Here is a 135,493-nt window from a genome sequence, read left to right as displayed (position 1 = left end):
GTTCACAGTTCGGATGAATGCTTAGCATGTAGGGGCACCAAAAGCTTAGATCTGGTATTGTAAGGCTGTGGTGTGCCTGGCTCAAGCAGTTATTTCTGAGATGATCTTTTAGCTGTAAGTAGAACTGCTTAGACTCAGCTAAATATTGGGATGTTTGAGAATGATCAAATACATACACCGAACCTAAGAATCCTTCTTAAACTGTGTAAGCCATATAAGTCAGTTTCTTTATGAGCTTACATCTGTATCAGCTCTCAGATAAGGCATAGCCTGCAAGATATTAATATGCCTGATGCATTTCTTTTTCCTTCATTCATTTTGTTTGGTTTTGTGTGTGTATGTCTTCTCCCCCATTTCAGTGCTCAAGATACCCTATATTGTTCCAAACACAACAAGTGCAGGAAACATACTGGGATGGATTTTTTTTATGTCATTGTTCCTGGACATTTCACATAAAGAATGGTCAGTGGAGAGCAGAAAAGCAGAGGATTATTTTGGCCATAGTTACAAAGTCCTGTGAAAATGCATAAAGAAACTTTTAAAACAGAGAAGTACAGAAAACACTAAAAGTCACACTCAAAAATCTTGAAGACTCCGATATAATACCTTAATAAAGACCCTTTTATGTGATGTAACTTTTTCTCTTACATTGGTTCCTTTTGATTCAAAGGGTTTTTCTTTTAAATGCAGCACTTAATGTGTAAAGCATAAGAGATAATTTACTCTAGAGCTGTTTAGAATGCGGGTGAGCTTTTCCGTTTGGTTATTTAAAACCAATTTCCTTCACAGACATTGAGTGATGATGGGTGGCTAAGGGAATGATTAGATGCAACGATTTCATGAACAAGAGCAAAGAGGTCTTACGTTATAATTACAATAATTATTGCTTAGAACAAGGCAGATCCAGAGTATTGACCACTGCATTAAAAAGGTTCAAATGTGGCTAAGAAATGGTAATGGTGAGATAGCAGTGAAATACAGCTGCATTTCTGTAGTATTATTGAATTGCTTATCTTGATTGTATTTGCAAGCTTTTTCAGTCTCTCAGTAGAACAATACTTGAATGCTATTGAAAAGTATTCATTGCCTTAAAAGACTTAGTGTTGTCTGGCGTTGAGCCTGTTTAGTAATCCTTGTTGTTTTGTGGGGTTTTGTATTTTGTTTTGGGGTTTTTTTTTCCTTCTTTTTCTTTTAATCCTGTGCGAAAGAATGGACTGCATTCACCAAAATTATCAATGAATATTTCACTATTAAGTCTGACTTGCTGGACTGTGTGTCAGCAGTGGAGTTGTTCATGATGCTGTATGCTAAAAACAGGCTGACATTTCCAGCAGAGCTCTTTTTCCAAAGAGTTTATGTCCTGGCTATAAACGGTGTGTCTCAGTTACTTCTATTATACAGAAAATACCTGCTGCTTGTGTGTTAGAACTTTATATATCGGCCAGGCTGACATACTGTCCCATGACAAGAGAGCTGCTGACAGTGAGTTGGGTTTTTAAAGGATGTTAGTCTCTAGAGGCAGATTTGGCTCTTAGAGTGTCTGGGAGACCTAGATTCAGATTCTGCCTCCTGCACAGAGCCAGAGGATTGATTTAGCTCAATGTTTCTCCCGCCGGCAAGCTGTGGGTAGCAATGTGTGCTCTGAACTAACTAGGTGTGCTCTCACTCTTTCCAGGGGAAAGTCCAGCCACATTGACTTCAGTGTAAAGCTTATCATGGAAGGATGGCAGAGAAATGAAATAGAGCTAAGGGTGTAGTTGATACACGGGTAACCAATGTACAGGGGGGTAATACAGAGAAATTGTACAAGGGAGTTAAAGGAATTCCTTTGCTTAAACAAAAGTATTGTCTGTCCTAAGTACCTGCCATTGCTATCTTGCCAAGGCATTGATTACTGCTGGAGGGGGAGAAACAGATGCTAATTCTACTGACAAAAGCAGATGAAAGGTCCTGCTGATAGGCGGCAGGAGAGGCAGACTGGGTGACCAAGCCTTAAGACCATGACAAAAGCACAGGTGTTGGGTCCTACTGATAAGCGGCAGGAGAAGCAGACTGGGCGCCGACTAACCCTAAATCCATGTCTGAAGATTAAAAGGTGTAAAGGTTAAGAAGAGGAAGACTCATTTACTTCATCTTGAAGACCCCTGCCCACAGGAGGAAGACTCATTTACTTCATCCTGAGACCCCTGCCTATGACCAGAAGGGGCACTGCGCAAGTGCAAAGGACCTTCCGGCTCATTATAATACGAAGCGGGGATAGATAATAAATATGTATAGGCGGATTGAGCAACCTCATGTCTATGTATACCTTAAGAGAATAAGTGTAAAGGGAGAACAACCCTGAGGGGTGCATGCTTTGCAGGAGCTATCCCCATGCACCTCAGCGCTGAATAAAAGCATACCTACTTTACAACTTTAACTAGTTGTGGAGTCTATCCGCGCATCATAGTTTTATGAGTACTGGGTGCTGATATTGGCTGTGAAAGCAGCAAGCTGGTCTTCCCCTAGCATCTAGTTCTTTGGCTTTGCTCTGTTTTCTTAAACTGTCTTCGGGGTTTTTTTATGGATCAGCTGCACATTATCAAAGCTGTATATTTATTCTCTATATAAACATGAAGTGAATGCACATGTTTTTATGGAAAGAAATCTATTGGATAATTGAACTTGGATAATTTCACTCTGCATTAGTTTTTAGTGTATATTGGTAAATATGGACTAGCCTTTTAGCAACCTGTGTGCATTCATCCAAAGCATCAGAAAATTTTCCCAAGTGATTTTAAATTAAAAAGAGATGTTAAGGACAGCAATTGGACATTGTACATGGCTGCAGCTTCTCAGGCCCCTGGAGGTCTTCAGTTCAGGCCTGATGACTGTTGCTTTTACAATTTACATTGCAAATGAAATCTTATGGTATTTCTGGTCTTTATCCATGTTTTCCTCTGAAATGGTTGACTCTGTATCTTTGCTGCAGACATTGACTATTCATTACTAATGTTCAGTGGAGACATACATGTACTGACAACAGAAATGGAGGGCTGATATCAAGCCGTGCAACATCTGCTAAATTCACATGGGGAAAGGGAACATGAAAACAAATACACAAAGGGCACAACCATTGAGATGGTAAATATTGTTTTTTCCATGCCACACCCAAACCAAAAATAGAGACAGAGGGGCCCTTAACAAAGCTTTATTCAGGTTCCTGACAGCTGACAGTAACTGCTTGTTTTCCACTGAGCTGTAAGTGAACAAGACTGCCAGCTTCTTTCAAAAGCCTGAATATGCCCAAGGCTTATATTTCTTTTGCGATGAGTAGGTTAGAAGCAGATGAGAAGAATAGCTCTGTGGACATTTGTAGTGCTAAAATCATGCAAATGCAGTAGCTATCAAGCTTTCATTCCATAAGGGGAGTAAGAGTTGATAACATTTTTCAGGGGGTGTTGGGGGGCAGCAAGAAACTGCCCATAGAGTTGAGCAGTGTGGATTTGCTAGTTGGGCAAGAGGAGCAACAAGCAAAGGAGCTGGAGGGCTGGCTCAGGCTGCTGACCTGAGAGCTACTCTGGATCTGGGAGCTACCCTGACATGGGGGCAACTGGAGTTTGGTGAGGGCCCCCACTATACCAGCAAGGCTGCATGAGAGAGCACACAGCCCAGAAGGGACAGGAGGAAATTGTTGGGTGGCTGTGTCAGGGCATAGGTGGTGCTTTCTTCATCCTAGGCTTACCAAGGTAGATAAAGCTGGGCACTCCGAAACCTACTGCTGATGAAACAGTGGGAAAAAGGGGGAAGTGAGTGTAATAAATACAGCCTGATCAACAAATACGGTCATTGCAATAAGTACAGTGAGCAGGGTATGCAGTCAGAGGATGAACAGACCTACCCCTGGCAAGTCCTCAGGACTGCGGGAATATGTCTGTGGATGGCTCATTTGGGACACTCCCTGCCTCTCCTGCCTGGAAGCTGCTTTCAGATGAGTCTGCATCAGTGTATCAAAAGAGGACATTAATGCCAACTTGCCTGGGCAAAGTGCCTTAGCATCCAGATGTCCCTGTCCTGAGCATGAGAGATGGTGTGGAAGTGAAATAATCTGCTTTGAAACAGTCTGGAGACCTTCTGTCCAGCACAGGCAAAACTGTTTGAGTGGCTGTGGTTTCTGCTGGCAGCAGGGTAGCATTGGCAAAGCTTGCATTGGGCTATTTCTTTTTCTCCTGGTCTCTGTTGACAGTGTGAGGATTTGGTATTGTTCCCATCGAAGCCAGTATGAAAAGTTGCCAGAGTGGACTTCAGATTGAGATTTTCAAGTCACTGGATGTGTGGTGTCCTTGACATAGGATACTCTTCTCCTTGTTACTCAGCTCTTTCAGAAAAAGCAGCTTTCCTGCTACAGCAAGCCTTTGGACCTTGTTTACATAAAATCAGACAAGTAGCTGCTCTTAAATAGAAATACACAACTATATTAAATAACTGGGAAATGATGCAAAGTTGAACCAGGCCCAGTTGATAACGCTAAAAAAATAAGCCCCAAGGAGATGGCTTACTCCTTGCTTTCCCAAATGGAAAAGTGACTTATGTGAATTAATAATAGAATAGTCAACCAGAAATATTTTTCTAACCAGAAAGCATCTGTGGCTTTGCAGCAAACATCTGTGGTTGAAGTGAAAGAAAATGAAGTTAAACAAACTTGTATAAAAACTGCAGACAAAAAAAGGTCACACAAGAAAGAAAACTTGGGCCTTTTTCTTCCCTGCTTCCTGCTGTAAGTGATTAAATGTTTAGTTTCCAAACAATGTACTCGTCTCAATAAAATTTTAAAGTTCCTCCAAATGTCTAAGTGAAAGTGACTCAGAGGAGAGCTCACAGGAAAATTGCTGCCTTCTTTTTCCCCTTAAGAATAATCCCTTTTGACCTTTCTACAAAAGCTCATTTCTTTTGTCCATTTTGGTATCAAACTTTCAGTGAGTAAAACTACATCATGTTTTCTACCTGTTCTCCTTAGCAATATGTCCTGCTTGCAAGCACTCTTCTTGCAGCTCAGCAAAAATCAGTGATTTCCATGCAACACTGCTTGGGCGTGAAGTTTTGCCATTACTTCTCTGGCATGATCAGGTGCTAAATGAGGTGCTGGCTTAGTCCTGGCTAAAGAGCAATGGGGATGTGGCCTCCTCCTTGGTGTTAGCTGTGCCCTCCCACCACAAATGTGTTGTGTGGAAATCATGGGCATACTCTGCTGATAGATGACCATATATAATCCTCAGATAAACAGTCTGAAGGAGGAATTTTAAGTTCCAAACATTTCTTGCCTGACTACATTTCCTCAGGTTTCAGTGTGTTGCCTGTGTTGAGCCTCCACCACCTCAAGTCTTTTGTGAAACAGTATCAGTGGAAAATGTAGACAGTGCTGAGGCCATATTTAACTAGATACTGTGCAAACATAGCAAAAGACCATCCCTTCCTGAAAGACGTGAAGAAAGCCTTTCCTTGGCTTTCATTCACTAAAGCCTAAGAGCAAATAGTTTAAGTAAGTTTATTTCCTTGAGATTAGATAGAAATAATGGTGTGGTTAAGAAGGGCCTGAGCACTCACACCTTAACCTTGCACAGTGACCACTTTCAACCAGGTGTTCCAACAAAGCCATAGTTCCCTTCACTTGCAGGTTTTGCCATCTGCCCACCTACCTAGAGCTGTGCAAAAATCATTGGGATGGTGATTTTCAGTATTAGCCTTCAATCTGGTACAAGTTTCCTGAGCTTTGCAAGGCTTTTGAAAGACCTGGATTGGGTTTTGATCAATGCTTGTTTTACCTCTGGTTTTGGGGTAAAGAGAAAATCGTCCCAAAGTTCTGGTAGTGTTTTGATCTTTATGTTTGCTAGACTTTCCCCAAAATCCAAGTTAAAAAATATTTCTTAGATTTACAATAAACTCAGTTTCCAAGAACCTCTCTCTTTCCTTGTTTAGGAGCAGGAAGTGTTTGATTTATGCCTTCCCATGAAACAGCACTACATTTGATTCCAGATTCATGTGAAAAAGCAGGAGAATAGGTTGGCTTGTTTAATTAGAAAAGGTAATAATTAGAAGAGTACACATTCCTTTTGTAAGGAATCAGTAAAATCATGGGTATAATAAACCATTTGAACTACTAGAGTGCTAGACAGCAGATGCTTCATTTGTATTCGTTTAGGAAAGGAGTTAGGGCTCCTTCTCATTCAGTGTCCAGTCTATCCGGTCACAAAGTAACTTTAGCATCCATTCTATCTTGTACCCTACAACAATTCTTTGTCTAATTAACATTCAACAGATCTAACTACTAAGTGCTGGTTTACCACGACACACCCAATTTGTACAAACATTTCTGAAAACGGACTGGCCATGGCAGGCTGTTCCTAGCATATCAGGTGCAACGTTCCTCCTCAGGCAAAGCCCTTCTAAAAGGTTGGCTGTTTATTTGGGAGCAGGTGCATTCCTCTCACTCTCCTGAAATTTAAATTTAGCTTAGCAAATAAGCCCCTTATCTACAAGAGTTTCTAAAAAGGTTTTTGCAAAGAATTTAAGTTCAGAGGTCAGTTATAGTAAATTTGGAACAGTTCTTTTAAAGTGTAGTGGCTTCTTGCTGTGTTCCCACCAGTGCGGTTGTGAGTGGCTCTGGTGGGGGGGGGGGGTGTGTGTGTCAAGGATATGGTTCAATTTGATAAAAAGATGTTTGACGACTCAGGCGGAACATGCTAGGCCAAATTTGAGTCTTGGCCCTCCTCAGCATTACACCTACTATGTTTTGAGATAGGCACCCTGAAAGTGAATGACAATATTAATTTTTTTAGTTGCTACTAGTAAATCTGTTTAGGCACAATTTTTTTCAAATTTATTTTTATGTGCTGGTAATAACCAAACCCCGGCGGTTTTTTTTTGTTTTGTTTTGTTTTTTGTTTCCCAAACAAGATTGAGTTGCTGTAGCTATTACTGTTTGCTGCTCCTTAGTATCCCCTATATGAGGAGGAAATAAAAATGGGGTTTATACAATAAACTGAGGAAAAATACATTGCTTACAATCACCACCCAATCATTGCAAGAGTAAAATAATCAACACTGCTTGCTGGTTTTGTGCAGTGAGAATCCTCAGGGGGTGGACATCTTATGTATCTTTCAGTCAACATAGATTCTGTAGCTCTATAGAATGTAATTTCTAACTGCATTCCTCTAAAGGGATTAAAATGCAGAGTATTTAGAACACTGAAAACAATTACAGTTTCAAGAAAAACTGTGATGCGAAAAAGGTCTTTGTGATAAAAATGCTAATGCTGTACCCTGGAAAAATCTTTCCACACAAAGAGAAAACCATGAACTCCTGCAATATTGGCAGCAATTCTCAGTGCAACTTTATCACTGCATCACTGCATGTGAAAATGGATATGCTTGAATGCAATTTAAATTCTTGATTAACTGGGTTTTAACTGACTTTCCTCTTACTCCCTATTTTGTATTTTTTTCTCCTTTTATGGAGCACAGCAATACTCCCCATCTGCCTTTCATTTGCTTTTGTAAGATTTTTTTGTTTTAGATTCATCAAATTCTAGGTGGGGAAATCAGAAATCATTTTTCTTCGGTGAGGAAGCCACATCCATTAAAATACACTTGGGTTGAAGTAACTGAAACAATGTGCAATTCATGATATAAGTAAGGTCAGAAGAGTTCTAAATCCCTTCACTGCAGACATCAAATACGTTAACTCCTCCTTTACCCCTCAAACTTTAACACAACCACTTCAAGAACTAAGAAATCTCTAAAAATACTACTTTTAATTGAAATTTGGCTTAAAAAAATCTTTTGTTTTGATTTCTGCTCAGCTGAGTGTGTTTCTGAAAATAAAACCAACACTGACTCTACAACAGGTGGAACAAGCGAGATCAGATATTTTCAGGATAAAACTATTAGATTGTTTTGAAAGCTAAAAAAGAGAGTACAAAATATGCTCTCTAAAGAATTTCTCTTGAAAACCCAATGATACATGTTTAAAGGAAGAAGAACTTTTCCTACCTGCAGCTTTTGTGTGGATCAGGAAGTGTAGCTTTTTTCTGATTACAATCTTCCATGGCTTAGCTTGGCTTCTGCATTTGAATGTTAAATATGTAAGAATGCCTTGTTTAGCTTGAGAGTTTGCATGACCTCTTAATGAGACACTGTAGTTGGTGTCATTGGGTATTAAGGTGTCATGTGACTGTAGATGAAAATAAAATCCTTTAAAGTTTGCATTTAGTACTTCCTAGAATCTGTAACCCTTTACCTGCAAGCTGGATAAAAAGCTGACAGAGCTCACCGGCGTCTGGTCAGGGTCAGAAAAAGAAGAGGAAGAACACATGCCAAGTATTTCCTTTTCTGCTGGGACAGTCACAACGACCACAACAAAGTCTGAGCCTGTCAGTGTATGAATGCTCTCATTTGCATGTTCTTAAAATTAAATCTACCCGTATCACAAACGGTGCTGGAGGGATATGGCAGAAAGTTCCCCCGTTACGTTTTATTTAGCACTGACGTTTAATCCCCACTGCTCTGGGTAATGCTCTGTAAGGGAACTTGGCTCTAATGTATACTTGTGAGCATTGCAACAGGTTTACCTGTGAAAGTTGCTGACTTTCCTGGAATCATTTTGGTTTGGGTGTGCTGTTTCAAAGTGTGCTAGAAAAATTCTGCTGCCACAATCCAGTTAGGAGAGTGTTCCCTGTGCAGGATGAGAGATTTTATTTAGCCAGTATCTGCAAGCAGCTGTGAGGTGTTCCCAGCTTTAATCTTTAACATATATCAATGTACCTGGAAATTGTTAAAAACCCAACCTCCTGGAAAGAACTGGCACTGACATTGCATCACCTAACTGCATGGGTCACAGCTGGGGGTCCCCAGCAGCGCTGACACAGCCTTGGAAATGTTCTGCTAAATCCCTTTCTTTGTGGTGTTAAGCCTCATAGCAGCAGATATACGACGTTCAGCTGCTGTATGAGTAGGTGTGCTGTTCTCGTCCTGAATAATGCTGGGTTTAGGGTTGCCTCCTTGCCTGGGGGGCGGATTGCATCCCTGCTTTCCCAGTGGAAGGAACGTGTTGGAGCCCTGCTTGCCTTTCTCATGCAAAGCATCCGCCTAAAATCCCTCTAAAGCAGCGGGCTGGGTTTGCCGTGTTACACTTCCCCTAGTATGCACTGCAGTGAGCACTGTAACAGGCTGCCCAGGGAGGTTATGTAGTCTCCCTCTCCTGGAGACATTCGAAACCTGCCTAGATGCATTCCTATGTAACCTGCTCTGGGTGGCCTTGCCCTGGCAGGGGGTTGAACTGGATGATCTTTAGAGGCCCTTTCCAACCCAAACCATTCTGTGATTCTGTGATTAGACTGTCAAACTCAGTTCAGTGGTGGCGGGGGCAGGGAGTCAGGGACACGACCCCCAACCCCAGCCTGTGCTGACAGGCCGTACATTGGAGGATCATGCATTGCATGCCAGCAAGCAAATTAATAAAAGCTGCTTTGGATGTGCTTATTTTAAGCAGAGAGTTATGTCATAATGTAAGGGTCAAGTATCATTTACAGTCTGTGGGCTCACGAACTGCAAAGTTCTGCCACAGCGCTTTGGCAGATTTTCTGATGGGTTTTTTTGTTGTTTGTTTGGTTGTTTTTTGTTTGTTTGTTTTTCTCTTGCCAAGCTTTTAGTGTTAGCTGAAAATGGATTCTGAGAGCCAGGAAATGTCTTATTACAGAAACTTTGCTAAACTCTCCCAAAGGCTCTCTTGCCAGTAAGTAAAAATTGTCTTTGTTAGGAAGATGAGGAAGGCGGTAGATGCAAACAGCTGGGGGCTGCCTCTGCATGGTGCTGTGTAGACCTGAGCACAGCCCTTGTGCTGTGTGCCTGGCTTACAGTCCTGCCCAACCGGAGCTGGTCCCCGAGTGCCAGCTCTGCACCCGTTGGTATTTTGCCGTTACCCTCCTGGTTGTAGTTGGGCTAATCAGCTGGGCTAAGAGGCTGAGAAATGACCCAGTCCAAAAGCTGTGCCGTATTGCAGGAGATGACCTTGGGAAGACTGCCTCACCTTTGCTCCTGAGGCCTGGCCTCCTTGTCAGACCCTTGTCATGGCTGCTGTATTTTTGACGTTTCACAGACTTCATTCTTGTGATTTCTTGAACCTGCACTCAGTATTTCTGCACCAGTAGAGAAATTCCACCAGACCCCAGCAGCGCTATACTGCTGTAGTACTGTTTCTGCAACCTAATGTTTCTTATGGATATGTGCAAACTGATGGATCTATTCTGGCTGCTTGTTTGGTCAGGTTTTCACAGATGTGTTCTGCAGGAAAAGATCACTTGTCTCACCAATCCATAGTCTTTGTTCAGAAACACAGGTATGACAGCATTTTTTTTTCAAAATACTTGAGACATTCAGCCTGCAGAAATCCTTTCTGCTTTAAGGATTTTAAGGCATACATTCTTGTGCCTTAATCGACTGCTTTGGCTGAGGTTTTCTGGAGAACCTTCCTGTTCAGATAGAAGTCTGCCTTGAAAAATTACGGCCCCAGAGGTTAATTTTGTAACTTCAGATACTCTTGTCAACATGATATTTCAGTGGGAACTGCTGGGCAATTTACTAACAGCCAACAGAAAAATGGAGACAAATGGCAGCAAACTATCCTGTTGCTTTTGGGATGTTCTATTTTCACTTGTGCTACAGCATATCTGGAGCTTTGCTTCATCTCTCACTTTGCAAGTGGGTGTATTTCCCTTTAAATATGCTGAATAGATCTATTTTAGTCTAGCTTTCTCACGTGCACTGAAATAGATGTGAAATCAGAGCTGTGACATGAAAGCAGAGAGATTAGTTTATGTGATGCAAAAACAAGACCTGTGCTGGTGTGTAGATTCTGTGGTGAAAGCTGAGACAGCAGGAACAGGGGCGTGCCTTAAATCTGTATCTTCTGTATATTCCCTGCGGGAGAGGAGGCTGGTTTGCTGCCCAGAGGGCAGGTGCTGTGGGTGGAGAGTGTACCGTGGCTGGGAACATGTCAGGGGCTTTGCTGAATTGGGACAGGAGCGCCCCCCACCCTGGTAAGCAGCAGCAGCATGGGAGTGGGATGATGGGGCATTAGGGGCAAGGAGAAGAGCTTGCTAGGGGCAGATCTCAACAGCCACTTTGGGAAAACTCTTGTGATCTTAACAGCATGTGCTACTGGACTAGACATCTTGTGATAACACTCCCTCTCACTCTTCTGGTTATTGGCCTGTGTTTTCAAGTGAATATAGCCCTGCATAGCTGGTTCTCGATAGTGAATGTCCCTTTTTCACAGAAGCACAGTGGTGCAAACTGCCTCTTCTGGAGAAGCGCATGATAACATGCCTTATCCCACCCTGGGATCAGGATAACTATTCCTTCAACCTTTGACCTCTCTGCTGAAATTGAGAATTGAAACAATGATTTAGACCCACAATGAGAGCACCACTTCATGTCATGAAAGTGAGAAGACTTCCTCCAAAATGCAAAGAATGGTCTTCAGTGACCAGGCTGGAAACATAAACCAGGGGAAAAAGTGTAGCTCCTTACTCTCCCTGCAGCAAGGTGGTGTTTCAGGAACAGATATTGTAGTGTCCTCAAGGGGGTGAAAGAACTTTGAAGTAGGGCATGTCTGTAGCATAAGCGCTTGGTAATGATTCTTAGTAACAAAAAAAAAAAAAAGAGAAAACTGTCCAAAGGCTCTAGTCCACATATAGGTGATTACATAATCAATTTAATGGTTACATAAAATATAATGTGTAAAAAAGTAGGAAGTCTTTGGTTTTATACTACCTTATAATTAGAATAAATAGATTTCATAATTGCTCTTTTGCAATCTTAATATTTTTAAACCAGGTATTTCTTAATCCTTAATCAACAAAATAGAACAATTGTAGCAACAACCTGTAGCACCAGATTGCAGCTAAAAGTCTTAGCCAAAGGACACATACAGACATACATACGGAATTTTTTACAAAGGGCAAAATCTCAGGATTTTAAGCTGATCTGGGGTTGAAATGGTCCCCCCACATGTGAACACCATTTTAGTGATGAATTTTTGCTTTAAATTTGCTTTGCTAGATGGCTAAAACTTCTGTTTTCATAGGTTTACGTACAGGGCTTGAGTGTGGGGCATGGAGAAAGGAGGGCTGGGGAACCACTGAAACCTTCTGAATGCTTTTTGCAGGCTACATGTTAACTCCCATTTTGATGTTATCTGACAATAAGTCGAATAGCCACAGGCTGCATGAAATGAAGTCATGGGCCGTGCATTCCCCAGCTGTGGTGCAAAGGAAATGACTGATGAAAATATTTTTTTCTAGCTGACCTCCGGCTTACCTTTGTCTGCCAAAGAATTTCCGGCTAATTCCCCTTTAAAGCTTTCTTGCAGCTACAGCCTATTCCTAGAATCTTCCGTGTCAGAAAATATGAACCCCATCTGAGCCTGTTTATTGATGCACTTTAGATAAAAAATAAATGAAAGCTTTGTTCTAGATACACTGATAATGCTCCTTAAATGATAAGAAATTGCTTTATTCCTAGGTAGGGATAGAACAGCACTTGTTATTTGCATGGCTCATTAGTAGAGAAACTACATTGTCCTTGTACCACTGCATAGACGTACTTGGTGACAGATTTGTGAGGGGCTACAGAGTGCTCACTCTGGCAGCAGCAAGTATTTTGACACTGAGCAGCCTAATGCAATTCAGAAACCTGCATCTTCTATTTATGTTCAGTGTGAGGAATCTGACCTGTGAGAAATAGATTCAGAAAGCTGAATGAGATAGTTTATCTATTAAGACATAGGTAAATTATAAGGAGGGACAGGATTTAAACAGTATCCTTTAGTGAGATTAGGAACTCAATACCTGTCTGAAGGGCTTAAATGGATTAGGAGTCATGTTCATGTTTGTCTTGTTATTCTACAATTGAGAAAAATAGTACTTGCTGCCCCACTCTTGCCATCCTTGCTTAGAACATAAAAGACTGAAGTTCAAAGCAGGACAGGAACATGCCTTTTAATATACAGACTCACTGCTTTCATGTGTCAGCCTATTCCTTTGACCAGCTAGACAAGACCTAAAATCAATTCTCTTTGGCCCAAGATGAAGGGAAGACTGCTCTCATGTTTAGGTCCTGTGTTTTGCAGAGGACTATCTCCCACCCCAAGAAGCCATGCCATTGTGCAGAAGACCACAAAGTTCACTGAGCCAGAAAATAAGAGGAACAGGTCTGGGAGTACTCTATGGATAAGCTGCTCAGCTGCGCTGGGACCAGTTGGGCTCTAGTATTGCTTTCCCAAAAGCAAGAACATTTCTCTGGTTTTGCTTTGCTTCTATGTTACACTCCTTTATTACCCAAAGTTAGCTACTCTCCTGGCAGACAGGAGGTGTATTTTTACTCTTCCAAGATAATGAAAGAAAGGATTATGCACAAGGAGTTCAAGGCTCAAATGTGCAAGTCATACCCAGTGCTTAAGGGAGGTGCAAGTTGCCTACCTACAGGACAGGATCCTGGGAGGCATGGATCCCGCAGCCCCCTTCTGTAGCTCCACAGGTCTGAAGAGGAGTGGGATTTCAGGTGCTTCTCTCTTTTCTGTGCTTTCTATTGAGTAGGTTACACAAACCTTCGTATCTGTTGACTTGCACACTGGCAGCATGCAATCTAGTCATAAGCAGCATCCAAGCATGCTTTTTATGTTGTTTTTTGAATGCTTGATTTAGTTAAGTGGAAAAAATACTGGAGTTTTTTCCTTATGAATAAAGCCCTTAGAAATTATTTAAATATGGACTAATAGGAGATACAAATTTCTCTGTCCCTCTGCCAGCATGAAATTTCCCTCAAATTAAGGGAATCACACAAGCCCGTTTTCATAGTTTATTAGTACAAACAAGGCATACACAAGACTGTATATTATTTGAAGACTGCAATAGATTTCTAATGTAACAACTCTGTAACAAAATTTAACTAAATTTGACATATATGAAAATATAAATCTCTGCTTGGGTAGGTTTTCCCAACAATACAAAGTTTACATAAAAACATTCAATATGATCTATTAGTTGCAAACAAGTTAGGAAAAAATCATTCAAGTCACTTAATATACTATATTGGCTTGTACATTGAACATTCACACACTACATTAAGTTCTAGCTTAGCCTTCATTTCTTGGAAATTTGTGTCATGGAGTTCTGATTTGAAAAATAAAACTGTTTTGTTTAAATAATTCGAAAATATTTCCCTAGGTGTGCCATCTTTAGGATATGGAAGGAGGGAAAAATCTTATCCTTTCAGATGCCGTTCAGCGGTTTTGTTTACTTGGGCAAAATATAATATTTTTAAAGCATTTGTCATTTATTCACAATTTCTGCCTTGAAACTGGTAAAATTGTACAAAAGGCTTGGAACAGTTCTAAAGCAGAAACTGAATCTCGTAAGTATGTGTAAGTAGGAAAAACCCATTATAAATTGGAACAGTAAAGGGGCTTTGGACAGCCTTTACATTTAGTGGAGTATTTCAGCACATATAAAGTAGTCCCAGAGTGTTTGGTCATCTGATCTGTTATCATGGGAAAGAACAGAAATAATAGTAAGGCAAATGTTATCAAGATTAATACATGGCATGTCACAAAACTTCCTACTAAGATTACTTTAGGGACATAGGAGATAACTTCAGACTTTCTTATAACAAAGTGGATAGCAACTTTTTAACACAAAAAAATGAATGTGTTTAACTCTTTGTCTGTAACACCCTTTCCCTTTAAAAAAGTTTTCATTATGACCTGTACTAATACACACAGTGAAGATGAAAAAAATTCTCAAACAAAAAATACCCCCCAGATCCTGTATTCCTTTTACGACCCAGGTTTTTGTCACTGTTGCCACAAATCCTTGCATGCAATTAAGAAAAAAAAAGTCTTTCAGTCAGTTCATTGAGGTGAACAAATACTTATCACCTCACAGGCTGACATGTTTGCAGCTGACTGGCACCTACCCCCTTCAACCCAAACAGTAATCCCAATTAAAAAACAATAAAAATCAGTAGGTATTTTTAAAATGATGATGGAATGTATCAAGTGTTCCAGGTTGGCAGGTGACATCTTGTCATTGCACCATCAAGCAGAAAAACACATTTTTGCAAGTGGGTATAAAGTTTGCTGTTAGCTATAGACCCATCTAGGCGACTTGGTCTGACTTTCTCACCTCTCATGTGGCGCTTTAGTTCTAGTTAAAGCAGTTTGTCAGTCCCAGATAAGGTCACCTAACTTCTGTAATAGCTTAACAATTTTGATAGTATTGCTAGAAACTTTTAATCAAGGCCCTGGTGAAATCCTGGACTGAACCTTGTATTCTGAAATCTAAAAAACCCTGCAGCCCATTTACTTTATGTTTGCTTTTATGTTTACATAAATGTAAGAATATTTGTTGAGGAAAAAACAGCTGCTCTGCCCTCTGCTGTTTCCGTCTGGCTTCCAAGAAATGCACTGGTTTTTACATGAATTCAGAAGACAAATCTATGCATGTATACTATCAATTCAGATAAACTCATCCAGACGGTTACTCAGTTGTCAGAAGCAAAACTGTGCCCTCTGCAATCTATGGCTGAGCACACTCTCTCGTAGCAATAGTTGTGTTTTTTGGTTGGTGTTGCTTCACTCACGTCAGGCTCTGTCACAGTAATGGGGCTATCCCTTGCAAATACTTCCGTTGATTCCCTCCAAATGCAGTCTGCAGTGACTTTGAAGCTATAATTGTGGCATTTTGGCCTAATCACTTGTGTTGTGTTGTTGAAAATCTGACGGCTGTTTGAAGTAGCAATTTTGATTTTCAGTGCAGCATCAACTCGATCCACTACAGTGTAAGTACCTATACTTCCGTCATCAAATCCAATAATAATATTTAAGTGTCTCTGTGAGAGGGCAAGAAAAGTGGGAGTTTTATAAAGAGAACAGGCACCAATGTTTTTGCCATCCGCTAGCCTCATTACAATTAAACTAGAGACAGCACCATTATCATCATCTTCTTCACTGCGAAAACAGATGTACACAAGATAGCGGCCATCACGAGACAACCTCTGCCGCCAGATAACACCTGGAGCATGAACCACACGAAGTTTTCCACTGTATAAATCAAGCACATTGATGTTCTCATCACCACGGGTTATAATTCCTAACTTCCCATTTGGAGATATTTCAAAGTCTTCCAAATTTTTTAAGAAATTGGTAGGCAACTGTACACGTCTGCAGATGACTTCTTCTGTTAGGCTCCAGATGTTCACAGTTTCAGTAGATGTTATAAATACTATAATATCTGGGCAATCTGGTATTAGTTTAATATCCACAATGCTTGCACCATCATCACAGCAAAACTTTTTGGTTATACTGCCTGTCCAGAGACTCACTGCCAACACTTTATTCTTTGCCATTCCAACTACAAATGTGTTTGCAGTTGTTATAAATGCATTCTGTAAGGCAACTAAAATATTGCAAACCCTGTGTCCTGTAGCCAGTCGCCAAACTCTGGATGCATTTTGCTCACAGAGAGAGACTACAAATTGATCGTTATGAGTAATCATTAGCTCTGAGATTTTTTGTCCATTAATACGAAAGATATTTTCGCCACTAACTGTGTGCCATACGTACTGGCTGCATTTATCATCCGATGTCACCATTATCTCTCCAGAAGAGGTTAGCACACAGTTTTCAACGATACCTTCATGCTTGAACACAGCTTCAATAAATCCAGTGCTGAAGTTCCACTTATGGACAGAATCTGATCCATCCAATGTGTATATTAATTCACCTCTAGCTGGCAACACCAGTCTTTGGATAGGCTTGCCAGATTTGTCAATATTGGACATAGCAGTTATGATGTCTATGTCCCAAATAGAAAGGACACCACTGGTGGATAAGGATAGCAGCATGTTATGATGATTTGATTTAATTAGCCTGACTATAGTTCCTGAGATTTCCTGTAAGCTTGCCATACACTGTCCTGTATCTCTTCTCCAAACAAAAATGGCTGAGGTATTTTCCATTGAAGCTATTATACAGTTGCCATTTTTGGACAACACGGCAGATATAAAGCGCTCATTGTGTTTAGCTCTAAACTTTTCAGCCACCTTCCACACGCGAGTGTCAAGAAGTTCAATGCTGAGAGCCTTACAAATCAAAACTGCACTTTGGTCTTCGGAAAGCTCTATGCTGACAACTTCACTGTCTTCTCTCCTGCAGTCAAAGTCATCTGTAAGCTGGGGATTTGCGATTTCCTCCGTATTCCAAACAGAGAGGCTACCCTCACTGTCCACCATCACCATTTCTTGGGCTGTATCTAGAATGAGAAGGAATTTCACAAATCCACTAGAAAACTCAGACGTCACGGTGGCCAGTTTCTCTCCACTGCCCAAGTGAAAAATGGTCGCAGTGTTCAAATACTGTCCACAGAATGCATAGACTCCATCTGGAGAACACTGCACACAGGTCACTTCGTACCAGCAGTGGAAGTGATAGAGAGGCCAACCGTAAATCAGATCTATTACAGTAACATCTTTGCTGGCCTCCAGCCAAGCAAGTGCATGGTTGGTTGATAAGGTAAATCCATTTATAAAACTGGAGCTCCCCATAATTCCACAATGCTTTGACCCCTTAATTTCCACCTCAGACAGAAGACAGGAGTTTACGTTATCGTATACCAAAAGAGTGTTTTTTGTTGTAGCCACTACAAGATACTTTTCATCGCTAGTAAGCTTCATCCCCAAGATAACAGATGGAGCTGTTGTAATCTGCCTTAGTAACTGGCGGGTCTCTACATCCCAAGTGCTGATGGAGCCATTTTCTAAAGCAGCAATAATTGTGCTGGGATTAAAAGTAGGCAAAATCTCAGTGACATGCATGCAGCTGGAAGACAGTGGCAGGCGCTCGGGGCTGTAAGTCACATCCATGGAGGAATGTAAAGGGACGATAGAGCAGTACTTGGGTCCATCCTTGTCACATTCTAAGAGTAGATGTCTGAGTTTGGGCAATGAACTTACTACTGGGAGAAGCCGCTGCTGCAATTCAGCAGAGAGTGAACCTGGGTATTTTACTACTTTGAACTTAATACTGCGGAGGGTACTGGCCAGAAATTTCAGCTCCTTTTCCTGAGAACAGGTGTAAGCCAGTTCTATGTCAGAAAGTGCTTTATCAAACTGCCCTATTCTAATCATGGTGTACAGCCAGCTGAAGTTCATAATGACGCCATACAGAAGATCATCTGTTCTTCCACATCTTGTCAAGTGATGAATAAGCTCTGTCATTTTTCTGTGATTGATAAAAAAGATATCAGGCTCTAATGGATTACACTGAAAGACCCATGGCTGATCAGGTGCCTGCCTGTCAAAAGCAGTCTGATCCATGCAATGCTTTTCATCCTTGTTCATGCCTCTACTGTCACGGTCAGGACAACTGTTCAGATATTGGTCATTGCTGCAAAAAGGTTTTCTTCGTCCACCTGACCAAACACCAAGGAAATACTCTGCCATGATTGTGTGCATTTCGCGCAACTCTTCTTCATTGTGCAGGTACAATTTCTGGGCAATTAGTTGCAAGTGCCTATTTGCCCAAAGAAGCAGTGTTACATTTTTCACCTGTCGCTCTATTAAGTATCCGTGTAAGCCCTCCTTAAGCCTGGCTATGTATATATATGGAATTCTCAGTGGGTTACTCTGTCTGACGCTCTCACTCAGCTCGTACATGACACTGTTGTCCAGGGCTAAAATATCTTCCAGTTCCATTTCACTCAGGCCAGATTTGGACATAGTGATGTAGCCAAGTGCTCTTGACAATAATCTTGATCCACACTTGCTTTCCAGTGACCAAAACAATTGCTCTATGCTTTCATGTACAGTGACACAGAGGGAGGACTCATCCACATCTTTGTGAGATCTCCAGTTCCTGACCTCTCTGAAGGTTAAGTTCACAAACATAGGCAGTGTGCACTTGGAGAATGCTTCATTGACATAAATTTGTTGCCCTGATGTTACTTTTCTTTTAACTCGCAGCAGCTGATGTTTCAGTACTTGGCTACACATCTTTCTGTCCCTTGCAGTCAATTCAATGTAGTTGTTGTCTTCATGAATAAGGCACCTCAGTTTTTGCAGGATCCCATGCTTGTTTGGCAGTGTTGACAAAATGATCCGTACTGAACGGGGAAGGTGAATGGGAAGCCACCAGAGCTTCCTACCATCATCGCTATCTGTTAGCTGTTCTAGGGCATCGAATATTATCACCAGTGGCCTGTGGAATGAAGACTCATTCAGGAGATTTATGAACAAGTCCCGAAGGTCATGAATCTTTTTTGGGTAACTTTGTATGAGGCAACGATAGTTGACTGCTAATTGTTCACAAATGCTTTGAAGTATATTCTTCAGATCTGTACTTGTTTCGGTGGATCCCAAAAACCTTATAATTACCACAGGGTCAGAATCTGGTCCCATCTCTTCTTGCAACCAGGAATAGGCCTAGAATATAGATCATAATTTAGATAATATCCAAATGAAGTACAGTAACAGAGTTTATATATAGTGATTGCCTATAGTAAATAAACATTTTAAAATGTTATTGGCTGAATGGAAATGCTTTCATTGGCAGAGTTCAAGAGGTGTTTGATTTATGTGAACTGAATGAAATTCATATAATATGTCATCTTTGTTTAGCACAGGAAGTATCTCACAAAACACTAAGATCCAGATCCACAAAAAGGCTTGAGTAGAATGTAATCCATAAATCCCAGGGTACTCTTCGCAAAATCTGTCTCACTTCTGAAAGTCGGTAGCTAGAGTCTCTTACAAATAAATTTACTTAGACACTAAATAACGTCATTCTCAGCCAGGCAGACCAGCTTGCCGCCTAAACTTGTTTAACATTGATTCCCAGCTGAGTGTAAATGATGATTTTGGAAGAGAGGGATCAGATTTGGAGGAGAGTACAGATTGCCCTTTACTAGCTGGTTACCTGAAATTCTGGATCACAGAAGTATGCTCTGTCTTGGTGTGCCTATGACTTTTGCTCTTAGACACTGCTGCAATGGGTAAAAATTTCTTGCTGTTTTTTTGGTTGGCATACTCTAAGCAAGTGAGGAATGTGCCTTTAAGCCCTCAGTCTGTGCAGGCTAACACACTCAGTTCTCTTACTTGCTAAGTCTTTTTATGTCAAGTTATTACAGAATATTTTAAAAGAAAAGCATAATGGGAGTCTCTAAGTTAGCTTATGCACTCAGATCTGAGGTGCAAAACCCAATTTCACTTATGCAACTAATGTGAATCTACAGGAAGTCACATTTATGAAAGATATGGGATTTAAAACATTACTGTTCTCTATTTCCTTCTTGCTAATACAGCTGTTTCCCAGCTACTGTGCTAAATTCTCTAAGCACCCTGCAGGGCACTCAATGTGGTGACTCCCAGCTGGAGAATGAGGTGTATTGATGCCAGCTTGGTCTTTTTTCTGCATCCGGTCCTGGCTTGTACAAACTGTTTCACTCATCACCCCGTAGTACTCTGCTCAATGACTTAAACAGCATATGTCAGATATGTAAGTACAGGTATTTTTGCAAGTTATTACAAAAAGATTTGTAGCAAGTGTATGAGCTTAGTTCCAGAATAATTTCTAATGAGAACATAAGATGGCATGACTTGGAAAGACATACTGTATTTGTGATTAAGACTAAAACCAGCATATGATGTTTAGATGGTTCCAGATTTGCAGAACCTCAGTGGAAAAAGAGGGAAAGAGATCCTTCTAAATTACATGTTGTTAATTCAAAAATATATTGATTCCTATTAGGTTTTTAAGAGCTGTGACAAAGTATTTTTGGTCTGGCTAAGCATGATACAGACCCCATGTTATTGAAAGTTTAAGTTTTTCTGAATATGTGTACAATAATATGCAGAATATAGTTTTCACTGGTTTTATTTTATATATTTAAGGCTGATATCAAATCTGTTGGCAAAAGGAAGAATAAAAACTAAGTTGGCCTTCATGCACTCCTAAATTCACCATACTATGTATTTTTTTACCTTCTTTGCTGCTTCAGCTAATAGAAGAGTCTTCCCTGTGCATGGTCCACCGTATATGATAAGAGGGTTAATGTGTCCTATTTTGCTGGGTAGAATATACCTGTGAACTATGTTTAATGCTTCACATCTGTATTCATAAAAAGAGGAGTATGTTTTACATAGTGATGAGTGTTGAAGAACTTCATCGTACAGCAAGTCAGTCTCGGTGTCAAAATTCTGCTGCACTGTTGCCTGGATTATATCAATCATATCTTCATAGAACTGTTTACCAAGTCCTTCGATGTAATGGTTCTCTACTTCTTGGGAGTAACCCAGTTTCATGTCACAGTGAGTGACAGATGTGTACACTCTCAGATTGGATGATGCGACAATGGTAGGAATGAATTCATCCCTGAGCTTGATCAGTTTCTCATGGGCTTCTGGATCTCGTAGATACTTCCCGGCAGTATGTATCACATCCATGTATTTTCCCATCTCTGGAATTTTAACAAAACGCTCAATGTTGGCAATTTTCCGAATGTAGCAAACACACTTCTTTAGGAAAGCTGGTGTTTGTTTACCCAAAGCAAAATCAAGTTCATCTTCAATAGCTGAGGATGAAAAGAGAACACAGTCTGTTAACCTTTTTTTATAAACAATTCAAGAACATCTCCCTGACTCAACATGAAGATTCTTAAACAATTGCATCTGTTTTCTGTGAAAAACAGAAAAAGCACAGAAAAATTGCAGTGTGCTTTCATAGAGGTTTTGATCTCAAGCAAGCACAGTGAACATTTTTTCCCCTCTTCAATTATATGGGAAATGCCAACAGAAATATATTTTCATGTTTGTGGAAAGGTTGATAGAAAAGATAATAAATGAACATATATAAATATTTAGTCTGAACTTTACCAGAGGAAAGATATCTCTTTGCTTGGCTGTGTTTCATTTTTCCTTTCTCATACAGCAATTTCACAGCAGTCTTGAAAATATTCTTAATCTCTTCTGATATATCTTGCCATTTGTTCTCATTCACAGAGCTTGATGAAGATTCCATCTTTTAAAAATATCCATAGTTAAACAGTAGCTGGAATACACATGTCTACAGCTTCAGAAAGTAAAAGTCTATTCAAGGTCATAAATAACATTGTAACACAGAAACACATATAATAAAATAAATTAATAAGTTAAACTTTTTGTACTGCAGATAATAATAATGCATTCCATTTTAGAGGTATGAAAGTTAGCTACTTTGAGTATTTTCTGAATTCCTACTGTAGGCAGCTAATGAAATATTTTTCAAGAATAAGACCAATAACACCTTTACAGGAAGAGGGTTTTGAGAATCAAGCCTGAAATAAAGATAATGAAGCAGCAGTAATCCTGCTAAAATTATTGATCCTTCAATGAGAAGCAAGAATACCTGGATCTCAAAAACTGAAAATTTGCATCTCAAAACTGAAATGAGGTTCCTCAAACCTGTAATTAAGCAATTCATTTCAACTACCATATTTGAAAAATGCGGGATTATGTGTGACATTACTTTCATTCATTGCTATAGCAACAGCAATCTTACTGTCTTCAGAGAGGGACTCTAATATAAATTCACTAATCCTTTCAGATGCTATCTCACAGATGCTGTGATGGAGGTTTCTCTAAGGCAGCTGGTGGTCACTGCTGCTTTACTTACTGCAAGTGAAGTGTTTAAGGGGTCTCCAGTTTTCCTGGAGGGTGTAACAGGAAAAAGACCAGCTTCCAAAATAAGCTCCCCAGCAACTCCTTCTTGACATGTTCAGAGCTGTGTATCTTTTATTACTTCTGTACATTTCTGAGATATAACTCTATGTTAGCTTTAGGTTATGAACATCTTTTTACTTACTCCTGTGTATCAATAGCTTGAGGAAAGGTACTAAGTTTAAACAACAAAAAAGCCAGGCTTTATTCATAGGGATATTGTGGCCATTAACAAAAAGTGCAGAGTTACAGAGCTCAATTTCTCCCTTGTGATTAATACTTCAGATTTAGCCACATTATACTGTCTTCAACTCACTAAAACTCTTTCCGTGTCTGTGTTTTTCATGTTTTCAATGTTTTTTCATGTAACAGAGAAAATAATCTGCTACACAATAGGTGAATGCAATATAACGGTTTAATTTCATTTTCTTGCAGAATACAGTATGTGCACAAAGAGAAGTGAATACTCTGTTAAGGACTTCATTTTTGTAGACTGAAATCTGTCCCTGGGTATACTGGATGTGGAGGAGTATAGAAGTGAGCCCTGGGTGATACACAATTTTTATTGCCATCAATTAAAGACAAATGTCCGTTTTAAAATTTATAATTAACAGTATTCAAAACTTTTCTGTTATAATACAGTTAGTAAATTTAAAGTATGAGATCTGACTTGTAAGAACTTGTTTGACTGTTAGAGAGCTTTCTTATATGAGAACAGAACGGAAAGTATGTATTTCCTCTGCAAATCCTGTTCCCTGAAATCTATCGAAGGCACAATACCAGAGCAGGAGAGCCTGAGCATTCCCTATTTCAATATCATGATAAATAAGAGAAATCTGTGAAACTGCCCCACTAGCCCCAACAGGTTGACTACAATGCACTTGTTCTGGCTGTTACCAGAGTCATGACTCATTGTGTTTCTTGGTGTTTCACAGCTTCTCCCTTCACCATGTATGGGAAAGGAGCATTACAACACCAGTTACTTTGGTGTAGACAGGGCTGTAGAAGCTGCTTCAGAGACAGAAGCAAGTGCTGACCCCAGGGACTGCCTGCCACTGTACTGAGAGAAGATTTTTGTAAGGAGGTGGCTATGACTTACTGTATTCTGGTAGCTCTTCAGCATTTCAGATTTGGGTCTGAGGTAATATGCTGGTGGCACTGCATTCTCATCCCTGCAGTACCACTCTTCTAAAATCCTTGTCTCTAGCTTGGCTTCTATAGCAGCATCCAGGATCATTTCAAATTCTGCTGACTCAACTTCCCCTGGTATTCGGATGTTCCCGTACTTCTCTCCCAGTAGGCCCTGTGTATTTGCAGGAAAGTAGGGATTACATTTTTCTTCTTAGTTATGCCAAACCCCTCCTCAGGATCTGAATTTCATAAAAATCAGTGTGGTAGGAGCTTAATGAATTTGAAATTATTAGAAAGGGAAACAGATACAGTGTAAAATGATTACTGTTAAAGGTACAGTAGTGAGCTGTATCCTATTATGATGATTTGGCAAAATTTCAAGTAGATGCATTGTCTTTCATAATATTAACTGGCAATAAAAATACAAAGGCATTCAAAAGAAGTAATTAAAAAAACCCAACATACTTAGCACAGTATTGCCTCATTTATTATTGATTCCCATTAGTCACAGGCTGAGATTAATTTCACATGCAAAAGTGAATGTGGAAATCCTTTTCTCTGGACTCAGGAAAAGGATGTAACTATGGATTCTTTACCTCTTGGCTTCATTCTTAGTTCACAGTAATGGAACAGAAGATTTCATATTTTGTTTGATGTAAGTTCACATGATATTATGTATAGTTCATATTAGTATTATTAAATATGTAATAGCAATAGCAAGGATCAATGCTGCAGAGCCACAAGCTGCTTTGCTGGCTTTATATTCCCTTATTGCAAAAAGCGTTCAATGTCTTTGGCCCAGTATGAACTGGGGCACCCAATGAACAGTGGGACCATGGAAGACAGTTTTGACCAAATATCAAGTAGATATGGATCAAACCCCATTTTAGTACTTAAATGGATATTTTGTTCTATAAAGGTAAGTTTGTAATATTGCTTGCTATGCTCTGAGTACACTTTTTTTGAATTCACTTCTGCAGCTTGCAGTCTGTGTTTTATAAAAATACAGTTGTAATGCCCTACAACTTTACAGAAGATAGAGTAGTAGGAAATTATTGCATTCTTTTGATGATTTTTTTTTCAAATTTGTGACCATCAGATTATTTCTGCATTTAAATCTTGGTCCACAGAAGTCAGTGAGAATTCTTACTTTTTTTAAAATGGGAATCTTTTCTATTTCTTTCCTCATTTAAATCTATTCAGTAAAGATTTTGAGTTAATGAGGAGTACTTGATGTGGAGAGGAACCAACAACATCAGCATCTTGATTTGAATCAGAAAGATCTCTTAGTAAAGTAATGCTGATGCAAATACAGTAGTACCCTAAAAATGTAAATGACCTTGTTTGTAAATAATAAATCCTAAATATTCATTATTTTTAAACCACTCGTCATAATGAGAAGCTGTTTTAAACTCTTCCAGCTGTAACTAAGCCCTGAAAATCAATAAATGATGATGATGAAGCCTGCTTCAGTGATTATAAAAGCATGGAGCCACAGACAGCTTTCTGAATCCAGTTGTGTTGGCAGAAGGACTCGTCTTGCTAGTTCCTGTACCCTCAGAGCAGAGACATCAGAGCAGTGCATGTGAACACTTCTTAAACTCTTTTAGGCAAAACCACCTCAGTTAGCTCAGACCATAGTTCACATTGTGTAATGATCACTGATTTTTTTTCTGGAGCAGACAAGGAAGAGCTCACATGAACTAGAGTGCTGGCCCTGATGGCTTCTCTAGCAGAGGAGTAGTGGCAAAGTGCTGGTGGACAGGAAAAAGTCAAAGTCTGTCCACTGCTTAGGTGAAATGAAGAAATGCAGAAGTTGTGCTAGTTCATGCAGTCCAGGTTCCAGGCTCTGACAAGTCTCAGCACCCAAGTCCTTCCAGAAGCTGCTCCAATGGAGAGGCAGTAGGGGAAAGATGGGTTTGCCTCGCTGCCCACTCAGATCCCACAGTAGCTTCATTCAGGGTGCGCATCAAGGAGTCAGGAGAAAGGAATAAATGTGTTCAGTAACTAGAATTAAGTAATAATAATTTTAATGAAATGATCCAGTATTTTTATAATTCCAGTATCTGCAGGGGGCCTACAGGGATGCTGGGGAGGGACTATTCATTAGGGACTGTAGTGATAGGACAAGGGGTAACGGGTTGAAACTTAAACAGCAGAGGTTTAGACTTGATATAAGGAAGAAATTCTTTACTGTTAGGGTGGTGAGGTACTGGAATGGGTTGCCCAGGGAGGTTGTGAATGCTCCATCCCTGGCAGTGTTCAAGACCAGGTTGGATGAAGCCTTGGGTGATATGGTTCAGTGTGAGGTGTCCCTGCCCATGGCAGGGGGGTTGGAACTAGATGATCTTGAGGTCCTTTCCAATCCTAACTATTCTATGATTCTAATGTGGATTTATACTTTTTTTGTGATCATTCTAACTAGTAGCTTCCTTCATAAACAGAGCTACATTGCTTCACATAATGAGATAATGGGAAAATTTCTAAGCTTTTACTGTTCTGATCTATTCACAGAGCCCTATAATTTTGGAATTCTGAATCTGCAGAGGTTAAACAAAATATAATATTATTTTCCTTCTTTATTCAAGAGAGGTTAATAACTTGTATCATGCTGAATTGCAAGCTTTTGCACTTTCAGATTGATGTAGAAATCTAATAAATTTCTCTCAGAGCAGCTTCACTATGCAAATTTTGCAGTTCCCTTCTATAGCAATTATTACAAAAATTCATTAGGCTACACTTTTTCTAAATTTAAGTCCAGTGGATCCAGTAGACAGTTGCTGGAGCAAAGATCAATAGCTGGGTTCTTCATTAACAATAATAAAATGTCAGCGTTAAAATGTCTGGTTTTAATATACTGCATTTAATCAACTAAATTTGTTTCGGAATTATTCTGTGTACTTTTCTGCTTCTCTGGTACAGTTTGTGCTGTTCTCTCTCCACTCTTATAGGTAAATAATGAAGAGCAGTACTTTAAAACGAAGAGATGGATTTCTTTTTTCTTGTATCTTATCTGTCATCACAACAGACATTTTGTAAATAATCCTGTATTAAGAAACATCCTCCTGGCTACTTGAGCAATACACAATAAAACGGAGGCTTGACATGATCAGAATACTAGAACCACTGTGGATGGCTGTGTCATGAGCTTTTACATAAAATGGAGGCTCATGCAAATATTATTTGAAAGCCTTCACTGTTTCTCAAATCAAATGTTAAAGAGCAGAAGGCATACATTTATCATGGTGTATCTCTGTGCTATAGATGGCATTGCTAATATTTTGCTCGAAGTCTAGCATTATTTGAGGAAAGAACAGACATACATAGAAGATGAATCACACAGACAGAAGTGTCCTCCATTTGGGATGATGGCAGTGAATGTCCATAAAGCTTAATAAACAACAAAATAAGCCTTGTACTATTTTGCTTTGAGGTATTTGTCCTCTTGTTTCACTGTGGTTTATGAAAAAGTTTTAAGATTAATCTTAAAAGATGGCACATGCATAGAGCTTAGGAAGCAAAGGAACAAGGAAATGTGGAGGAAAGAGAAGTCAGAATGAATATATATTGATTGCACTGCAAGGTGAAAACTGAATCTAGCTTGTTATTGTTGGCATCTAGTGTTTGGAAGAGCTAACAATTGTACCAAGAAAGGAACACATCAGCTGAACATCATATAAGGATCCATGTCTGGTAAAACATTTATTTTTAGAACTTAAAAAGTGGACTATGGCAAACACAAGTTGCAGAGGCTATGCCAGCATCCCACTGCCATGTATTATTTCCCCTGAGAAGTGTTCAGGGAACAGCAGGCAGCAGGGTACTGACCAATCTTCTGTAGCTGTGTCCACTGCACACCAGAAAACTACTGTAGGGATTGTGGTGGAAAGTCTATGCAAGCTGCATGAGTTGGCCAGGCTCAGAAGACACTTCTGAAATTTGTATTAAACCCAGGAATCATGGGGCTGGTGTGAGCAAGGACTCCATGTTTTAGCCAAAAAATTAAGGAAAGGTTAACAAGCAGCTGAACAGAGATTCTTATGACACTTCTGGCACCTACTTGATGACTATGTGGATTTAGAAAGGCAATTACATGATTTGGTGTTTTTGATGTTCTAATACAGTGGAACAGACAAGTAAACAAAGAGGAATAGAAATAATAACATGATAGGGAATAAAAGATAAAATAATAAAAATAATTACTTTTTAATAAAATAAAATAAAAAATTATAGCACTGGGATGAAGAAGGGGATTACACAAGCTGAGGTTCTGGTATTAGTACCTGACTCTGTCTATGACTTTGACTCAACAACATTTGAAAAATATTGTGGTAAAAAATTTATGAGATAGAAAACTCTTCATGGAGCAATTCCTGTGTTTTCTGATAACTCCAAACTAGCTTCAATTTACTGCCTGGTTTCACTGCCTATTTAACTGAGGTATTGAAACATAGCTCCTTGTCATTTTTCTGGAGAGGACAAAAGTAACTGACAATGTTTGTCTAAAGGACTGCAATATCACCTCCCAGTGTTGGAAGCAGGAGGCATGCAGCCTAACTGCAGCTGTTTTCTACAGAGAAACTGATACTTGAATGCTGGGTTATGTCACATAAACACACCAGGTTCCTGGGGAACAGTTCCTCAACTAAATACACCTTCCTCTAGATGTACTGCATGCTTTCCATTAACAGTGATGACTAGTAAAACAAAAAAAGCTGAAGACTATAAACAGACTCTAAGTATTTGCTAGAATTTTAATAACCTGTTTGTAAGGCTACATGACAGCCTTAGGACAACATTTGCATGCACAGGCTGTGAAAATGACACCTTCCCATGTTTAGACACAGAGGTGAGGCTTATAAGTATCTCCTAGCTGGCAGCAGGGAATAGCCACCTCCTCTCCATTCCTTTGGTGTCGTTATTGTTAAATTTATATCTGGCTGTATAAGTGTACCACAAAACCACTCAAGGTAGTTGGAGAGGCCTAAATGAGATGCTCTGAGCCATACTTTTTTCCAGAAGCTTCAGTGTCTGAACTGCATCCATCCATGCTTGCAGCCTCTGGCATGGATATCTGCCCTTTCTCTGTATTCCTAATGCATTCAAATAAATGCAGCTTTCTTCATAGAAAAATGAAGTAACAGCATTGAAAGAAAATATGATTTCCTACAATCTTTGTGTTATTTCATCCTAAATCTGCAAATAAGAATTATCATTATTTCAGGCCTCAATGGAAAATATCATAGTACTCTACAGTAATAACCTGAAACTTCCATTTGTGGTAACAACATTGCAGCATTTTGATAATTATTATAGGAAATTATTTTTAAAGGGAACAGTAATGTTTACACTCTGTTCAGTACCAAGAGACAATTTTAAATGCAGACTTATGAATCAAAATCTCCCACCTGATGAGTCATTTTCCTTTAATAGTAAACCAACAAATTAAAGATTCATTAGATTGAAGGTGATTGAACTGTTTAAAGCTACCAGGCTGACAACATGTATAGAACCCTCATCAACCATTTGTATCTAGCAGAACTTTATAGAATTCACACAAAGCAACCTCAGCTTGTAGTCTTGTTAGCTTTGTTGAGCCTGAGGCTGAAGTTACTATTAACTCAAGATTAAAAAGTTACTGTTTATATCAAGATGGGAAATATTTTCCTTCTAATGTTTGTGGTATGGAAAGATATTAAATTTATAGGCACAGTCACCATAATGACCAAAAGGAGGAAACAAACCACATTTGGATTTGATCTTGAGATATGCTGGATTCATTATGCAGGTCATGTAATTAGTTCAGATATCATCACTAAAATGTTCATGAACCCTAATAGCATACCTTATATTAATACAGGAAAAGTTAAAATTTTAGATACATTGAATTTCAGCTAAGATATTTAGTGAATATTTTAATAAAACACAAGCTCTCAAATAACAGCAAGTTATATTCATTACTGATTGGTTTTATTAACCTGTTTTTTTAAAGAAATTAGATATTAAGATCTGCAAACCAAGTAATTTGAGAAGTCAGATTTGTAATGTTTTGTGAAGTGATTTCAGATACTTGCCAACTTAAAGGCAACATTTGTTTGCTCTTTTGCCAAGACAGAAAGCTAGAAATTAATTGAAAATACAGTTTTGTTGCTGGTGAATGATCTGATCCAATAGGCTTTTGCTGGGCTCCATGGAATCAGTCCTACCACTTTTACTTCTTGGTCTTTGTGAGGTTCCACATGTGTCACTGAAGCGCATACATGTGTCCTCTCTTCCTCTTCTCACAGCAGTCCTGAATTGCCAACTTTCTGAAGAACAAGCATTCAAGAAATAATCTTTTAAAAGAATTAATTCTAACCACAATTCATTTTTTAACCTAAGATACCTCTGTGTGTCCAGATTTAAGCAACCCTTAACTTGTTTTTGCAAGATGCATGGGAAGTATTATTTTCTCCATCAGACTTAGTAATATGATGCAGGGAATTAAACCTGGGCAGGAATTCAGAGCTGTGACAGGTATGCAGCAATCAGTTATGTATGTAGTGGCAGCTGTCCCTCATTCTCAGCCCTGTTCCTCTTACAGAAACTGCTCATTACTGAAGGAGGAAAGCTTTGCCCACTTGTGAATGAGGTCCTGACTGACCCACATTTCAGCCTTCAAATTAATGCAAACTTAAACTGAGATCAGTCATCCAAATTTGGACAGCTCCATTAGGAGAAAGAGTTATCTCAAATTATTGAAGATGCAGTGAATGCTTCATGCTCCAGGGTGAGAATGGCACCCAACATCAGTATTCAGGGGCCACTGAGATGCACCAAGTGGTTCTTCACCAGCTGCTTGACTTGTAGGGGCTGAAGTGCTTTTAAGATGCCTTGGGACAGTATGTTCACATATTGCAGGGTGTTGGGAAAGGCTGTTCTCACTGATGCCCCAGAGGTGTCCTTCAATTTCTTCCAATTGGTATGTAGGTATGTATGAATTGAAAACAGAATCACTTCAGCATAACTACGAGAAATGCTCCATCATTTTCAGACCTTCCTTTTGATATGTATAGTGGCTACATTCTATGTCCTATCTTTCATATTAAATCTGGAGTTTGTAACACAGTGCACTTGCCTTGTGAACCTGCCTAGATGTCACATACAAATCAGGGCAGGTACGTAGAATGTGTGATGTGTGGGTGTGTTTACCCTCCTCATCTATGGAAATGTGGCTGAACTGACATAACCAAGCAGAGAGGAAAATCATATCTTAAAAATCTGGAACAAACAGTCCAAAAGAGCCTTTTATTAACAACACATTCAAAGAAATTTAGTAGAACTATAGGTCTTTCTGGTTTGTTGGCAGTACATTGTAACTCTATTCTAGCAGTCTGTAGAAGTTATTTATATGATATGAGATGTTCAGGCACAGCCAGAGATACTTTTTTTTGGGGGAAAAATAAAAAACAAAACAAAACCCAAAATAACTGGCTTAGCTGGAACCTTGTTTGTGAGAAATAAATAGGTTTTGAATTGAAACTGAGAATTTACTACCAGAAACAAACAGAAAAGAATGTACGTTTTCTTTTCCTTCTTTCTTTAAGGGAACAAGAGCCAATTTGTTTCAAACTCAAAACAAAAACGCTAATGGCTAAACAACAGTGAATCATCAGAACTGAAACCAGAAAAGAATATTTACTTAAATTTATTTCCAGTGCACTAATGATTTCAGTAAGAAGAAAAACAAATAGACGAATTAACTGAAAATCTCAATGGAATATATATATGTTAATTGCTCAATAGGGCAAGCTCCAAGCCATTAAATTTAACTGAACTGAACAAGTGAAACCAAGATGGAGAAGGCTGTAATAATGTATTTAATTGAAGCCAAATTTTAGGAAGCTAGAGTTCCAGAGTGACTGGTGCCCAAGAGATGTCTCAAAAATAGCTACCTCTACTCCTTTTCCTTCTAGCTGCAACATGGTACAGTGTCAGGACCTCCTGATACAAGCACAGAGAGAATATTCTTCAGTTAAATACATGTGACTGCTTTTCTTGTCTTTCCATGGTGGTGATCAAAGGAGAAAAGTTGTTACATTGGGATAAGTCTCCCCAAAATACTTCCATTAGAAATCAAAAATATGTAAAAAAAAGCTACAAATGTTGTAATCTGTGATTTCTAGGATGTACAGGTCAAAGTGCCTTCAGAACAGCAGTTTGCTTCTACTGCCAGCAGCTGCAGGGCAACTGAACTTAGCAGACAGAACATCAGAGCTGCTGCAGACCTCTTAAATCTTCTTTCCACTTTTGATTCATTTCAGTATGGAAACTAGTAACTTCCTGGTGCTTTTGCCACTGCCTCAGATTGCCTATCTATAAAATGAGGCTAATGATAGCTTGTAAAATCAGCATTTCTATTCTGAGTGCCAATATGCAAAGGAGCTTGTGTATTTATGCACAAGCAGGGATGGGACTGTTGCTTTATGTTATTTGTTCTATTTAGTTTTTAAGGGAAAAATGTAACCATACAGTGATATCAAACATTTGAATTTGATTTTTCTCCATATGTAGGTGATAATAATAGTGTCCATACCTCTGTCCTTTGGTTGAAGCTTATGGATTTAACAGATTTAGTGTTAGAACTTCAGCTGACTGTACAAAGCATAAAATAAGAAATACAATTTTTAATTGAAATTACTGAAGTGAATAGAAAACTGATGGCATAATAAAGACATGTCTGTGCTGAGAAAGAGATTATTTTTTTCCCCATCTGCCTGGATATGCATTTATATTCCTTGGCTTGAGAAATATTGCTGTGTGTTGTTTCAGTCATGCCCTAGTTTCTCTCTTATTGCTCTAGAGGCATTGCAGAAGTACAGTGGGGGTGAGGCTACAGGTATTTCAGAAACTTGAAACAGGTATTGGTTTCAGTTCCATGAAAAAAGGGTTGTTGGACTACCTTGTAAGAAAGCTGACTGGAATTGGGACTGGAAGCATGAGGTGCAATTGATGAAGTCTCTTTCTGTGAGAGATCTTTTTGACATAAGGTGTAAGAAGAAAATGATAGTGGAGTTACTTGATGCTTAACCCATCTTTGAGAAAATTAAAGAGAGCAGCCAAATCCAGCTGTAAATAAACCAATTCCCTGAACTCTGAACTTCACCCACAGTGCAATATTTCTAAATCTCAAAGCTTTTCCTTAGTGGTAGGGAGATAAGAAATAATGATAAATAATTTCTCAGGACATAGTGGGTAGGAGCTAACAGTCCATCATACAGACTGAATGCACTTCCCTACAAGAAATTCATTGCCTACTTCCCTGATACACTTTGCTTCATCAGAACTCACTCCTTTCTCCTGCTGGGAAAGTATCAAAGGTCTTCCTTCCACATCCCTTCTCCGGTGTCCTACATGATTGTCAAGCACCAGTTTAGTTCATTTTGTTGCCTTTTCCTTCACTGTTTGTCATTGCTATGTCACTGATCTCCCTGAGCATGGGTTCAGGTGAGAAAATCAGTCAAAAAGAACAAAATTAGCAAAAAGGTCTGGGAATAAAGGTAGGCTAGAGGAAGGACTCAAAAGTCTTGGAAGGCGGACGCAGGGACTGTGAAAACGAAGACCTTGGGCCCACTGGACGACAGGATCTGATTTGAGACCATCATAAGAACCTGAGTGTGCACAAGTCCATGAGACCTGATGAAATCCAACCGCAGGTCCTGAAGGAGCTGGCGAATGAAGTTGTAAAGCCACTGGCCATCATATTTGAAAAATCATGGCAGTCAGGTGAAGTTCCTGATGACTGGAAAAAGGGAAATATAACCCTCATTTTCAAGAAGGGGAAAATGGATGACCTGGGGAATTACAGAGCAGTCAGTCTCACCTCTGTGCCTGGCAAAATCTTGGGGCACATTCTCCTGGAAGGCATGCTAGGGCACATAAAAAACAACAAGGTGCTTGGTGACAGCCAACATGGCTGCACTAAGGGGAAATCCTGCCTGACCAATTTGATGGCCTTCTATGAAAGGGCTATGGAACTGATGGGCCGGGGTAGAGCAGTTGATGTCATCTATCTGGACTTGTGCAAAGCATTCGACACTGTCCCACATGACATCCTTGTCTCTAAATTGGAGAGACATCAGTTTGATAGGTGGACCACTCGGTGGATAAAGAACTGGCTGGATGGCCTCATGCAGAGTTGTGGTCAACGGTTCAATGTCCAGCTGGAGACCAGTAACAAGTGGTGTCCCTCAGGGATTGGTGTTGGGACCGGTCTTGTTCAACATCTTTGTCGCTGACATGGACAGTGGGATTGAATGCGCCCTCAGCAAGTTTGCTGATGGCACCAAGCTCTGTGGTTTGGTTGACACACTGGTGGGAAGGAATGCCATCCAGAGGGACTTTGAAACACTTGTAAGGTGGGCTGATGCCAACCTCATGAAGTTTAACCATGCCAAGTGCAAGGTCCTACACCTGGGTCAGAGCAATCCCAGGCACAGCTACAGGTTGGGCAGAGAAGAGAATCAGAGCAGCCCTGCGGAGAAGGACTTGGGGGTGTTGGTCAATGAGAAAATGAACATGAGCCGGCTTCAGTGTGCGCTTGCAGCCCAGAAAGCCAACCATATTCTGGGCTGCATCAAAAGCAGGTCAAAGGAGGTGATCCTGCTCCTCTGCTCTGCTCTCATGAGACCTCACCTGGAGTATTGTGTGCAGTTCTGGTGCCCTCAACATAAAAAGGACATGGAACTTTGGGAACAAGTCCAGAGGAGGGCCACGAGGATGATCAGGGGACTGGAGCACCTCCCATATGAAGACAGGCTGAGAAAGTTGGGGCTGTTCAGCCTGGAGAAGAAAAGGCTGCATGGAGACCTCATAACAGCCTTCCAGTATTTGAAGGGGGCCTACAGGGATGCTGGTGAGAGACTATTCATTAGGGACTGTAGTGATAGGTCAAGGAGTAATGGGTTGAATCTTAAACAGCAGAGGTTTAGACTGGATATAAGGAAGATATTTTTTACTGTTAGGGTGGTGAGGCACGGGAATGGGTTGCCCAGGGAGGTTGTGAATGCTCCATCCCTGGCAGTGTTCAAGACCAGGTTGGATGAAGCCTTGGGTGAGGTGTCCCTGCCCATGGCAGGGGGGTTGGAACTAGATGATCTTAAGGTCCTTTCCAACCCTAACTATTCTATGGGTCTGTGAAAAGTCCTTCCTCCAACCAGTGTGTTTCTGTACCACTCTAGAGGCACACTGCCTACCTGTGGCTACAGATGCGATCTGCTCACTCACTGATCCTCCTCTGAGCAAATGTAGCATTCTCAGTTTAATTTTTTAATTTCTTTTTTCTTTAAATAGGGTGTGATATTTCTCAACAGGAATTTTCCCTCTCACATAAAGCTTAGGACCTTACAGGTAACTCCTACTGCAATCCAGATTCCTGTCAACTTTCTGACAGGTCCTACAACATTTCATAACAGTGAAGCTGGGTAGAAAAGCAAGCTACAGGGGTAGTTTTAATAAAAGGCTTTAGCACACAGCCCAGTCTGGAGTCAATAACCTTGTCTGTGGAAATCACCACCCTTCTTACAGAGACTAGATAAAACAGCTGTCCTGGAAACAGCAAGTAGATCAATCTTGTCTTTTAGAGTGCTGCATGGTGGTGTAACCTCCCCTTGCTTTGTAAAATAACCATAACAGTCACCTGAGCAGGAAGGAACTCTGAAATGGTTTGAAATCCTGCATCTCATAGGTAGAATATGGCTAATGAAGAAAAGTTCCTCCTACTGTTGCTGTTTAATGTGCCTTACTCAGAATCCAGAGATAGAGGCATCATGGAGTCAGAAAGATGACACTGACCTACCAGGACAGGGCACTGGCTTCTGGACACCAAAACCTGGAGTTAAAAGCTAGGAGTCTTCTGCATTCTTACTATTCTATGATTCTATGATTCTATGATTCTTACTGCCTTCTTTGATACACTTTGTATATAAGCAAGGGTGCTGCACCCAGGTACCCTCTAAAAAGAAGGGGCCATATATTTATTTTCTGGGAAAATACCATCTTGCTAATCTTCTATCAGAAGGACTGCTTAGTTTCTAAATTACCATTATTTGATAAATGATGAGCCAAAGGGCTTAGGTTCAGGTAAATTTGAGCATGGGAACGAGAGATGAATCAGGTGTTTATGGGATTGACAGACAGACATCTCTTCTGCAATAACCTCCAAAACTGCAGCAACTGAGGACGGGTTATTAGGGCTGCAAAACCCATCCAAATCCTATTGTAAGCACACTGTATTTCTTTATTAGAAATGGACCTATATATTTATGTTCTTCTGTAATACAGTTAAGCTGTGTTTCTCAGTAACATACATAGCCACTATGAAGGTACTGGAAAGTGTTAATTAACAACCATTATCAGAGGCAGAGATCAATGATGGTAAACAGAATTTTTAACAGTTCTCCCAACTTTAGGAGTACTAAATATTCTAATATGATATGAAATTTCACTGTGAACTTATTTTATTTTTTTTCCTTCTTATCAGAGCTAAACAGATTGGTATTCATTGAGCCTACAAATGAAAACCTGCCTTCCAGGAGAATGTGCCCCAAGATTTTGCCAGGCACAGAGGTGAGACTGTAATTCCATGGGTACTTGAAATATTCAGAGTGTCAACAATCTTTGTATCCCATTCACATCACCAAATATTGCAATGAGAATGTTAACCCTTATATTTCATCTTATATTAAATATAAATCAATCTTTTCATAAAGCCACCTTAAAAAACCTGTTATTTTTCAAATCTCCCTAATGTTAGTTTTACATTTATAATATAGATGAAAAAATATCACCCTTACAGATCCTCTTAGCTTCCACTTGCCATAGTTCTTCAACAATGGAATAGATCTAAATAAAGCCTTACCTATAGTAGCTTTCTATTGGGATATCTTCATGGGTTTTCTAGCACTTTTTAACTAAAAGGTAATCAGATTTAATGGTAAGCATACAAGCACTCTGCACTAAATACTGCCTGCAGGTAATAGGTTAAGTCATTAGCCAAATATTTAAAAAATCTATAGTAAATCCCCATGAAAACAAATGAAATATAGCAAAGAAAAGAACATCAGATCATGACACTTCTTTCTATAAAAGCACTGTCTTGCCTATGCCATGTAATGGCATGACTGAGAGGCAGTATATGCTCTGTGCAAAATTATGTGGCCAGGCAATGAGCTATTTTTCCAGTGATGAGTAGCACTACTATTCTGAGTTCTTCTAAAATCTACCACTATGAAGAACACTGTAAAAACTAGTTACTTTATGGGTAGGTGTTTGTTTACTCTGTTTGAGAAAAGGGAAGTTACATGCACTAGGTGCAAGTAACAGCATTAAGAACTTATCAACTCTCTGAAGTTATCAACTGCCTGCTAAAAATATTGTGAAGTATGCTGTTTCTTTACATAGAATTATCACTTCAAGGTTTAGGATTCCCCTTCCCACCCCCCACCCCCCCCCCCCCACTTCTGCAGAACAGCTGATGTCTGTTTCATTTGTAGAGCAGACCATTATATCTAGCTGATTACAATACTACCTCAGAGGATGGTTTGGTAAAGCTCTTGAGGGTAAACAGAAAATAAATCTCATGCAGCCTATTTTTTTCCTCTACACATTACATTCAATGATGGAAATTTGAGTTCATACTTATCTTGTTCTCATTAATATTACATTATTAAATGTAATGCTTAACCTTCCTGGAAGGAAGCACCAAAAGTTCTACTTATGTCAAGAAAAACAAACACGGTGAATTAGCAGAAAATATGTAGAGTTTTCTGACTGCAAGCTGAAAATGCAAGCTATTTTAAGACTACATCGAAACCCATGCAGTTTCTATGTTCCATGGAAAAGCTGCCTGATGATGCTATTTTCAATGGGATATGTTTAAAAAATGGGCAAGCATTTTTAGACTCTAGATTTTAGATTTAGAGAAATTCACAGGAAAATAAATTCCCAGCCCTGAAGCCGATCAAGGAACTCACAATAGCTTAATCATATAATAATACCCCATCTTTGATTCTACTCTGTGTATATCTGTTGTTCAGGGATAAACAACATGGAAAGGGATATACACTCTTTGCCTGTTAGTCTGGAGGCTGTGAAAGGCCAAGGCTTGCTGACAGGAAAGTTGCATACTATGTATTTAAAGCTTAATCACTTTATCTGTTTTTAAGGCCTTCAAAAAATATACAAAGCTCTGCTTTGAGAAAAATCTTTCCTGTTGCCAAAGTCCATCTAAAACAGGATTAACGTCTGCAGATGTATACTTTACTTCAGATTTATGCCAACAAGGCTTATGGAGCCATTTCTGATATGCTTTATGACTCCAAACCCTCCTTTGTTAGAGGGAGTTCTTGTTTGAATGGGTTTTGCATCAGGTGTGGAGTATGAAGAATATTCATGATTCAATATTTGTTTCTTGGAATAAACTTCACTTGGAGAGGTAGGCTGTTGTGGCATGTCTGGTTCCAGCTGTTTTTCCTCATTCACATAAAAACTAGATCTAGAGCTGCTTCCTGGAGGAAAATTAGATTTTGAAATGTATCAAGCACTTGTAACTTCTGCTGAATTCCCAAGGAGCACTAGGTGCATAGCATTCTTAATAAGCTGGCTATTTAAATATAGGCACATCTGACTAAGTTTAGCGTCCCTAACTTAAAATGTGTGGCAATTTTCCCAGAAGAGCAAAAGAAAATGTGACTCAGGTGTTCCAGAACCTCTATATATTTCATTTTCTTATTAGGGATAAACCCTAAAGTAACACCAGAACTGAAATGGGAGTTGAAGAGATTCAGTAGAGCTGGTGGGGAATATAATTTGGAATTTTCTCTGAGACGGAATGTGCTCAGAACTAATTATCAACCATTTGTACTCAGCAAAGAGAACTAAGTAGTAGTGTACTTCATGGAATGATTAAAGCATGCATTGCACTGTAGGAACAAAAAGATCCAAACATGTAAAAAACCATTTCACTCCAATTTTCTATATTTCATCTTCAATTTCAGGGTGATTTAAGGACATGCCCAATATTGTAAATTGCCAATATTCTCTTATCCTACTGGAATCCCGATTTCGTAATTCTAGGTGTTTGTTAATGGTTCATTAATACTGAAATTAACAACAAGTTGTCAATAATTAGAGGGACAATGTAAATTGCAATGTAAATGTATTTTAAAATGATAAATATAAATTACACTAGCTGTTCAAAGTAGGTAGAAAATATCTTTACTGTTCTTTGAACCAGATGATCTGAATGAAGGGTGAAAAGAATCTTAAGCTTGTACAAACCCAGACATATTTAATTGTGCAAACCATTACAGGTGACAAACTAACATTTAATTTCCATTTCTCCATCTCATTTTACAAGTTTTTAGAATGTAGTCACACAAGACCTGCAGTTCAGGAAGAGACTGCGAGGTGCCACACAGATAGAGGAGAGCACCCATGTGTTGTAACTTCTTGTGTTTGAAGAGAAACGCAGAGAATCCTGACAATTCTCTTATGTCTACTAAGGCATAATCAGCATCAGGTTAGTACTGGAGTAGTAGTTAAGGAACCCTGATAAAAGGGCAGTAAAATAACCACTGTAGACTAAAGACACCCTAAATAGGTCAAGGTCTTAATTGGTACCAAACACTGTAATTGGGTTCCTAAATTAGCATCTCAACTCTCTAGCATTTCCTTGCTGTTAATGGAAAGAGTCACCCAGAAGATGACTCAGATATTGTTGGAGGTACTTATATCTTTCTGTTAGTTGTTAAAAGATATTGAGACTAGGTCCACAGTAGATAAATCCTGTTCATAATCAGTTGTGGGATGATATAACCTTTATTGCCAGTCTGCCATCCTGTTTATATTGCCTTCTCTTATGAATTTACTAGCAAACACGAGTCAACAAAATGTAAAGGTTACAGTGATATACTGAATGTATTTTGTCTTTGGTATTGTTATGCAATGAAGAGTTTAAGCAGTTCACAGCTTAATAAATACACTGCATTTCAGTCTCCCCATGTAGATTCCAGAGACAACCAGTATGATTTCTGCATAAAATTTTATGGAAAGTATTTTTCCTGCAGAAATAGTACTGTTCCCCTCATAAATAAATCTTCATAAATTATTCTGTAGATCAAAAATAGCATGGTATGTTTTTACCTACAGTAAAGGCTAAAAGTTTTTAAACTATCACATATAGTAGGCACTGATTTTACACATCAAAAACACAACCTAACAAAAAAAAAAACAAACCAGCTCCTCTCTCCCTTAATTGGATCAAGTGTTGACAGAACTCAGGCAGTAGCCAAGAGAGGGACTATACATACCCAAAACATTGTCACAGGAAATTAATTACCCATTTTTTCAAAAGTGCTTCTTCCTTTGTGTTTATGAATATGTGTTCATTTGGATTTTGTTCTTTCGTACCTGAATAAAAGCTTAGGACTTCCAATTTATTCACTGCACTAATTTAAGAACTCATTTTCATTTCTCTCCATCTGATATCACAATGCAGGCACAAAGTGCCATTAAGAAACACTTTATAAAAATCAACCCTTATCTCCTAGTTAATTCTGAATAGTCCAATTTAATCCGAGATCTGTGTTTGAATTAAGAAAGTGGTAATTGAAAAGTTAAAAAAATGCCAGCTGAATGGAAGTGGCACATTTTATAGAACTTTCTCAAGAAATGGGAAGTTTCCCAAAGCCTGCTGTGCCACAGTCAGTTTTTAATTATGTTACTATAAATTCAAACTGATTATGGTTGTTGGAGTAGAATCATCAATTTATGTTGTAAATGAAATAAACTCCATCGTCCTAAGGTACAACAGAGCAAAAAACAAATGTATGTGAAGAGGTTTCTGTAGTTTTGCTGGTACAGTCATTGGGAGAGGTATCACTCTGGCCCATATTTGGAAAACCTGGAATATTGGAGACATTGGTTTACTGCAACCTCTTTGTTAGCTGTTTTGCTCAGTTTCAAATTTATGATTTCCTTAGTAACAGTATCAGGCAGGCAATTCTTAACAGCTTCAAAATTCTGAGCTGCTAAAATATGCATAAACATATGCATAAACACAACAAGGTTTCCTTCACTATTTCACAGAGATTTTAGAACATCCATGTCTAAGGACACTGGGTGTTGCTCCAGGAAAAACGCCATGCCCTTCTATTCCAACTCTGGATTTTCATCAAAGGGAAGATAGAAAGAAGAAAAATAAACCCAGAAAACTAAATTTAGTCACATCAGATGGAAGCTACCCAAACCCTCTAAAGATCTGGGCCAGTATGTGCTTGTGAAAAACAGTGTCATGATGGTATCAAACCCAGCCCAGACTTGGCACTCCAAGCTCTGGGCTCTTTATGGTCAAGTGCTGAGGATGGCCTTCATTCCCCAGGACTCTGAAGCTAAATAACAGAGTGAGACAAACTGGTGAATGAAACAGCTAGTGAGATGGTTGTAAGGGTGTGATAGAAACATGGAACAACACATGCTGCAGCTTGCTGTTTACCTAATCTTTGGCATGGAAGGAAGTGATCTCCAGCCTTCACAGCAGGCAGTCTTTTGTATACCTTCTATCCCCATAGGATTCTGTGGTTTCAGTTCCCTGCATCTTTAAAATTCTTCTTTTTTAAAAAAATAAATCAAGGACTTGATTTTTTTTCAGAACTCTTCTCTGCCTTATATGACAACTCTAAGAATTAGAGTTCACTTAGCTACTTTCAAGTATAGAGGAGAAATCTACCTTTTCTAAATTATTTTCTTAACAAATATAGAAACCAAAATCTAGAAGAGCAAAGGCATGGTCTTAAAATTGTTTTCCATTGAATTAAGCTGTCAAAGGAGAGTGGCAGATGTCCTTTGATGTCTAAACTATAAGCATTTCCAGTACCCTTCCAGGTGCAATAAACAAGTGATCATGGAGAGGACAATTAGTAGTATACCAGCAGTAAACAGAAGCAATGTAATTTTTTTACTTTCAGACTTTATTACAAGAAAACTTGTAATAAAGACATGTAATATCAAAATGCTTGTAATTCAGTAAAACTTATAGTAACAGTATAATAATTGAAAAAAACAGTGAAGTAGGATTGGGTATGTTTACTTAAAAATATTCAGCTTGATGGACAGATACTGAATGAGTCTGTCTTGCTCTGTATGCTCTGGTATATCTACAGCACTATAATGAAACTGGAACTGTATTTATCTAATGTTGGCAGGATGTCTATTTTTTTCTCTGCAAGCACTTTGCCTTAAAATAATGTTGGTAATTCTCCTAAACACAGGTGAAGAGTTTTACAGAAGTTAATTTAACTTGAGATTTATCATAATATCTCTACTCTCCAGCAACTATGCATAGAAAAATATTTGTTGCATATCCCCCATTTATTTCTCACAAAGACGGGCCCTCAAGGCAGCTCATAAGAAATTAAATATGTTTTGGAATAATGTAAATATATTTTCAGAGAAGTATCCTTGATCACAGCAAACCCTACTCATTGTGGCTGTTTTTGTACTTTTACTGAAGTTTCCCTTGCACACAGAACTTCTCATACACAAAGTAAACCCACATTCTTCCCAAATAATTTTTTCTATAGTTTTGATGCATTAATAGATACTGTAAATATGCAGTATATACCACTGAATAGTGAATCTCATTAGAGAGACTCTCTATCTAGATAAGCCCAGTAAGTTAAAGAATAGCCTTACCCTTCACAGATAAAAAAGGTATGTTACTCTTTAAGCAGCTGGGAAAATGCATTTATTAAAAGTCATATATTTTGGTCTGTGCAATGAAAACTAAAACAGTCAGCATACCGTGCACTGATCTGGTCTTTAAATATTTTTCAAGTTAACTGTGCTCATATTAAAACATGGTATAACTCTTTCTAAGCACAGAAGAAAGAGAAAAAAAATGCACTACTCTGAATTGTGTATTTAATACAAAATCAGTGACAGCAAAATCTATTGTATGTGATTAACTAGAAGGGGGGAAAGCATACCTGGCAGTTATGTCAGGACAGTGCCTACTCCCAGTGCCTTTCAACTACTAGAACCCCACACAATGTTTGGCATGACTTCATAAATTCATGCTGCTTCAGCTGTAAAAGCTGTAAAGGACAGCTGAAGACTGTTGAGCTTGATGAAAACCAACAGCATCGTCTACAGAAAAAGATCTCTCTTACACTGAAATAAATATATAAAGCTCCTAAACCACTGATGTGAAGTGGTTTAGTCTCTCCTTTGGGTCTAATAGGACAATCCAGTAAAAATTTATCTTTTTTTGCTGGCTTCACTGACTACTGAAGAATCCTAAAATCAACTGTTGTTCTGGCAACAGTAAAGAGAAGACAGAGGAGGAAAAAAAAAAGTCTCAGAGCCTCCTCAGGTTGTCACTGACCTCCAGTCTTTTCACACGCTAATACCAGGCATTTTACCCTGGGTTTATGACACAAAACAGCAAAATGCAGGTCATAGCAGATAGTTCTTTGCTGCTGCTGTACTTTTGTAAGCATGTCCTTCTAGGCCAGCATGTGTGAGAAGTGCCAAGAATTAATTAAGAGTGGCCTCCTTAAATAAGTAGTTCATACTTCTGTTGTTCTAGTATTACAGTCATATCTCATGGTTTCTAAACCCACCTTACTATGGGACTGATCATGAATTATTCTTCTTTCTTCTCTGTTAACACTGAGTAATCACTGTTAATCTGCTGTATAGGGAAACAACTGGATGCAGTATAACTAATGTATAGTGAGGAATATAAAATATTTTAGAAAGAAGAAAGGAACACATTTGTTACTGAATCATGCATGTTAGGATAGCTGACATTGTATTTTTGTTGTAAAGTAAAACAGTATTTTTATACCCACAACAAAACATGGACCTGCAGAACTTTTCAAGCAATCTTCTAACAGCTTCATACGACTCTTTTGTAGCTCAGGACTGTCCCATTCATCTGCTTCAACTCCCCAGTATAGGTCTATGACCTGGAAAACAGTATGCAACATTGTTACTTTATCATATGCCCTTTTTACCTATTAAAAATTAACTTTTCAATCATTTTGTGTACTGCTAAGCACTGTTCTGCAGTGCAGTAAAAGGCAATGAGGTCTATATCCAGTCTTTACACAGATTGGCAGGGTTTCCTTAGATGAATGACAATTCAAGCCTCTTATTTTCCCTCCCAGGTAGTCCCTCCTGGGACAGTCTCTCATTTTATATTAATATTTCTTTGCAGACATTAGCATGACAAGATCTTGATTTGATGCAGGCTATACTTGCTACTAAATTGCATATAATGGATAGGTAAGAATAATGACAAAAGCATTGATAAAATCCTGGATCCATGGAAATGAATGGAAGTTTTGCTGTGGATCACAGTCAAGACCATGACTTGACACCTTGTGTCACTTGTATCCACAGGATATAAACTCATCCTGTGTGCATGGCTCAAAAGAAATAATATGTGCAACTGTACTATCGTACTTCTTTTGTTAGCTGGTCTTTGTTACTTTAGAAGCAGAGATTGTATAGATATGCAATGGCAGACTGCTGCTCAGCTTTTCATCTGTAGCTACAGACTTAGTTTTGTGATGGTAATTAGCTGCAAACAAACTGGAAGAAACTGGACTGTGGATGTTAAACTTATTTGAAGAAATTAAGCAATGAAGTGTGATTTCACTACACATTTTAACTAAAAGGCTGAATTCTTACTGTGGAAAATTAAGTTTAAAAGAGTAGAAATCATATATATACATTTCTTTTGGAATAAAACTTAGGGTACATGCTACTAGTCTCTCCTTTAAGCTACTATTGATTGTTAACATCATCTATGTAACTTGAACAAAAAAGAAAGTCCAAATGGGTAGTTAAAAAATATAATGTGACATGAATATATTACAATATTGTTATTTGTAACAGAATTTGTACAATTTGTATAATAATTTGTATAATTTGATGTAACATTACTTGTACAGTGGAAGCACTCTGCTGTTTCTATGAGAAACACAATCAGCCTGAAGACCTAATATAACAACTAATAATGGGTTGATGTAAAAGTAAAATTCACTGGTTTGTATACAACTGGATAATCTCCTTTGAAAATATCTCATAACAATAAATGCCAAGGTTTTAGACCTAATTCTATAACTATTAATGCCCATGTTTAATACCACTACCAACTGTCTCATTGGAATTTCTGCCAGAAAAGTTTGGGATGGTTGTCAGTGTTTGCTGCACACTGTTGCCAAACACGAGAGATAATGTACCATCTTGACTGATGACGAGTGAAATAGCCCAATGTATAGAATGCATTTTAGCTTACACTGTCAAAAAATGCACTTAATATCTTTATTTTTCACAGAAACTCTTGTTACAAAATTTTGCTGGAACAAGCAGCTTCTGCTTTACAAAACTGCATCTCAAACAGCCTTCTTATTTCCCTCATTTGCACTGTCCTTTTCTTTCAGTCTGATTAGGAAAAAAGAGTTCTGTCTTCCTCCCTCCCTTCTGTTATTTATCACTATGACTTCATTACTGAACTTCACATTGCATTCAACTGTCTGATTACTTGAATGATGTATGATAAAGCTTAAGCATTCTAGTCATAAAATTAAAGCATCTTAGCATACAGTTAAAAATATTTGAGTTACTGATTGAATGAATTTATTGTGCAGCTCAAGCTCATCTGAAACATAAAAGCAATTTCTATTTTAATTAAATGTTAAAAAATCATGTTAATTCTGTAAATGTGAAGAGGAAATTCCCCAGAATAGCAGATATTGTAGTGGCTAGGCAGCTGCTTTCTGTGTGTTATAATGTTAGAGGTATCACAGAAACATGGTGGGATGGCTCCTATGACTGGAGTGTTGGAATGGCAGGTTACAGGCTCTTTAGACAAGCCCTGCAGATGAAGAGGGGGAGTTGCTATTTATGTTAGGGATAGGCTGGAGACAGGTCTGGGGACAGGTGAGTAGTCAACAGAGAGTTTGTGGGTCAGGGTTAAAGGGAGAACAGCTATGGGGGACATTACTGTGGGGATCTGTTACAGACTGCCTGATCAAGCAGAATCTGTGGATGAAGTGCACTATAGACAGATAGGAACAGCCTCATGCTCACAGGCACTTTGTCTCATGGGGGACTTCAACCACATTGATATCTGTTGAAGCAACGCTATGGCCTCGCACAAGCAATCCAGGAGGTTCCTCGATTGTGTGGAAGACAACTTCCTTCTACAAGTAATAGAAGAGCCAACAAGGAGAGATGCCCTGCTTGAAGGGAAGGGCTGGTTAGAAATGTGATGCTCCAAGGGCAGCCTTGGTTGTAGCAATTATGAGATGGTTGAGTTCGAGATCTTCAGGACAGTGAGAAGAGTGTGCAGCAAGCTCACTGCCCTGGACTTCAAGAGAGCAGACTTTGGCCTCTTCAGGAACCTGCTTAGCAATGATCCATGGGACATAGCCTTAGAGGGCGGGGGGGGGGCAAGACTGCTGGCTAATATTCAAGGATCACCTACTACAAGCTCAGGAGTGTTGCATCCCGACTAGAAGGAAGTGCAGCAGGAGGGCCAGGAGATCCCCTTGGATGGATAAGGAGCTGCTGAGAAAAAATCACAGGAAAAAAGAGGCTTATAAAAGGTGGAAGAAAAGATAGGTGGCCTGGGAAGAATACAGGGATGTTGTCTGGAAAGACAGGGACCAGCTTAGGAAAGCTAAAGCCCAACAAGTATTAAACTTGGCTAGGGATGTGAAGGATAACAGGAAGGGATTCTCTAGGTATGTAGCAGATAAAAGACTATGGACAAAATGGGTCTCCTCCGGAAGCTATCAGTAGAACTGGCTACCCTGGATTTGGGGAAAGCTGAGGTTCTGAATGACTTCTTTGCCTCAGCCTTCACTGGCAAATGCTCTGACTGCACCACTGAAGTCTTGGAAGGCAGATGCAGGGACTGTGAGAACGAAGACCTTGGGCCCACTGTACGAGAGGATCTGGTTCAAGACCATCTTAAGAACCTGAGTGTGCACAAGTCCATGGGACCTGATGAAATCCATCCACGGGTCCTGAAGGAGCTGGCAAATGAAGTTGCTATGCCACTGGCCATCATATTTGAAAAATCATGGCAGTCAGGTGAAGTTCCTGATGACTGGAAAAAGGGCAATATAACCCCCATTTTCAAGAAGGAGAAAATGGATGACCTGGGGAATTACAGAGCAGTCAGTCTCACCTCTGTGCCTGGCAAAATCTTGGGGCACATTCTCCTGGAAGGCATGCTAGGGCACATAAAAAACAACAAGGTGCTTGGTGACAGCCAGCATGGCTTCACTAAGGGGAAATCCTGCCTGACCAATTTGATGGCCTTCTATGAAAGGGCTATGGAACTGATGGGCAGGGGTAGAGCAGTTGATGTCATCTATCTGGACTTGTGCAAAGCATTCGACACTGTCCCACATGACATCCTTGTCTCTAAATTGGAGAGACATCAGTTTGATAGGTGGACCACTCGGTGGATAAAGAACTGGCTGGACGGCCTCATGCAGAGTTGTGGTCAATGGTTCAATGTCCAGCTGGAGACCAGTAACAAGTGGTGTCCCTCAGGGATTGGTGTTGGGACAGGTCTTGTTCAACATCTTTGTCACTGACATGGACAATGGAATTGAGTGTGCCCTCAGCAAGTTTGCTGATGGCACCAAGCTCTGTGGTTTGGTTGACACACTGGTGGGAAGGAATGCCATCCAGATGGACTTTGAAACACTTGTAAGGTGGGCTGATGCCAACCTCATGAAGTTTAACCATGCCAAGTGCAAGGTCCTACACCTGGGTCAGAGCAATCCCAGGCACAGCTACAGGCTGGGCAAAAAGGAAATTCAGAGCAACCCTGCAGAGAAAGACTTGGGGGTGTTGGTCGATGAGAAAATGAACATGAGCCGGCTTCAGTGTGCGCTTGCAGCCCAGAAAGCCAACTGTATCCTGGGCTGCATCAAAAGGAGCGTGACCAGCAGGTCAAAGGAGGTGATCCTGCCCCTCTGCTCTGCTCTCATGAGACCTCACCTGGAGTATTGTGTGCAGTTCTGGTGCCCTCAACATAAAAAGGACATGGAACTGTTAGAACAAGTCCAGAGGAGGGCCACGAGGATGATCATGGGACTGGAGCACCTCCCCTATGAAGACAGGCTGAGAAAGTTGGGGCTGTTCAGCCTGGAGAAGAGAAGGCTGCGTGGAGACCTCATAGCAGCCTTGCAGTATCTGAAGGTGGGCTATAAGGATGCTGGGGATGGACTCTTCATTAGGGACTGTAGTGATAGGACAAGGGGTAACGGGTTGAAACTTAAACAGCAGAGGTTTAGATTGGATATAAGGAAGAAGTTCTTTACTGTAAGGGTGGTGAGGCAGTGGAATGGGTTGCTCAAAACAACCCTTTGTCCTGTCACTATGGTCCCTAATGAAGAGTCCCTCTGCATCATCCTTGTAAGCCCTCTTCAGACACTGGAAGGCTGTTCTATATGCTAGCCTAAGAAACTCGGTGTATCAGGAATGGAAAAATAAAAAAAAAAAAGTTTTGATACAGTCTACCTCAGACCCTCCTCCAAAATGCTTTACAACTTTCCCTTGGTAATCTTTTGTACAAGCTTTTTTACTGTGTTTCCACAGAAATGTGATAGCTTCCTAGCTGTTTTCAGAAATGTGTCAGTGGAGCTGTCTCTCAGACCTCGTATCACATAAGGATGCTCTTGGTGTTGAAACTATATAAAAATTTTTTTTGCTCCCATGAGTATCAACCAGAGTAAACTTAATTATTCCTCCCTCAGAGAGTACATTACAATCCATTTGAAGAAGGACGTTTTCTCTCACAAAGAATTCAGCAGTGGGTTACTTTGAAGAGACATTTCCCTCCTATCACTGAAATGTCTCCTCAAAGATGACTGAGAAATAAAGAGTTTATATTTTCCCTTAATATCATATGGTAGCAACAGGAGAAAAACACTGTATTATTTAAATATCTTTTGCTATTCCTTTCATCTGCCACTGCAGCTGGGACTTCCCAATCAGCTGATGAGCTAGGACCTTCAGATGAAATTCTTCTATAGCCATAATCAAAAATCACTCTGGAATTTGCCACCATGCAGATTCAGCAACTCCACTGTGACTCAGGGAATTAAAACCAAATATAATCATTTAAGAACTTGTTATTTTGATTAAAAACCAGCTGCATGTGTGCCAAGAATAATAAACTGGGACGAACAGGATGTTGCATAAAAGGCGTTCGCTGTTTCCAAATAAGCTTCTCTCTGGAGAGCTGAGTTTTTTGGGGTCACTAAGACAGGAGGTTAATACTAGTATGTGAGGAAGGCTTGAGGATGTAGAACCAGAATTTCTGAAAAAAAAAACCAAAAACCAAACCCACTTTTACACCATAGCATACTGCATGTATTTCTCTTTGCAGAGAGCCAGTTCCAGGCCTGCTGACATATACGGGACTTTACTTGATGACTTTACAGGACTGGGAATTTGGATATAGCTGACTTAAAAGCACCAGTGATTTTAACTGTGATGCCAAACTCATGTGTTTTAAGTTAAATGCCTTATAATGCAATTTATTACCAACTAGTTCTTACTAAAGTTGTGGATGGGTATATGTCTTCCATAACACAAAGGAAAATATGAACTGAATGAAGCAATGGGAATTTTACAATTGGCATTAAAGTGAGCAAATTCCATAGTATATAATCACAATAGAAATGTTCCATATTCAATTCATTTTGGTAATCAGTTTCAATATTCAACTGGTTAAATTATTTTCCACATTACAGTGGAAAACAAACCCACAGGTGTAGTAAATGTAACAATTATGTTAATATATAGATGGTGCTACTTCAATGTTGACTACACAAAATTAAAAATAGGTTGCTTTAACTTAAGTATTGTTTCATAGAATCACGGAATCATAGAATAGTCAGGGTTGGAAAGGACCTTAAGAGCACCTATTTCCAACCCCCCTTCTAAGGGCAGGGATGCTTCACCCTAGATCAGGTTGCTCAAGGCCTCATCCATCCTGGCCTTGAACACTGCCAGGGATGAGGCAACCACACCTTCTTGGGGCAACCTGTTCCAGTGTCTCACCACCCTCATAGTAAAAAACTTCTTCCTTATATCTAACCTAAAACTCCCCTGTTTAAGTTTGAACCTATTGTCCGATCACTACAGTCCCTGAAGTATTTAGAAGTATAACTCGGTAATTCAGATGTAACATTATTTCTTCTTAAATATTTTGAATATATAAAATAGAGTTGGTTTCATTAAGTTTCTATTGTGAAAGATGTCAGTTTGTTGCCTTATTGCTTGTATCATCAGTGTGATCTCGCATTGTAAAACTGCGGTTTTCATCTATTTAGGATATACCTCAAATCTGCCTGTAAAATAATTTAAGCACATCAACTCGGTACAAATAAGGTGAAATGCATTTGTTACAATTTTCTATTTTACCAGTTACACCTAAAAATGTTATCTGTTCTAGATAGGGTTAATTTCAAGAAAAAATAATGCAAAATTCAACACAACAAAAACTCACCTGAAATTCCAATCCATAGTTTTCCCTGCAGAATTCTCTCAGCTTAGGATACACATGTTCTCTTAGGGCACTTCTTTCTGCCATTGTATCTGTGTTGGCAAAAGAGATGTTATTAACAATATTTATATAAACTTGGGTTCTTTTATTCAGAAATACAGATTTATCACATAAAAAAAGAGCTCTTAACATGCACCAATCTCTCCTCCACCCCATGATCAAGCACTGGGATTTGATCCCCAAACAGTATGTTGTGCAACATTAGGCTTCAGACACATCTTAATATTCCAGCAAATTTCAGTACACTCTGGCTGAACTAATTTTGTAATTCAGCAGTCAGAATTTCTTTATCGGTTTGACTTCTATTTAACTTTCAAGAAGCTGAATTTTATGAATTAGAGACATCACGGGACAAAGAGATATACCAAAGATGAATGAGATCTCTGTACTTCAGGAATAGATCAATAACATGAATTAAGAATATTGTGTCAAACACTATCACTTTCTTCATCATCTTTAATCTGATGCTATCTTAGACAAAATATAGCTGTTAAAAGCATTATTTATAGTAAATTTTGGTCCAGATGATTTCTGCTATCACACTAAACGCACGTTTCTGACATCATATATTCTTATCATACAAAAATGACATATGTTTTGATAACAAAGTACAAAATGGCAATGACACCAAAACGTTTAAGTTCTGTCCAAAGTGATCCAGACACATTTATATAAAAGATACCACATACTGTCAAATGTGAAGTAAATTTGGTTAGTAATGAAATCTTGTATAGATGAGAAATTCTATTGTCTTTCCCAAGAAGACTAAGTTGTGTGATGGATTTTACTTGGTCTAGATTATGACCAGTGTCGACTGAGTTCAGACACAGAGGGATGAGGGATGATACTTTTGCTAAGTTATTTTTAAAAATAAAACACAACTGTTGTAGAACAACAGATCTGAGCATCATGTGATGAAAAATAGAAGTGTTAACTTATGAATCATGGAGAACATCTACTGCAGTTAAAGCAATATTTGTATCACTGAGCTAAAACAAAGCATAGGTTAAAACTGATTTAACAATCCCCATGTTGTTGTATACTAGATATATGTACACAAATCTAACAATGTTTTGTGTATCAGAGCCATAGTGTATCAGTGTTTTGTGTATCAGTGCTGATAGATTTAAGTCAGAGATCTGTTCATAGAATCAAGATCACAGATTTATAGTATTTTTTATTTTGGCAATTCTAGGAGAGTTTGAACTCCATAATTTAATTAATTACATCAAATTCGTAATACTCTTCTTAATATTTAAATATACCTTTGAAATATTACACAAATGTGTGGTAAAATTACTGCTTATGTTTATAAATAGAAAGCAATCCAGAACACCTCCAGAGAATTATTTCTTGTGAAATCTTCATCAAGGTAAAAAGGCTATACCACAAAGGTTTAAAAGCTTTTTTTGAGTTTAATTGAGTATATATGAATTACCATGGTTCTTTCTTCATAAACTTTTGATGGGGAAAAAAGTCAAGGCATGGTAGTTTCCTAAGTAGCTCCTAAGTGCAACAATATTATGTATTTATGATTTAATATTTTAAAACATATTAACTATGCTAATGTGTTCTGAAAACAACAGTACAAAAGCATGAGGTCCTTGCTCCATCACAAACTTTCTATTGACTGTGAGAACACCACTCAGGGCGAGATTCAAAATACGAAGTGCACAGCTTTTATATACCCAATTTGAAAACTGCAAATAAAATAGACCCTGCCCTGGCATACATTCAGAAGAGTGTGGCCTCACTCTCTCTCTCCTCACTTACCTCTCAGGAAGTTACTACCTTCCTCTCCCTGGCACTGAGGAGGCTGCATTAGGAGTGCTGTACCCAGCTCTGGGCACCCCAAATCAGGAGGATGGGGAGGAAATTGGAGAAGCTACTGAGACAGTCAGGGGACAAGAGAACATGGCCTACAAGAAGAGATTGAGGAATCTGGGCTTGTTAGTTGAGTGAAGAACAGAAGCGGGACCTAGTCATAGCCTGCAAACACTTGTAAGGCACTTACAGAGATGATGGAGTCAAGCTCTTTGAGGTAGTAACAAACAGTATAACAAAGGTAATGACAATGTACTATGGCTTGGGAAGTTGTGGCTGGGCCTAGGAGAGACTCCTCTGACCTTGGAGCTATTCAAGACTAAATTAGACAAGTTCACAGTTGACCAAGCTACTGTTGGCAGCACTAATACTCCCTCCCACTTAGAGGACATTAGTCTAGATGACCTCCTAAGCCTTCTTGGCTTACTCATCCAGGGTCCTCATACAATGCCTGGACAGACTTTTGCTCCTGTGTAGGGCTGTAGGAGCAAAACTGTAGAGTAAAATAGCTGGTGCCAAGGACCCAATGTCCATGCCATATGTATTTAAGGGATTTTACTTCGGATTAGGCTCAACCTCCTCAAACATTTGGAGTGCACTAGGTGAGATCATAGAATCACAGAATCATAAAACAGTTTGAATTGGGAAGAGACCTTCAAAAGTCATCTAGTCCAACCCCATGCAAGCAAGCAGTGACATTTTAAACCAGATCAGATTGCCTAAAATCACATCCAGGTGGCCTTGAATGTCTCCAGGAATGGTGCATCCACCACCTCTCTTGGCAACCTATTCCAGTACTTTACCACTTGGAGTTATCTTCACGTTTTTCATCCAAAAGGAGCCCTGTACATATACACCATGACCACTCTATGATTTGAGTCAAAGTATGTTAGATAGTGACAATCAAGAGATTCACCTCAGAAGTGTACTCCAGATCTGAACGAATACAGATATATCCTACAAATATTTAGGTATGGAGCAGAAAAACAGAGCTCCCAGCCTAGAGCTGCCTGAGTTAGTACATAAGGGATGGATGAGTTGCTCTCTTCTTAGGATCCACAGTCATTGATTTTCTCTTATACTTTAGTGCCTAAGTCAAGCTTTTCTTGTAGAATGTAGTACACAGCTAACAAGACTAATTAGCCAAAGGGTTTCACTGTGCTGACGCAGCAGTATTATTCTGGCTCCAAAGAAACTTTTCTCTTTGCTAGCTTGGATTCACTTTCTGCACAGTGATGCTGTACCTTTAGATAAAAGCTACCTGCATACTTTGCTTCATTTGAAATACTTCACCCTTTTTTTACACCTTCACAGTAACTGAGGCCCTTAGATCAATCTATATATTCTGCATTTTTGCCTTAATAGAGGTTAATTTTTGCATGAATGCATGAAAACGCAAAGCATCCTACCTTCAAGACTGAGTAGAATAAACTCTGTTGAAAAACAACTGAGCTACTGAACTAAACCTAAAATAAAAATTTAGAAAAAATGGAAATTAATCATGACTATAGCTTTGTTATTAAGGAAGCAACCATTCACATATACTGCTAGCGGTTACTTAAATGATCAATGTGACAGCGGACAGAACAATCTTATGAGGGAATTATATAGGCTAAGTTGCAGAAAAGAAAAAAAAAATTGGAAAAGGGCGTAAGATAAGAGTAAACACGATTAAATGATAAATGGGAAATATATTTTCTGAGGCATACAATAGATATTCTGCTTCTTTCCATTTATGCCCATAGGATTTACACTGCAGACCCCCACTGGCTCTAGTTTTAGAACACTATTCTGTTCCCTGCAGCATAACTTGTAGAGTCTTGTTCAGAAAATTAAACAACACACTGCAAGAGTAGTGCTACATTCCTAATAGCTTATAAATGAAATAGATAAAGCATTCCTTGAACTACAACTGTGTTCTGGATAAGAAAATCGACATACCTATCCTGTAGTTTTATTCCTACCTCCAAAGTTAATGGAATGCTTTTACCTAATTGGAATTTAAGTCTTGTGCTTGTATTAATGAATTTTAAGAATTCCTGTATTTGTAATAAGTTATGAAAATTTAAAGAAACAGAACTGCATGTAGTTAAGAATAACTACAGTAATTAGCATGGATGGCAGATAAGCTGGTTTAATTAAATAAATTTAACCTGATGTACAGTGACAGCAAATCTGTGAAGCTGGCCGATCCTAACAACTGTGTCACACAGGCAAACCCGACCTTCCAGTGTGCTGCTGCAGATGAATGGATTAACTAAATGACATTATTCTAGCAGACAAAATGAGAGAGTAGCTATGAGATGAGCTTCATACAACTCCTTAATTCTGATACTCTGAAATCCAAATGACAGTCTACAATAAACTGTGAGAATTAAAGTACATCTGCAAAAACAGTAAGACAAAAAAAACCCCACAAACCCAACCATAAACATGTGTCCAATATTTAAGAGAAACCAAAACCAGACAGCCTTGAGCAAGGCAGTGACTTGCTGAGCACACATCTTCCAGTGCTAGCTCTTGTGGATGTTTATTTCCTAAGCTGTTCCATAACCACACTGTCCTGCCCAGCCCTAGACTTTGAACTGACTAGAACACCATCGCAGATCTCATCCCCAGTGTAATGCTAAGGACTGAACTGAAATAGCCACATAAGCATTTATAGCCTTTCTGCCAAGTAATAGGCAATCACTGTTTAAACACGACTGTTTGGGTGAGGTGTGATTTCTGAAGGCTTGTAGCTCAGTCAAATCACTGCCAGTTTTCATTAGAGTACTCCAAGGTGCTGCTTCCCAGCATGAACTATTTCCACGCCAAAATCTGACCTTCAAATACAAGCTGTTCTGCTATTAAAGTCACTTATTTTATTTTTAATAGGGAAAGTGCATTTTACATTCCTGTGTTAGTAAACTGATGATGTGTACTTACAAACAGTTGCCAAACATTAATCTCCGGGATAAAACAAGTTATGGAAAATAGCCTAGTTAAAGAACATTTCAGAGTACATATTCAAGTGAACAGAAAGAGTTAACATGGAAGCTCAATGGAAATTGTCCATTCTTAAGCATCAGTTATTCTGCCCTAAGACCAAGTAGTTCCTCTTCGTGCTGGTGGTCATGCTGATCTGTCCATATTGGTGGTAGTGATGTGAATGGCTCTTCCATGCATTTAGGCTGCAGTCACATGGAGTCTTATTTAACTATGGCTTGATGCAGCTGAATAAGGCAGTTGCTCAGCCGCATCCTGCTACTGTGTGTTGTGCAGGGGGTGCCAGTGTGTGGACAGTGAGCCCCACTCAACAACCTCAAATAAGCAGCACATTCAATTTGACAGTCTGTTCACAGAAATGTAACCCGCAAGTAACCTTACCCATGCATTATGCAAGCTAAGGCCCTCTAGCAGGGAAAATCCTAAGCAGGGAGGGTGTTTGCACTGCCACTCTTTGACTGACAGAGGAACACTGTAGTACCCAGCTCACAGGAGCTGGCAGGAAAACTGCTGACTGACATAACAGGTTGAGGCAGGCAGCTGAACCTGGAAGAACCAAGGCAGAAATAGAACACCAAAAGAAAAGCTACCCTTGTAGCTGTTCGAGGCACCACAGAAATAAATGTAATATGGGGCCAGAAAGCTCCAGCCCATCACCCAGGAAAGAGCAGGTCCTTGTATGCACAGAACAATTTCTGTATCTTCCCCCTGTTCTTGATGTTCCTGTGCTTTACAGTGTGTCAGGACAGAAGCTTCCTGGGGGTCTTGACCTCACCACTTTTACAACCTACTTCTCTGCTAGCTTAGCCTTAGTCTCCTGTACAAATGCACACAGGTAACGTTTATTAACACATAATTTTGGAGTCTCTTATGCATACAGAAGCCCTGGATGAGCAGAGCATTTCTAAATTAGTCCTGAATCCACTAAGACACCCAGTTACTTGCTTTAAGTATTTCAAATACTCACATTTAAGGGATGGATAGGACAGCTTCCTGCCACAAGATTTTTTTAAATACAATATTAAAAAATGTATTTTATAATCATTGTCCATTGCCTATTAACTGCAGTGAGGATCTCTGCACTTGAATTATCTGAGGATATGAGGCAAATAAGTAATTACTTAGTAGCAAAACCAAATAAGGAACAACTGCCTGTCAGCCTCTTAGTGCTAGTATGTTCTTGTCACATAACAACTATTCAACTAAATTATTCCTTTTAAACTGCCTTTTTTACTAATAATACACAACAGTATTGTCTACCCCTGCTACTAAAAGCTTTGAATACTAGAAGGTAACAAATGTCCCTAAATATTATGGAAACCTTGTCTGAAAATAATACCATAATAATAAGCAATTTGCACTTCTATAGTGCTTTTCATCTGAGAGTATCAGAGCACTTTGCAAGCAATGAGTTTGAATCACAGAAGTCCTCCACTATCTGAAGGGGGCCCTACAAGGATGCCGGAGAAGGACTCTTCATCAGGGACTACAGTGATAGGACAAGGAGTAATGGGTTTAAACTTAAGCAGGGGGAAGGGTTAGATATAAGAAAGAAGTCCTTGACTGAGGGTGGTGAGGCACTGGAACAGGCTGCCCAAGGAAGTGGTAAATGCTCCTTCTCTGGCAGTGTTCAAGGCAAGGTTGGACAGAGCCTTGGGTGACATGGTCTAGCGTGAGGTGTTCCTGCCCATGGCAGGGGGGTTGGAACTAGATGATCTTCACTTCCTTTCCAACCCAAACCATTCTATGATTCTATGTAGGTAATAAAAGCAAAAATTACTTGAGCTACCTAGTACCCTTGCCTTAGAAAATTAAATCCATAGACTTGTCATTTCCTTCCTTTGGGGTTTCTGTGAGTAGAGAGCATTATAATAAGCATCTAGAGCTTCCCAAAACTCTATTTAAGTAGACTAGGAATGGCAACAGGCTGGTTTGGCTCACTTCTTCCAGTGTCCCCTCCCCAAACAACACCGCCAACATTGCGATCTCTACCAGCTCTCTATGGAAGGCAAGTGAGAAACTGGTCAGACTGAAGGCCATTCATTAATTAAATTAAACCCTATAATGTCTAGTAACCCTCCAAATAAATTCTGACTAGCAAAATACTGCCAGATTACTGTGATGTATACAGCCGTGTGTCCTCTCCCAGCCTGATGGTGATCATGAGATGTGCACAAAGTGTGCTTCAGTCTGCTGGACTAGGGAGGATGTAGACTGCAGTTCTTCAGCTCAGATGTTAGTGCTATAGCCACTGGGCTATTGCATAACGACATTGGTGACATCTCCCTCTCCTCAACCTTCACAGTGCTTAAAAAAACCAACAACCCAACAATGGTGGGCTGAGCATTTGAGCCCAAAGCAATGGCTGCTTGGCATGAAAGCCAGAAGTAATAATGAAAAATAACATTAAATAGTAAGTAATGCTGAAATGTGTCTCTCAGTTGTGAAGGAATGACAGGATGTGACTTTGTGGTCTACACTAGAACATTTAAACAAACACATTATCAAAGTAAAAGACCTAACTACCTGAGCCAGGATTCAAAATGCAGGACATAATTATAAGCCTGAAACTTCTAGTTGCAGCAATAACCTCTTCTATTTTAGGGCCAAATCAAGGAATACCCAATTTAAAGAGATGTAGTTTTAAAACTGATTTCTCTGAAATTTTCCCTACTCTCAGTTCAATAAGTTGACAGACTTAAAACAACACACAGAGGATATGTATTTCTTATTTTTTTAATTATAATGTTTAATAGCTGGCCGCATTTCACAGTCATATCATGCTTAAACAATATCCTGCATCTTGACTGTTAATACGATTAACCAGTGCCACCTATTGGCTTACCAATAACACCCAGTTATCAATTTACATGTATAAAAATGAGGCGACTAGTAAAATCAAAGGGGACAAGACCCAGGTTAAAATACAAAATTTAAGGGAAGTATCAGTAGGGAACTGACTTGACAGAGGAAAAGCAAACAACAAGATTCAAATTTTCATTATTCACTCATGATTGTGTTTACAGTTTAAAACAAACCTTGGTTTCTGAGAGGTCTGAGTTTCATTATGTGTATAGTATGCTTACATGAAACAAATTTCAAGTCTGACCCAAAGACTGGTGATGTTAAAATGGAAAGATCTGTTAATCTCAGCTGATTTTAAATGAAGGTCTACATCTGTGGCATGTACTGAAACCCTAAAACTTTTGATGGCTTACTGTCTTCCACAGTTTGGATGAAATCCTTCAATCCATAAACAAATTAATAAATAAACACTACATACTCGTTGAATCTAGTGGGTATGGTTCGGGTGAAGACTTTGATGAAGAATTTTAACTCATAATGTATCCTAATAAATAACCTCTCATTATCCCTTTGGAACACAGCACCATTACATGTAGAAGGTCCTGAAGAAAAAGGAAGAGTTGAGTTGACTCAGAATCCTTTGCCAATCCTGCAAATGGTCCCTAGATTGCAGCCTGGGATCCTAGGCATCCTTGCGTCCTTTGAATATGATTTGTGGCAATCACTGCAAATGCAAATGCCAGTGAACAGTGGGAGCTTTGGCAGCACCATGGGTTGAAGGCAAAATCTCTACAGGCAGAGAATTTTGCATTCTGCAAACTGCGTAAGTGGAAGAATTCAACAAAATCTAATTTTTTCATTTAATAAAGCAACCTAGGAAAAGCTTTTGAAAACATGACAATTCACAAACAATTGTCGTTACACAATTAGATAATGTGACAAGAGAAACTGAAGATGCTGCACATTTAGAGACACCAAAATTAAGTCTGAAAATTATCTCTGCACAACACCAGAGCTAATTACAACTAAGAAATGGAAAAGAGAAAAGCCTGCAAAGACAAGAATTTGCAACTATAATCAAAACTAATGTGAAAGAAAAACTTCTTGTGAAACCTAAAAGAGGACTCCTGAGTGAGCTGTGCAAAAATGTGTAACAAAAGACATAAAAAGGGCCACTGTAGTAGCAATGATATGTGCCAAAATTCTACTAGTTCATCTAGAGATGTCAACTCACATTTCAAAAAATTGTGGAATTATCTAGAAAGCAGAAAAAAAAACAACCATGTACAACACTAGAAAATGTTTTTAACAATTAAGTTTTATATACTGCAGTAGCTTTAATTTTTTTTCCTGGCATCACTAGACCAAAGAGAAAACAATCAGAGCATGTTACTAAAGTACTTGAGGTAATGAGGCAATGGCAATCAATAAAGAAATGGGATGTCACAGACATTCTGCCTCCGACTGAACTTCAGATTCAAGTGCTGGAAGCCAGCAAAGTAGTATATTGTAGGCTTTGAGAAGGCATAAAGCAGAGGCGGGTCATAAAAAAACATGAGAAAGCAGGGCTCATAAAAGCACATGTATTTCACAGTACGGGCCGGCACAGGGCCATTAAATACACCATGTTCTAAAGAAACTCCAATAAACACTCCTATGTGACTTTACATCTGTCAGTGCTGTGAAGATATGGAAGAGCTCTGCAAGCACTGTTCGCTCTCTGCTAAAGTTGCCCTTCTCTCCTCTAAATGTTCTATTTAAGTTCACAAGTCACAAAGTTCTAGTCCAGGTCGTATTCTTCCTTAAGTCTGGTGGAACATGGCCACAGTTTGCAACACTATAAAACTGCTGAAGTCAGTTAGGCCAGCTGGAAAGTGTGACTGATAAACGCAGCTTACTGTATGGGCTTCAGGTGAAAGATGTAGAGGACTTTAATGTCAGCAGATGAGAAAGTCTTGACCATGACATTTGTGGGTGTGCAGAGACACCCATGGAAGTGAAAGGTGCTGCTTGCTATCAGTGCAGTAAGTCTGCATCAATAGTTTTTCTTTGCAACAGACTTCTTTTTTTCTTGATGCTAAATGGAGAGGACTATTAAATAACACCACTGCACAGTCAGAATAGTTCTTGGCTGCTGTAGAAACAGCTATCAAAGATGAAGAAAGTACGTGACAATCTCAGCAAAGGAGAGCAGTTGCAAGAGGACTATTTCACATACCACCAGACAACTTCTACTGAGCTACAACCACCCACATACAGGCACTGCAGTACAACAATTTTAAAATGGATAATTTCAGGTGGGGTCTGCACTAGAAGTCACTGAACATAACCACATAATTCATAAAACTGGCTCATTTTGATGGATTATGTAATGTCTGAGAGGAAAACAGTGACTGACACGGAAAGGAAGTGATTTATCTTACCTCCATTCTCCCTTACCCTTTCCAATTCCAATGATTCATCTAAGCATTATTTTTAGTGAAGATTATATAATCCAGTTGAAAAGGCCATTTTTAATAAATTCTAGAATGTATCTGCTTTTATGAGTCAAATATTCTTCTGATGCCTTGATATTATTAGATATTGTTTTCTTGTTCCAGGTTTCATTCTTCTATTTGCTAACTACATTTGCTTGATTATATATATATCAAGGTAACAGTAAATTTGACGTTTAACCATCTTGAGGACTTAGTAATTGAAAAAGGATATGTTCTAGTAACTTGCGCCATTTGAGAAGCTGATGTAATTGAAACAACTACTTTCAGTTTCTCACAAATATCTTTCACCAGTGTGATACAGCAAATAGTATTTGAAGAACTGCCAGAACTGGCATATGAATTTAATCAGTCAGTGACTGAACTACAGACTGTCTTCCAAATTAGTACCTTCAAATGACTTTAGCTGTCTTCCACAACTCTTTCCTCCTATTTTCACAATAGTGTTACCCAATGATTTACAATTACCTTTAAAAGATCTTCTATGACACTATATTCTCAGCAGCAGTGTAGAAAATGTCTGGCTTCATTTCCATTTCTTGCACTGCCAGACACTATCAGTCTTTCTCAGTGCCTGTGAAGATATTTGTCCCTTGGCCACAGAATAGATGAAAAGATGTGCAAGCCATCTTTTACCTTCCAGACCTACAACTGAATCCACAACTGGGGATCTAAATTTTCTTGTTTGGAACAATTTTCAATTTACATAATGACTATGAAGAGATGACTGTGGTATTAACACTAGAACAATACACCAGCAATGGAATTGCTTAATATATAGTATTATCCTTAGTTTAGTTTTTTAGTTGTTTATTATACATGGTTTGATGGCTTAGTGGTTTAGTTTCTCTGTTGTTTATTTACATGGTTTGATTGTTTAGTCTGGAGAAGAGAAGGCTCAAGGGGGACCTTACTGCTCTCTACAACTACCTGAAAGGAGGTCATAGTGAGGTGGAGGTCGGTCTCCCAAGTCACAAGATATAGGATAAGAGGTAACAGCCTCAAACTGCACCAAGGGAGGTTTAGATTGGACATTAAGAAAAATTTCTTCACAGAGAGGGTGGTCAGGCATTGGAACAGGCTGCCCAGGGAAGTGGTGGAATCACCGTCCCTGGAAGTGTTCAAAAACTGTGTAGATGAGGCCCTCAGTGATATGATTTAGTGGTGGCCTTGGTAGCCATGGGGTAATGGTTGGACTTGATGATTTTAAAGGTCTTTCCCAATCTAATTGATTCTATAATTCTATGGTTGATTACAGAAAGTATAAAATAGAACATTCAGAATTAAAACAAGTGGAATGTAAGAATATAATTTGCATTTAACTCTGTTTTCTAAAGAAAAGATGAATGACCATATGTGTCTTTAAAATGTTTTCTGTTCTCCTTTGAAAAATGTTTTTAATTCATTGACTGACATTAAACTAATCTGACCAAATGATATTAATCTCAAATATAATGAATACCCTACATGAGAGTAAATTAGCAGATAAGTAAGAGAAATACTGCAATATTTACATGATTTCCCTCCTGGGATTACTCTTCCCAGTCATAAATAAAGCCCCAAAGGAAAAGCTGTAACATGAGCTATTAGACACTTCATAAATGCCTCATTTGCAGGAAAGCTTCCCCTGAAACACATAGGACATTGCAGGACAAATATCCATGGTAAAATATTCTTTATGGGAGTTTACAACTTTATATTATCTGTCTTTTGTGTGGATGGATATATCGGTTTCCTACCATAGTAAAAGGATGAAGAGGCATTAACGGGATTTGAGACATTTATGAATAATGACATACATTAGTGAAAGTCAATGAAACTCATTCTAAGCAACGAAATTTTCAGGGATTTTTTGCCTTTGGTAATTTTTATTGATGAATGAACTTATTTTGTGTCTGTGTATGCTGCTGTAAGCCTTGGCAGTATGCTGTACAGTCTGCTTTCCTGTGTATTTTCTTAACTGGTTTGGACACAGCTCATCAAGAGCTAGACAATCTTATGTCAGGAGTGGCACACATATGTTTGATCCTGCTTCAGAAAGGAGGAGAGATCCAGAGGCCTCGAAGAGGTCCCTTCCAGCCTTCCAGTCTGTGATTTGCACTAATTTAAACAACCGATTAATGAAATAACTGCCTGAGGTCCCATAGTGCTCTGTTGCAGCCACATAAATTTGTGGCTGTGGTTTAAATTGTATGACATTTAATTCAATTACACTCCTTTTGCTAACCATAGATTGGTTAATTCTTTATAACCTCATGTTGTAAACTACTCACTTTTCAAAGTAAATCATCATACGAACTTTGCTAGTGTCTTGATACATCAAATTAGGGATCACATAAACAGGAATGCTTCAATAACTTGCTCCAAGAGCATTGCATAATTCTTGATCACAGTTAAATGTAATCCAATAAGTATGTAAGTAAACCAAGGCTATTATGAAACAATAATATGATTTTATAATTTTCCTAATGTTTTTCAGTAACCACAGGAATAGAGAATCAAGACATACTGCTCACTCCTCTCAGTGTCTGAGCTATCAGGAATACTATAGGGTGGAAGATGATGGAGAAAAATAGGGATTTTCTTTAGAACAAACTACTCTTTCTTGCCAGAACATTACAGACTATGAATCCGGCCACCAGGGCTATTATCAAGTAAGAAAATATTTTTCTTTTGATGTCTTTTCTAGAATTTGTAGGGCCTTTATTAAACATCAGTAGATATGAAAATAAAAAAAAAAACCTATTAAGTCCTTCCTTTTGAAAAAATCACTTATCAAGCAGTCATACATGATTTATGTTATGTTTGATTGTGACAGTAAAGGAAGATTCTCTAGATGAGTCATGCTGGCATAATTAGGTGTGGAAACTTCTTGGTAATAACATAAACCTCAGATTAGAGTCCTGTATGACACACTGGACTCCTTTAGATTAGACTCCTTACCTTAGGCTTCTTAGATTACTGAATACTGTAATGTTTTTATTTCTTAGTAGGGCTCAGTTTTAACAACCCCATAGAAATAAGGACATTTAGATAACTAGATCTTCACAGTTAACCTCTCTTTCTATATATAGTGATAGACAAAAAATGATCATTACGATGATGGTTTTGGATAAAGTTACTCTTTTAGGTAGATCTGCCTTTAGGTACTGTTACTCCACAGATATTTCCACTTCTGTTTTTTAAGATGTCTTCTTTGGTTAAATGCACATGGTCTTGTTCATACGAAATTCCTACTGAAATTAGCAGGATTAGGCAATTCACTAGGCAATAATCTATCTCAGGACTTGGAGAGGTTGTTATAGTACAAAGACTATTGACTAACTAGTAAAGCAACTAGACAAAATTCATGGAAGCAAAGGACTTAATAGATTATTAAATACATATATCATTATCATTCTTCCACTGTTGTCATCTCTTATTCTTTCATCATAAGTATGAAACTTCCAAGGTCAGAGGAGGAGTACTAGGCTCTTTTGCTCTAACTCACTAACTCCAATCTTACTGCATTTGATTCTCATTTATCTCACGTGTAAGAGCTGACGTGCACAACTCTGCAAATACAGATAACTCCTCTCATCTAAAAGTATTAAACCCACATGGTTACTCAAAGGTTCTCAATTATTTAAAAGTAACCTTAACCTAATAAAATCCAGTCAGTGAGATCGTCTGTGAGTAAATATCGAGTGTAAACTCAGGCTGCATCAGGACTTCTGTTACATACACTCTGAAATGCCAGTCATTTTTTCCTACATTGCATGGTCAATTGCATTGCATCAATCCTGTACAACACAAACAAACAATACTAACAGATAATCTACATTGAAACTACTATGCTAAAAAAGATTTTTGGAGGGTTTGCAAAAGCCATTTATTTTGCCAATGATTTTTAACTTTAAACTTCTATATGCTTCTGAATGGCTGTTTTGTACTTTTATCAAGTGCTGCAGCTTCTAAGAAATGCAAATGCTGTTTAATTATATGAACATATCAAAGGACCTAGGCTTCAAAAATGCCTGCCAATAACAAACACTACAGTAGGGGAGCTCTCTGAAACTGAAGTTGTCCAGATACGGCTCTTAATCATTAATGCTCATTTAATCTTAGTGTTTGGTAAAGTGTAACTAAATAAAAACTCTAAATAATAATTTTACAAATGACACTGCTATGTATCATACATATGCTATAATAACTGTATGTCTCAACACCTGATTCAGGTAACAAAAAGTTGGAGGACGAAGCTGGAGATCTGTAAGGCATGGGTGAGACAGTGAAAGTACTCTATTAATAAACATTTTTGAGTGTTTACTCATACCACAGAGGCATGTTACTATAATGAAGATTGTAGCCATGCCACCCCAAGCAAACACTAGGAGTAGGTTGTACCAGAGTATCTGTCAGGCTCTGACAGTTTGACATGTTTAGCTATCTGATCAGTCCCAATGACTGATACTTGGAAACAGAATGTCTCTGGATTAAGTCCAGTGTGGAAGTCCTGCCATTTGCTAGTCTTTCCAGTTTCTGGCACCAAGTGTATTTTGGACATCCTGATAAATCTAGTCTGTAGAGGTGACTTTTTTTTCTCTGCATCCCGATCCTCTACAAGAGTGACTGTAGCTGCTCAGGCATAAAGTCTGTCCAGCATACTGTTTTGTCTTCAAGAATGGGGCAATAGCTTATATGAAGCTTAAGGCCAAGTCAAAGGCAGAGGCAGGCATGTAATTATGATAGTGATCGGGTGGCTTACAAGAGGTACATGTGGTACATCTTGCTCAACACAGGAGCCTGCACATGGCACCCTGCACTGATTCGGGGCTCCTTCCTCTTTACATTGTTACATTCCTTGTCTTTGGCTACCCGTGATTTTACACTATTCTGCTTTTGACTAAAGATTTTGTAAGTAAAAGCCTCTCTATGATACAACATCTAAATTAGTAAGAGTAGCATCAGGCCAGTGGAGTTACTTTAGAGCTGCACTTGCAAAACTATGATTAAATTTGTTTTTCTAATTCCATCTATTATTATCTTTCTGTAATTAAAATTCCAGTAAGGCGATAAAGCAATTGTCTTGAACAGCACTGCATGTATTAAAAACTGCCAGATTTCTTTGTATTCCATACACACGACTATCTAGGACTACATTATATTTGTATCTACCACCTTCAATATATTAAAACCTCAAATTACTCCTAGCTAAGTATTACTAATGTATTATTACTGTCACCTGAAAGGACATCTTATTATGAAACACTCTTTCAGCAAAGAAAATTCAAAGAAATTCCAGCTGACAAAAAACTGTAGCTCAGGCACTGCCCTCCTATCTTGAATTAGAAGTTCAGGAATTCCTTGATCAAAAGTTCTCTTTCTGTAATCAGTATTTTAAAATTCTCCAAAACCTGAAAGTCTAATGTAGGATTTTCTCTTAGGTATTTACACATCTGTGGACACATGCATATGCCTACACAGTGTAAGTTTCTTAAAAGGAGTTACTTCTTTGCAATAAGCTTAGAGACAGGATGCCAAGTTATGTACCCTTTGTACTACACTGTTCTTATGTGATTACACAAATCCCACCACCAAATACACGTGGTCTCCTTGAAACACAGCCTCAGAAATCCTCTTTAGTTTACTGTGCAGTAGAATGTGGTTCAGCTGAGAGGTCATCCCCCTGTCCTTGATCAGACAAGAAAGCATCTCTTTTGTGTTGATGCACTGATTGTAAAGCTGCCTTGCACTGCGCTGTCCCTCATACGTGGTCTCACACCTTGCTGAAGGAATAATTCACAATAAGGCCTCAACTCAATACTACTGCTGTCCATCATCTATCATATTATTTGAGAAATTAGTATCACATGGGATTTGCACAAGTGTTTCATTGTCCCTCACTGTACTTAGAAAGCGTGTCAAGTGTACAGGGGCCTCAAGCTCCTCTTTGTCATTGAAAGGATGGCCACTCTGCACAAGAACAATCTATGCTCCAGTGTCCCATGTACATCCTGACTGCTCTGTATTTCCAGTTTAATAAAAAGATACATACATTTATATGTATGTATATACATATAAACTACAATATAAAGAACCAGTCTAATGTGCAAATACGTCTGAAGAAACAATGCAATATTTGCAAAGTTACAAAGGAAGAAAAAACTTGTAGGTTCTGCTCTGTTTTAACAGTATTTCTGCAATACTAAGCAAAACAGTCACAGAACCTAAGCTGCAGGTGCATGCAACTCTGAATGTTTACAAGTATACTTGAGGATAAAATCTAAACTCCTTTGTAAAGCTTTCACTTTTACAAAAGCATTTAACAAAACCTAGGCTGTTCTTCAGTAATGCTAGAATTACAACCTTCCGTGATGCACTTTAAACATGAACACTAAGTTCTCACAAGGTGTCTGAACAGCAAGTTTGAAAATAGCCTATGAGTTTAATAAATCCATTTATAACATTTTATACAGTTTGTACTATTTTACATAACTTGAGTGTGTATGAGCATGTGTACGTATGCACATACAGACACATATACAAAATTTACACAAAAATATATTTCTAACTTTTATTTTAATTAAAAAAGAATAGTCATGTGGTTAAAAATTTCAAGTGCTGCTTTTTAAGTAGATAGGATAAATAACTAATACAAACTTTTGGAGCTGATAATTTCAGATGCTGCTTAGCAGGAAGGTGACTGGGTTTCAGGTAATTTTTCTTATTTTTTAATATCAAGACAAAAGAACAAAAACAATGAACTTAAATAGACTACTGTTTTACTAAAAAAGAAACCCACATCTCTTGATCTTAGTCTTATTCCCCAAATACACATTCCATCTTTTCAGTATGTGAGCAAATCCTTAGCCCAGCCCCTGGACTACCTAAGCAAAGAACCCACAAACAGAACAGGGGACATAAAGAGCAGTTCTTCTCATACAGTTTATCAACAGTTTCTCAAGTTTATCTGCCTGGCAGAATAAACTTCAATTCAGTCTCCATCCTAGCCCAAATCAATCGTTTTCTCTAACAAGAACAAAGGCTTCAGGATCTGCTTGACAAAAAATCATCTTGTACTGGTTCTGCTCGAGATGTACCGCCAGCCCTCCCTTTCAAAGAAAGTTAAAGCCTGCATAAGACTTGATCATACAGTTTCATGGAGAGTCAGATCTTGCCTTCTGCTCTACAATACTAACAACAGCATTGTTCTGTGGCGCAAGATGAAGGGAGAAAACTTTGCATAGAGGCAGAAATACTGGAAATGGCAGGCTTCTGTGCAACCTGATGAACTGTAGGTATCTCTGACCTCTGGCCCTCCTGAAGGAAGACATATTTCAAACCAAGCCCCACATCAAACTCATGCACTTGAACCATGTTGCTCTCCCGGACTCTTAAGATACTCAGTTTTAAATCTAAAATTATTTAACTTATTTTTTTACTCAAGTGTAGCTTGGTTTGTAGATCTTAAACACTACAGTGATGTGTGTCACGTAAAACCATAAATAGGTACAAAGTTAGGTAACCAGAACTAACACTTAGCATAAAAAAAGTCCTGGAGTTATTTGTCTCCACATCTCCGCAACACCTCCCTTGCAATTTCATACACTTGAACATCTGTGTTTTCCTTTAGCTAAGGAATAAATTCCACCCAGATTATATAAAATTGTCTTTATAAAAAGATCTTCATGCAATGTATGCAAATAGGGACACCATATGGTATTTTGGGGCTGACCAAAATGGACCATCATTAACTAAGCATTATTCAGGCTTCTGAGTATTTTTGTACATTAACATTTCCTCAATTATATTGTTCTTAATGGAAACAACATTTCAGACAAAAATAAGATAATACACCTGGAACATGCTATGAATGCAAGATTCTACCTTTCTCTTATTGCATATGGCAATAACTTTATAATTAAAGCAATCATAATTCTTCATCTGTTGAGTTATCCGCCCTCATGTTAAGTAGCACCACAATACAAATGCACATAACTTTTTCTTTCACATGTACATCAACATGCATAAAAATGCATGTAATTCCTGCAAAGCAGCCTGCAACAATAGGTTCAAACAAAAACATCATTAAGACCAATTTCTGCAATCATTATTTATAGGAATAATCTTTTTCTATTCAGCAAAACTAATTGCAGATGAGAATTTTGCTATATGTATCATGAGAAAATACATAAATTTGGCATCAGACATTTGTACTTTATTAGAATTGAGTGTTTTTCAAATTAATACAATGTTCAGGATGATGTATGTCAATGGAAATAAAGTAAGTTGAACAACTGGGTAATCACTGAAGAAAACTGAAATTCATTCCATAGTGTAAGATAAGGAAATCTCACTCAGGCAATCTATGGAGAAGATGGTGAAGTTCCAGCCATCCAAGTTAAGTTTATACAGTGCTTGTACAATGGAGGCATTAAAGTAGTGGCACTATCTTCTGTTAGAATAAGATCTTCATTTTACATTCCTACATGTATATATAACTTTTCATACTTAAGATTGTTAATCATGCCAAAACTAGTACTAGTTATGGTTTTTATGTGTAGTTGGGCTTACAGTTTCATAAAATGAGTACTGAAGACCTAAAACCTGTGGGGAGCATAGCCTTTCTGTATTAAAAATGGCTGTTAAAGCAAAGCTTGTTCATGCTCTCATTACAATTGTTTCTGTTTGTGTAACAGAAATGTTTTGAATGGCTACAAAAAATGGCTAAAAACTATTAACTGTCAACATCCCGTAAAAGCAGTCCTGTGTTGGAACTTAGGATGCAGCAGTATGCAGCTGAAATAATGGATGGAAAGGGGAACATCCTTACCATGTGAAGTGCTAAATGCAACCGTATTTACACTTTAAGACTGGCTAACATCACCTATGTCAGAACATGCTCATATGCTATATAAAGGTATTATCCTGTCTTCAATGGAACTGCCTGTGCGTAGGATTAGGCTTTATACATATCCCACGTCAGTACATTTGTTTGTCTCTATGACAGGCATAAAAGACACCTTCATAACCAAAACCAAAATTATCAATGTCTTAATTAATCAAAGCAATAACAAGACCTGAAGTCGAACTAGCAAAGAGCTAACTTCCCCGCTATCAGAAAAGCCAAAAGAATTTATCAGAATTCTGACTGTATGATCTAATTCACAGGATCTCATTTTCAAGACAAATTCCTAATTCTCATGAAGGCATCAGTTTCAAGCAGAGCTTGTAATATTGCCCTTATATCACCACATAATTTCTTGGAATAGCAAACTTTGCTATTTCAAATAAATCTCTGTTTGAAGTAGTGATGGGAATGTTCTGAACCTATATAGGGCTGATGTCACAGCTCCATGTAATGGGACTGTATGGAAGTTGGTACCTGTTGTATTTAATATGAGCTGTATATTAATAACAGGCACCTATTCAGGCACTGCTGAGTAGCAGAGAAACTGTCATTAACTGACTGCTGTTACAGTCCACAGATTTGTACATGAAATAGGAAAAGCACTTATTACAGTCAGGTAAATATAACTTACTTTCCTTATCACTCTGAAGCAATACAAATACCTTGAGAAAACCAATTAATTACTTAAAGCAAAATCCTCAACCTCTCTTAGCCAAAATACATATTCAAAATATGCATGCTTATACCTACTGAAATAAGAAAACAGACATATTTATAGTCAAATAATAAAGCAAGTTCAATGTTTCTAAAGATCAAATGATCTTCAATGATATGAAGATTGATTAATGGATATCAACAGTTTGAGCAAGACAATACTGTTAATTGCCAGGGGAAAATACAGTTTCACTTATCTACAGAATTTCCTTTAGAAAACAAGAACCTGTAAAATGAAGCAATTTTGTGCCTATTACCCATGCTCACTGATGTCACTTACTGTTCTTTTCAGGGATTTCTGTTTAAGAAGTTTTGTAAAAAACCCATTTTCCTACTGGCATAACAAAAACACAATACATTTCCACCATACTAAAGTGGTAGTACTGGAACATACTGGAAGTGTTCAAGGCCAGGCTGGATGGGGCTTTGAGCAAGCTGGTCTAGTGGAAGGTGTCCCTGGCCATAGGGTTGCAACTAGACAATCTTTAGGGTCCCTTCCAATCCAAACCATTCTCTGATTACATGAGTCTATGTCTGTAAAGCACAGACCAAACACTGATTCGCCAGAGTTCCCCAATACACACTTATTAAACTGACATAACTCAAGGAAACTACTTTCAAGTTTGTACACTTCAAGTTGCAGGTAAAATTCTCTTGTGACTGGTAGCAGTATTAATCCCTTGGCTTCAGTGTCACCCCAGCTCCTACAGGTACAGGGTGCAGCCAGGAATATTCTAGTCTACCTCTGGGAATCTGGGGACTCCCCATCACTTTGAGGCATGTTCTGCATCAAGACAAATGGCTATAAACTGTACTGAAATGCTGAAAAATACCAAAAAAGTCTTTGGTCATGCAAATATACATAGTGGTTGAGGGTTTAAATATGCTGAATGGTTTACTAAGTAGGAAGAGTTTAACTTCTCTTTCCAGAACTCTTGCATTGTGAACTCTTCTAGGCATTCTGCCAACAGCATTTCTAAGTACTCCACCAGATGATACCTAAGTGCCATTGTAGGCTACTTGTTTATCTATACACACTTTCTTTAAGGTCACATGCAGTTAGCAATACTTCTGTGTTAGTAGTATCACTGACAGTCATAATGGTTTCTCATCATTTAGAGTCCCTAAATGTTCATAATCAAAATCTGTAACCACTCTCAAATGTCTTCCCCATACTGTCATTTTATAAAGAGGGAGCCATGCTGCAGATAAAATTTTGGACATGAGAAGTATTAATTGTTGTGACCATGTGAGTCTGCAAGGAAGCTAATGTAAATAACCCTAAAATTATTTTCTTTCTCTCAGTGTTTGGGTTTTTTTTTAAAGCTGATTTTTTCAAGTAACAACGCAAGGGTAAAACCCTGCAAATAGATTATATAGGGCTTCAAACCTCAACTTTTAGAATAAATTTAGTTTTTTGGTTACTAATATTTTAGCAAGTAGCTAGCTAACATACCAAGCTATCCTAAATGTAGTTCACATCAAATATGGAGCACTCCAGTTAAGGCAATGCTGGCAGAAATCCGTTACTGATGAATAACGTCTCTTCTAAAAATCCACACCAATTTTCTCTCAGAGCCAAATAAACATTTTTTCCTGATTATCACTATTTATATACGTTTCCTTAGATTGAAACAATAAACTGCAAGCATTCTCACGCTCTCCCTAAATAATTGCATTTTTTTTAAACACGCAGGGTTGTCGGATGTGAGAGCTGAGGGTTTCCTTGCGTTGAGAGCAACTTGGAAGACCTGGAGGTGTGGGAATTCTTCAAGGCAGTGCTTTGCCCATTTTTGTGCATGTGAGTGCTATTTCCCATACTCCTGTAAGTAATAGTGCCAAGACAATTTTCACTTCAAAATTTAAACTCTTCTGTGATTTCAGGCATGGTTTTCAGACCTCTGATGTTTGCACAGAAGGTGACAGTATTGTTGAATTAGAAGTGTTTGGGGGGGAAGGCAGTGGGTGGTGGTGTGAAAGAGAATTGTGAATACCGTGGGCTCATTTTTACAGACAAGAAATGTCATAGGTGTGAACGCTTAATTTATTGTTTCCGTGCTTCGAGTGGGAATATGCTTCAGCAGCTTCAATCTTACGAGTGGGAATGACACCTCCTGAATGTATGCAAATTCCTCGTATCAAAGGGTATTTTTAAAAATAGCTTTAAGTAGCAGGATGCCTAATTAGTTCAGATACTGAGTATGAGATCCCGATTTTATTAAGCTAAAACTTAATAAGTGCCGGCTTCCTTGGAAGCCGAGTATGACCGGGATCAAAGGATCGTATTTGCTGTGGCCTCAGCGGGCTAAGACCTGCTTTCACTGTGCTGTGAAATCAATCGGGAACTCTATTAACCGGCCTCCCCAGGAGACCTCCACAAAACGTCCCCCCAGAAAAGCTTCCCCTCCGCTAGAAGGCAGATCGTTTCCATGTTCCGACCCCCCGTGCCTCGTGTGCCCTGCTGTTCCGACACCGCAAAAAACACACTACCCTCCCACCTTCCCGCCCCGAACCGCTGCCTTTTAGACCTGTCCTTTACGGTCATAAAACTTCAGGAGCGGAGTTCCGGCGCCTCCAAATCCCACTCCATCCGACACCCAACAAATTGAGCCTCCCAAAGAGCTGCCACCCTATTCCACACCTCCCTCACCCCGTGCCCCACACAGCCCGCCCCGCCCCGCCGCCCCACACGGTGCCCGGCGGCGAGGAGGAGCTGCCCCGCTCCCCGTGAACACGCTCCGCTCCCCGCGCTAGCACCCTCGGGGTCGGCTGCGGAGGGGCACAAGGAGCCGGTCCCGGCCCCGGCGAGGACGACCTGAGCGGGGGTTCCCGGCGCTGCCCAGGAGCAGCGGCAAACGCCACGGCGGCTCGGCCCGGGGAGCGGCGCGGCCGCTGCGAGCGGCAGGGGGAGCTACGGGGCGGGTGGAGGGGAGCGGCGGAGCCCGCCGGGCCCGGGTTACCTTCGGGGTTGGCGCTGATGAAGACGCGGACGCTCCTGCTGCTCGGCACCAGGTGGGACGGCAGCGCCGAGAGGTTTCCGGAGAAAGCCGCCCGCCGCAGAGCCGTGTCCCGCGGGCAGGGCACCCTGCCGCCAGCCCCGGCCGGCCACATCCCGCCGCGCTGAAGGGCGATCCTCGCGGGCGGCCGCCGGGCCCCGGCTCAGGGCAGCCCCTGCACCGGCGCGGCAGCGGCAGCGCTCCTCACCGGCTTGGCAGCGGCCATGCGGACCCTCCGCCTGCCCGGGGCCACCGCCCTCCTTCTCGGTGGCGGCGCGGCTGGGGCTGGAGCCGCCGCCCGGCGCCGGGGAGCGGGGGCAGCGAGGAGGCAAGCGGAGGCGAGGCGGCAGCCGACCCCCGAGAGGCTCCCCGGCGGCGGTCAGCGCAGGGCAGGGCGAGGGAAGAAAGTTTGCGGCGGCGGCGGGACGGAGGCCGCCTGGACGCCGGCACCGCCCGCACCGCTTGCGGTAGCCGGGGAGAGCAGCGGGAGGCTGGGCGGTGGGAGAGCCGCTCGCTGCGCGGTCGGGCCGACGAGTGTCTCGGGTTTGCGGTGTCCAAAGCAGGGACGTCACCGGCAAGGCTGAGGGCGCCTTCCCTTCTCCGAGTGTGTCACAGCCCCGGCATCGGATTTTTATAGGAAAACTGCTGCCGGCTCATCCTCTCGGCTCTGAGGAGTTCAGAGCCCTTCTTGTGTTTTGTTCTGTAATCGCCTGCACGGGAGTCCCACCTGCTCAGTTACAAAAGAGAGATGCTCTTGATGCTTTTTTTCTTTATTTCCCTTTTTGTAATCAGTTATTTATTTACCGGAATAAATGAAAAGCCCCGGTTTGAAGAATGAAAGAGGAAGGAAGCAGCGAGGCCAGCCGCCGGCGGGATGCGGTCCCTTTGCAGCAGTCAGTGGCGGGGCATCCCGTCGGGCAGCTCCGATGAAATATTCAGAAGGGCGGCGGGGTCGGGCAGCTGCTCTGCCGTGCACCGGGGCCGGCCCCGCGGGAGGGCGGTGGCGCGGAGCCTTGCGGAGCGGTGGGGTGCGGAGCGGCCCCAGCCTCAGCGGGCAGGCGGCCTTGGGCGAGCCGCAGAGTTTAGAAACCTCCCGGGGAGGGGCGGGCAGGCAGGGACCTGGCAGCGAAGCCGAGAGGAGGGGCTGGGGGGGCAGGGCAGGGGTGGGCACGGGGGGGACAGTCAGCCTGACGGATCTGGGGCCGTGGGAGAGAGGTGCAGACTCCGGCAAAGGGGTTTGCAGCTATTTTGGCGTGCTTAAAAGCTGTAGAGAAGTGTCTCATATGGGTAGTGTCTATATAGTCTATTTCACGTGCTGTATGTGATACAAGGCTGGTTTGTGTATTTATACATTTTACATACATATAATACACTATGTATAATGTATATCAACCAACCTTATTATGTGTTTATACACAGTATTTGAGAGCTGGTGTGTAGTCTCATCTGCTGTCCCCCCCCGCCCGCTGTGGCAGGCAGTGTTGGCGATAGGGGAGGCTAAGCTGGTTCAAGGAGGTAATGCTACTAAAGCAGGCAAAAGCAAACTGCTCAGCTCTTCTTCAGTAACGAAGGTGACAGCCAGATGGGTTCCTTAAGTATTGCTGAGCAATTTTTTTTTAAATCTGATTTCTTAAAGATGCAAGGCATATGCAGAACTGCATCCCATGTGTAGTTGCATGTGGGTATAAGGGAGTAATTCTGTTGGTGTTTGCTTGCTGTTGCTTTATTGGTTCTGCATCCTGTAAATTTTAAGCCGATTTCAACCAACTCAGAAGGGCAGATCTGAAGATAGTAATTCTCAGAGTGAACATTCCTGTAAGTTCTGTGACCATAGCTGGGCAGGGGAGAATGGGCTTATCTGCAAAGAGAAAATATATGCAGTGTACATTTCAGTCATTAATACTGAAATGTCAACACTGGACAGAGGGATTGTGCCATTGTGGAACGGAATGCCTAGGAACTGGAAAACCCTGCTTTCAAAATGTGTATTCCTGTAGGATTCAGTGGTATCCAATAAGGAGCAAATCTCAGTTGAAGCCTTTCACAGTAGATACGCATATTTCTCTTCTCTTTGTGGATTCTCCGATGCTCTGTTTAAGACAAGCCTGAAGCTTGGTATAATTTGGTTAAAAAATCTGACAGTCATGAGATGCAGTTCCCTAGGAAATGAGGCTTCATATATGTCACTGCTTACAAATCTATTGGTCTTATCTACACTTCGCTTACCCTTTGTATAGCCAATGTGCTTAGACATGCTTTTTTCTGGCTTGTGTCATGAACAGGTAATTTCTGCAATACAGAGCTGAAAAGCAGCTCCTCAAGGCTGCAGACAGTTAATGAATGCACAGAGGAAATGATTTAATGTAGGTTGAATTATGTCTTATGTGCTTTGCTGGGACCAGCCCTCAGCTGGGCTATCTCCTTTCCTTCTCCAGCATGAAGTACCAGGCAGTTCTTAAATACAAATGTGCTCGTGGAAGCAGCTCCTGGTAAGGATGCAGATAATTTCACTTCGTACTGCTGCTGCCTTAGTGTTACCATCAATAAATTCCTCAGACAGCTTCTTTGGCAGATGAGGCTCATTGACCTACCCCTTTACCATACCAGCCGTAATGCAGTGTTTTTAAGGCTGTTTTTGGCAGTCATCTTTAACAAGTTGAAAACTTGAGCTTGCATAATTTGAATTCTTTTGGAATTTTGCCTTTGACAGTGTTGACAACAGCATTGGCTTTTAGCTGAATATATTGTCTCATGAACCTAGGCTGAAGGAAGTGGGGCCAGGCCTCTCATTTTCAACTGTTCACCCTGTCTGTTGCTTGGGCTTCATGGCTCTGTGGCAGGCAGAGTTGTGTTGCATGTGAAGCAGGTAGTCCATGCAGCCTGCAGGCTCCCGCTATGCAGGTCAGAATGTGTGCTGATCTATATTACTGTTTTGATCCGTAAACTGGGTTGCCTTTATGCATGACTCAGCTTCCTGCCACGGTATCTGCCCCCTCTGTGGAAGCTGAACTGGACAGATGCCTCAGCGTGGTAATCTCTTCAGCTGCCCAGCTTCAATCTGCCTGCATTTGGGGCTCAACATCCTCAGATTCAGCACCTGTGAATATAAAATGCTGGGAATGAAGTACAGTAAAGCTGAAATGGAGAGGATAAAGAAGTGATTACAGAGAAACTAATCTGTTGTGTTACCTGAGACTTAGTCCATATGAAAGCACTCTGGGTTAACTCAGTTTGGAGATTAGTTGGTAGCTTTTCTTAAATTAAAAATATTTTTTTAATTCAATGAAAACAAAAATAATATAAATGAATGCTATGTAAACCCAAATACAAATCATACTGCTGTGTTCATTAGAAAACACCCATCAAAATTATCCTGTTTCATATTGAATAACAGATTTTGTAGATTTTTCACTTAGGAAAATGTACTGCTTTAGAAATGATACTTTAGAATTTGTGTCTGTATCTGATTTCCAAACTAGTTACATGGAAGCTGCCTGAGCAGAGATTTTCATCCTGTAGAAAAGATAGCAGAGCACTGCCTGAAGGCATGATCCCCAAACTTTTGCACTGACTTTACTGTACTTGGGGCAGATCTTTGGTGTATGTCATAAAAGTTAATGCAAGAAGTATTGTGCTGAACAGGAATAAAAACAAAGCTGTAATTCTGCAAGTGGCTTCATATAAACATGGCTGGTAGTTTGATCCTGAAAAAAACACAGATCAATAAAGTAGCAGGGAATCTTTACTCATATGCACTCAGTATACATTTTTTTTTCCTTTTATCTGGATGCTTCTTGGTGATCATTCTGGCCTTATTTGCTCCAAGTTCAGATATATTTAAATGAAGCTACAGAATGCATCTCTTCGTAAAACACACAAATTATCCAAGTTATTCCTGATGGCCTGATCCTGCTCTAATTCAGACAGAGCAGTCCCACAGGAAATGGTAAGACTCTGGAGGTAGAAAGAAGTATGGTATGCTCAGTAGTCCTGATCCAAATCCATGGAGATCAGTCACTGAGTTGTTTGGCTTAAACCCATAATGAATAAGGATTTGCAGTTTACAAACAACTTTCTGAAGCATGTCATTCTGAGTTGAGTTTTGTGTAAAAATTAGCATTATATTACATAGTCTGAGGATCTTGGGAAGTAACATGAGTGATACAGGCAGTGTTGTGATTCAAACTGTGAGAAATAAATCTATTCTGCCTGCAAGATCAATTTGTGCTTTTGTTCATATGTGCTCTTTTGGAAATCTGGTATCAAGTATGTGACAGGCTCATAATAGTGGAGGGTTTGTTTTAATACCTTTCAGATAAAGTATTTTGCCCTGTACTAAAATACAGCCACTGGAGTATGACCTAGGTACTTAAAATACCCATCAGTTCTCAGATGTTTGGAGCCTGGTTCTACCAGGGGCTACATGTTGAGCCTTCCTGTTGTCTTCTTTCGAAAATGGTACCTATTTGCAGGGACTGGGAATGCAAAGTTTTAAGATCAGGTCTAAAATCAAAGTTTAAGGGTCAGCAAATTGATCAACATTTTCATATTTCACGTAGAAGCCAAAAGACTCTAGAGTTATGTCTTCTGATTGAATACTAGCTTAAAGCTGAGTGGTTTTTTTGCCACTCCCTAGTAAGCTGGCCCAGTTTTAAGAGTAGGCAAAGCAGGCAGTTGCCTAGAGCAACAGACAAAAGGAGGCAATAAAATCCCGTTTTAAGCAAGCAAGAGACCCTGTGACTGTGCCTGTTTCTGCCTGTTTAATGAGGACTTGGTGTGTTCCCCAGGCGTCAGTCTCCTCAAGTTGCTGAGGTGCTGGGACTGAGCAAGCTCTTCACCACCATGGCTGCAGTCCTGTTGTTTGAATATCCCGTCTGTTTGTTCTTGTCTCTGCTTCAGCTTCCTACTGCTGAAATGTGGGGAGAAACTTTCTGTGCTCCTTCTCTGCTGCTTTTTCTTGACAGTGCTGTATTACTTTTGCTGGGGTGGTTGGATTGGCAGGAGTGCAGGGGCAGATGTGCTCAGACTATATAGATCATAGAATTCATGCTTCACTAAAAAAAAACCCTGTTATTATTATCCTTGCAAATTAGGAATGACAGGCTGCTGAGACTTACTGAGTTTATATTTATATCAAGAAACTGATTGCAAGAAATAAGAGATGTCTTAGGAAATCATACATGGGTGCTGGGTTCCTGTAAGGACCCTTTACAGCCATTTCAGGGTTGTTTGTTAGCTCTGCTTGATGTAGACTTCTATTTTCCATCTAGTTTCAAGTGCTAAAAATGTTTGGTTCCTTCCCTTCTTACCTCACTCTTGTACTCTGACACCTCTAGGCTTTTGAGATGAATCTCTTCCATACTGTGAATAGGTTGCTGGATCAGGCTTTGCCAGTAGACTCAGTGGTAGCTTTCAGCCTCACTGACAGCATGGTTACAAGCTCTGATGGAGAACCTGTGTGGAGTGATAGTCATTTCAACATACCTCTCTTCAGAGGAACTACTTGAGCAGCAGACTTTTGTGAGCTGACTGCAAGGTTTGAGAGGTGATGCTGTATTGGTTCACATGAGATTCAGTTTGGTTTTGCATGTCATCTAAAGGCATGCACTGAAAGCATTAGTAAGTTGGCATCCACCACACACCAAGATCCTTCATAGTAGGGTAGGAAATGTGTATGAATTAAAAAAAAAAAGACCATCTAGTCTTATAAGAAGAATTTGGAAAGCATATTACATTTCATTAGACCTTGCAACTTTAGTCAATCACTGGGTCACATCAGGAGGAAATTTATGGGAGGCAGATTATCCTATATTTGCCCACTGGAATATTCTTAAACTTTCTCTGAAACACCTACATTAGTACATCCAAAAAAGGATGCTAAACTTTGGTCTGATAAAAGAAGGACAAGTTTGAGTTTCTGTGTTTTTTAGTCCAGGAATACATTTTTCCTGTGGGTGAGCTGTAATGAAATTCCAGTAACTTCTCTGTGTTCTCTGCACAATTTAATAATAAAAAATTTTATTTTTCCATTTTCTTATTTTGCTTTTGAATATACACTGTGTTAAGTCTTCAAACCAAATCATTTTCACAAGTGCTAAGGAGGGGCCTCCAACCTGGAATAAGAGTTCCAAATATAGAGGCTTAAGAAAGATCCTGATATTCAGGAGCTGCCAAGCAATGTGATTATGCACTTGTACAATATACAGATTAATTTATATTAAAAGGAAAACAGGGAAGATAATACATCTAAGATGGTTAGGTTTGTACCTTTGTAACAATGGTACTTCATTCTTGCCTCTAAATCCTAGTCTTATTTGCCAGTGGGTGTTGGCACAAGGAATTTCATTTTACTCTAAAAGCAGTGCACCACCAGGAATCACCCTTAACCTCTGGAATGACAATGGTCTGGAAACGGAAGAGGGCTGCATGAGGCTTTTTCATTTCTTTCTTTTTTTTTAAGCTTTAGAAATTTTCAGTTTTCTTTGAAACGTAACAAAGCAAACATACCCTTTTCTCTTAAAATGTTGTAAGTTTATTTTTATCTCGTGTCACACTTGATTGAAAGGTTCTTCACATCTAAAATAATGTGATGAAGGCATGGAAAATATTTTTGTTGTAATTGTTACTGGAAGCTTTAAAGAGATCTGTTTCTTCATAGAGAATTAGTGTTCTCTTGCACACATAAATAGATGTATGCTCCCTAAGGATAGACACACGAGTACATGCACAGTCAAAAGATACTCAAGGACATATGGATTGCTATATTCACACAAGGAGTATGCAGTAGTAAGATATCCAAGTTACTTCAAATTTGCCCATACAGCTTTAAATTTTACCCTGTTGCACATATACATTATAGCAATCTTTAATTAACTGGCCCAGTACTCTGTTTTACCATCCTTTGACATAACTCAGTGCTGAAAGGAGGGGTGTTCGCTTAACAGAATTCAACTGTTGATCAGTGTGCATTTGGTGGCATACTTGCAGCTCACCATTCAGACTCTGTTAGAAGACAGAAGTAGTCTTTCCTGAGCTCTTCCATATAATTTCCCAAACTAGTAACTGTATAAGTGCTTCCAAAATCTGAATGACACCCAAGACAGAAAGTTGCATTACTGAAGCATACTTGTTCCCCTGAAGCACAGGAAAATTAACACCTAAAGTATACATTAATTTTGGATGCCTTCTCTGAGATATCAAGGACTGCATTTTTTCAAAGTAACTGCTATTAGATGTTAACTACAAGACACAATTTTTATCAGCTTTGATTGCAGCTGACAGTGTTCAGTGTGTTTGTCTTTTAACCTTCAGACTTCTATGTCAGGTGCCCAGAAAATGAAGGACCAAGAATTAATGACCACCCCTGAAAAACCTAAATAATTTAATTAGCATCCTAGGAAATCTGTAGTGGAAGCCAGGATGGAATGTAGTTCCTTCCCTGCCTGGATCGACATTCACTTTCTTAGCCATGAAATCATCTTTTATTTTCCTGTAATTCCTTGCCTCATTCCTGCACCTCTTAACCTCAGTTAAAAATAAATCAGCAATCTGCTTGGTTTTATGATCCTGCATCATCCTTAAAGGTTACCCATACTTACAACATAGGCAAAATATGCTTCCATGTGTTTTTAACTTACTAAATGTGCTGCAATTTCTCCCCTTAGCTCACTATGACTGTCTTCTCACATGCTCAATCTGCTTCTCTAAGGACTTTCCCCTACTTCACTCTCCATTTTTATACCATTCGTCTTGTCTCACCCAGTTCTTTTATCCTATTCCTAGTTTCTTGTCCAACCAACTTGTCTGTCTCCATCACCAACCACCTGTTTTTTACTTCGTTTAGCTACCAGTCCCATTTTCTGAATATGCTCTTTGTGTGCAATCTCAGTGATTGTCTTCACCTTGTCCTCATCTCTTTAGCCAACCATTCTTAAATATTCTGTCCCTGTGCTTCCTAGGGATCATGACATGATGCAGAGCTATTTTGATCTCGCCTTCTCCCCTGTTCCCCATCTTCAGTCCTCCCTTTCCCCTCTGCCTTCTCTGTTCCTCCTCCCAGGGGTGGTGGGATGGTCCCTGCAGCACTGCGACTAGGACAATAAAAAGGAGCTTCAGTTATTAAAGGTATATCGTGGTAGTGGTGACAAGCATGGTGAAGTTCCATATGGTGAGAACACCTGAGATGGACCTTCTGGGTCCTTGCATCCTTCTGATGGAGCTTCTGCGTCTGGCAGTTGCTTAAGGTGGGAAAGAAGATGGATACACATTGCACTCCCTCTGTGGAAATGCAATCCAAATACAAACAGAAAGTAAAGGAGGATGAGGGACAGAAGGCTGAGATGTTTCTCAATCTGCCCAGGTTTCTGTGCTGCTGTTTTTGCATAGATTGTTATGGCAAGTAATCTTGGAATTGTATTTGAAACAGCAATTAGGTAGAGGCTGAGCCTAGTGGGTATGTACATGTCAGCAGAAGAGTTAAGAGAGAGCCATTTGCTGTGCAGGATTTTATGAATGTTTCCTTATTCTAAGTGACCATGCTTACTACTGGTTGCTTACCTGCTGCAGATGTGGTAAGTGAATTTTAAATAGGTAAGTTGAAATCCTCATGCTGCAAGGCTGCTGATGAATTAAAGTTTGACAATCTGACTATACATGTCTCTGTGTGTGTATTTAGTATTTTGTGCACATTTCATGGAAAATAAAATTGCCACTCTGATGTGTTTGTGCTAATAGAAAACAGCCATTTACATGCTGTTGTTTACTTGATTTTATGGGATATATTGACATGGCAAGTTTAGTTAGACATATGAAATCCCAGGGGAGTGGGACTATAATAGCAACTTTAATTTGTCTTCTTAGTGCCCACAAAAAAACCCAATAACCAAACTGCTAAGCTTTGTTTTACCTGCAGGCTGTCACTTTTTTAGTCTTATTTGGTACATGCCGTCATTTTTCATCTGGCTCCTGAACTGATACTGCAGCTATGCTGGGGGAAAAGGAAGCTCTCCACCTGCTCCAAGTCCAGAACAAAGTACTTCATCTTGGAGGCAAGCACTAAGAGCAAAAGGGAGTTTCTCTGGTTGTTCTGCCACAGAGATTATGGTGGTGGATTGCTGTCTTTAGTCTACTGCTGCTAAAACTGATTTCTGTAAGTCAGTGGACCATGGAGTACCTTATTACCAAGTGCCATCACAGACATCTTTTGCAACCGTTGCTGTGCCACAGTTATACAGTGTTGTGATCTGAGGTGTTATGAAGGTCTTTAGGCAGAATGAACGTAAAGAAAAAAAATTGCTGAAGAATCATGAAGACATTTGTCATCGTCCAAGGGTGAATTTTGATTTGAAATAATCTTTATCCTCAAATAAAATCTGTCATTTGGGTCATTGCTTCTATAAAATGCTTACTGTTTTTTATTTTTTTTTAACAGAAGCAAGAACAGTTTCGGTCTGTTATTGACAGTTTATCATATTTGGTAAGCCATATAAATAATCTAATAATGTAGGTAGGTATAAACCAGCAGATCCAAAAAGCATTTCAGAGCTCCCAGCTATACAGTCATGTTGAAGGTCACTGTCGCTGAGCTCATGTACCAGCTCCTCTTGTGCATTATTTTTCTTGTGAAGTAAATCTGGGTGTTTGGGCCAGACAGGATCAGCAGCAGGCAGCAGACAGGGAGACAAGTGCCCCAGTCCTCACCAGCTGCTTACTCCAGGCACCAGCCTCTAACGCTGTCTTTTCCAAATATTCTGTAAGCAGGTAAGTGTGCTGAACATGTGGTTTAATATTTCCTGTTGGGTGAGCTGCCTGATCGGTGCAGTCGCTCCTTTTTTTAGTTTTCTTGCGTAAGAGAGTTGGCAGCTGTTCTTCCAGGAGACATGGCTTTCTTTTCTTTGTCTGGATGCCAACTGAAATCTGTTGGACAACTTTAAGTCTTCTATAAAACAGCTCTCTAAGTAAAAGCTTTGCTTTAAGGTGTCTAACTACCCACAAACCCCCTAAAAATAATAAGTTCCCTCTTGTTCAGAAATAGAGCTGTTCTCCCACTAGGAGTGCATGAACAAGCCTTACTGGCTTCTTTGTGGCCCTCTTCTATTGAAAGAAGTGGGGCCTGGAGATGCCAAGTGACAGTCCAGGCATGTTTGGGGGCTGAAACCCAAATTCCTGTGTCTCAATTGAAGTTACTGGAATGCAAGGTCAGTTCTTACTCTTTTTCTGTCAAAAAGGGAAAAAGAAGCAATTGAAGGTATTTTATCATCCTCTCTCCCCCCCGCCTCCAATTAATTTGTTCATGAAAGCACATAAAAAACCATGCAAGCTTAGGGCTGAAGAAGAGTGCCTTCCTACACAGATCTGAGGACTGTTGATTTCCATAGGAGACGGAGCACAGCTAGAGCTGTGATGAAGCCCTCTGCTTCCTGCTAGGTAATACCTTGCTTGTGTGTACACACTTAAACAATTGGCTAAATCTGAGTCAAGAAGACAATTCCCTACAGGCGAGGTGTGCTAGGATTGTCAGCTGGTTTTGCTACCCACTCATGTGGGTGGCCTGATCTTTTCAAGAAGTCGTTGAGCATATTCACCCCACAAATTCTCATGTCTACAGTAATTTCATGGCTTTGCAGTATTGTACAAAGTTTGCAGGCTTCAGTTTGTTACTGGGTGTTGAAAAATGTGTTACAGAATTAAAGAACCATAGAATAGTTAGAGTTGGAAAGGACCTTAAGATCATTTAGTTCCAACTCCCTTGCCATGGGCAGGGCCACCTCACACTAAACCATATCACCCAAGGCTTCATCCAACCTAGTCTTGAACACTGCCAGGGATGGAGCATTCACAGCCTCCCTGGGCAACCCATTCCAGTACTTCACCACCCTAACAGTAAAGAATTTCTTCCTTACATCCAATCTAAACCTCTGCTGTTTAAGTTTGAACCCATTACCCCTTGTCCTATCACTACAGTCCCTAATGAAGAGTCACACATCAACATCCCTGTAGGCCCCCTTCAGATACTGGAAGGCTGCTATGAGGTCTCCACGCAGCCTTCTCTTCTCCAGGCTGAACAGCCTCAACTTTCTCAGCCTGTCTTCATATGGGAGGTGCTCCAGTCCCATGATCATCCTTGTGGCCCTCCTCTGGACTTGTTCTAACATGTACCATGTCCTTTTTATGTCGAGGGCACCAGAAATGCCTACAATACTCCAGGTGAGGTCTCACAAGAGCAGAGCAGAGGGGCAGGATCACCTCCTTTGACCCGCTGGTCACGCTTCTTTTGATGCAGCCCAGAATATGGTTGGCTTTCTGGGCTGCAAGCGCACACTGAAGCCTGCTCATGTTCATTTTCTCATTGACCAACACCCCCAAATCCTTCTCTGCAGGGCTGCTCTGATTCTCTTCTCTGCCCACCCTGTAGCTGTGCCTGGGATTGCTCCAACCCAGCTGAAGGACCTTGCACTTGTCATGGTTAAACTTCATGAGGTTGGCATCAGCCCACCTCGCAAGTGTGTCAAGGTCCCACTGAATGGCATTCCTTCCCTCCAGCATATCAATGGAACCACACAGCTTGGTGTCATTGGCAAACTTGCTGAGGGCGCACTCAATCCCACTGTCCATGTCAGTGACAAAGATGTTAAATAAGACCGGTCCTAACACCGATCCCTGAGGGACACCACTCGTCACTGGTCTCCAGCTGGACATTGAACCATTGACAACTCTTTGCATGCAGCCATCCAGCCAGTTCTTTATCCACCAAGTGGTCCACCTATCAAACTGATGTCTCTCCAATTTAGAGACAAGGATGTCATGTGGGACAGTGTCGAATGCTTTGTACAAGTCCAGGTAGATGACGTCAACTGCTCAACCCCTGTCCATCATTTCTGTAGCCCCATCATAGAAGGCCACCAAATTGGTCAGGCAGGATTTCCCCCTAGTGTAGCCATGTTGGCTGTCACCAGGCACCTTGTTTTTCATGTGCCCTAGTATGGTTTCCAGTAACTAAGTAAAATGGATTTTCTTTTAGGTTTTCTTTGGCATAAGTATATGTGGTATATTCAATTCACTGAGAGAATTGTCTACTGAATGAGGCATTGTCAGGGTATCAGGAGACTAGTATTTAACTCCTGGATCTGTCAAAGTTTCTTGTACAATGACTAAGCGAGTCAATTAGGACTAAATCTACTGAGAAATTTAGGGATATAACTTCAGGTGATTATGATCCTTTGGCTGCCACTTAATCCTTAGTTCCGTAATTGCTAATTTAGGTCATGCAGCCTTATGGCTTCCGAGAGCCTCTTTCCTTAGAAAATAATTCTACCAATGGACATTCAGGAGCCAGGGAGTCAAATCCAGGATTGATGACTGAATAGCTTTAGCAGTAAGTTTATATATATCATTTCATCATCTGTAAGATGTGCAGGGGCTAAGATACAAAATGTAGTATCTCCTCACCTCAGAAGGATGCTGGAAGCATTAGAGATCATGAGGCAAACATAAGCATGAGATCCTTCAGGTACTACACTGTATGTCCTTAAAAAGGAAGAATTTAATTTAAATATTTATTTTACCAAGTTAGAGTTTGGCCAGGGCACCAGACTTAAATCTACTACTCTTGAGAGGATTACTTCTGGTACTCTCATAACACAAGTGCGTAAGTTTAGCTTTTCACCTGGAAAACAGCATTTCAATTCACATCCTGTGCTAAATTCATCCCTTGGTGTCAAATCAGTGGGAGCAGATAGGTGTTACAAGTTGCCATGGTATCTCTGCAGTGATTTCCACTTCATGGTTTCCTTGAGGAGCAGTGTCTTTTATGCAAGTTCTGAACTTTTCACAGCACTGCTTCCTGGGACAGTGTGTTTGTATTATGTCTCTCTTTTCCTATTTTATGTTATCAGCTATAACTCTGAAAACTGAGCTTTTGAGCTCAAACCCTTTTCTTGGATAACACAAACTTTATGTGTGAAATGTTATAAGCTTATACCAGGTGCTGAAGCTCTTTAATTGCTGGGTCTGTCCACCTTTGCAGAGCTGCTTGGCAAGTAATGTGGTGACAGCTTGGAGGTATTTCGGGAAGCCTGCAGCACAGCACAGAGGCTTCTTGACACGGGGGTGGCCTGTATTTAGGGATGAATTAAAGTTTCATTCTTCACGTTAAGGGTGTCACAAAGGTTTCTTGCTGCTCTCCAGAGGAGACGGGCAGCTGAGCTGTTCAGAAGATAAAAGTTTGCTGCCAAATCTGTTGAGCAAATAACTTTGTTTTCTGTGCTTTCAAAGTGCAATGATAACATTCAGAGAAAACAGCACTGAAGATGTCTGACAGTGGTAAAGTCTCACATACTTTAATCTCCCAAGCATATTACTCAGAAACTTAATTATGTATTACAGTGAAATGCATAAAGCTGTTTAATTCTATACTCCGAAGGGCTTTTGTGGCATTTTGCAAAAATATAGAAATAGGTGGCACCTTACAGCTATTGTGTTTCAGAGGCTTGCCATGTTTTCATGAAGTGCTAAGATGGCCAACGAAGATATTTTTTCTCTTGTAAAGCTTTGATTTTATATGTATTCCAAGGAAACAGGATTAGGTTTAATTAACTGTACTTTTAAAAAGTGTGAATTAATTTGCTGTCATACTCATTGTATAATTTAATTAATGTCTTAATGGATACTTACGTTAATATTTTTTGTCCCATCTGTCTTGCTTTTCCTTGCAAATAAACATTCAAGTTATAGTTAGCAAATGAGTGGATGCTGAAGAACAGAATTGCCTTTTCTTCTGAGGTGCAGATTGATTTTGAAACTCTGAAATGACATCTGTGGAAGGGCAGGCACCACTGAGTTACAGGACAGTACATCCATATTCACTTTTGGGTTGAAGTGCACTTTTGAGATGTCTCTCCCGGCTGTCCCCACTTACTTGGTTTTGGCTGGCATTAAACAGTAGTCTTGGAGTGCACGAACTGGATTCTTTTCAGGTGATACTAAACTGAAAGACAAGCTGTGGCATTCAGCCTATAGGTCAAGACTAGGGAAAATATGAAGTAAAATATCAAAGCCTAAAATGTGTGTGCTCTTGATGTCAAAACCTCTGCATCAACAGTTCTACCTACAGAGTGGTCCATTTGCTAATGTAGACCTATCTAAAAGGTAGCACAAACTAGAGCCTTTTTCTGTTGATTATTTCCAGAAAACAGGGAACAGAAACTATCCTTTATCTATAGAAAGACAAATCTCAGGATTTGTAGTTTTTTCAGTAGTCAGAAGAGAAATAGCATTCCTGTGCATTATTATAGATTACTCAAGTTGCACTATTTGAATGCCTGTGCAATTGAAAGATTAGAAATATGGATACCAGGAAATAGTTTAATCTGCTGTTCATTTCACTGCACTGCTAGATAATCACTTTATGATGGAAGACGTGGCCAATATGTTGTCTCCTTTATAGTCAGTACCTTTTAATTATGTTTCCCCTGTTCCACTGTTCTTAAAAAATAAAATCACTTTTAATGAAACTTAAAGATGTTTCAGATTAGCTCAGCTATGTGCATTGTCTTCTTACAGCTGTGATAAACATACTATAATAACTGCATGATACACCAGCACATACATACACTTGTACACACACAGAGGACCAAGACAAACTGATTAGCATTCCAGCTGTTGCTAATAAGTGTTTTGTCATATAGATTGAGCTCCTATGAGTCCTTTGCATCTGTCGCACTTTCATCAGCTTGGGCTGATTTCTGTCCCTGGCAGGATATACTACAACTCAAGGAGGATTTTCATTATGCTCACTCAAATGGCCGTTTCTTCATATGACATGTTGTTTTCTCTGAAATCCTCTTTTCTTGGACCCTGCAGGAAAACATCAGAGTGAGATATACCATGAATTTATTGGAGTGATTGGGTCAGGCATGTGGCAACAGTTTTCTAAGTGCAAAACAGTGAGCAGAATAGAAGCAATTTGGTGTGATTTTCGACTTATAGTGGCTTTTCAGTCTCTAAGAATCAAACTTGAGTGTATATATTGAAGTGGAATCTTGAGTGCTTTCCCATTCTCTGAGTTGGCATGATCTTTATGTGTCTTTAAAGCACAAGGCTTGGAAATACTCCTGCAGTGTCTGTCTCAGTACAGCCAAGCATTCAGTGTGCCTGCGGTTTCTGGAGGAGGAGCACACAACTGAGGAAGAGGAAGAAAATTAGCTGTGGGAAAGTCCAAGTCTCCAGGGAAAGAGGGTCTGGGTTAGGGAAAGAGGGTCTAGACCTTGAACCTCCTGGGGACTCCTCAGTGAGAAGGCCACATGGGAGGATTTGCAGAGGAGGATCCTTCTTGTGGTCAATAAGAGGTCTGTCTGGGCAAGGACAGCAGAGAAGGCCTAAAAGTATGTACTGCCAGAGCTTTCCCGTGAAACAATGAAGCAGGTGAGGCTGACCACTGGAAGAGATAGCTTCCTATTGATTTAGTAGGCCAAGTCTCCAGCAGTACATGGAGAGCAGAATCCTGTTCCCCTGATACTTGCCTGGAAGTAGTGGCAGAGAAGGACTCATAAGCTTTAACAACAGCTGCCAGAATTTGATATGATAGGAAAAAGGGAGCCCTGGAATATGGACTTTCTGGGGACAGCCAATTTGCTCTGCCTGTCTAGAATATTCATGATTCCTTGGAAAAATGGGAAAACGTATTTGAAGACACTGTAAATCCAGGTAGCACATAGCTGTCACCTATTTGTCAGGGGGAAAAAAATAAAGGCAGGCCTATTTTTGTTCTTGAGCAATCTTTTCATTTTCGTTTAAAGTACAATGACAGTTAATGATTAATAGACACAGTCCTTGGTGCTGCCAGCAGGAAGCCAGCCTAAGTCTGGGGAAGTCTAAATAATTGAAGGGAAAATATGACAGAGGCAGCCATTAGTTCTTCTGGGTAAGAAAGTCTTCATTGCTTGGCTAATTGCCCAAATAAAAGGGAAAAACTACCATTTGAGTAGCACAATCTGTAGACCTCATGATGTAGACATGTGATGTAGACAACATCACTTGGGGACAAAACAAAATCAGGACTCAGTGTTTCTAAATTGATAGAAACTGATAAAAACACACCCCACCCTTCCATCCACCCATTTTTAATTGTGTTACAACGCATTATCGGGCCTGCAACATAACCAGCTTGTCAGAAATAACTGGGTAGCATTCAGAAAAAACACCTGAGTACCCTATAGCAGAAAGAATGATGTTGCATGAGGAACTTGCCTTCACAGAGTGACTTCTCTCCACAGACATTCTGGCTGTCACAGGAGACCCTGTATACTTGCAAAAAAGTCAGTAATTTTTAAGGCTGAGCAAATCAGCGTGGAAAATGTTAAGCAGAAAACTACCTTTAGCCTTCCCAAACTGAGAGATGAAAAACATAAGTATCCAAAATAAACAAACATTTTCCAAATAGCAAGCTTTGGTTTGTTTGCTGAACTGTCTATTCTGGAGATGTGTCATGGATGCAAGTGGAGAATATTATTTCAGATTTTTGTCAGGAGAATAAGAGGAACTATTGCATCTTTTTTAAACAAACTGTAGATTACTGCTTCATCTGACATTTTGCATATTTTAGTTCCCTTTAATATCTAGCCATAACAAGTTCCATATCACAGACTGTCTTATCTTCTACAGAAAATTTTCTAGAATATAATTAGTCTTTTTTTGCACAAGCAGTAACATTAAGGCAATGGTTAAATGTGTTCTTTTAAGTGGTGATATAAAATGAGAGGATGGAAGCAGTAGTTAAATCTAGCCCTTGACAGCATTGCTCCCTTGACAGAGCTATCCTGACCTGTGAGGTGATTACAGCAGCTGCCATGGCCTGTGCAATGGAAGAAAGGCATGCTGATGCCTCTCCCTGAGCTTCCAGTCAGCTACATTCTGGGAGAAAGCCATGGTAGTATGTATAAGGAGGATCATTCAGCAAAGCAGATTTGAGATCCTTGACTGTGGCAGGATTTCTTAAAGAATTTGCCTTACCTCTGATAAGGTCTTGGTGCTAGTTCTAGGATGCTGCTTTCATTAGCTGGTTGTCTCACTTCTGTATAACTTTCCTAAGAAGAGGACAGTATTGCTTCTTGTGGCTTATAGCTCCTGAAGGAATGTATAGAGTCTACCCAGATTAGATACACTCAGCAGAGCTCTGCTACCCAGGCAGGGGACTACATAACACCCTGGTCATGGGGATGACTTTTAAACAGTGCAGAGATTTCAGAAGTTTGATGTGTGTATAAACTTTACCATAATTCAAGGGAGCCTCCATAAGAAAATCTTTTTCCTCTAACATTTTACATTGTGCCTATCACTTGCAGGTGGCAATGAGCTAACACCTTTTCACGTTGAGATTCTCACTCTTGGACCATTTAATTAAGATCCTGATGCATGTGGAGAGTAAGAACCAGAATTAATTTTAAACACTTTTCATCCAGAAACTTCTGAAAGTTTTTTAAAAAGTCTATAAAAATACAAGGAGATTGGCCAAACATAAGCTTGTACTTAATATCCCAGTGAAGATTGTTATTGCGCAACTTATTTCTACACTGACATTTAACTATTTAAGCATGTTCACTATGCTTTCATCAAAGAAGTATGTGACTCTGTGTAATATTTAGCTGTACAAAACTGAAGTTGTGTGTCCACTTGAAGTATTCCAGAAAGGTACAGAAACAATGCAAGGGAGGGTAGTAGAAGTTAATGCCCTTTTCAGGGAGTTTTTAAATGAAGGGCAACCACAAATGGGTTTTGAATTCTTTTCCCAGAGGAGTCACACTCAGTAATACTAGGAACAAAGGCTGAAGAGAGAAACTGGAGTTAAGGGACTTTATTTGAGAACAGAAAATACTAGTGATTCCTTGGATGTCAATGAGAAGAAAGATGCCAAAAGAGAGAAAAGTAAAGTAGCAAGCAAAGTCAAGGAAAAGAAGCTCATGGAGGAGGAAGCAGGCTGTAGCTGTGGCAGGAGAAAGATGGTTGAATGCACAGGAGTAGGAAAAGCTCCCTGATCCAGACTCAGAAGCATCTAGTGACATTACAGACAGCTCCTATGCATGAATGAAAGTGAGTGATATATTCTGTTGTTTATTTAAATGTGAAACATCTATAATAGCATTTCCTGGAGGCATTTTGACTGCAGAGACTTGGGATGTAGCAGCTACCTTCCCACAGTGACAGTCAGTGTAGAAAACTGCGAGAGGCCGTGTCTTGATCCCATCACTACTTCCCATCTGGTAACACCGAGATGATTTTTTCCTTCCCTACTTGACAACTCTGCAGCAAAAGGCAGCTGCAGTCAGATACCAGAGTGGTGCCTAAGGGAAGGGTCTGAGAAGCATTACAGGAAGATGCAAGACAGGAGCAGGGCCCCACTTGGAGGCTGAAGGAGCGAGTAGAACCTGAAGGCTTAATCTGACAAAGAGGGGGCACACAGTCCTGGTGGAGGGTGAGCTGGACACTTTTGTTGCACTGAGTTTTCTAAGGCAAAAGTCATGCATTTAGTGTGATCTTTTAGAGGAAGTGTAATATAATTATTTCTTTTGACCAACAATTTTTATGTGGACAGCTTGTGTGTTTAAGCTTTTGACAGCAATTCTAATGCTACTCCTCATAGAGCTGAATTTCAGAATAGAGGCTTAATTTTTATTCATCAAATAACACATTCTAAGTCTGCAGTGATTCTGAGTGAGACTGGGGAAAAATAAATAATGTGTGTGACCTGTTTTGATTGCTACATCTGTCATGTTTCTCCTCTAATCCAGATTTTTCTTTCCATTATTTTAATATCTTTGAGTTTGATAAATTATTTCTAAGCATAGAAATGATGCAAACTGCAAGAAGTGGCTGTAGGAATGCTTAGATATCACACTTAGTGAAGGTAGTTTTCATTGAAACCCCACCATATTTACCAAATACTCAGAAGCTGATTTATTAAGTCTTCTTGGCTATTGTGTCTCCTGCAATTCTCAATGGATATTCTCCTGAGCTCCTGTGAGTTCTGGAATTCTACTCTCATTTTAGCACATGAGAAATTGATGCATGAACCAGCTTACTTAAGCTGATGAGAAAGTCTTTGTCAGAGGTAGGTGCTGCCAGATTTCAAATCCCAGACCAATATTTTAAACCCACATTTTAAACAGGTAGTTGCTCAGCTGGATCATCATAGTAATTTCAATTTGAATTCGTCACATCAAGCTGACTAAAGTAATATTTTCAGTGAATATCTATTCTCTTATATTTTTTTGAGGTAGGAAAGCTGCTGCAGGTGCCTTCTACTTTTCTGAGTTGCTTGCAAAGGAGTTTAATCAACTTCTAGTCACTGAAGAGTATCTCCAGCTAAAGAGTTCACCTACTTACAAAAAGGTCAATAAAATCATAAGGGAACTGTCAATGTTTCCTTTCTGTATCCATGGTGTAAAGACACTTACTCTATCTACTAGCAAGAACATTGTAAGTATTTCTCAGAAGAAAAGGAGATTCTTTTCCTCTGTTCATAGGGAGCATCTTTCAAACTTTCATCTCAAGATTCAGACAAGTAGGGTTAACTGTAGGCTTTTCTGAAGATCAGTTTCTCATGACTAAGTGTGCAAGTGTGGATTAGTTGTTAATAAGCAAGGTCGTTCATGAAGGCTGTGTCCTTATCCTCTGTGAGTATATGACAATGGGAATTTTTTTCAGTTACGAAGTGGACTAGAACCATTTTTGTTTTGAAATTTTCCAAGCAATTTTTTTAAAACATTCATATATTTTCAAAATAAAATGTACTTGCTGTACCTTGGAGCTATTCTGTGAACCTAGAACATTTGCCTAATTTACGTTGGTCAATAAAAAGAATGTTGTATTTACTGAGCTTTGATCTAAAATACCAGTGTTTGTGCTTTTGGATAGAGGTAGGGATTTTGATTCCAGCTCCACTGCTTGCTTCTGACTTTGGGAAGGACCTGGGGACTTGCACATCTGGACCATCAAGGGCTGTTGATTCCACCGGGTTCCATATCCTAGAACACTCAGTGAACATTTGGCAGAAGCTTTTCAAGTCTGAGATATTTTTAATAAAACAGTTTGTGTTCCACACATTGACATTTTCTGACAAGCATTAATCAGAAAATTTCCGTCAAGTTTAATTCCTGTGTAACAGGAGCCATAAGCAATCCTATAACAATGGGGTGTATTTGGGTCAAACTACAGCATGCATCTTCAGTACCAAATTAATATCCTCTCTTCTATTGTTAGTCCAGGCAGCTCATAGCTAGTCAAAACACAACAGAAGATATTAAAAATGACTGAGCAGTGGCTAAAACAGCCAGAGAAGTGGTAGTGTGTCATCTAATTATCTTGATACTTGAAGAGGCACTGCTGCTACTTAATTCAAGTTACATATTTTACATATGTATGTAAAGCTATTGTAGTATGACTTTGGACTGATTTAGTTGCCTTTGTCTAATCAGAATTAAAAGCAAATTTTATGAAAATATAACCTTGAAATGTCCAACAAAAGTTATTCAGAATGTGCAAGTATCCAGAATACAGCTTATGAAGAAGGATGATTCTCTATCAAATTAATAATAAACGATGTGGGAAATAACTCAATCATGTCTCCTTGAGAAACCTGAAATCATGTCTCCTTTAGAAACCTGAAATCAGGTTTCCTTAAATATTTTTATGGTAGATAGCTGTAGGTTTTCTAAGGAATTAATCTCAAGTTCCAAATTGTGTTATCGCTGCCATATGGATTATCTTTGCCTCACCCACCTAGGCACCGCGAATTGTTGGTGACAACCTCTATAGTTCCTGCTCTGATTCTGTGCTAGATTATTTTGAAACAGAGATAGTGATGTTTCAGAATTATCGTCTAGAGATGTGATTCTGCCTTGGGAGCATAGCCTGACATAATAGCATAGCTACTTAACTATATTGCCAGAAGGATAAGATTTTAAACACCTGTTCAGATATGAGTGATACATTTACTTCCCATATCTCTACACTGAAAACTCATTTTGCTCCAAAGATAAAATAGTTCCTCTGGCCAAATCCCTAAACACCCTAATTTCCACCTAGGAACCTATTGACCCCTCAGAAGCAATCCGTTCCTCCCAAACTCAAATCAGCTGGTTCCAGATGGAAGAGGGCCATACATTGGAGCAAGTTTTTGAGGAATGTGATTGGACTAAAACTACATACATGCCCTGTTTGCCACTCTTTCAAATTGCTCCCAACACATCAATCTGCTTAGAACAGATACTTACAGAGTAGTTGTAGTCCACCTGTGGGAAACAAAATGTATCCAAGATTTTATGAGAAGTATGTTAGCCCTATGAAGTGGTTATAGAACAGGATGGAAAAGGTTTATTTAGTATCCAAAAAGCAAATCACAAATATGATGGAGGCCAAATGCTAGGTGAAAAACCATCTGGCTTGAGTTCAACTTAGTTTTTACACTATCTGTCATATTTGTCATTGTGTGCTTGAGAGACTCCAGGTCTAGTATGTGGTAAAGCTGCATGCTCTGGCAGGTCCATATGAATATGGAGTTGTGATATAGATAGTGCTCAGAAGCCAGTTGCAGGGAAGAGCATGTAATACCCAGATTAATGCAGCCTAGGCTAATGAGAGTGTGTTTCTTGAACTTACACTGGAATAACATCTGCATGTAGTAGGCCAGACCAAGTAATCTATAAATAGCATGGAAAATGCCTGCTGGGGAGATATTCAGAATGTAGAAGTAATTCATACTCATAAGTCCAGGAAGCAGAATTTAAGAGGCTACAAGAATGTTTCATACTCCTAGCAATGTCTTTACTATTGTAAAATCAAACTCTTCATGTTGACACTCAAGTTTCTTTTGTGATTCTGTACTATAAACGCAATTTTGAGTGAGGATTTTGTTTAGAAGTCAGAAAGCTCTGCAGAAGTTAGGAAAAAAAAGTCATTGGCAAGTTAAATATTGTTAAGCTAAATCACCCTGTGCAGACCTTAGCTCCAGAACTTACTGTGCTGCTTAAATGAGGCCTTCAGTAAGAAGCAAAATTATTTGCACTGTGAGCAGATTAATTAATTTCCTATTCTGTGGGACATGCCTATAGTGGGAGTAATTCTTCAGTGTCAGTTTGGCAACAATATTTATATCTGTCTGTACACCTCTTCTGAGATAGAGCTAGTAATCCATCCATTAAAGGCTTAAATACTTCTTTGACACTAAAACATTTTTCTTTATTCCATAAATATCTGGTGCCACTTATTTTAAACTGAAGAGAAGTGAGATATACTGCCTTGCATGACATAGCAAGCTATGAGCGTGCAGCTAATGAGCAATGTTGAAGTGTGCCTTTTTCAAAGCAATTACTTTGATAAAACTTTCTATAGCACATTCTGTAGGCCTATAAAAAGACCTGTCAATATTGCAGATGTCTGGTGTGTTTCATTGCTGCAGTTGACTTTAACAGGTATAATGGCTAATTTTTAAATTTTTGTTTCAGAAACTGTTAGCGGTGCTGATCCCAGCAGAACAATGAATATAGTTCTGTGTAGTACAAGCACTTGTCTCAGCATTTATCCATTCACTATTTCTGTCTTGACCCAAATCTCGGCTGCACTGAGCTCTGCAAGGACTGGGCCTTTAGGGGTAGTTACCTGAAGGGAATTAAAGACAAACAAGGAACTAGTGTCCACTTAACCATGCCTATTCTGAATAGAAATGGTGGAACCTTCTTTCGAGAAAATCTCACTAATTCCAGTGCATGCTGGTTCAAAGTCTTGCAGTACCTCATCTCTTTTTCCTCCCCAGCCTGGATAAAGTCTTTTTCCTCCCTCCCTGTTCCAACACTGCAGAATCAAGGTAAGTAGTGAAGATGAGCAAACTGGCCTCCTTGATGTTTCCTGGGATGGGTTTTGTCTGACCAGGAGAAGCTACATATGTCTCAGGCTTCTTAAGATAAAATATGGAGTGTCAACAAAAGTAGCATCATTGTGGTAATTGTATTTACATGCTAATAAATGCATTGTGCACTTGCTTCACATTGAAATAGAAGTTGCATTTTCATCTGGTCTTCTGATTTAATTAATCTTTTAAGCATTGGTCAGAGGAATAAAGGTGTCAGTTCTTCATCAAGCAGAAATGCAACAGGAACAAAGTTAAATGGCATTTGAATGTTCTGTATTTGTCTCATGTGATTTTACCTGAAGGAAAAGATCTATGGACAGTATAACTGTCAGATGCTGTTCTGTGTAAGGCATGAGGACAAGCTGGATCAAGGTAATATATGTAAAATACAAGACAAATGTTATTTCAAATGCATGCTGATATTTATTGAGACCTTGCAGAGTCATCATGAAATTTAATTTGATATAAAGGTCTTTGATAGAAACTGCAATGCTTGCAGTGCTGCTATTGCTGCTTTGGGGACTTTATCAATATTACAAAAAATTTTATGAAATCTCCAGAACTATTGCCAAGGAAGAGACAAAGCTGGAGCACTCAAGTTGTGGCATTGAACCAGAAGAAAATAAATAGAAATTGTCAACTTTTTACAAAGCGGTCTTATATTTCAGCTGGGGAAAACAGAAGAGCTAACATGTATCAGTGCCAAGCATACTATGTAGAAGTCATTTTAACTTGTCATCCATTAAAGGTTAGTAGTAGAGCAAAATGAAAGGGAATTTACCATGACTTCACATTAGAGGTTAGTGAAGTTTAAAATGCTCCCTTTATCTGATCTATTTGACACACTTTGTATATAAATTTTATGGGGTTTGTGTGTTTTAAAGTTACTCACTGTATGCCATCTGTGTAGAATATAAGACATCACCTCAACCAGTGTAACTGTTTGACAGTTTAGGTATATTTCTAAATGAAAGCTCACGAAGCTCATTTCTTTTGGAAACTGCAATCTTAGACTTCGTGAAAGACTATAACTTCAGGTGTTATTTTTATGACACCAGTGTACTTTAAAACTTACACGGGTATGACATGAAGGATCTGTTACTGACTGTATAGTTTCAAATGAATGAATGTGAACTCAGTGCATATAGCGTGTCATTTTCCAGCAGATAAGCCAAATTTTGTGCTATTTAAGTATTTAAATGCCACCAAGAGGTGGCAGCCTTCACTCAGCTCCCTTTGGACTTGTCCTCTGATGCAGGTTGACCAGATGTGTGCCTGGCGTTGACACACATATACAATGGTTGGTGGATATCTAGAGATATATCCTCAGACTGTCTCAACACTGTTGGTAACCTGTATTATTGATTTGATAATAAAATAACCAGAAAAAGACAAACTGTATAGGAAACTAAGTTTTGATGAAGACTGGGCACTACTTCACCTCTGCTGCCATTCCCAGTCTCTGATGAAATCAGGATTGGAAAGTTTATTCTATTCTCCCCTAGTTTCAGGAAGAAATGTTCATCTGGTTATCACTGGAAGTTCTGGACAGTATAGATACTTGATGCATTCATAAGAAAATGCATGCAAAATATTATTAAAACCTGATTCATGTGCTTTTGTTTTGTTACATACTCATTGTTTTTAATACGATAAAAGTTATCAGAAAACACATAAGTTTATGATTTCCTCCCCTCTGGAGGAAAAAGTGTGATGGCCAGTCTGTGCAGTTGTAATAGATGTGTCGGGTATCTGCATGCCAGACAGCTATCAGAACAGTCCAAATATGCCATTCATTAATAAGGTACTGAAAATATATTGGTGATAATGATTGTTAATTATTTCTTCTCTCTTGGTAGACAGTATGGAAAATCTAACATGAAGAGTTTAGGAAAGATTTTTGTAGGTTAGTGTTCTGAGTCAGATGTCTAACTCAAACTGGTCATTTGGGCTGTCATCATTCAAGACGAGAGAAAATATCTTGATACACTCTACCTTGCATCCTGAGAGGCTTTAGAATATATGAACTGAACAGCTGGCTAAACCTGCTCATCTCTCCCTGCAGACTGTGGAGGAAGCCTAAGTAGCTAGTTTAGATTGGATCTGAATTTGAAGAATTAAAGTGAGATGTCCTCAATCTTTGTGTCTTTAAATTCTGTCTGAAGGTAGACACTCAGTTTCATAATTCTTCTAAATCCTTGTGGACATGGGTGTGAATAAAGGACACATAAACAACATATTCCTGCTCATCTCTGTTGCTTCCTATTTACATTAGGAAGAGATGGTGGGAAAAAGCACATCCCTTTTTCTGGAACATTTTGCACCTTTGAGAAGATGGTGTTTAATTATTTCATGAAGATTCTGTAAAATGTATAGCTAACTGAAGTTTCTAGAACGTGATTAAGACCAAAAAGTATATGAGGTAGGACTGTATCTTGTGAGATTTTGATTCCTTATATTTCGTCTGGTGAAGCATGTAACAGCTTTGATTTTAGTTTTTCTGAACTATGAGGAATGCTGAGAGAAACCAGATTGAGATACAATGCTCTGTTTGAGATTTAATCTTCCATATGCCTTTTGAAAGCAGATCAGTAATTTCCATCATCGTTTGTATTAATAAAATTCCTGAAAAACATGTTAGAGAGTGATTTCTCTCTTGGTCATAAAAGTTCTTGATGTTTGAAGAATTCCTTCAGTTACTGTAACAGAAGCATCACAGATGAAGCAATGGAAGGGCAAAGGAGTCAGTACAGATAACCCAGAAGCAGTGGCTGTAAGAATAATGCAGCTGTGTGAGCATGCTGCCAGTGTCTCATTAGATCACAGCACTCTTCCCCTGTTTCTGTGACCTAGGCTGGCACTGTGCTTTTGCACATTGCTAGCTTTCATGTCACTGTGGAGGTCCTTAGAAAGGTAATTTAAAACACAGTCTCCAGTTTTTAAACGGTTCCACCATTCCCTGGTTTTAACACTAGCAGTTTTGAGGAAAGCAGATGTCTTTTGTGTGATGGGGATACTTGTAGTTTTGTTATTTCCAGGAATAAGATCTGAGTATATGTTTGTACTAAGAAACTCTGAAGGATGTTTATAATGCTCTTAGTCTTATTTGCGCACTTCAGAGGCTTCTTGTTCTGACTGGAGACAACATATGCATGTCTTAGGCTATTTAAATAAATGAATGCCTGGGCTGGAATAATCTGTGCAGGGATGAAGAAGAGAGGAAGGTTAAAAGCGAAATGAGATCATTCAGAAGATTTACAATCAGCTGTGAAAGATGTTTCCCTGCACTAAGGCTAATCAAGACAATGAATTTTCATGTTTGTCTTGTACTACAGAGGAAATTGAATCAGATGTCTCCTGGGGATTCCTTCATTATTTGGTATTCACACACTGGCACCCACACTTTTTCAGCTGCTGGCAATGAGATAACTTCGATGCACATACGGTAACTAGGCTTCTCTCAAGAAAGTCAAGAAGCAACATTTCCCAACAATCCCAAACATTAGATATGTTATCTAATGAAAAGAGATCCTACACTTAGATAATGAGTGTGTTCATTTCCTAGCTGTAAGGTGGTCCAGCTTTGTCAGGTGCTCGGGACATATCTGGGTTTTAGGATCCCTCATGGGCTGAGTTTTGTTCTCACTGCTGGGAGTGGGGGAACAGCTGTTGCCTGATGCAAAGAGCTGGGTTGCACTGCTGGGTTGTGGATGGGGCAATGCTTGTGGCTAGTGGCAGGAGGCAAAAACTTCCCACCTGCAGCAGCAGCCCCATGGCTGGTGCAAAACCAGGAAGAGGCACTGTTTGGGCTGAGTTCACCAAGTGGGCTGCTCCTCTTTTCCTTTGGGTAAGGGGAAACAAGTCAGGTCTGCTGAACTAGCCAGGCTGCATCAGAATTATGTATTTATAAATCAAGGAAAACTAAAAAACCTACATAACAGCAGTATGCCTTTTTTTTTTTTTAGATATAAGGCTGTTATTCTTTTACTGATTGAGCTTTGGTTTTGGGTTTCTTTTTTTTTTTTGAGAGGGATACAAAATTAAAAGGGACCCTTTAAGTGCCTTGCTTTGGGTAAAAAAGAGACACTACAAAGTAATAAGTCAGCTGAAACTAAATCTGGCTCAGGTGATCTATTTTAGAAGATTAATCTTGATTAGATTAACCTGCCCTGGTGCTAGCACATCATGGTTTTGTGCTTAAGATTTAGTCAATTCCTTTCTGGTATCTCAAGATTCATAAGGTATCAGCCAGTCTTTGACTTCAGGATCTGCCAAAGGCCTAAATCAGGAAGAGAAGACTATCCAGCAATTCCTGGCACGTGTAAATGTCACAGAATAACTATTCTGTTTTTATTAGGTCTAGAAGAGATAATTAGCTTTTTTTTATCTGCAAAAAAGAATGTGAGATACAATTTGATTAAAGAAAACATGCTCCAGATTGCACAGAACTACAGTATTCACAGATAAATTAAGAGCAGCTAAAAATCTCTCCAAACTTCCACTTCATAAAAGGCAACTATTCAAACCATGCATGTTTTAAAAAGCAATGCCATTAGCTTTCTCTAAATGAAACACCTCTGGAAATCTGGCAAGGTTTCACTAGAATTAACAAAGTTACTGACATTCCAGCTCTTTGTAAGCTCTCAAAGCCAACTAAGATGTCTCTGAACCCAGTGCATATAAAGAACAATAAAGTCAGCTTTCCCTGCTGCCCCATGGAGCATGTGTTCCCCACCTGGCCCTGATGAGGTGGGTAGGCGAGGAGGCACCTGCACCCAGAAAGCAGAGACGAAAGCTGTGCTGCTCTTTGTGTGGCTTCCTGGGGGTTACCTTGTGCTCTTTGACTCTCCTGGTGTAACAAAGGTAACTGGAGGATTGGTTTGTTGGCTCTGTTTGATTGAAGGGAAATGCAGTGAGACATAAGTGTCTGTCTGCTTGTTACCTGAATGTTGAAGGAAAAAAAGGATAAGGGCTCTTTTGTTCCAGCTGCTAGGGAAGAAAAAGAGGCAGACAGCAGTCCCTTGAAGGTGTCTGTGGGTTTCTTATCAAGAAAAGCTCTAGGAGGTAGAGATAGGAAAAATAATTAAAAGGATGTGGGATCCTGAAGGTGTGGGAGTATTTGTTTTGTTTTAGTATGCTTCAGCATATTCTGATTTTTTAGTGCTGGGCATAGAAAGGATATCTCATGAATGTTCCTACCCCTATATAAATTGAGAGGGAATGCTTGATTCCATTAAGGGAAGTTGGGGCATCATGTACTTGTGTGCAGCTACACAAGAAAAGCTGCAGATAATCTGTATTAAAGTAAGTGAGGTCTACTGGCTTGTGACAAGGCATTTCTCATAGAAATAACAGGATGGAGGACAGAGTAAATAGGTTCCTGGGTAAAGTTATCATAATTTCCCACTTGACATGAGCTCAGTCCATAATGCTCATCTTGTACAGGAATATTGCTGGGCTGCCCTAAAAAGGGAATAGGCAAAGACCAAGGAAGTGCTTTTCTGTATTTTAGCTTCATAAAGTGGCTATTATTATTAAAAAGGGTCACACAACAACATTTCTGATTCCTTTTTCAGGTGGCAGTGCTAGAGGTGATGCTCTGATGCAGAAAAAAGGAATCTATGCTAAAGTGTGCAGTTCAGTCTAAGACATATTTGTGGCTTTTCCCTTATGACAGCTGGAACCCTAATACTGTAGTCATATTTGAACAGGCTCTTCTGTGGAGATGCTTTTTTGCTAATGTGCATAATACTCTAATGATTGGGAATATCTGTAAATTGTGGGGTGTTGAACAATCTCCTCTCCTCTATATGCACACCCCTTGGATATGGTTTTGCTAGCATGGTGAGATGATCTTGGATGTTACTATTCCTTTCTGTAAGAAAGATTTGTGTGTAAGTGAATTTGGCTGTACATTATGCTCACAGCCTCTTTACATGTGGCAGGAGAGTAAATGGATCCTTGGACAGCAGCAGGAGAGGGAAAGTAGAGAAGAATACCTGCTTTGTTTTTAAGCCAATCAGTGACCACTGAGTTGTGTTGACTGGCTAATTATCCTCACATTACTGTAGAAATGAAAAGGTTGTGTACTTCTCTTTGGCTATTGTCTTTGGCGTGTGTTTACTTTGTACTGAAGCCTAGTTTTCCTCTGAAGTAGGCATGGTGAACCCCTTTTTAGTGCGTGTGCTGTTGTCCTGTTTGCTCAGCTGTACATCTGACTGAAGCTTATATCTGGTTCAGGGTGAGTGAGCAGAGGTAGTGATTGAAGTTTTGCAAAGGGGAAATGTGGCAAAAAAAAAAAGCTACAAACCCCTCTTCTGCAGGAGATGCTTCCCTTTGAGGTATGTGTGAGCTTGGAGGAAACAGTTGCTTAAACTCTGTGCAGAGAAGTCTCTTTAAACTGCTCCCTGACTGAAGGATAACCATGGGTTTAGCAAACCCTGGAAGCCATCTATGAAAATGTAATGGAAACACTAACATTTGTGGCAGCAATATAGAATTTCAGGAGTTGCAAGGAGAGCTTCCAGCTCCAGCAAGTCCCTTAGCTGCTTATGCTGTGTATGAATGCCCATTCCTTTCCCATGCCTCCTCTATATCTGCACAATTGCTTCATGTGGTGTACAGGTCTTGGGAGTTGAGTACTTGCTTTCTTGCTATAATGGCTTTCAGGTGTCTGACATCTGCTCTTGCTGTAACAGGATGTTTAATGTTATGAAGTGCACTGATATTAGCCGGATGCTGATGCAAAAAGGTGCTGTTCCCAAATGCTCTGAATGTACCTGAGTGGAAGACAGAACAAACAATTTCCCAATGAGAGGGAGAGAGATGTCATTGTTTAGGTGTCATGCTGTCTATAAGGATTAGATTATGCCAGAGCTGCCTTGTGTTAAATTGCATTTTGCTAAATTACAAAGAAAGCAAATATTTATCTCAGCTTTTGTACAACTCCTTCCCTGAAGTTGCAAAGTGCTTAAATGCCACTTATGACAGCTTCTTGTGGTACAAGTAGTATGAACACCCTTCTTAAAATAAAGGGTGAACTATACTCACTACATCGGGGAATATACAGATCAGGATCTTTAATTGTGATGGGTATTGATACTAAGGATAAATAACTTTATATGTGAGTTTTCAGGGGAAACTGTACACTTTTGGAAGGTAATTACTTTATATACATATATATATATAAAGTATATATATATATATATATATATATATATATATATAAAGTATTTCATAATGTGTTGTGTCCTGTCCTACCCCTCTCTTATTTGCCCCTGTCCCCATCCCACCATTGAAGTCTTGTATTAGTTTTAAACTTCAGAATTAAGTAGAAAATGTTAGGCATGTTGGTCTACCCTGACCAAGAAAAAAACCACCCCAGATTTATGTAGCTAGTTTATTTAAATTGATTCATTAAGGCAGGTGAAATGAAAACTCTCTAACTAGTACCCTGCTGTAGCTACTCCTGTGGTTTATTGTACTTCTAAGATACGTAACTGGAAAGGAATACTGCCTGGTCTAGATCCCTTTCTAAATAAGGTTTGTCCAAGGGGAAAGTGTTAGACCTGACTTTTGTTTAACCTGTTTCTTTGCAAAGATGTAGTTGCTTCATGCATGTCTGCTGTATCTTTCCACCTCTTCCTCTCTTTAATGCAAAGTATTTAAAGAGATTCAATGACTCTGGAGTGCTTTTAAAGTGATGTGGATTAACTGAAGACTCAACTTTAGTCAGGTATACCTAAGGTATAAATTGAACTCTGCAGTTACCTACAACATGAAAGAGAAATGAGCTTCATACTGTCAGTTTGTGTAGTTCTTCCTAAACACAAATTCGAGTAAAGCTAAACAAGTCTTCTATAACTGTGTACCTCATTATTCATAGGAAATTATTTAGTAACTTTATTTTGTAGCTTTATAAGTTGCTCTTATTTAGAATCTTTAGTTGATAAATATGGATCTTATCTGTGATGGCAGTTGATGCAGTAGTTGTATTAGACTTGAACAAGCAGGATATACCATTTTTGCAGTAGGCTTGAAGAAGCCTTCTGTGGAAAAATATATGAGTTAGTATCATCTTGATTTCTCTCATGGTAGTACTCTAATGACCACTGACTGGTATGCACTGGGAGTACAGAAATCATTGGCTCATCCCAAAACAAAGAATCTGGTTACTTGGATTGCTGTGTGAAAAAGATTTACTTTTTATGCAGGGAAATACTCTTTAGACTGTGAGCATCTTGATAGAGAATTTTTTTGAACACTCAAGCAAACTGTTTCTAAATTTTGATGTAAAGATGTATGATAGAGAAGCCTCTTTAATCACAGGAACTGATGTGCTGTGTGAGATGCATTGTGCTGGTTACGCAGTGACAAATTTTTATCAGTTTGAAGGCTTTACCTAAATGCTTAGAACAATTAGATTTCAAAGCACTCCTGAGGCCTAATAATGAAGAAAATTGAAAGAGGAATTTCAGTAATATTGACCTTTGAAGAAAACTCGAATTTGATTTGAAGGGAAGCCTTTAGTTTCTTTTCCAGTCCATCAAACTTGACCTTTCATCATAGACTGTCTTGTTTTGAACACAGATTTTCACATAACTACATATTAATGTAAAACAAGTGCTCCTGACCTTGGTTACTGAGTCACATGTTCAGAACAGAATAGCAAACACTTTTTGGTAGCTAGCAATCATTTTGCGCCTAATAGTAAAAATCTCATTTGTTTAGTATCATACAAATGGTAAGTAATGTACATGTTGGGATAGGTAGTTTTAAAAATAGCTTTGGGAGTAGAATAAGCAGTTTTGACTTTTATTCTTTCTATGGGCCTAAGCTATGAAAGTTTGCTTTATTTTTTGTTTCTGTAAGGCTGCTTTAGAGGGCCAGATGGTAGCCTGTGAAATGTAGTGTAGCTAGGGAAAAAACAGGCCCTTTTCACAAGCAGTTGGTCATGAAAATTTAAGGGCTGTATTAGTCTTGTTAAAAATTTGCAAATAAATCTGGAGGAACAATAGTGCTGATGGGTGTAATTACGCTGGTTCCAACATACCACCTTGTTTGCTAAAGGGTGAATCAGCTAGGGCTAATTCACAAACTACTCCTTGTCTTTAAAAAGGCGATTTTATGCTTGCTTGCAGGTGTGTGTGTACTTCTAGCAGTTAAAATCCTGACTTTGTGTACCTGGTGTTGTGCCAGGTTCAGTGATAGGAATTTACTGATTTTGAATAGTTCTGCATTTGTTAGAATTTTAGCAGGTAAGACTTCACTTCTGGGTAGATAAATGAATATTTGTTGTGAATGTGAGCACTTTGAGATTTAAATCAAGAGTGAAATCAACATGTTTTATAAAATGAACTCAAACAGCTGGAAAATTTCTTCTTTTTATTTGATTTTTTACGTAGACTTTTATGGTAAACTGTTGAAGCTTGCAAGAATATAGCCTTTCAGACAGTCCTCACACTTACTTGTGTATTCTTTTGTGTGTCCATGCAAATTTTGTGCTCTATTTCTTGTTTTTTCACTAATACATTATAACAAAACAATTTGTCCTTGCTGTGACTTAGTATGCTGTGTCCTGTGCTGCAAATCCAGAGTTCGTATTTCAAGAGATGTATTTTCTGTTGTTGGTAAGGGATAGTGGAACTGTTAATTCTTTATAGAGGTGTGTTCTTTCCTTATGGAACTAGTGGAATTCCTCCAAGGTAATCAAACTTTTTGTTTTCTTGTAAAGAGATAGTTTATGTAAATCCTCCGAGAAGTGGAAGTACGTGTGCCTCAAGTTGTCTGCCAGTCTGTTATCTGGAGAAGGGCAAGCAGAGAATTAGAGTTTTCTGCTGACTTTTCTGAAATCTGAAGAAACTTCAGTTTCCTGAGGCAGCTCTCCCTTTGCCATATTGAAATTGGTTGGGGAGCTAAAGCTTACCTTTTCTATCTTCTAAGCACTTGCAACAGGTGTTAAGAGTAAAATAGTTTTTCTTCCTCTGGGGGGATATGTTGGTTTTAGTCAAGAATGTGTTATGAATGAAATAACCAGCTTCATGTTATACATGATAGTCCAATAACTGTAGGGTTAGCTGATCCTGAGCCTTAAAGCCATTCATCTAAAGCTGCTTGTATATATGACAGATTCTGACCTGAATGTCAGCAGCTGATACTGCTGTCTGACAGGTATGCAGGCACATTATGTTCTTAAATGTCCTGAAGCCACTAGAAGATTAATAGAAGACACTCCTGTCTGTAGGGAGCCCATGAGCTTAAATGAGACAGCTTTTGAGCTGAAGGGCTACTGTGTTTGATTCACTTTTAGGATTAAGACTGAAAAGAGGTGAATACCAAATCATGTATGGTTTGGCAGTTGTGAACTGACACATCTATGTGAGAAATTAATTGGAAAAAAGAACAGACTTGACAAAATTAGTCTTGTATGCAAAATCCTACCAGGCTTCCAGATAAGTCAAGGGAGATTTCTGTAGGTAGGATTTGAGAAGTCTTAGATTTTCTTAATCTAAACAGGAGCTGAACAGTAGTCCTCTCTGACCTTGGATTCTTTCCAGAGTACCTGAACATGTGGTCTTGGCCAGCTGGAACTGCAATGAGGCTTCATCATTCAGCACAATGGAAGTGGGAGACAAATAGCAGCCCAGTTCTGTCACAGCACAACTCTGGCAAACTAACTTGTAGTACCTGGGCAGGCTTTGGAAGCCATGCTGAGCTCTGCGCTGCTAGTAGCTAGTTCAAAGCTGTCTACCATACTGACTGCATTTTATTAGGCTCATACCTGTATTGTTTTGTCTTCTGTCTGAAAAGTGATTGGTCTTGCACAAGCCTTATGTGCACATCAAATGCAAGGTCAATATATTGTGACCTACAGAGCTCAGGAGGAATAGAAGTGAGAAATAGGTGGTTTATGTACTCTGGGACAGAGCACATCGGGACAAGGATTTCTATTTTTGAACAGGTTATCAATCAAGAAGTCATTTGCGTTGAATCGTTTGTGGGTAAGTCTGTACATGAAAGGACATTTAAGGATGTGTAAGGAAGCAAGCTATGGATGTAGTCATACAGAGAGCTTCATAGCATTTAAAATAAATGCAGATCCTGTGAAGATGAATGCGCTTGATAGCAAAGAAGTTGCACTTATTTAACTGATGCAAAAAAATCAATAAATTGGACAAGAAAGCATATAAAACTGGAAATATTAACCCTGGAGATCAGTAGGAAGGGAAGCGTTTAAGCTGTATTGCTTGAGTTGTCATTTCACTGACTTTTTTGTTCAAGTATTAACAAGCTAGGGAGAATTATTGGTACATACACTGGCTTTCCAAGAAGAAACAAGCTCTACATAAAGACAATATAGCGACAAACTTAAATGCAACCACACAAAAGGAGAACTATATTAGTCTCTTTTTGTTGGCAGTAAACACCTGTATAAACTGAAATACTTGTTAAAAAAGTGTTAATTAGCATTTCAGTTCCTCTTCATGAAAAGCTATCACTTATCACTTCCAGTATGTTATAATTAAACTGGTGATAAGTACTTTTACTCTTACAGTGAAATGCATATTTTTGTCTTTTTTTGTCCAATTGGCAGTTGCTGTATCACTGTAGTCAAGCATAGTCGGAAAGTTGATTTTTTTAAATAACAGTAAAACTCAATAGATTAAGTGGAAAGAGATGTTTCTTAAGAGCAAATAATCATTAAAAATATAATCTGAGCTAATTAAAGTGCAACTAAATTTGTATTACGCTTATAAGCAGATAAAGGATCAATTGGCAGGCTAGTCTCTTGTCCCTGCCAACATACAACTAAAGTTACAGTGAAACTTCTGCATTACTTTTTCATCTTGCAATAGAAAATAGACTTGTAGATATGAAACAGGAGGTGTGGAAAAATGCAGCGTTTCTTCTACTGGTACTTTTTTTAATTACAGTAACATTTGAATAACATGCAAGCTTAATCTTTAGGCTGTCTGAGGTCAGGACTTAAATTCTGGATTTAAAATGGAAGTGTTCAAGGCAGGTTGTGTGGGGCTTTGAGCAGCCCGGTCTAGTGGAAGGTGTTCCTGCCCCAGGGCAGGGGATTTGGAACTGAATGATCTCTAAGGTCCCTTCTAAAACAAACCGTTCGATGAAGATTCTATGAAAATGGCATCTAAGTGATTTAATCTCTTCCTGGTATTTTCTGCAGTTATTGAAATGACATAAGAATTAGTTTAAAACAATGACACCTTTATTTTAAGGAATGAAGCCAGTTCTGGACTGTCTTCAGTAGCTTCTGAATCAATCTCCAGGAAAGGCATTTAAAGAATGTTGGGATTGTTTTCCTTTGGTTGTTTTTTTTTTTTTTCTGTAAAATAAATCATCCTCCTCATAGACCTGTGAAGAACTGTACTCACACTATAGATATTTATGCTCATTTATGCTCTTAAACTGGATCAAGGAATTATTTTCTTATTGGATTTATTGACAACTTTAACCTAAGAAGTCATTTTTCGCAGATCACGTTATCTGCTGATGTGCACATCTTCAAAATTGGATTGTGAAGAGAGCTGTTTGAAGGTTTATCCCTATAAAGGAAAGGAAGAACTACAATTCTGTAGTATTACTAAGAGGTGTATGACTAGAGATCACGAGCCTGATCCTTTATTTCTAGGTAAATGACTACCACATGCAAAGGAGTTAAAGTAGGTATTTGCCACTGCTGCCTTGATTTGGTAAGTTTGCAGTCTGCAGAGGCAGTAGTGGTACATGTGTTCATGTAAAGTGGTTTACACTGCGTGTAAGTAAATCTAAATCAAATTTTGTCGTGACAATTCTGGAGTGTCTGTAGTCAAAACTGAATGACAACATAGCCCCACAAGTACTGCCAAGTTCCTCTTAGTAGCTAGAATCTCTCTTCACTGTAGGTTCCCTGTTGTGTTGAATTTATTTAATTCTGTGTCTGTACAGTACTCAGCACGACTATGTCCTGGATCAGGGTGAGGACTAATGAAATTGAGTAGCTATGACTATCTGCTTCAGAATGAGGCATTAGTTCTCTTTGCCTGTACTGTGTCTGTGGCATTGTGCAACATTTTTCTAAGAACTTATTTCTGACTCAGCTGTGGTGAGCTCATGACCTAATTTTAGATATGGTTAGCTCTTTATAACAATAGCAGCTGCAGTTATACTAATGATATTTGTATGAGTTCTTGAAGCAGCTTTGTTGCTGCTGGATACACTGCGTTCTTGGGAGGTTGTGGCTTTAAAGAGCTAGAAGACCCTACAAGTATGTGTGTGTTTGGAAAAGAAACAGGATTCTCAAATGTGCTTCCAGATGACTTAACTGCATTTGCTTTGAGTAAATTAAGTGGTAAAAATAATCCAGTTAATTCAGTGACAGCAGACTTGGAGGCATTTTAAAAAATGGTTAAAATATTTGGTAGATCAACGACAGTGTGCTGTAAAAGCTCTGGAGAAAATGGAAAGTGTGAGAAGGATCAGTAGTATAAAAAGTGTAGTCAGGGGAAGTGTTAAATATTAGTCAATGCATGTCCTATTTGTGGTATTTGAGATCTGAAAATGGGAATATATTTTTTAAAGTAAGTGTAATTGGTGTCTGTAAGGAAGCTGAATTTGCAGAATATATAAATAACAAAGTTCCCATTTGAATGCAGGTTTTCATGCACCTGATATTAATTAAGGGGTGTGAAGTTAGTATCTCCATTAGTATCAGGCAACAAGAACACCACCCTGCTGTTCAGAAACATGGGAGCAAAATCTCAGTGTCAAGGTGCTTTTTAACCTAATGATATCAAGGCAGGGCTGTCTCAAACTTAGTTGCAAATGTGGCTTGACATGGAGGTGGGTGAAGGTACAAACTTCAGCTGTGTGAAAGTTGAGCCAGATGGATGAACAGATTTTTAGAAGTGATAAAAACTGAATTACCCAAAAGCAGTAGCCTTGACTTTTCCTGTTATTCTTTTTACAGTAGAAAAAGCATTGCTGCTCTGCCTGAGTCAGGAGTTTGAGTTGCTTATAGGTTCAACTTTTAGTCTAGCTAGGGGGTATTATTGTAAGAGTTTATGCAGGAGGAAACTTGTCTGTTTTCAGCTGATTTTCAGATATACTGCTTTAAGTCTTCATAAATGCATGAGTAAAGGTGGAGAGAGGGTGAAACAATCTCTCTTTTCTCATGACCTATGTATTTGTAAGAGTTTTCCACTTTTTTAGTTTTTATTAAATCTCAAAACAACCAGCAAACAAAATAAACCCAAACAATTTGAAGGTGACAAAACAAAAACTCACAAAACCTTTTTGTACCCAAAGTGCTTTTTTACCTTCTGTGAGTAGTTTACCCCCTGGAATGGCTGGAGCTGGGGACAGAGATGGGAGGGTGTTACATGGAAGAAAGTCATACAATTTGTGTTCTATAATTTTATTTTAAATCTTTGGTGTTGCCCTTTTTAAAAGGTGTAAAAATCCATGAAATTCCCTAGAAGTTATTTCACCCTGCATTCTGGCAAAAAAGCAAGTCAGGTGCTAGAGGCCCCATGTGAGGTAGCAGCTACTGGCCAGCTCTATCTCCTAGCTGGTGTGTGCATAGGATATGGTAACTCTAGTCCCTGCTGTATCTGCCTTCTACCTACCTCCCTTTCCTGCAGGGTCAGTAAAATTAGAGGATCTCCAAAGGGGTTGGAATTATTGCTATAAGATCTGGAAGCAAATACAGCAAATCCATTTTCTCATGCTATTGCTTCTGAATTTCTCTTGTTATGCTTTTTTATTCTGTATTAAATGAATTTTGCCATGAACTTTATGCTTTGGTAGCATAACTTCTTGATGTGCTGTGTTTAAAGAGTATTAAAAAACACTAGGGGGAGGGTAGGGAGTTAGAAGAAGATTCAAGTGTTTAAGGAATTTAGGAATAAAACCTCCTTGATATATTTAGAATAAAACCTCCTTGGCTGTTGAAAGCCACACAGGCTGTGGGTCCTGTTAAAGCCCTTACAACTCTGCTATCCTGAAGGTAAAAAGACATTATTTTGAAACTTTGGAGTTGTGCCATCAGTTTAACTGAAATGTCAAAGAAGGCATCAATGGAATGTTTTTAAATATTTGGTTTGTAACCTGTTACTGACTGCATTGTAACAACTTGCTGTGAAGTGACACAAAAAACTGTAGTGAAGTTGATATCAAAACATGTTGCAGGCTCATCATGAGGCACAGATGGAAAAAGGTTCTGACTAATGGGAGGCACCTGTACCTGAGAATCTAATTGGCATCTGAGCCTTTGAAGTGTGACAGGATTATAACTCCAGACTGCATGCTGAATCTCAAAAACTGATAACATTATATATATAAGAAAATCTTGTTGCTCTTTGAGTTGGTTTTGTCTGGATATCACATTTTTAAAACAATTATGTATTGTAACTGTAACATTTTACTCATTGACAAATCTGGCAATGTGACTACAACTGAAATTCTCTTTATTTTGTACATCTGACCTCTCCTTTGGCCTTTTTCTAATAGTATAATGTTGACTTTAAGGATAGAATTCACTCTTGATACTTTTTTTCAAGGAAGTCAGAATCAGGCTCAGAACTACAATTTTCTGCACTAGTAATTTTTTGAAGGGGTTAGTGCAATTATACAAGCTTAATAAAATCTCTTAATATAGAAATTTGACAGTTTATTACTGTCTTGATACTGAGAAAATGACATGCATCTCCTCTCATTAATCCTTTCCCAGCCAGGGAAGGAGCTGTAAAATAGGTCACAAATTTTTATCAGAAGCTGCTTTACGGCTGTGGGATGAAGTTTTTACCTCAGGAGATTCTATGTAGTCCTGGAAGTCCACCACCTTTCATGGGTGCTCAGTTTCTTTATGAATATTCAATTAGAAAATTGTCTCAGAAGAAATATAGTGTACAGTTTGTATTAAAGAACTGAGAAATAGCATAATATCCATAATATCAAGTTCACTTAAACAGCCTGTTTGGTTTGTTGTTTCCTGTTCTTTACAGAATTTTATACTGACCTGTGAGGGGGCAAAAAAAGAAATAACCCAAAAACCAAAATGCAAAGCCCACAGTGTTTATAGATTGATTAGAGTAACCTTTTTATTTTTTGTAAATTAAATTTCTTAATTTGCCATTGCCCTCAAAGAGTAGGTTGACTCAAAGTAATTTTTGGAAAGCAAATACAGAGCGCAAGAGGCTAGTAGTAGTTGCATTGCAAAGCAAGAGACATCTCGGCAAAGTAGATGCTTTGTTAATGATGGAAAGATAGTACTTACTGCAAGGGAAAAGGTGACATTTTGTTGCATGAATGCACTCCAGGGTTCCTGATGACATTTGCTGCTTTCCTGCCTGTCTCAATAATTTAACATCAGGCAGTGAATGATGGTGCTGTATTTGTCAACCCTATTTAGATTAATAAACAAGAAATCACCTGAAGTTGAGGGAAATAGTTCACTTTGATCAAAAGCAATGTAAGTCCAGTTCAAATGTAACCGTATGCAGGTCTTAACTGTGAGAGTATTTGGGCTGTTAGGTTAAGCTTCAAATTCCTTTCAATTTGCAGTGGTGGCAAGAACTTCCCTATACTTGCCAAGTAAGGACTTGCTTCTCTGATAGTCTGTTCTTAACAAAGAGAGACCTTTGGTCAAAGACGGACAGGGTAACAGTTGAGGTGTTTTTTTTTTTAACTAACCTTGAATGACGCAGTTCATTCCAGCCTGGTGTAAATTTGCGTTCTTTAAATGCTGACACGCTAATTCCTCTTTCCAGGATTGTCAGCTGGGCCTAGAGGTTTATTCTAGTGTAATTCATGTCACCTACAATATCTAAACTAACAGAAACCAGCAGGCTCAAAGGAAAAAGTTAAACTAAAAAAGTCAGTCTGGCCTCTGAGCATGTTGCAGACTTGTATACTTTTAACTTCACATCATCTGGCTTTCTTATAAGAGGAAACAGGTACACAAGTGACACTGGTGTATCATTCTCATTCTCCAAGTCTCTTACCTTTGTATTACCCTTCTTCATATTACTAGTAAGGTTTGGCTGAAAATTTTACTTTTGCCACTGTCAATAAGGGTAATCTAGCCTTAAGAATGTTTTTGGAGAGCAGCTTTCAAGTTTCTGGCAGTCAGAATTGCACTGCTTCCCAGAGCACTGGTGCTCTGGATTTGTGCATTATATGGTGTTCCATGTGTTAGAGCTACTCTATAGCAGTAGAAGCTGACTAGAGAAATAAAGGGAGTGGATTTCTTCCATGTAATTAACCCAGAATTATTGACTTCTGTTTCATTTTACTCCCTTCATGAATGATTGCATTGATCCAAAGACTTCTGGATTGAATGAATCCTGTTTTAAGTATAAACTAGTCTTAAATGTAGACCAAGTAAGACTTATTTAAAGATCAAGAAACCTAAAATTATTTGAGATGTGCTAGTACTTCACTGCAATCATTGCATTTCAGGATTTCTTCACATTCAAGAACTGAGTGCATGTATACTTCAGAATCTGTTTCTGGGTTCAAACTGTTTTCTACAGCATACTCTATTAATTGTAGAGGTTAGAGTGACCGAAACTGAGTTTTGAAAGGAATTCATGACCCCTGTTTCAAAGAGGATAAAAAGTTTTTGAAGATAGTTTGTTAGAAAGCTTCTTTTAAGCTCTTGAAGTCAAATTTGAAAGTCAGCTGCCCATACAGAAGTGTTATAAGGGCTGCTTACAGTCAAAATAGCATGTACTTGACTAATTTTCTGCTAAGAAAGGTGCACAGTGTCCCGTGCACTTGAAACTATGGGCACTTGCCCTGTAAATGTCTTGGAGCTTAATGGTTACTACTATAACCGCTGCATTAGTCAAAGTGAAAAAAAAGCTTCTCTGGAAGCCCAGAACTATTGTGTGTGTGTGTGAGAGAAATTTGTACTTAGGATTTTTACCAAGCCAGAAGTGTATCTTGCTTGTTTCTTACGCATTCATGGAGTCATGGAAGACCTGTTTAAAGGGACCTGGGTACACCCTCTAGTCCAAGCTTGTGCTCAGTGCAGGACTGTTGCCAGTGTTAGGTCAGCTCAGTTGTGGTTTGTCTACCCAAATCTTGAGAGCCTTCAAAGCTGAAAATTCCGTGATATTTCCGTGTAACCTGTTCTAGTGCTGCAGCAATGTTAATCACGAAGCTGTGTCTAATGTCCAGACTGATCCTTCAGAAGCTGACAAATGATCCGAGTGATCTATGGGACTTGCATCCAGTGAACTGTTTGCTTGAAAAATATGTTGTTTGGTTTGGTTTTCTTAGCCAGGCTTGTAATGATGTACACTGGAATTGAAAGATGCTTCCAACTGCTTGTTTCAGATGCTCACACCAAGCATGAATATAAGATCATGAAACAGCCTCTTGTCTCAGTTAGAAAATGTTTTCTATCATATATTATGGTTTCAGAAGATATGTATTAAATTTGCTGTTCTTTGAAGTTGCAGGAGTTGAAGTGAGCTTTTCCCTATTACAGGAGTCTTGCACCATGTAAGCATTGCTAAATTTCTTGATTTTTTGATCATTCTGCTTTATCAAGCTCAGCTTGATGGTTTTGAGCTAATTTACAGATGGGGACAGATGTTAGGTAGGTTGTCACAAAAGCTTGGCCAAAGAAGTCTGTAAGGAAATACAATGTAATATGACTGACAATAACGGTGACATCTTAAATACACTGTTGGTATACTATATATATAGATAAAAATATTATATTTGAATGTGCTCCTTGTTTTCTTGCTGTTTATGGAATGCTATACATGGTATCTTAGCTCCTGGAGTTTGGCAACTGTTCTGCTTTTGAATGGTTCATCACTAAGGACCTTACAGTTTCTGTAATTTTATGGCTAAGAAAAATCATTAGTTATCTTCCATCAACTTTGTATTTGCTGTACAGATAGCAATAAAACTTGCTAATTGCTGTGGCTGTTGTGAAGAATAGAGACTGTAGCTCTGATTAGTCCTTGCAACTTTCCTGAAAAGAAGCAGATTCCAGCCTAAACCCACTTGAATTTGTTTAACAAAAGAAACACGTTGGATGATGCTGCTTTTCTGCCATTTTACAAATGCCTATAATGTGTTATCTTGTTCCAGATGCTAACATTTAGGCTATATCTACATAACATGATGCACTGCCCCTGTAGAGCTTTGAATGACAGTGCTTAGATTATCAAACAGTTGCAGATGCATCACAGCAGCATAACATTTGGGATAAATAGCCCTGTTAAGAAGCAGAAGGTATTATTCAGAGGAGTGCTTTGTCAATTTTGGTTTCTTGTTCTGCAGATATGCCCTAAACTCTTATTTCTTTTGAATAATATTTAAAATATATTTTCATTATCAACCATGAAGCTACTAATTTTTCTAACAATTTCCTTGAATCTTACAATGAAATTCTGATCCAACAGAAGAATGCTTAAGTATGAGTCCAGTTTAGCCCAGGAGAACACCAACTTCATGAGTTGCTTTGGTGTCACTTTTAAATAAGAAAGAAGTGGTAAATGTTTATATTTTTTGCTGCTATGAATAAAGGCCCTCTTCTGCTTTTTTAGAGCTGAGAACTTTTCTGTTCATTTTGAGAATGGTGGTGAGAATATATGGGCCAGGGGTTTCTTTCTCTTGGTGAGTAAATCCTCACTTGGCTTTATTCTTCACAATTACTTGATATTATGAAATTAAATAGTAAAGTAGTAAATCTTTGCTTGTACTTGCATTAAATACAGTGAATGGAATAGTTTTATGTGCAAATGGGGCTGTCGTGGTTTAAAACCCTTCCATACAGCTCGTTCACTCACTCCCTTCCCTTGCTCCCCCAACTCCCGGAGAGTTGGGGAGGAGAATCCAAAGAATGTAGCCCCCACGGGTTGAGATAAGAACAGTTTAATAACTAAGGTATAACACAAATCACTACTGCTACTACTACTACTACTACTACTAATAATTATAAAGGAAACAACAAGTGAAGAGAATACGACACCTCACAACCTGTCGACCAATAACTCACCCCACCCTGCCTGACCGAGCACTGACTGATACCTCCTCCAACCCCCCAGAGCACTAGCCCTTCCGGATAACTCTCAGTTACATCCTGGGCATGATGTGGTATGGAATACCTCTTTGGCTAGCCTGGGTCAGGTGTCCTGTCCCTGCTTCCTCCTGGCCTTCCCTCCTCCCTGGCAGAGCATGAGGCTCAGAATGTCCTTGGCCAGAGTAAACATTTGAGCAGTAACTACAAGCATAGGTGCTATCAGCACCGTTCCCAGCCTGAAAGTCAAACCACAGCACTGCACCAGCTACCAAGAAGGAGAAAAAATGACTGCTACTGCTGAATCCAGGACAGGGGCTTACAAGGGTCACTTCTCTGCTGTCCTCAGATGCATAAGCATTTAAAATACATTTTGAATTAAACAATTCTTAGCAAAATTGCGAGGAAAATTCATTACCTTCAAGATGTTATGTTATTGGTAGCAGTATTCTGGAAATGGTGTTGGTTGCAATGTGAGAATAAAAAAAAATAGGCATTTCTGATGGCTACAAATAAATTCTTTCAACAGGGTTTGATTTTTTAACATGTAAATGGATTCCTGTAACTAAAGCTCTGCTGGCTTTACCTCAGCTAGGTTATATAAACATTGATGTTTGATATTAATGCAGAACTCCTTAATGCAGTGTTAAGACTGAAAATGAACTTTGGATAATCTAATGTTAAGGTGAAATTCACATCTACTCCTCAGAGTATGCTGCTTTATAGCTTTAGAAATTCACAAACCATATGCTCTTACAATAATAAACAATATTATTTTTCAAACTTGGTTTGATTTCAAGTTCAATAGAAATCACAAAATGAATGTTTGTCCCTTTCAAGGAGAAGAGCTTTCATCTTCACTCTTGTGTAGGAAAATGTCAACTCTAAAACCCATTTATCTTGTTACTGGTAATGAACTAGACTCTAAATTTTTTCATGCATCACATGAACATGGATATTTTGGTTTTATTTGGTTTTATTGGTAACCAAAGAGTAACGTTGATTAAGCTTTGTTTTATTTACGAATAATTTTGGGTGTGTTCATTCAGGGCTTGTCTTTATTATGCAAGTCTTGAATGTTCCTGTCTGGAAACTGACAACTGTGGTTGAATCCATGTGAGTATGGGACTACTCGGACAGGCTTTGTTCAACGCAAAGCTAGAGGACTGTAATATACTGTGGGTGGCTGTAAATTTCTTTTGAATTTAGAATTCAGAAGTGTGTTTAGACAGATTAATGTTTATGAGCCAGCAGACGACTGCTTCTCAAAATAGAAATAAATATTTTGGGTGGGTAAATGACAATGTGTTTAGTGTAAGACCACTGTATCCTGGCAACTTCAGTGAAGAGCTCTTCATAGATAACTGCATCCAAGTAATTTTGTACAGGTTTTAAGTCAAAGGCTTAAAATCTGCTTGTTAGGTATATACAGAAGTCCAGTCTTTAGCATAATGGCAATGAGAGTAGCATGTGGTAGAATTAATTCATTACTTCATGGGCTTATTTGATAGAAAATCATGACCTAATGAAGTTTCTAAAGTGATTTAGAACATGTGATTCTGGTCCATGTCTTTAAGTATCTGCAAAATGAAAATCAAAGTGCTGTAACACTTTCCTCTGCAAAAAGACATACTTTATTCCCCCTTAGGATACGTTTTAGGCTTGCCTGCTTAGGTGATATTATGATTTAAAAAAATATAAACTGCTGAAACCAGACAAAATGTTGTTAGATGCAGGTTGCTTAGAACTCTATCTTGTGGAATTAACAAAAAGTGAGGGAACAATTTCAAAACCTGAACCTAAATACAGGCTGAAATTAGTGGTTCCTTTTTTATGGTCTAAAGTTTTCAATGTACTCAAATTTGGAGGTACTTGAAATACTCTGGCCCTCACTCTTACCCAACCCTCTCACTCACCTCAAGATTAGGTTCCATATTGTCAGCATTATACATACAGAATTATTATTTGAGAAGCAAAAAAAAACCATTCACTTCAAAATGAGAAATGAGTTAACATATTATCACAGCTTTCAGAAGTGCATGCCTGACTCAGTTACAGTAAATTCAGTTTATGTTTGAATGTTTAATCTATCTAAATGTTTTCTGTTAATGTTCCAGAAGTTGGTAATAGAAAATATTTTTTGGCTTTGTGCAGATTTGCAATTATTGATATTAAAAAGAAAGGAAAGAAACAAGAAACCCAACACAACCACAATACTCCAGAAGAAAAATGAACTTGTAGGTGGTCCAGGAGGTAAGACTGAAAAGGGGATCTCCAGTGACTCAAGAAATTTCTCTTAATGCACAAGACTTGAGGAGAAGTACCTGTGTATATATCTGTTTATTGCCTTGAATTTTAATCAGTCATCTCTGTAATTACATTTTTTTCCTTCTTCTTGTTCCAAGAAACACTGTTTTAGGAAGTTTGTTTCGGTGCTGTGTGTCACTTTGCTTTAGGAAGTTTTAGTGACTGGCTGCAGTTATCAGCCCTTCCAGAGGGGAAAAAGGGGATGCAAATCTGGAAGTGTTGTTGGGCTCTGGTTCTGCTCAGCCAGCTGTGCAGGAGAGCAGGACCATCACGTTCAGAAAAAAGCTGAAGACTTAGATGTGAGGTGAACTTATTCAAATGCTGCACTTGCCTTGTACTCTTAGCTTGAGTTCATTGGTCATGCATTGCACCAAGCTTGTAATGTCTGTACATGGACCTTTGGTCTGGCTTTAACTTAGAGCCAGGTGGCTGTGTTAGCAATACTGTTGCAGCAAAAGCAAGTGAAGGGGTAGGTAGCTTGCTCACAAGCTCAATTTCTATGGCAGTATGAAAGAAACTGGCTCAAAATGTGGACTCTTGAACAGCTCTGGTTGCAGTTCTGAGAAAAATATTAGAAGGGACTTGGAAGTAAAAGTGTGCATGTGGAGTAGTTCAGTAATAGTGTGTTGTCTCTTAAATTCATTCAACTTCCAAAATATTTGTTCATAGAATGCTGAGAAAATGTTTCTGTAACCTTTTCTTGTTTGTTTGTTTTCAGTGTGTTAGGTTTTGAATGGGATATATTGTAGAGTATTGGAAAGTGGTGAAAAGTTTTGTTAAAGAGTGAGTGCGTTAAGAATTTCTGAGTTTTAGATTAACTGAAACCCAAGCAACTTCTTGGAGTTACCTGTTACTAACAGTAACCATACTGCGTTGTGCTCTGCCAATTGAACTTTTGCTCTCAGCATGAGCAGAAGTTAATGATAAAATGTTCTTCCTCTTCTTTTGTTTTCAGAGATTATAAAATTTTTCAGTGCAATCTAGCTACCAACATATACTAGTATACTAGAGACAATGTTCCCTGTGAACTTGGTGCACATTCTGCTATGTGTGCACTTATGTAGCTCATAATTTCTCTCTTTCATAGGATATAAACCTCCATGGGTTTACGTCAGCTAGGGAGCTAGTCTTGCTTGTGCTCTTCACCAAACTTGTGCAATGCAAAGTGCATTGTTAGCATGGGAATAGCTGTGAAATTGGAAAAGGGAGGTTCCCTGGTAGGAAAAACTATCATGTATGCTGCAAACCATTTCAAAGTGATACATGTGATACAGTACAGAAGCTGTATTGGTAACATTGATGCTGGGTACTCTTGCTGCAGTGGTGAAAGGCCAGTTAAAAGATTTATAAAACTGTGATTATAATTCATTTGTGCACAACGAAGCTGAAGGCAAGATGCTTTTTCCTTTTCAGTTTGAGCCAAATACATGTTTGTAATGGGTCAAAGCCATTTGAGTTTAAACTGTATGGATAATCCTTCTGACAGAAGAGACCCACTGCAACATTGTGCAGCATTTGTTTGTGTGGTGTGAGCTGTGGCAGTTGTTGTCTGACAACTTCTTGGTTTTTGCTTTTACTCATATTCCAGCAGTTACAGGATGTGACTGTAGGCATGTGATAGATCTTGCTGTCTTTGTTGCCAAGAGCAATGCTATACAATGCCTTTGTATAAACGTGCAATCTGTAACATCGGCAGTGTAACCATGGTATGTCACTGCTGCTGACTGCTGTCCTCCAGTGTGTGCATAGCTAATGGCCTAAATCATTGTAGAGAAGAGTAAACAATATGATTAATTTTATTAATAAACTTGAATATTTCAAGTGCCATCTCCTGTGGAAGCCTGGTCCATCTTTGTTAATGAACTCTCCTCAAGATCAAATTACTCTGGCTAGGGAGATGTCCACTAAGAGCTCATGGGTATGTTCTTACGTCCTCACACTGGAGCCAAAGGCAAACAAATCATGTCATGTGGCTCAGGCAGCATACAGTAATTTCTCAGCCTGTGGTGAATCGTCACAAATCCTAACCCTCCCCAGAGACACTGATAATCAGTGTTCTATATAGTTTATACTGCATTTTCTGTCTGAACCTGCTTCCCTGCATGTAATCATAACCTCCAAGGAATAATGGTGGAAACAGGGCTATAGCTCTACCTTCCTTTGTTTCTTCCCTAAGAGCACCAAAGTTGAAGTACCTGAGTAGCTATACAGCCTCTCTGTGTTTAAGTCGTCTGGCTTTGATCACAATAATAGATTTGTTGTTCTAATGTCTTAGTTCAAAATCGCAGTGTTTTCTCATTTAGCACTACTGCATGTTGGGAGGAGGAAGATCGTCAGGTCATTTTGATTCCATTGTGTGCTGCTTTCAGGTCCTGTTCAGAGCCTGTCAGCCTCATGGAAAACTCCATGCTGAGTCTTTAAAATGAATAGCAACCAGCTGCTTGCACTTTTTAAATTAAAAAGCATAAAAAATGTCTGTTCACTGTAAGCTCATGTAAGCAGGAATGTGCAATTTTTGTAATAGACTCTTGAATTTCCTGCTCTCTTAGTTATACCTCTGTGGTGATCCTGGTCATGGAACTGTACTGTCTCCTTCTGCAGATAATTTATTTTACTGGAATAGCTAATCAGGATTATGGACATTTCCCATGATTTTCAGAGGTGTCTCAGGCCTATTCAGGAAGAGGGTCAGTAGGTAAATGAATCATTCTGACAGTTTTCCTGACACTTCTGTTTTGCAAACATCTTGTAGCCTTATCACACCACTTTGAGGGGATTTATGAGGTGGGCACCTTATAAGTAGCAGGCACTTTCATTTTGATGCTTAAAGACCAACAGGGAAAATGTGTTTTGCATATCTCCATAAGCAATTATATATATTAGTCAAATGCTTAGGCATACCTAAATGGACTATATATGAAAATGAAATGAAGCCAAATCCCATCTAGTATCAGTTGTTAGAATAGTTTGTTGCTTCTGTGTGTTTTTTTTTTTTAATGTGAGAAGGGTTAATATGTGGATTGAATCCATGTGTTCTTCATAATGATCTCTTAAAAGCAGTCCATTGGCTGTAGAAAATGGAAATGCTTTCCTTTGTATTAGCTCTGCTCACAGGGAATATCAGCTTAATAGCTGTGATGAGAGTTTTCTGAATATCAATGCATTTTTTTTAGGTGTGTTGGAGGCTGCTGTTCAAATGACAGTTTTAAAAGTGAAGGAAAACATGCAGAAGCCATTTTTGTAAGGAAAGGTGATGTCCAATGCTGTTGATTCAGTTCTGCTACACTCGTCTTCATTGCAAAATTTTAGTAGTACATGTGAACAATTCCTCTAAATTCTTCTCAGCAGCTCTTCTGAGCTAAAAACCAGGAGTACTGAACTAATATCATTTATTTTTAGTGAGCATCAAAGAGAAATATCGATAAAACTTTTCTGAAGTCAGCATGTGAAATTGGGGCAATCCTTTGCTTGGAAAACAATCTGGTCTGTATTAACCTCTAGTGGGGTGTCCATCCAGGAGGGAGAAGTAGTGTGTGCTCATGGGGCAGCTGTATCTATATCTCTCTAGGGAGCTTGTGGGAGGACTGAAGTAATTCATGCTAGTAATTATTCTTGCTGAGGTTAAGCAGAAAAGTAGTTTCTAACAAGTTTTAATTAAGAAATTTATAGAGAGAACTTCCAGAAACAGTGGACTTAACTGCTGGATTTTAGTTGTAACATATAATAAGACTTCCTATTTTAAAACTGGTTCTAAGTTGTCACTTGAGTAACACTTCAGACTTGCTTCTCTGAAGTGCTGCAGTGACAGCAGGCACTGAATTTGCTGCAGCAAGGAAATCTGTTCTGAATTGCTCTATCAGGTTTGCTCTTGGTGTTGGCTGTGGGAGTAGGCTGTGTTCATTTACAATGCAAATGAGAAAGGACTTCTTTCACTTTGCTCTTAGTAGATGTAATGGCTTTCACACTGGAAAACTGAAAAAACCTAACAGTCTAAATGGTGCAGTCCAGTGGTGTATCTTAATTCTTACTGATCAGCTCATTATTTACTAAAATATTTTGTTTCTATAAAAAACTAAACTTACAGTTACTAAATCTAAACCCACTGCCTACCTTTTATTGAAGAAACATTTGATTGTTTCTGTTAATCCTTCTGGGACACTCCTGGGCCTGATTTTCAAAAAGCATCTGCCTCCACAGGTGGGAAACTAATTTGATTTGTCTTTTTCATTGTTTCTTATTCATTACGTAATAGGTATTTGGCTATTGCAAAAGAAAGTTTAACTATACACTGCAAAAATGGAGGGGAAAAAGCTAGACATGTTTGACTTCAAATGCATGTTTTATCTCTTTAATCCCTACACAAGTAGAGAATTGTCTCTGGTTTTGAGAACTTTCAGTACTAGTAGTGGGAGTGAGGTCTATAACAATTTAATGAGCTTACAAATTGGTTTTGAGACAGAATAAGCAACATGACAGAAGTATATCTTCTAGAGAGATTGATATATTGGCAAAGTAGTGACTGTACAGAAGAGGCGAGAATTGCATCATTCACAGGGGACATGAGGATGGAGCAGTAAATTTGAGAAGCTGACTACAAAGAGAAACTGTGGCAGATTGGAAATATGAGCATATCTGTAGCTAAGTTTTCCCTTTAGATCTTCATTACCCTTGCCGCTAAATATTGGGGTTGAATAAATGTGACTTTTGCTTAAGATTCACCAAAAATAAGTCTCAGGAGGAATTTGAATGAGAATGTGTGTGTGGGAGAGGGGTGGCATATTGGAGTGAGAAGGCTTTTTCTTTGCAGAGTGGGCAGCATGGAGGAAGTGTGAAAAAGTAGCAGAAGAAGAAGCCAAATAGGCATTTCTGACTAAGTTGTTATGACAGGAGACAAGGTCCAAGAAATAATTTGGGATGGTAAGCCTTCAAGATCAGACCTAATCTGGTCCAGTGATGTGGAGGACAGTAATGTAAAAATCTGAAGGAAAGATGAAACTTGAATGAGGATTGTGATTGAGCAGATGTTTATTACATTTACCAGAAAACAGTATTATAAGTACCGAGATGAAGTTTTAATGTATAGAGTGCTAGATATCCATTATGCTGGTGAAAGTTTAGTGAATGAGATACGAGTAGAAGCACAAGACTTTGTTGTGCTGCAGGAGTAAATAGTGGGGAAAATAGAGGGTTTGCCAAAAGGAATGAAAAAAACTGCAGAAGGAACTGATGCAAGAGGAACAAGAGTTCTATATTGTCTCTACTAATAGCCTGCCATCTAATTTAGCCTGCCATCACTCATTCAAGATATGTGCAGGCTGATAAAGGAGAGAGCAGACAAACTAATAGGTGAAAGCATCAAAAATCTGAGGAGTAAAGCAGATGGGAGAATACAATAGGTGTGAAATGACAAATGGGAAAGCTCTTGGTACAGAGATATAGCAAAACTTAAATCTCAAATGTTCTGACAATCACAGAATCACAGAATCCCAAGGGTTGGAAGGGACCTCAAAAGATCATCTAGTCCAACCCCCTGCAAGAGCAGGGTAACCTAGAGTACATCACACAGGAACTTGTCCAGGCGGGCCTTGAATATCTCCAATGTAGGAGACTCCACAACCTCCCTGTGCAACCTGTTCCAGTGCTCTGTCACTCTTACAGTAAAGAAGTTCTTCCTGATGTTCACATGGAACCTCCTATGCCTAAGTTTACATCCATTGCCCCTTGTTCTATCACTGGATATCACTGAAAAAAAAAGCCTCGCTCCATCATCCTGACACCCACCCTTTACATATTTGTAAACATTTATGAGGTCACCCCTCAGTCTCCTCCAAGCTAAAGAGACCCAGCTCCCTCAGCCTCTCCTCATAAGGGAGATGTTCCACTCCCTTAATCATCTTTGTGGCTCTGCACTGGACTCTTTCAAGCAATTCCCTGTCCTTCTTGAACTGAGGGGCCCAGAACTGGAAGCAGTATTCCAGATGCGGCCTCACCAAGGCAGAGTAGAGGGAGAGGAGAGCATCTCTTGCCCTACTAACCACACCCTTTCTAATGCACCCTAGGATGCCATTGGCCTTCTTGGCCACAAGGACACATTGCTGGCTCATGATCATCCTCCTATCCACCAGGACCCCCAGGTCCCTTTCCCCTTCACTCCTTTCCAGCAGGTCAAGCCCCAGCCTGTACTGGTACATGGGGTTGTTCTTCCCCAGATGCAAGACTCTACACTTGCCCTTGTTGAACTTCATCAAGTTTCTCCCTGCCCAACTCTCCTGTCTGTCCAGGTCTCCCTGAATGGCAACACAGCCTTCTGGTCAGCCACTCAATAGCCATTGTCACCTACCTCTTAATATCACAGTTCAGGTTGCTCTTTCATTGCCTTATGTTAGAATCATAGAATCATATAATAGTTAGCTTGGAAAGGACCTTAAGGTCATCTAGTTCCAAACCCCCCTGCCATGGGCAGGGACACCTCACACTAAACCATATCACCCAAGGCTTCATCCAACCTGGCCTTGAACACTGCCAGGGATGGAGCATTCACAACCTCCCTGGGCAACCCATTCCAGTACTTCACCACCCTAACAGTAAAGAATTTCTTCCTTATATCCAGTCTAAACCTCTGCTGTTTAAGTTTCAACCCGTTACCCCTTGTCCTATCACTACAGTCCCTAATGAAGAGTCCCTTACCAGCATCCCTGTAGGCCCCCTTCAGATACTGGAAGGCTGCTATGAGGTCTCCACGCAGCCTTCTCTTCTCCAGGCTGAACAGCCCCAACTTTCTCAGCCTGTCTTCATATGGGAGGTGCTCCAGTCCCCTGATCATCCTCGTGGCCCTCCTCTGGACTTGTTCACTCTGTTCCATGTCCTTTTTGTGTTGAGGCCACCAGAAGTGCTCACAATACTCCAAGTGAGTTTTCATAAGAGCAGAGTAGAGGGGCAGGATCACCTCCTTTGACCTGCTGGTCACACTCCTTTTGATGCAGCCCAGTTGACTTTTTGGGCTGTAAGCACTCACTGAAGCTGGCTCATGTTCAGTTTCTCATTGACCAACACCCCCAAATCCTTCTCTGCAGGGCTGCTCTGATTCTCTTCTCTGCCCAACCTGTAGCTGTGCCTGGGATTGCTCTGACCTAGGTGTAAGATCTTGCACTTGGCATAGTTAAACTTCATGAGGTTGACATCAGCCCACCTCACAAGCGTGTCAAGGTCCCTCTATGTGATATTGTGAATCCCTCATTTGACAAGTGTCATTCCTCAGGGGTTGATGCTTTTTAACGTCTTTGTTGGTGACATGGACAGTGAGATTGCGTGCACCCTTAGCAAGTTTGTATTGTGGTCTACATGTTGGAGGGAAAGGGTGCCACCCACAGGTCTGGGGAGACCTTAGTGGGCAGCCTTCCAGTACCTAAAGGGGGTGTACAAGAAAGCTGGAGAGGGACTTTTTACAAGGAGGAATAGGACAAGGGGTAATGGCTTTAATCTGAAAGAGGGTAGATGTAGATTAGATATTAGGAAAAAAATCTTTACTGTGAGGGTGGTGTGAGACACTGGAACAGGTTGTCAGAGAAATTGTAGATGACTTTTTGTTCCTGGAAGTGTTCAAGGCTGGATGGTGCTTTGAGCAACCTAGTCTAGTGAAAGGTGTTCCTACCCATGGCACGAGGATTAGAACCAGGTGGGATCTTTGAGGTCCCTTCCAACTGAAACCATTCTCATGTATAGGAAGTGAATATGTCTTGTGTTTTATTAAGGTAAATACTGTGCTTCAAATGCAGTTTCATTAGAATCATCCAAAACTGAACTGCTGTAGCTGTTAGAACAGTGAAGATGTGAAAAATGTATTGCAGTGTATTTCAAAATCTATAGGTAATTTCAAGCATCATAGGCTCATATTTATCTGTGGTATATGAAAATTCTCTGACCTGGGTTTTTTTTTTGTTTTGTTTTGTTTTGTTTTTTTTTTGTTTACAAGATTAGTCCTTTCTATGGAGAGGTTTGTAGACACCCTTGATCCACTGTAATTGCACAGAAGTCCTATGTAGGAGTCTAGTTCTTCCTACAATATCTGGCTGCACCAGAACTGTGCTGTTGTGACTTTTTGTGGTGCTTGTGACCAGGCACATCCCTGTGTGGTATCAGTGGTTACACAGTACTTGCTTAAAGCAAATCTGGTCCTGACTCTTCCAAAAGATCTATCTTCAATATCAATAAAAACTGAAGGGTTCTTGGAAGAAAAATGTTAGGTGAAGATGGATGAACCTGAGCACACTACAACTGAGGCAGTTCTTGATGCAGCTAACTCTGTTGCTTCCTTTTTTGTTATACCTAATTGACATAGTTAAACTTCATGAGGTTGACATCAGCCCCAGTCAACACCATTTGAGTTTTACATACATTTCCTTTTTTTCTTGTATTTTTGGGTTGGTTGGTTTGTTTGTTTGTTTTGGAAGATCTTTGAAGTTAACAACAGCCTGCATTTGTTTCCTTGAGCCAGGCATTTCTGCCATTTAATTTGAATGCAAAAAGCTTTTCTTATCTCATTTGATTCCGTAACAGAAAGCTGATGCAATTTTAAGTATGGTTTAAATGGAAAGGAACTGAAGGCAGTCAAATAAACTTGGAAAGCATATCTATCTCCATTTTCTGGGAAAACAACAAGCTTACCCAAGGCTTTTAGGAAACCTGAAGAGATGCCTGTTATAAGATTATGTACTTTAGTATTTTATTAAAACATCTTGAAATAGTGTTAGGAAACCATTAAATCTTATTAGACAGTTTTGTTTGGACTTTTGTGTATATGGGTTTCTAGAGTGAATTTAGACTGGCAAAAGTTTTGTAAGGCAGCACAATGTTTTGGTGGTACACTTTTAGTCTTGTACCACAGGAACACTTGACATCAGATGAGGGCCAGAAAAGGCCAGCTGTGGTGTCCTGTGTTAACATACGAATAATGGCTGTGGCAAAACACATGGCCTTTGAGTACTTGGACTCTGCACAGAAAATGGTGGTAGATCTGTGCCTTGTGCTATATATTCCTTTGAAGTCAATGAAAACTGGATGTCCTCAGTAACAGCATTGTACACATACTTCACTCATGTATGCCTGTATGCCCTATCTTATCTGTAAGAGTTACTGATGGAAAAGAGAAATCTAAACTATTTGTTCTGTCTGAGCCTGTCAATGAGATGCTTTGTCAAATGGCATGGAAGGCGCTGTGGCACAGAGGAACTGGCTTTGAATTTCATAGAGATCAGTGACATGCTTCAGAAAAGCCTCTCAACAGACGGGAAATTTAAACAACTTCTGTCCCCTAACAAGGTGGGATGGCTTTAAGTCACTGACCTGAATGTGAGATTAGAAGTGCATGTTGTGTCTGTTGTCAGATAGGAAGGAGACTATTCTATCTGCTTGATGGAAGTCCTTCCTCTTACGTTATATTTCTTGGTTTGCATCGTTACTGCTTACCATATTCAGTAGCTTACTTATGTAATGATTGCTGGACTATAAAGAGCTAGTGTTTTTTGTTTGTGTTTTGAGTGCCTGTGGGAAACACAGAAGTTAGGCAGTTAGGTATCTTTCCTGCTTTTTTCATAATCCACTGTCATTGTCTTTTGAAAAAGCAATGAGATGGCATCTGGATGCTCTAGGGTAACTAGAAGCAGGAGACATGACCCTATATAATCTTGAATAGAGGATGATTTTTGAGACTTGACCCTGCTGTGGTTCAAAAATTTGTAGTTAAAAGCCAGAAGCTGTCAACTGTTTCTAATAATACTACTATATAGTTACTGATTAATTCCAAAACACTGTGTAAACATATATGTTTTGTTCTGTCTTCAGCCACTGTCCAAATATTAATAAGTTTGGACTAGAGACTGAATGTGATTTTTGAGATGATAGCTAAGGTGGTATAAGATAAATGGGCCTAATTTTAACCCACCACTCCCATATTTTGCATACAACTTTTATGAAATACTGAATCATGAATGTCTCGTGAGAAAATCAAGAACCTGGCAGTGCTAGATGCTTAAGTTATCTGCGTTTCTTAAAAATGACATACCAGAATGAAGGAAAAAATTGGAAAGGCAGGAGTTTTTCCTGTCTGGAACATCAGCTCTCTCAGGCATGGCACAACAGCTGTTGTGAGATGCTGCTGGAGGTGTTGAGTGGGCTGTCGTGCCACGCAGTGACCTATGACAAGGGAAACGTGAATAAAAATAAACATAAATGTCAATGCTGATGAATAGAATTAAGGTGTTTTTGCAGACCACACAGGGATATTTTTACATATATATTTCAGCACATTTAAAAAATACTTGCACATGGGGAGGCATATTCAATACAGAAGGGAATGTAAAGACTTCTGTAAAGAAGCATAAAGTATTGTACAAAAGACCTTGATTAATAAATAGGAGATATGGTAAAGTAGTATAGAATATTTAGATTATTCATTTAAAGGAAGAAGCCATAGAATCATACAGTGTTTTTTTGGAAGAGACCTTCAAAGATCATCTAGTCCAGTTCCTCCTTCCATGGCCTGGGATGGAGGTGATGAGGAATGATTATATTGCTGAGTACTGCAACTTATGTTTAGCTTTAGTTGGTAATAGAAAAATGACACTTGATGGAAAATTTCTAACTCACTGCCTTTTTCTAAAACACTTTTTGCAGTAGGTAGGAAAGACTGTTCGTGCAAACTAGTTAGAAGTGACTTAAAGTCAAGTCTGTCTGGGAGTTTTCCTTTCAGCCTTTATATTTTCCAAGCTCTCATCTTCTGCACTTTCATTTGAATGATTGAAAGAAAAAAGATTTCTATGATACAAACCTTTTTTTTTTTTTCTAGAAGATTGATAGCCTATTCCATTTCCCTGAACTCTGTTTTAGAAACGCATTTTGTTTGAAGACATGAAGGTGCTCTTAAAACATTATTATATTTCTCCCTAGCTCCTCTACAAGTTTTGCTTTGCCTACAACTGGAATAAGGACTTACGTAAAATAACCTTAGGTGGTGAATATATACACACTATTCTGAGTACATATTAATTATTTTGTGAATACGATCTAAATTCTGATCTTGTTGAGAGAGGTCCTTCTAAAAGGGGAAAGCTTTTGGAAAGGTTTTGGAAACCGCAACAGATGCCATGCAAAATTCCACTAGTCAAAAAAGTAAACATGTCTGGATCATTTTATCATGGTTTCTAGAATGTTGTGCTGATACTTATCTGAATATTTGTGTTCTTTTTAATTAAAAAAAAAATCTATTCTGCAGCCTGATACGTAGATGTCTTAATTTTAGCAATGTAGGTATATTAATAATTCATTAATACATTTAGTTTGGATATAGCTAATGTTATGAAGGAGGAAAAATTGCATGCAGAAATGTACCAGCTATTCTGGCAGTGTGCATTTCAATAACACAACTTTAAAAATTTATTAATATTCACAATGCAAATTTTTCATATTACTTAAATTGTTGGATAGAGAAAATATTGAGATTTTATAATAACTTGTTTAGCACTTGTTGATTCTTATTTCCTGTGTTGCTGCAAATTGTACTTCCGATTGTGGCCATAGAAACTTTTATAGCTTATTTTTACAAAATGAATTAAAAAAGCTGAATCTGAGAATGTCACATCAGGAATTTGTTCCCTACTAGCAAAATATCTTCTTTTGCTGCAATATGAAAAGAACAGTGCTACTGACACCTGAATTCTGGCTTTTGCAAACTTTTCTTTACCCTTTCATTGCAAAACACCTGCAGTTTACTGGGACTGTAATTAGATTACTACATATAACCTACATAAAACCCTGCATCACTGCAGAAACAACTGAAATTGGAAGTACCTGTACAATGCTTTAGAATAGGTGTCAAGAATAAAAAATGTCTTAGAATAAAGAGGTGTTTGATCAGTTTTCAAAAACACATAGAAAAACAAATGGTAGGATCTCTTTACCTTGAGAAATACTAATTTGTATTGGAAACATGCTTATGAGCTCACCAGAGCATTTTGCTTTTACATTAGGAAGAAAAGTGGCTCTCACATAAAGGAAGAATAGAAGATGAAAAGAGGAAATAGCAAATAAAATCAACAGGGATTAAATCTTACTAATTTTTTTCACTCTGTTCCCAACTTTGGTCATCTTGAGAATTTTTAGTCTCATAGGTATGCCCATTCCTCATCTATAAAAATGTACTTTTTTTAGAAGTACTCAGTTTCTTTCTTGTATGTAAGGCAGGCTTTTATATGTGTGTATAAATAGGTAAAAAATTAGATGCATCACCTTTGTACAAGTCTGAGAAAAAATTACTGGGATGGCTCTTATGTTGAGGGAGCTGAAACACCACCCACAGAGCATCTGAAATTTTGCTGAAGATTTTTCTTTGTATTGGCATGGTGCTGTGAAAATAAGCTTTCACAAGTGATAACACACAAAAACTTGTTAAAACCTGAAGAAAGTTCTGTATGTGTGCATACAGGGGTATATATCGGTTCAGATACTATTAACTGCATTAGAGTTCTCATGTGCTGATGTGCCATTACAGTGGTGAGGTTTCCCCTGGCTACCTTCAAGCTCACAGAGATAGATGAACAACAGCTTGGTTTGAATGTGAAAGAGGTTCATGGAAGAAAATTACAGAAGTTTTTGAAATGTAATGGACAATTTTCTGATTTTTAATATAAAACCATTATTCTTCTCCTGTTAGTATTAATAATGAATAGTCAATGTTGTTTTGTATTGTAATGTTTGCTTAAATTTCTTGTGTGTGTGCAAAACTTTGTTCTGAAAACACGAGCTGCTGTTGACTTGGTTTTTGGATACCATGGAGTGGCTTGTACAAGACTAAACCTCAGGTTAAGGTTAAGGGATGATCAAGGGACTGGAGCACCTCCCATATGAAGACAGGCTGAGAAAGTTGGGGCTGTTCAGCCTGGAGAAGAGAAGGCTGCGTGGAGACCTCATAGCAGCCTTCCAGTATCTGAAGGGGGCCTACAGGGATGCTGGTAAGGGACTCTTCATTAGGGACTGTAGTGATAGGACAAGGGGTAACGGGTTGAAACTTAAACAGCAGAGGTTTAGACTGGATATAAGGAAGAAATTCTTTACTGTTAGGGTGGTGAAGTACTGGAATGGGTTGCCCAGGGAGGTTGTGAATGCTCCATCCCTGGCAGTGTTCAAGGCCAGGTTGGATGAAGCCTTGGGTGATATGGTTTAGTGTGATTTGTCCCTGGCCATGGCAGGGGGTTTGGAACTAGATGATCTTGCGGTCCTTTCCAATCCTAACTATTCTATGATTCTTCATCTCCATCCTTTTTGTGTAGCACAGAGCATTTTCTTTTTCTCCTAGCTCTCCTCTTGTTTTCTAGACAAACTTTTTGGGAAGCCTTCCTTTTTGCATTAGCTACTCTTTACAGAACCTCACTGCTTGGTTTTTTATAAAACCAAACTGCTTGGTTTTCCCTATCCAAGCAGTCTATATGCAGAAGCTCAGTGTATGATCAGCTTTCTAACCTGTAGTTTATGTCTCTAATATGTGGTTTATTTATTTTTTATTATTTATTTATTTTTAATGAATTGGAGAATTCAGGATGTGCTGCATTTGTTTAGATGTTATCAAAATACGCAAAATCAGCCCCTACTGATTACAGCTAGCAACTAGCTTTCTGCTTGAGACTTTGAAAGTTGTTCTGAATGTTCACTCCTGCCTTACACAGCTCCCCATTTATCTTCCCTGTGCCTGCATTCACAACTTAAGCTACATGTCGCCTGTGATAGCCAGCTGTAGTTCTTCCCTGGAGAAAACTGAGTCTTACTGTGGAGTGTGAGTTCAAAACTGCCTGCTCAGTTTTGACGTGAGACCAGGGCTGAGGGTCTGCTCAGACAGTATGTGATTCCCTCATTTTGAGTATGCAAATATCCACCGCTTTTCAGTCAAGGGAAGAAGACTTGTGATGCCATTGCTCATTCCAATTGTACCTGTCTTTCTAAACTGTAGGTATAGGACCTTGATTTAGTGCTGGTTTCAACACTATCAGCTATACTGTAGGTGAAGGTAAAAGTCTGGCTGGAGTTAAATTGAGTTCAAGTGGAGCTGGTGATGTTTTTGCTTTGAAGTCTGATTTACTGGTATAAAGAATCTTTTTTTTTTTTTTGTTCCATTCTTAAAATATCAGATTTTGCTTTTGCAGCTTGAGGTTGATATTCAACAGCTCTGAATTTTCAGGCAATTAGCATAACTCTCAGCAGGAAGGTTGTCCTTCCTGACAAAGATGTCACAGTGAGTGATATTTTCCTTGACTTGCACCCACTACAACCGCTGTGTTTTTATTCTGACAGGTCAAACAGGTGGATATCAAACAAAAGCTCTGTTTCCCAAAGTGGTTTTGGATGTGATTCTAGGAGCAAGTAAAATTGGTAGCATTTTCTTGCTTGCTTAAGTTCTCTGAGTATTGTGTGCAGAGCTCATTGTCACATTCTGCAGTTGTAGTGTCTTCCTGAAAACTACTGGGCTTGTGGTTTCAGAAGTATTCTTTCATAGGGTGTACAATCTATTGAGTGCCCATGAAAGGTGTTAAGTAAATAAATACTACTTTCCTTTGTAGATTAACTGAGAATGATTTGAAATGACCACTTCTGCAGAAAGCACAGAGCTTCCTGCTGTCCTGTTATGGATTCAGATTGACAGTCCTAAAAGCTAAATATTACTTGCATCCAAAGCAGACACAGCCTATTTGACATTATTGATTTTCCAACATGAACTAGCCTGGGAAGATGATGAACAAATTTCCCTGATCTCCTGGTAGAGTCCTCAAATTAGGTTCAAATTAATGTGAGGGTAGGTTTAGAAATGAGCACCTGAAAATGTGCACTTGGTCCATCAGACTGTTACATGTTGATGATTTTAATTAAAACTAGTTAAGAAGGGCTCTAAATGTGCAAGTTTCTACATCTTCCAGAATTTATTTCTTCTTCCAGGTCTTAGGAAATGGGGAATTAATAAATGGTGTGAAATTATCATTAGTAGTCTAGGTGTAGGAGGAAGAGAGCAACAGGAGTTTTTAAAGAGCAAACAATCACAGGAGGTAAAGTTAGGATGCTAAATTAGTAGAAGGTATCAGTAGACTATATTAGAGAGTTTAAACATTCCCCATTACTGAAATGATTTCCATTTTACTTCCATTACAATTGGCAAAGTCTGTTTCAGTAATGTTTTTTTAATTTTTCTATTTCATTTAAAAAAATAATCTAAACCTGGATGTAAGGGTTTCAATTGCAATTGTCACCACTTGAGTAATTAGGCAATTAAAGAAGGAAAGCTTTTTGATTGAGCCAAGAAACAAAAAGTGCTTTTTAAGATGGACTAGCTTCATAGGTATATATGTGACTGAGGAAGATTTTTTAAATATTTCTGGAAAATAGTGTTTGTGCAGATGACAGGAGTTGTTTTGAACATTTTGGTCAGTTCTGCAGTTAGTTTTCAAAGATGCAATCTACGTACTTGTAATGGTCCCTTCAAAAATAACAAAAACCCACAACATAACCCAAGCCCCAAAGACAAAATGTACTGTATATATTCAGAAGACAAGATTTAAACCAAGTAATTTTGGATGTTTTTCACATAAAAATAACTGCTGTTTCTTAGAAGATACAGTGCAGCTGTTCAGGATGCTTCATTCTTTCTAATACCAGTATCTGCCTGCGTAATTCAGGTATTTAATTTTAATGTATTGGTTCTTAGTATTTAAACTGTACTCTGGGTAACTTTTGTCCTTTTTGAGTGGACTTCTTTGGAAACCGACCTTGCTGTCTTCATTTCTCTTTGTGTGATACTGCCAGGTGTAACACTCTGTGACTGGACATGTGTGGCAGTCCTCCATTTCCCAGCTGTGGCAAGTCTGGCTGATTCCACCATTTCCCACTGCAATTTTGGCCAAAATCAGTGGTTTTGAAGCAAAATGTTAGTCTGTCTTACATATAAACTGAGAGTGTTACAGAATCACAGTCAGAGAATGGTTGAGGTTGGAAGAAACCTCTGGAAGTCATTTTGTCCAGTGCCCTTGCTCAAGCAGTGCAACCTAGAGTTTGTTTGCCCAGGATGGTGTCCAGATGGCTTTTGAATGTCTCCAAGAATGGAGACTCCACAGTCTCCTTGGCGACCTGTGCCAGTGCTTAGTCACCCTCACAGCAAAAAAGTGTTTCCTGATGTTCAGGGGGAACTTCCTGTATTTCAGTTTGTTCCTCTTACATTTAGTCCTGTCACAGGGCTCTACTGAAAAAAAAACCTGGTTCTGTCCTTTACATAACCTCTCTTCAGGTATGTATATGTTTATATGTTAATAATACAAATTATTATAACTACCTATGTCTTAATAAGATGCCTCCTAAGCCTTCTCTAGGCTCAGTAGTGCAGCTCTCAGACTTTGCTCATAAAAGAGGTGCTCCAGTCCCTTCTTCATTTTCATGGACCTTTGAAAGGATCTCTCCAGTATGGCCATGTCTCTTGTACGAGGGAGCCCAGAACTGGACACATCACTCCAGATGTGGTCTCATCAGTGCTGAGCAGAGGGGCAGCCTTGCCTCCCTTGACCTGTTGGCAGCACTCCTAGTGTAGCCCAGGATGCTGCTAATTTCCTGCCACAAGGGCACATTTCTGGCTCATTTTCAATGTGGTTGGTCTTCCTTTACATGCACATACTATGTATTATGCTGCTCTGTTTTCTTTATCTTTTGGTTTTGAAAATAGGCTGTTGGCAGGAGTTATTTCAGCCTTGGTGACATGGCATTTCTCACTGGCAGGTCATGGGCAACTGTGTCCTTACCTCCCTCAGGAGGCTACCAGTTGATGGGCAAAATCCTTCTTAATCCAATTCTAGGCTTGAGAGGACTAACCTATTGCTTCAGTTCAACACAGAATAGTCTTTTAGACTATAAATTTGTGTAAGAAAAATCAGTGGTTTTATTTGCCTTTA

At 39.3% G+C, this 135,493-nt stretch overlaps 1 protein-coding gene across 1 annotated transcript; it reads right to left on the bottom strand.

Annotated features, from left to right (window-relative positions):
• Positions 1-15,290: 15,290 nt before the first annotated feature.
• Positions 15,291-73,387, bottom strand: NWD2 (NACHT and WD repeat domain containing 2). The gene is made up of 7 exons (XM_034064935.1): positions 73,237-73,387; positions 50,501-50,589; positions 43,806-43,922; positions 23,882-24,085; positions 21,961-22,105; positions 21,070-21,659; positions 15,291-19,512 (listed from the first exon to the last, which is right to left on the bottom strand). Exons 1-7 carry the CDS (start codon positions 73,385-73,387, stop codon positions 15,577-15,579), a joined length of 5,232 nt encoding a protein of 1,743 aa, XP_033920826.1. The 3' UTR covers positions 15,291-15,576.
• Between the last annotated feature and the right edge of the window lie 62,106 nt (positions 73,388-135,493).

The sequence above is a fragment of the Melopsittacus undulatus genome, chromosome 7 (assembly GCF_012275295.1).
Source record: "Melopsittacus undulatus isolate bMelUnd1 chromosome 7, bMelUnd1.mat.Z, whole genome shotgun sequence".
Lineage (NCBI taxonomy): Eukaryota > Metazoa > Chordata > Aves > Psittaciformes > Psittaculidae > Melopsittacus > Melopsittacus undulatus.
This window is presented reverse-complemented; position numbering and strand designations above follow the sequence as displayed.

What these genes read in the sequence shown, in the direction of transcription:
- NWD2 (XM_034064935.1), bottom strand. Translation starts at nt 73,387, where the DNA reads ATGTGGCCGGCCGGGGCTGGCGGCAGGGTGCCCTGCCCGCGGGACACG. An exon ending in ACTATGGATTGGAATTTCAG is followed by an intron (nt 43,923 to 50,500) that starts GTGAGTTTTTGT and finishes ACTGTTTTCCAG; the next exon opens with GTCATAGACCTATACTGGGG. An exon ending in TAGCTGAAGCAGCAAAGAAG is followed by an intron (nt 19,513 to 21,069) that starts GTAAAAAAATAC and finishes TCTATATTCTAG; the next exon opens with GCCTATTCCTGGTTGCAAGA.